Source organism: Maylandia zebra, linkage group LG7 (assembly GCF_041146795.1).
Source record: "Maylandia zebra isolate NMK-2024a linkage group LG7, Mzebra_GT3a, whole genome shotgun sequence".
NCBI lineage: Eukaryota > Metazoa > Chordata > Actinopteri > Cichliformes > Cichlidae > Maylandia > Maylandia zebra.
The window spans coordinates 49,756,415-49,900,593 of record NC_135173.1 but is presented as its reverse complement, the minus strand read 5'-3'; the positions used below and the strand labels follow the sequence as shown (position 1 = coordinate 49,900,593).

The following is a 144,179-nucleotide window of genomic DNA, read 5'->3' as shown; positions in this document are numbered from 1 at the left end:
CACAACCAGCAGCCCAAAACTGTTGATCTGTGCTTTGATATCGTTTATCCCAAATTCTCACCCAAACAACTGAATGTTGCAGCAGAAATCAAGACCACCGGACAAAACCGCCTTCTGTTGTTCAGTTTGGGTGAGTCGTGTGAATCATAGCCTCAGTTTCCTGTTCTTTGCTGAATGGAGTGGCGCCTGATGTGGTCTTCTGCTGTTGCCCACTGTGTTGTGCATTCAGAGATGCTCTTCTGCATACCTTGGGTATAATAAGTGATTATCTGAGTTGCTGTTGTCTTTCATTTGAAACTGTCTGACATCAACAAGACATTTTCGCCAAGATAACTGCCACTTACTAGATAGTTCCTCTTTTTCATACAATTCTCTGTAAACCCTAGAGACGGTTTTGTGGGAAAATCCCAGTATCGGCAGTTTCTGAACTATTCAGACCAGCTCAGACGGAGTCAGAAGGAGTCAAGCATGTGTACCTAATAAAGACGGAACTGAGTTATACCTCAAAATGATAACAGTAAGCACATTTTCATTTTTAACTTCCTAAGACCCGAACTCTTCCACAGTATGCATTTTTAATTTCTCTTTGATATTTGGGCTGATTGGGGCCCGATGAATGTAAAAACAAAGAATTACCAGATTTATTTATTTTTTTACCTTATTTTTGTTTTTAAGAAAAATAAGAGCCACATATGAGGATATGCGTTTAAAATTTTGATAGAACAGTACCAGTATAATGTAAGTGGATATCAGGCCCTTGTAGAGCAAAATTGAGTATTTTGGTCTAAATAACCCAAAATGTGATGTCCACATATGTGGACGCCAGGTCCTAGGAGGTTAAACATTTGTACCACACACAAGTAGAAATGTTCTTTCTGTATCACTGCACAGTTATTGCAGATAAAAATCAATCATTTTTAGGAAGTTATTAGCACCAGATTTGCATTGAGACAGGGCTGTAGCTAGCTGTTACCTTGATTTGCAGTTAACATATTATTTTCTCAATTAATTAATATGTTTCTGTTCTAACTATTCTTTTAATGACTGGAAAATGGAGAAAAGAAGCACCAAAAAATAGGGATTTGTGTTCTAGGGCATACATTGTAAAACTTAAACACAAAGTACTACATTATGGAGAACAACTAAAACAAAAACCAGCTGGTATACTGTGAAAACCGGTGCCGTTTCAGATTTAGGCATCACAGGCTTAATGACGAAAGAAACAGGATGACTCGTCTTCAACTGTCTGTTGGCTTTTCACAAATATTGCAAGCCTCACACCGTATCTGATTTCATTTACTTAAGCAGCTGCAACGTCTTTCTGGCAGAGCAGAGCGCTAAATGAAATTGACTTTAAAGTGCAGACCTGCAAAAGCCATGCAATTGCCAGAGATCAAACTGGCAAACAACAAAAATGATAACACAATTTAAATTGTTTTCCCCAGCTGTGTGAATCATCGTCTTAATATCTTTCTAAGTGACACTCCGCCCAGAATCTGCCTTTTGAGTACAAAATGCTCAGCAGGTCTGCTTTTAGCGATGGTTTTGCAAAATAAAGATTGTTTGGATTTCTGTATTCTTCCATAGATTCCCCTGTTTTATACATTATACCCTCTACATGGCCATAACATTAAATCATCACATACATCCCTCTCTCTGATGCCCTTTCTCTCCCATTTGTATTGAATGCTGTGCGCTTATTATTACCAAGATAAATCAAGAGAAATGCCAGTGAACACTCGAAACATAACCTATGAGAAATAATTCATCTGCGCAATATCACCGTGGGACAAGCTTGAGATCACTACAATATCGTATTCCTTTCCTTTTTCAATTACGTTAACCAAGCAGAGACATTCCCTAAGCTTGCCTCTTGATTATGAATTGCACTGTCCTCTGTCCATTTGGACCTTTCTCCCACAGGCCAACACTGTGATGTCACACTACCTGACAGAGACCTGACTTTAATAAAGCAATGGGAAATTTATTTTCAAAAGGAAGGAAGCAGTGTTTGGCGACAAGATGACTGCCAAATACAAAGGTGAAGGCACGTCCTGCAGGGAGTGTGTGACCTTTTCACACACTAACACACAAACACTGATGTCTTAAATCAAGTGGTCTCTCTGAAAGAACACCAAGTCCTGTGGCAGCAACACGGAACTGTGGGTATACGCGCAGCTGAGTCGGTGTCTCGTCGGCTGTCTGCGACCGCATTCCTTGCAGCAGGAGGGGAGCAGACAAGGTCGAGGGCTAAACCGCCACATTGCTGCTGCTCTGCTTACAGTTTGGTGCGAGGTGACAAACGGCTACATGTGGATTGCAGTATTATGGCATTTTACAACCAGGTTAGCACTGCAGTGGCAACACAAACCTCACCCACAGTCGAAGTCATTATCCAGACTGTTGCGTTCTTGTGTTGTGTGTTGCATTTCTTGAGAGAATTTGTGACGGAGACAACTGGAAGGGGAAACGGGGATGAGAGAAGGGGTCATAAAAGTAATTATATTTGAATGTTTTGAGTTAAAAGTTGGTTTAAAATTGGACTGGAGAGCCGTCGGGGTTGTTGGTCCTTGTGTTTATGTGTGTCTTTGTTCTGTGTGTAAAGCTGACTTTGCAAGATTCCTGTGTGGATTGGAGTAAATGAGGGCTGTGGAATTTGAGTGGAGGGTAATCATCAGACCTGCAGGAGTAACCAGATACCGAGTGCCAGACTTCAGAGGAATGGGAATCCCTCCACACCAACACACCGCCTTCTGCAAGAGACATATTGGCTGGGCCAGAACAAGCCGTCCAGTCTCCTTCCCCCCACATTCAGTATCTCCTTTTTTTGTGTGCCTCTAAAATTCACGTATAAAAAGTCTCTGTTTACAGCTATACCGTAAACAGAGACATGAAGTATCTTAAATACTTCCTGGAATACTTTTAAAGAATCAAGTGTGAATTATGACAGTGAATCGCAGCATTTATTCAACACACTGGACTTTCTGAGAAACTGGTTACAGACGATATTAATCTGCATAAATTAGATTACTTTTACTGCAGATGCTGTGGTGGCTGCATGTGGTTAGATTCAGGAAATAGAAGAACTTTTATCAAGGTTAAAAAGCAATTTCTCTTTAATCCCCTGCAGATGTTTTGGGTGTTAAATCAAGATAATGATATTTCCATAACCTCAACACCCAGAATTGACCTGACCTTTAGGCAGTATTTAAACACAAATACTGTAACTAAACAGCACATTATGATAAAGTGGCTTCAGCAGAGAAATTATAGTGATCCTTTCTGGAGAATTGCACACTCTTGACTTTTTATTTTATTTTTTCAGTGTAAAAATAAAGCACACCTCTTGTCTTTCAATTCTAAGGAATGTTTTCTGTATAGAAACATAATAAAAATAAGCTGATTGTTACCAGGTCTTAGAATTAGCTAAATACACCCCATATGAACAACAACACATAGTATGCTACATTGTATTGTCACTTGTTTAGCAGAAGTTCTAGTTATAGAAATAGTACATGAAAAATGAAGTACACACATAGGACTTAAGAGGTTAAGTAGCTGCCAAGTGCGGCTAATCAATTGCAATTGATCATCAGCAAGTGTGAGCCCTTCTATGAAAACACAAGTTGTAGTAGTTTGCTGGTCTGGAGCATTCAGGTGTGTGTTGACACATGTGCCAAGGAGGAAAGACATCAGCAGTGACGTTAGAGAAGCGATTGTTGCTGCCCATCAATCTGGCAAGGGTTATAAGGCCATTTCCAAACAATTTGAAGCCCATCATCCTACAGTGAGGAAGACCATGGAGAGGAAAGTATTCAAGACAGATGCCAATCTTCCTAGGAGTGGACTTCCAAGCAAATCACTCCAAGGTCAGACTGTGCAAAACCCCAGAAACCACATCTCAGTCTCCACGGGCCTCAGTTAGCATATTAAATGTGAAAGTTCATGACAGTACAGCTAGAAAAAGACAGAACAAGTATGGCTTTGGAAGGTTTGGCAGGAGAAAGCCTCTTCTCTCTAAAAAGAACATGGCAGCATGGCATGGGTTTGCATATCAGTCTAAACACCTCGTGCTGGTGGAAGGGTGATGATCTGGGCTTGTTTTGAAGGCACAGGATTTGGGCAGTCTGCAGTCATTGAGAGTGCCCAATGTGAGGCCATCCTCAAATTTGGGTGAAACTGAGTCATGCAACAGGACAATGAACCCAAGCAGAGCAGCAAAAATTTAATGGAATAACTAAAAAAAGATCGCCATGTTATTAAACAGCTGACCTATTTTAACAGTAACAATAATTTTTGCACATCAGGTCATCTCACATATCAACCAGCATATTAAGCTCATACCGCTTTTGCACATAAATCTATTTAATACTTCAATTTTTCATTTTTGTCTCCATTTATTTATTCATGCTATTTGTATTTTATCTATTGTACATTTTAACCGGCATCTGTGTGTGGACAGCAGAGAAAGAATGTCATTGTACAGAGATATGCTTTTTCTTGGTACACATGACAATAAACGCTTTGAATCTTGAATGTTGCGATGGCCCAGTTACGGTCCAGAGTGCTTGAGAGCATAATGAACAGGTACGTTTAGTCATTAATGAAGAGTGATCGAACAGAGCTTAAAACTAGCAATGCTAAGTAGCTAACATTAGACCAGAGGTGTTGAACTCCAGGCCTCGAGGGCCGGTGTCCTGCAGGTTTTAAATATCACTGTCAGGGACCAAGCAGTAAAGCATAAAGGACACCGGTGGTTTTAATAAAAAAAAACAAAAAAAAACGGGTTTTATTGACCCAAAAATATGAAAATATATTTAACAAAGCCAAAACTTAAACAGGCAGACCAATAAAAGAGGTCAACTCAGACTAAACTCAAGATAATAATTAACAAAACCTCAAACAAACATATGGTAAACTGACCTGCTGAAATGACACACAGGGGGACTTAAATACTGGTTTAGCTAAACCAAATGACACACACGGGGGAAAACAAGATGGCTGCCATATAACCAACTAATACAAAACATTTAAACAAACATGAAACACCCCCCAGGCAATGAAGCATGTGGTGCAATCCAATTAGGCTGTCAGCAGTACTTCAGGTCTCCCAGCCCTTTGCCACACCTTTTGCCAGACAGGAGGAGACACCAACCCCCAGGTAACATGTGTGGCATGCCATCACACACCTCCCCTCTTCAGAGCTCTCGCTGGAACAGCGAGAGAGATAGTCAGCAGTAAGGTTCTCCTTGCCTGGTACGTGGTGGACAGTGAATCGGAATGGCTGTAAGGCCAGGTACCAGCGGGTAATTCGCCCATTTGTGTCCTTCATCTGCTCAAGCCACTGTAGTGCTTTGTGATCAGTTTCGAAGGTGAAGTCTCTTCCCAGTAGATAGTAGCGGAAGGAGTCCAGGGCCCACTTGATCGCTAAGGTCTCCTTCTCTACTGTGGAATACCGAACTTCCCGTGGAAACAGTTTCCGGCTGATGTAAGCCACTGGATGGCGGCCTTCCATGGTTTCCTGAAGGAGGACAGCTCCCAGGCCCCGATCTGAAGCATCAGTCTGTAATATGAATGGTTCATCAAAGTTGGGACTGTACAAAACCGGTTGCTTACTTAGTGACTGTTGTATGTCATGAAACGCTGCCACTGCCTCCTCTGTCCACTGGATGTAATTGGGGGAACGTGATCCCGTCAGGTCTGTGAGCAGAGCTGCCCTGTTGGAGAACTGAGGGATGAAACGACGGTAGAAACCTGCCATGCCCAAAAAGGATCTCAGCTGCTTCCTTGTTTGGGGCAGGGGGGATGATTCCATGGCCTCGATTTTGCTGACTTGTGGCCTGATAACCCCCTTGCCGATGACATGGCCCAGGTATTCTGTCTCAGCAGCGGCGAAAACACACTTTGACGGATTCACCGTCAACCCAGCTGAGTGCAGGTGGTCCAGAACAGTTCGCAGGTGTTCCACATGCTCCTCCCAGGTGTTGCTGTGGATAACAATATCATCCAAGTAAGCAGCAGCAAAGTCAGAGCAGTCATGTAATACCTGATCCATCAGCCGTTGGAAAGTTGCTGGAGCTCCATGTAGTCCAAATGGCAAGACTGTAAATTGGAAAAGCCCCCATGGTGTTCTGAATGCTGTGAACTCTCTGGACCGTTGAGTGAGTGGGACCTGCCAGTAACCCTTACACAGATCTATTGTGGTCAGGTACCTTGCTTTTCCCAGACGTTCAAGTAGATCATCAATTCTTGGTGTCGGGTAGGAGTCAAACATGGATATGGAGTTCAGGTACCTGAAATCAATGCAGAACCTCATACTCTCATCCTTTTTGGGTACCAAGACCACAGGGTTGCACCATTCACTCTTAGATCTTTCAATGATCCCTAGAGATAGCATCAAATCGATTTCCTTCTTCAATGAAGGCAGCAGACGTTCTGGGATCCTGTAACTTAATCGTCTCACAGAGGCACCTTCTCGTACCACAATATCATGTTCGACAATGTCAGTTCTCCCTGGATTCTCTTGAAAGACTGCTGATTTACACATTTCTCTCACCTGCTGCTGCTTGTCCTCTGGGAGATGGCTGAGATCATAATCTAGAGAGCCAGCAGGTGGTAGATATTGCTCATCTGCTTCATCTTCTTCAGGCACTCGCCGTATGAGCATTGCATCCGCCTTGTGTTCAATACGCTCCACCCACTCCTTCAGAAGGTTTATATGCAAGACCTTGCTGGAGCGCAACTGCCCTGGGGTGGACACCTCATATGTGGTGGGTCCCAGCTTCCTCATGACTTCAAATGGCCCCTGCCACTTTGCCAACAATTTGTTGTTGTCACTGGGGAGGAGCACGAGCACCTTTTGTCCTGGTTCAAACGCACGCTGACGAGCAGATTTATCATACCAAGACTTCTGCTGCTGCTGGGCCTCCACCATATGTGATTGAGCAAGTTCACCCATTTTCTCCAACCATTCTCTCATCTGAATGACATAAGACAAAATGTTCTTGGATCCCCCCTCCACCTTGTCTCCCTCCCAAATCTCCTTTAACAGAGTTAGAGGGCCACGAACCTCATAACCATACAACAGCTCAAAAGGTGAAAAACCTGTGGAGGCTTGGGGGACTTCTCTATAAGCAAAGAGTAGATATGGCAGCCATTGATCCCAATCGTTACCACTGTCGTTGACAAACTTCCTGAGCATCTGTTTCAATGTCTGGTTAAACCGTTCTGTCAGCCCATCAGTTTGAGGGTGGTATGGTGAAGTTCTCAGACTCCGGATGCCCAACAACTGATAAACTTGCTTTAACAGAGTAGACATGAAGTTAGTGCCTTGATCAGTTAGTATTTCTCGTGGAAACCCAACTCTTGCAAAGAACTGCACTAAACAAAATGCAATGGGCTTGGCCTTTATAGATTTTAAAGGGAACACCTCCGGATATTTTGTGGCATAATCTGTTACAACAAGCATGTAACGATTTCCTGCTTTGCTCCTCTCAACAGGCCCTACAATATCCATTCCAAGACGCTCAAAAGGAGTGCCGATGACAGGGAGAGGTTGGAGTGGAGCTCTATGGGGGATTTTAGCAGATGTTATCTGACACTGTGGGCAACTTTTACAAAACTGAGCCACATCTTTGCTAAGACCAGGCCAGTAGAAATGATGTTTGATGCGAGCTGTGGTCTTGTGTTTACCAAGGTGGCCAGCCCACGGAATAGAATGCCCTAAGGTGAGAATGGCGTTTCTAACCTTCTGGGGAACCACCAGCTGCAGCACCGACCCCTGCTGACGATAGAGAATGTCATTTTGCAAGATGTACTCACTGTTAACCTGCTCCACTCCAGGTTCCTTTTCTTTGGCCTTCCGGAAAAGAGATATTAAAGATTGATCAGATTTTTGGAGTTCAGCAATTTCAGTTGGAATATTAAACCCTAGGGGTGACGGTGTTGGCTCAGTGTCTGTTAGTGTATCCACAGGTGAAAATTTGAATTTCTCCTGCCTTCTTTGTCTGCGGGTCTTCCGTGGCTTCACCACAGTTGTCTCAAACTCCTCATTAAAAAAAGGCAGGGCACTCAGGGTCTCAGAGTGGGTACTGACTTGCTTAGCCTGAGCTCTGGTAACAGCTACATTGCACTCCTCAGTCTGCTCAGACTCCAACAAATCAAAAAGCACAGGAAGGTCACGCCCTAACACGGCAGAGTAAGGCAAACTGTTCACAACACCCACATTCAGCAGATACATCTGGTCCTGAACTTTAATGTAGATGTCAGCTGTCGGATATCTTTTCTCATCTCCATGGACACAACAGATTGAAATTGTATCACTGGTGCGAACAATATTAGGTGGGGCAAAATCTGAGTGAATAAGAGACCGAGAACTGCCAGAGTCAAGAAGGGCATTGAGTAGAACCCCATTCACTTCAATCTGGCTCATTTTGATGGATTTGTCACTCTCCTGCTCAGGATCAGCATTAGAACGAGGAGCAAAACACATTTGCACCATTTTAGCAGAATTTCTTGGGCACATAGGTTTTGTATGGCCCTCTAATCCACAAAGATAACAAATGAGCTTCTTACCAGAGGCCTTTGGTGGTCTAGTGGTAGACTGAGAGCTCTTACTGGTGCTTGTATTTGCTGAATCCAGATGGTTTTGCTGAGGTATCTTCCGGGTGTCCCTCGATACCTTCCATGCATTATGGCTCCATGCTTGCCCCTTCTTTCTGGCAGCAACAAAAACATCAGCTAACCGAGCCGCTTCCATTGCTGAACCAGGGTTGTGTTCTCTGATCCAAACCTAAAGCTCAGGAGATAACATTCTGAGAAACTGCTCCAAGATTATAGTTTCACCAATGTCATGAATAGGTTTACCCTTTGGCTGGATCCATTTCCCATAAAGCTCCTTCAGTCTCGCATATAGCTCACGAGGGCTTTCATCTGGTTGAACGTCCAGGGATCTGAATCTTTGCCTATATGTTTCAGGGTTAATGTCATATTTTGACAGAATAGCTGATTTCACTTTATCATAGTCTAATGAATCATCAATGTCCATGTGAACATAGGCACCTCTAGCTTTACCAGTAAGCAAGGGTATCAAATGAAAAACCCAATCTGACTTCTGCCATCGATAAGCTGTAGCCATACGTTCAAATGTGATCAGGAAATGTTCAATATCATCAGCTTCAGTTAATCTTTCCAATCTGCCCTCTATTTGTAGGGGAAACTGAAATGCTGGTGAAATGGCTGGATTGGAATTAGTCATAACTGGTTCAGCCTGGGCCTGCTGAACAGAGGAAGAAGGATGAATATCAAACTCTAATGATTCAGAGCAAGCTTCTGCAGAATCTGATGGTGATGTTCTGACTTGGATTTCTGACTGCAAAAGTCTAAACTGATGTTGAAAGGCTTTAAATCGCTGTTCTTGTCGTGCATTTAACTCACTCTGTTTTGCATCCCGGATGTCCTGTTGTTCCATGTGAGCATGTAGCATATTGACTAGATCAGACAAAGTAGGCTCCTTTTCAACTCTCTCCACAACTTCAGTGACTCCTGAGGCTCCATTTTCCTCCTCTTCGCAGGTTTGCTGAGCAGATCCCTTTTTCTTTTCATTCTTGCCACCACGATGCATTCTTCCTCCTCATGGGGAAAAACAGAAGAAAGAAAAAAAGAAAAAGAAAAAAGACCTGTGTCCAATACTGGATGATCCCACCGCTGCCACCAATTGTCAGGGACCAAGCAGTAAAGCATAAAGGACACCGGTGGTTTTAATTCAAAAAACGGGTTTTATTGACCCAAAAATATGAAAATATATTTAACAAAGCCAAAACTTAAACAGGCAGACCAATAAAAGAGGTCAACTCAACAGACTAAACTCAAGATAATAATTACCAAAACCTCAACCAAACATATGGTAAACTGACCTGCTGAAATGACACACAGGGGGACTTAAATACTGGTTTAGCTAAACCAAATGACACACACGGGGGAAAACAAGATGGCTGCCATATAACCAACTAATACAAAACATTTAAACAAACATGAAACACCCCCCAGGCAATGAAGCATGTGGTGCAATCCAATTAGGCTGTCAGCAGTACTTCAGGTCTCCCAGCCCTTTGCCACACCTTTTGCCAGACAGGAGGAGACACCAACCCCCAGGTAACATGTGTGGCATGCCATCACAATCACCCTGGGTCAACACACCTGAATCAAATTATTAGTTTATTACCAGGCTTCTGGAGAACTTCAAGACATGTTGAGGAGGTCATTTAGCCATTTGAATCAGCTGTGTTGGATCAAGGACACATCTAAAACCTGCAGGACACCAGCCCTCAAGGCCTGGAGTTTGACACCCCTGCATTAGACTGATTGGGTCTGGCATGTCTCAAATGATTAGGTATGTTTAAGATCACCGGCTTGGGATTGTCTGTTTTCTTAAAATGATCCCACAAGCTATATCTTAAATCGGTCAACTTCATGCTTAGATAAGGTATTTGTGAGGTCCAACTAACAATGGAATATATACATGCAGGGATATACTAAAAGTGCCTGGATGGTTTACATATACCGGTCAAAAACTTTATTGTGGACTAGGACACACAACTGAGATCAGTAGTATAACCAAATCACTAGTTGTTGGTGGGATTCCCTCTCTTCAAGTTGTACACTCCTCTTCTATTTGGTTAAAATAAAGTTGGCAGAATAAGCAGTAGCTTGAATGAACAATAGAAAATGGTGGTACCATCAAATTATAGCTTAAGTCATGGGGCAGGGTTTCAGATGGCTTTGTGGTTACACTATACCTACTGGATAGGTTTATCACAGAAAGTACACATAGTTTAAGAATAGATATATGTACTCAAATGTATACGCAAGCACATATTTAAATTTGTTCTGTGTCTGCTGTGTTAGTCCACCCTGGGGCCTTGTTATGTGAAGAACCAGATCAAAGCGTTAGTCCTGAATCAAGCAGGAAGAAGAGATAAAGACGTATAAAGGGAGGGAAACACTGAATGTATCGGGATGAATGCTACACCTTCTGCTTTTATCTCCTCGCTCAATGCCATAACAATGCGTGTTGCAGATAAAGGCTTGTCTATTCAAGCATGCTTGATTACAGACTTGTTGGAAATCTGGTTTCTTTTGTGCTACACTGACACATTTGCCGTCTACTTTGCATTGGCCTCGGAGTGCCAAAAAACGTCCTTGCTTCTATAGTTTGACCTGTCTGTCTCCACCTTACTATAACAGATTTAAATAGATTTTCTTTTGCAACATTCACAGTAGTGAGAGCTAACATTGTGAAAACATTTCTCAGAGATCATGTTTTTGATACTCTCGATTCACAATCACCTTGAAGAGAAGTAACACACTCTCTGGGTAAAAGTGTCATGTTGATGCCAGAGGTCAGAGAAGAATGGACAGACTACTTTGAACTGAGGGGAGGTCAACAGTAACTTAAATAACAACTTGTTTCAACCGAGGTATGCAGAATACACGACATGAATGTGCAACACATCAAACCTGGAAGTAGATGGGCTACAGCAGCTGAAGACCACAGCGGACGCCACTTTGTCAGCTAAGAACGGGAAACTGTGGCTACGGTTCGCATGGTTTCACCAAAACTGAGCAAAAGAAGTTTGAAAAATGTTGCATGGTCTGATGAGTTTCAACGTGGGTGGTAGGTTCAGTATTTTGTGTAAACAACATGACAGCATGTATCCTTCCTGCCTTCTATCAACTGTGCAGGATGGGGGTGGTGTAATGGTGTGGCGGATAATTCCTTTGCACCCCTTAATATCAGTTGATCTGCATTTAAATCGTATTGTAATCAAAGGGCCTCCATAGTCACCGGGTCTTGGTCCAATATAGCAATGCTGAAAGGTACTGAATGGTGATATTTTCATCATAGATGTACAGCCAAAAGGTCTGCAGGAACTGTGTGATGCTGTCATGTCAAGATGGCCCAAAATTTCTGAGCAAGTTTGTTAAATCTATGCGATGAAGAATCAAGTTTTATAGGCAAATGTTGGTCCAAACCAGTACCAGCAAGTTGTAACTAATAAAGTGGCCAGTGTGCATACGTGAACCACGTACCACATTAAAATTTGAGACTTCAGAATCGGCGTTCCTTTTTTGTTTAGAGCAAGTTAAATAATGTCATCAGCATACAATAACATTCCCAGAATTCCAATACGAACCCATCTGAAGCCTTAATTGAAGAACCTAAATCAACAACACAACGGGAAATAACTGAAGACAAAACACTCACGTGACATGACAGCATCCACTCGTATCTTTATAAAGCAGCAGTTCCTTGATAAAGAGACTTAATGAGATTATAAAACTTTACAACAATTTAACATCCAGACATGATAAAGACAGGATTCAGTAAATGGAGACATAAGAAAAAATCTTTATGATGTAATAAGTCATTGATCTATTGCACTGTGCATGACCTCTTGATCCCTCCTCTATTCCCTCCATTTATATTTTCTTCCTCACCAACGTAGTGGTTTTGGCCCTTTGTCGTCCTCCTCCCCTCCTGTCTCTGCTCTCTATGAGAGGTCTTTTCCTGTTGCCCTTATCTACGAAGGAGCCAGCAACGTTGACGTACTTCCATGTTGTACTGGGCGAGCTGTACTCTCCAAACAAACACACTGGAGCAGAGAGAGACGGAGAGACACTCTGGCAAAAAGAAGATCAAGATAAAGGGAAAAAAAACAAAAATACCGCCAGGGAGGGTCTGTTTTTTTTAAGCAAGGTAAAAAGATACCAGAGAGAGAAGAAAATCCTGGTGGGTTTGTTGTGCTGTGTGCACTGTGTGGTAAATATCAAGGATTATATATATATAAATATAGTTTTTATCAACAGAATAAATATTTTTGTTCCTCCCCAAAGTTTCTTAGATTAAATCACAAGGTTGCAACGTCATTGTTATTTCTTAGAGTGATCTTTGAAGTTGCTTTGTACAAATCCTCTACTTATAGATTTTTTAAAACTTACTTTTAAAAAAAATAATCAAACAAGGTAATTCTGAACCTTCACATTTTTTATTGTGTTTCAAACAGCATACCGACAAACACCTCGCTCCAAATCGCCACAGTCACACCCAACGGAGCTCATCATTCGTGAGCAACCCGCTGCTCTTTCATCTCACCCTCCCCACCTCTTTTACACATCACTCTTTGGGTTGTGCAGCGATGCCTGATATTGAATAGTACTGAATGAAATGCTGGAGAGAGACTTTTTAGTTGGAGTGGAGTAGATGCTGGCTTTCATCCAGTAACCTGCCATCATTCATCTGGGCAACAGGGGTTATTGAGAACAATCGCAGATGGAGAGAGAGAAGTGTGCTGACAGGCTTTATATGTGTGATGATGTGTATGGCTCCTTCTGCAAAGAGCCTGAGAAAATGTTTTTCATTCCGCCCTTTCTGCCATTGTTACAGGGAAGCCGACGTTTTTGTAAAGCTAGATAAGATAAATAATTCTATGGTATGAAGCAAGAAATGCTTTACAGCAGTGTGGCAGCAGCAGAGGCAAGTAGAGAAGCAACAGGGGCCTGACTGGCTTGATGTTTTTACTTTGCAGCCTTTGCACTGAGTAGAAAAGAAGAAAGTCAGCATTGAAAACTGCATCCACAGCTAACCTAGACTGACCATGTCTCCAACCTATTACTAAACTGAGCACACAGATTAAACTGATGTTGACCTTCTGGTCTAATTCCTGGTGAACAAGGAAAACAAACACGGTGATGTCAGACTTTTTTAAAGAAGAGTAATGTTACCGATATGAGTGAGCGCTGTTTCTGGTTTCATAATAATAATAATAATAATAATGGATTGGATTTATATAGCGCTTTTCAAGGCACCCAAAGCGCTTTACAATGCCACTATTCATTCACTCTCACATTCATACACATTCATCACATGAGTCCTTCCACAGATGTCTTAAAATTAATTTCTTTTTCTAACATTTGAACTTTGGTCACACTACTGCAACTAAAAAAAAAAATTATTTTAAATCTTTTTTTGTGCATTTAATTAAAGACCACATGTGCCGTCTCTTTGTGGCAGATATTATCGTACTCCTTTGGTACTTTGATGAAATATTATTTCTCTGTCTCTTCAGCACACTTTGTCAGAATCAGAGAAGAATAATTATATTTATTCTAACGGGTTTGGAAGTGTGATTGCATGATTTGTTCAATGACAATGACTCTTTTAAAATGTGCAGATGATATGGCCCTGGTGACATGAGGTCACTGATGGAAAACACCTTAAAGCTTGTAATAGGCAAGACAGAGGAGCAGTGTTGTAGGGGCAAATTGCGACATGCATAACCCCAAGGACAGCTGGTAGAGCAGGGGAGTCTTTCAAATATCTGGGAACAGAGGTAGGTACCTCTTTCTCTCTCTTCTTGTATATTCTGACTCAATATACAAGATATGTCACGGACGAGAATGCGGTGGACTCAAGAGCAGACTCAATTTGCTTAGAACTGTGTATAATTTATTGAAAAGAACAAAACGTGAACGGAACTGGGTTTAACAAAAACCATACGCAGAAAACTAAAGGAAATCCGTGGGCGGAGAAACCGGCGTAGAGCACGGGGAGACTTCTAACGGGAACTTCTGTAAACACAGGGGAGAAATGTTACTGAATGGGAAACAAACGAGTAAGGGACAAAGGTACGGAGTGCCAGTGAATAGTCTTGGGCTTACTTGGCGACCCTAGTCATTTAACGGGGAAAAGGCTGCCAGGGGTGTATTCCAAAGAGGGTCAAGAGTGGAGAGTCCGGTCCAGATTTCGAAGAGATGGAGAATACAGACTGAAGGGCAGGCTGAGGAGAAGTGGAGTATATAATCCTCGGGTTCCGAGCAGATGGGAGGACAGGATGGAGACCAAAAACAGCACTACTGGTGAGTGCGATGGGTGGAGAATCTGAAGAATACAGGAAACAAAAACATATTAACCCAAGGTCCAGATATACAGAGTCAGAGCTCAGAGGAGGCCGAGTTTACCACAGATGGTAGCAGGACGAACTGGCGAGGAGTGGCAGGCCGTGCTGGCTTAAAAACCCTCTAGGTGGAGCCCCGGAGATTGACAACAGGTGATGAGCTGGCCAACTCCACTCCCAGGGACAAATGACAGGAACCTGGACCACGCCCAACCAGACACTCCCACAGCATATGACAGTACCTCCCCCTCAAGGGCCGCCACCCGGCGACCCCCCAGACCGGGCCCTGCGAGGGGAGGAACGAAACGCAGCGATCAGAGACGGGTCCAGAACGAGCGACCGGGGAACCCAAGAACGCTCCTCAGGCCCATACCCCTCCCAGTCCACCAGGTACTGGACACCACGACCACGGCGGCGCACGTCAACGATCCGCCGGACCGAATAGGCCGGATGACCGTCCACGAGCCGGGCGGGAGGCGGGGGAACAGGCGGTGGACACAGAGGACTGCTACGGACCGGCTTGACCTGAGAGACGTGAAACGTCGGATGGACACGCCAGGAAGCCGGGAGCCTGAGACGGACCGCCGAGGGGCCGACGACAGCAGTGATCTCATAGGGGCCAACATAGCGGGGAGCCAACTTTCGAGAAAGCGACTGCAAGGGAATGTCCTTAGCACAAAGCCACACCCTGTCCAGGCCGATACGCCGGAGCGACAGAGCGGCGACGATCCGCATAATCCCGTTGCCGGTCGACAGTTGCAAGGAGAGCCCGCCGGACCCTCCGCCACACCCGCCGGCAGCGTTGAAGGTGATGCTGGACCGAAGGAACAGCCAAATCCGCCCCATCCTCTGGGAACAACGGTGGCTGATATCCCAGCGAGGCCTCAAAGGGCGACAAACCCGTCGCCGAAGACGTGAGAGAATTATGGGCATACTCCACCCAAGGCAACTGAGACGACCAGGCCGCCGGGTTCAGTGACGAGACGCAGCGAAGAGCGGATTCCAACTCCTGGTTCAAACGCTCAGTCTGGCCATTGGTCTGCGGATGGAAACCAGAACTCAAGTTGACCTTGGCACCCAGGGCCGTACAGAAGGCCTTCCACACTCGGGAGACAAACTGAGGCCCCCTGTCAGACACAATCTCCGAGGGTATGCCATGAAGACGGAACACATGGTCTGTAAGGAGCTGGATGGTCTCTGCAGCCGTCGGCAGCTTGTCCAGGGCCACGAAGTGAGCCGCCTTGGAAAACCGATCAACTATGGACAGAACCACCGTCTTCCCCGAAGAGGCTGGGAGGCCGGTAACAAAATCCAAGGCGATATGAGACCAAGGCCTATGCGGGGTACTCAGCGGTCGGAGTAAGCCAGACGGGGGCCGATTAGAGGTCTTGTTACGGGCACAAACGGAACAGGCAGCTACATAAGCCTTCACATCCTTGTCCATAGAACGCCACCAGAAATACCTCTTCAACAAAGCCGTGGTCCTACTCACTCCCGGATGGCAAGTAAACCGGGCTGTATGGATCCAATGGATAACAGCCGACCGGGCGGCAGAGGGCACAAAACGCCGACCGGGCGGGCCGGTTCCCGGATCAACGTCGTCCCGTAGTCCTTGGCGTATAGCCTCCTCCACATCCCAGGTGAGGGAGCCAATCCTGCAGGTGGAAGGGAGAATGAGCTCCGGGTCCCGGGAGTCCGAGTCCGAGGAGTACTGGCGAGACAGAGCATCGGGTTTAAGATTCCTGGAACCAGGGCGATAGGAAATATCAAAGTTAAATCGAGCAAAGAAAAGGGACCACCGAGCCTGGCGGGAGTTCAGTCTTTTAGCCGTTCTGAGATAAGTCAGATTCTTGTGATCTGTCCAGATGATAAATGGATGTTCCGACCCCTCCAGCCAGTGGCGCCACTCCTCCAAAGCCAACTTAATGGCCAGGAGCTCCCTATCCCCAACGTCATAGTTCTGTTCGGCAGGAGAAAGGCGTCGAGAAAAATAGGCGCAGGGCTGGAGCTTGCCACAAGGACCAGAACGCTGAGACAGCACAGCCCCCACCCCCACACTTGAAGCATCAACCTCCACCACAAACTGCCTACTCGTGTCAGGATGGACTAAAACAGGAGCCGAAGTGAAAAGTCGCTTGAGTGTGGCAAAGGCCGAGTGAGCCTCGGGGGACCAAACGAAGGGGACCCGGGAGGAAGTAAGGCGAGTGAGAGGCGCAGCCACCCGACTGTAGTCCCTGACAAAACGCCTGTAGAAATTTGCGAAGCCAAGGAACTGCTGCAGCTGTCTACGCGAACCAGGAACGGGCCACTCCACCACTGCCTTAACTTTTACAGGGTCCGTCTTCACCTGCCCTTCCGCCAGTAAGTAGCCCAGAAACGAGATAGACGAGACATGAAAGTCACACTTCTCGGCCTTCACATAAAGGCGGTTCTCCAACAGTCGCTGCAGCACACTCCGGACATGCACCCGATGTTCCTCAAGGGACTGAGAAAAAATCAGAATGTCGTCCAGATAAACAAACACAAAAACATTCAAAAAATCCCGGAGCACGTCATTCACCAGTGCCTGGAAGACTGCAGGGGCATTGGTGAGGCCAAACGGCATCACCAGGTATTCAAAATGCCCCAGAGGAGTGTTAAAAGCAGTCTTCCACTCGTCACCCTCCCTTATGCGGACAAGGTGGTATGCATTCCTCAAGTCCAACTTAGAGAAGACAGTGGCCCCGTGGAGGGGTTCGAAAGCTGAACTGATCAAAGGCAGGGGATACCTGTTCTTAATCGTGATCGCATTAAGGCCCCTATAATCAATGCACGGCCGGAGCGACGCATCCTTTTTAGAAACAAAAAAGAAACCAGCGGCCACCGGTGAAGAAGAAGGACGAATGAGACCGGCCGCCAGCGAATCCCGGACGTACGTCTCCATAGTCCCCCTCTCCGAACGGGACAGGTTATAGAGACGGCTGGAGGGCAGAGGGGCACCGGGGAGGAGATCAATAGCACAATCATAGGGCCGATGAGGAGGCAGCGACAGAGCCCTGTCTTTACTGAACACTTCTTGTAGATCATGATATTCAGGAGGGACAGAGGAAAGGTCAGGGGGGGAGACAACCACTGGAGGAGAAACAAAAGCCCCCGAGGGCAGAGCTGACTTTAAACAGTTGGCGAGACAAAACAAACTCCAACTCGCTACTTTCTTCCCTGCCCAGTCAATGTGCGGATTGTGCTTCTGCAACCACGGAAAACCAAGGATCACTGGCACGTCAAGGGAAGAGGTGGCAAAGAGAGTTATGTCTTCCTGATGATTACCTGGCGTGACTAACTTGACAGGCGCGGTCCGGTGAGTGATCATCGCGAACACCTCATTATTCAGAGCGGCGGCCGGGATCGGAGGCTCGAGCGGAATGAGGGGCAAATCGAACGATTTAGCCACCGCAGCATCTATCAAATTCTGCTCCGACCCGGAGTCAACGAGAGCACGGAGAGAATGAGCCTTAGTACCGGACATCAACGAAACCGAAAGCAAAAAACGGGGTTTATCACTCTTAAAAACACTGCCCACCCGTAACCCCGGACTTACCGGCGGGCCACGCCTTTTGGCCAGACTGGGCAAACAGCGATGCGATGGCCGCTTCCCCCGCAGTAGAAGCACTCTCCGGCTCGGAAACGCCGCTCCCGCTCCTCAGGAGTGAGCCGAGCGCGGCCAATCTGCATAGGCTCAGGGGAAGGAGATCGAGAACGGACGGATGATGTCACCGGAAGCGATGGGGGTAACGCCGAAACGGCCGCGGGTCGAAACAGAGACGGAGAGGGTTTGGACCGCCTCTCAGCGTCTCTCTCCCTCAGTCGACTATCGACCCTGAGAGCAAGAGAGGCAAGCGCTTCAAACGTGGCCGGCTCGTCGTGCACAGCCAGCTGATCCTTCAGTTGTTCGGAAAGGGACGCTAGGAAAATACCCCGCAGCGCAGCATCCGGCCAACCCGCTTCAACAGCAGCGGTGCGGAACTCGATCGCATATTCCGCAACGCTGCGTTTTCCCTGGCGGAGTCCCAACAGCCTCTTAGCTGCAGTACCCTCAGAGATCGGATGAGCGAACGTAGCCTTGAATTCCTTGAGGAAGTCCTCATAGGAACACGAGGCAATAGGATGAGAAAACAAAAACGCCTCAGCTCACGCAAGCGCCTTACCCCTAAGCAACCCAACAAAATGGGAAATCTTGGCAGCCTCATTAGGAAACGCGTGCGGCGTGCGATTGACGAACAACAACCACTGAAACAGGAACCCCCCACACAGCCCCAGCTCTCCATGAAAAGGCTCCGGTGGAGGAGAAGAGATGCCCCGATAAGCCGATTCAGGACGCGCAACGGCGGGTGCAGGCAACGGTCCCGGCTGACTAGGAAAAACGGGTGGATTAGGCTCCCTGATTTCTGACAACCGGGTAAGTAACTCCTCCTGTTTTTCACTGATAGCATTACACTGGTCCATTAAGGACGTCAAAGTCTGTTCATGCCGTCCTAACACCGCGCCCTGTTTGTTAATGGTGGCGCGAATTGGGTCCGCTGAGTCCATTAGTGGCCAGTTCGTTCTGTCACGGACGAGAATGCGGTGGACTCAAGAGCAGACTCAATTTGCTTAGAACTGTGTATAATTTATTGAAAAGAACAAAACGTGAACGGAACTGGGTTTAACAAAAACCATACGCAGAAAACTAAAGGAAATCCGTGGGCGGAGAAACCGGCGTAGAGCACGGGGAGACTTCTAACGGGAACTTCTGTAAACACAGGGGAGAAATGTTACTGAATGGGAAACAAACGAGTAAGGGACAAAGGTACGGAGTGCCAGTGAATAGTCTTGGGCTTACTTGGCGACCCTAGTCATTTAACGGGGAAAAGGCTGCCAGGGGTGTATTCCAAAGAGGGTCAAGAGTGGAGAGTCCGGTCCAGATTTCGAAGAGATGGAGAATACAGACTGAAGGGCAGGCTGAGGAGAAGTGGAGTATATAATCCTCGGGTTCCGAGCAGATGGGAGGACAGGATGGAGACCAAAAACAGCACTACTGGTGAGTGCGATGGGTGGAGAATCTGAAGAATACAGGAAACAAAAACATATTAACCCAAGGTCCAGATATACAGAGTCAGAGCTCAGAGGAGGCCGAGTTTACCACAGATGGTAGCAGGACGAACTGGCGAGGAGTGGCAGGCCGTGCTGGCTTAAAAACCCTCTAGGTGGAGCCCCGGAGATTGACAACAGGTGATGAGCTGGCCAACTCCACTCCCAGGGACAAATGACAGGAACCTGGACCACGCCCAACCAGACACTCCCACAGCATATGACAGTACCTCCCCCTCAAGGGCCGCCACCCGGCGACCCCCCCAGACCGGGCCCTGCGAGGGGAGGAACGAAACGCAGCGATCAGAGACGGGTCCAGAACGAGCGACCGGGGAACCCAAGAACGCTCCTCAGGCCCATACCCCTCCCAGTCCACCAGGTACTGGACACCACGACCACGGCGGCGCACGTCAACGATCCGCCGGACCGAATAGGCCGGATGACCGTCCACGAGCCGGGCGGGAGGCGGGGGAACAGGCGGTGGACACAGAGGACTGCTACGGACCGGCTTGACCTGAGAGACGTGAAACGTCGGATGGACACGCCAGGAAGCCGGGAGCCTGAGACGGACCGCCGAGGGGCCGACGACAGCAGTGATCTCATAGGGGCCAACATAGCGGGGAGCCAACTTTCGAGAAAGCGACTGCAAGGGAATGTCCTTAGCACAAAGCCACACCCTGTCCAGGCCGATACGCCGGAGCGACAGAGCGGCGACGATCCGCATAATCCCGTTGCCGGTCGACAGTTGCAAGGAGAGCCCGCCGGACCCTCCGCCACACCCGCCGGCAGCGTTGAAGGTGATGCTGGACCGAAGGAACAGCCAAATCCGCCCCATCCTCTGGGAACAACGGTGGCTGATATCCCAGCGAGGCCTCAAAGGGCGACAAACCCGTCGCCGAAGACGTGAGAGAATTATGGGCATACTCCACCCAAGGCAACTGAGACGACCAGGCCGCCGGGTTCAGTGGCCAACTCCACACCCAGGGACAAATGACAGGAACCTGGACCACGCCCAACCAGACACTCCCACAGCATATGACAAGATAACTCAACAGCCACGATTCAAACTCTGCCGAGGAAGGTCAGAAGTCTTAATATCAGTAAAGAAGTTTCAAGCCTGGTTTACGAGTCACTCATTGAATCTGTCTGGACCTTCAGTATTTAATCCTGGCATAATAGCCTCACTGTTATACACAAGACAAAACAGATACAGTTTAAGCACCACTGTCTGACTCTGCTGGTCATACAGCTCTCGCACCCTCCATCAGTCCTTTCAGCTGTTACCATCATGGCCAGCAAGTTTACTTGGCTATGAAAAGGCAGACAAAACCTCCTTTATTCCCATACATGTGAAACTTTATATAAGATGTTATGACATAACCTATTTTAATTTTGAAGACTTTTTGGATGTCCTTGTATTATTGACTGTGATTTTTGGGTCTGATGCCTGATACTGCCTGTGGCCAATAATTGTTCATCTTTAGAGCTAAAGATGTTAAAGTGTCTGAAAGATGAGTTTCTGCTGCTTTATTCTAATGTAGCAACATTCAGTGGATGTAAAATTATTATCATGCCAAACGAAACACATTTTATTTGATGTGACAGAAACAAAGCCACACATGGTAGCATACGTACGACCAAAGATCCTTACTCTCCATCTTACTGACTGATCATCATCATAAGGAAGCAGTGACCGAAAAAGAGGCTTCCTATGAAATTATGAAATAAAAGAGAAAATAATTGTGATAAATTGCCTGAGACATTGTACTGACTGTGAGTAATTCTTAATAGATCTTCAGGAAATTGGCTAAAGGAAGGTTTTCTCACACGGTAGCACCAGTGACACCAGTGCAATGTTGCGTTTCTTTCACGTGTCACATTCAACATACATCGCCTCACCAACATTTGTATGTGTGACAGAATTTTGCCCTAAACATACAGCCCTTGCTCTGCTATACCCACTCTGGGTATAAACACTCGTGTGGTTCTTAGAATTCTATTTCATTGATTTTAAAAAAACAAATATTGTGAAATTGATAGCTCCAGAAGCTGTCACTGCTCAAATAGCATTTTGTTTTATTTTATCATCCCAATAAATTGTATTCAAGTCTAATTTTTCTCTAAAGATTAGGCTCTAGAACGACTGAAAAATAATCGAATCTTCTGCAACTTGCCATACGGTAGTCATGCATACTTTTATAAGATATTTCGTTGATGTTTTACCAGCTTTAATAGATGAATCCCCATATTAAGTTATTAAGGCCTTCTGATCAACTGGAAAAAAGTAATTCATGCCACATTTTCAATTAGATAACAGCTATTATTATTTTAGAAGAATATGTCAGATTTTCAAACATCTGCAATTACCCGTGTGGCTTCTCGTCATCCCATTTGACGATTGTGACTGTTAAAGATTAAATTCCTGTTTCGTCTACAGAAAGTTTAACCTTGGATCAGGCAATAAAGTCACTCAGTTATTTTGTGACTCCATAACAGGAATCTGCCTGATTATCTCTCTTATAGAAACCATTAATAAATAAAACTTTAAAGCTTTGAAAAACAAGTCTTTATCTTGATGGGTGTTTCTGTCATGTGATGCATCCCTTCATGTTTATGGTTTTATGTTCTTTCAGTACAGCCCGGTTTCTAATATAGCACTGAGAATTTGATTACTTACCAAACACTGTGCAAACTTCCACTTAACTGTAAGAAAAAAGATCTGGGGATGTTGGATAATTACGATTTATGGACTTTATGGACTTCTTCCTGGACTCTAACAAAGCAAAGAATTTCCAGTGTAGCAGACATGGAGCAATGGGAATATTTACTGGGAACATTTTTGGTTTCCATTTTCAGTTACTGTTATTGATGTTTTAACAGTAAAAGGAAGTTCAGGGTCTCCTAAAACATTTTTATATCTCATTTAACAACACTTACTGGAGTTGTGGAGGTATTCTAAGAATCCTAAAAGAGTCTGATAACCATGTGAAAGAAAATGTTCTTTAATCATAGATGCAGCAACCAGGCAGGAATATGATTTGGTTTTCTTGAATGATTTATAATAATGATGATGATTATTATTATTAACAGAGGCCAACGTGGAGTTGTAGTGGTTGGCTTTGTCACCTAAAAGTTAAAAGGTGTTTGGTTTAAATCCACCTACAAGCTGAGGTCTGTTTATGTTCATCTGTGGATGCATGGATGGGCAATTATTATAATGCTCTTTGAAAGAGGGTGTAGCAGAGTATGGGTAGAGGGAATGGGATGGTAAAAGACCCTACAGTGTTAGAGAGAAATCCCAATGACCAAAGGGTCATAGGAGGGTGAAAGAGGGAAAGGGTGTGGAAGACTGATTAAGATAATGAACGGACATGAAAAGGTGATAATTAAGCTAGAGAGAATGGGAGTGGAGGGGATATAAAGAGGTAAGGTGAAGGAGGAGGAAGAGGAAGTTGAGCTGCACCAGAAGCACCTCCAGATGCCACTCCAGTTCTTCTCCTTCTCATCTGCTCTTTCAGTTTCTTTGCCTCTTTTTCTTTTTTCAGATGTTTCTTTGCTTCTTTCATTCTCAGCAGTTTCATGTCTATTTCTTCTTTCTTTTTCAGTAGTATCGTTTTTTGTTTGTTTTTTTTTTACCAAAATTTTTCCAGTTCTGACTGTTGAATCCTAATTTTGTCTCTTTCAGTTTCTTTTTTCGTCACGGTTTGGATGTAGAGAAGGAGGACCCAGGCGCGGAGCTCTGTATGTAAACAGTGCATTTATTTACAGTGTATGGAAAAAACAACAATAAATCCCCGTGCTCTCCCCTGACTCCCGTGTCGTGTCTCTCCATGAAAAGTCCGTGTCTCAGCACTCCTCGTGCTGGCTGCTGTCTGGCGCTCCACACTTCTCCTGGGGATACAATAGAAGCAGCCGTCAGGACACATACAACCGCGGGCATACACACACACTAAGCTCAACTGGATGACTAACGTGGAGTCTCACACAGTGGTCCCGCGCCGGTGGGAGCTCCAAGACTCTCCTAAGTAGCTCCCCCGACGAGCCCTGACCAGCAGCATGTGTGTGGCAGGAGCTTTGGGTGTGGCCAGTCCCCTAGCAGGGACACACCCACCAGGCCTGCAGGTGCTTGACATCCATCCTACAGCCAAACACACACACACACACACACACACACACACACACACACACACACACACACACACACACACACACACACACACACACATACACATACCTGCCTATACAGAAATGTGGACACAGAACAGCAGCACAGTATCACCTATACATATAACAAAATAATTCATAACTGCTCAGGGTCCTGGGTCGCTCCGACATTTTTGTTTTTCCTATTTCTGTTTTCGTCTGTTCTAATGCTTTTTTTCTCACTCCCGTGTCTTTCTGTGCAGCTTCAGCTGCTTTATTTGCCTCTTCTATTCACTTTTTCTCTTCTTCCAGTGCTTTTTGCACTTCTCTTTGCCCGACTTTCTTTATCTTTGCATTTATCCTTGACTCCTTATGCTCTCCATACAGATCTTTCTTTTCTACTTTTTTCTTTTCTTCCCTTGGCTACTTTGGTGTCTTCCTTGACTTCCAGGAGCTGTTGAGCTGTTTTCGTCCTCCAAAACTCTCTTGTCTTGCTCCACCTTCTCTCTCCTAGTACCTTAAGGTGTCCTCCAGAGAGCTGCATGTGTTTGTGAAGGCCTCATCTTTCTGACCGTTTTCAGTGAGCTTGACAGAGAGACTCTTCTTCTCCTGTTTCATGTTCAGGATTTTTTTTTTGTCCCTCTGTGGGAGTTGTTCTTTAGGCTGCTTATTTCCTTTGTAATTTTGAGTCTATGCCACAAAGAATGAAGGCAGTTCTGAAGGCAAAAGCAGGTCCAACCAAGTACTAGCAAAGTGTACCTAACAAAGTGGCCTGCGAGTTTATAATTGTACATAAACATTTTCATTGTTACCTGTGGGGACCAGAAAGAAAAAAGAAAAAGGGAGACGCAGAAGATGTTCTCTGCTTGGGGTCTCGCTGACAGAGAGCACAAAGCGAGCAAGAGCCCAAACAGATGAAATCTGTTTGCAAAGGAGATGAAAACACTGAGATAGTGGGAGCAGAGTGTACAGAGCGCAGCTGGCTGCAAACAACCATCTGAAACCACTGATGTCTCAAACACAGCGCATGAAAACTTAAATAGCAAAGGCAGACATGGTGAGATTAGCAAAGCAGCACTGATGAGAAGGCACTGTATTTCCTCGGCTTGGTGCAGTCTCTCCCTCAAAGCAGAATGAACACGCACAAACACACAGCAAATCCTGTTCATGTAATGAAATCGCCTCTGTTGGCCGAGGAATTTCTCCAAGGGTCCAAGGTCTACCTGTGTGTGTGAAGCTTTATCAAATATTTGGAAAGACAACAGAGAGACATTCTTTGATTCTTTTTGAAGTGGACGGAGACCTAAAAGGAAGAAAAAAACCCTTAAACAGTCGTGATCACTAATGCACCGTAGACCTTCAGCACTTGTTATGATAAGCGTTTGTATATATTTGAGCCTGTGTGGATTAGAGAAAAGCCTAAATGTCATTAAAGAGTCCAACCTGGAAGAAGATCAGTACTTCTACATTCCTGGATAAGTCGGATTACTGAAGACATAACTAATAAAAAAGCCTGCTAATCAAAACAAGTTGACTATGTCCCACCAAGCATTTGTGCCGAAGGTCTGTGTGTAGCATGTGTGTAGTAGAGGTGAGCAGATTGATCCAAAAATCGATAGCATTGATAGTAGTGTGATGGGATCGATACTTTGTTTCGATCGTCCGAGTCAATATCAGTATCAGCAATACCGGCCCCATATTTACTTTGTATTGGATACCATACTAGTGTATAGAGAGATGGAAAAATGCACACAACAAAGAAAAGCAGACACACACAGTCATTTCAATTCCAGTTTCCACCTCTAATGGCCTCTCATGCACAAACATAACACCCCGGGGATGGAGATGTTCAGTAGAGGGTTTTATAGCAGCAGACACAAAAGCCACACAATCCCATGCAGTTTTTCTTTAGCTTCACAGTCACAAAAACACAAAGACGTGCACTGATTGTTTCATCGGAACTGAAACACGCTTTCTGTGATGTGTGTCTGTTACAAGCAAAGGTTCGTTCAGTAAAGATAAGGACAAGCTACACAACAAAATATTGATTTTTTTTTTATGTGTCTATGTACTAGTTTAAAGAGATGCCAAAATATGCTGTTTCTTTTCTGAAGCTAAATATTTCTCGCTGTTCCAGATGCCGTGACACAGTGAAACTTTGTTTGCTCTTCGCATGTTAGCATACCAAGAAGCTGAGTGTGTTTGTTGAGTATATTTGAATAACTCAGTATTCTGAGTCAGAACTCATTAAAACTCCCTTTTTCAGCCACAACTCAAACACTTTAGTGTAAGCGTTCTCCCTTTGTACAATAAATAAAAACATGGAAAATCAAAACTACACACAGTTTCATTTGAAGCTGTTTGTTTGCGAAATCTCGCCTAATGCTTTGGGGGTGTATTTTTATAAATGACAATTATCTCCTTAACTTAGATCTGAGTCAAAGCTGGCATATGCAGAAATGAAACCAACATGGATATCAGAGAAGGGCACACATTTCTACTGTTGCCTAGCAACTGCATGCCTCAAAGTCTGTGGAATTAAACAGTGGAAGAGATCCAGTTTTTCCTGGGGACTGATTTAAACATTGCGCCTGTCTTGGAGGTACCCTGGGCGCAAGAGTGGAAGCCTGCCCGCTCGGTGATAGTTGCAGATGATGAGTGAGCCCATGTGACGGAGAGGAAAGGCCCTGACATGTGAAGAGGAGGCCAAGTGCAGGGAGAACATTGCAGTGCTCAACATGGTCATATTTTATACATGACTGAGCCGGTGTTCCCACTCAGCACCCAGACATGCAACTGTTTGGATCTTTATTTGTTGGGTAGGAATTTTTGAACACAGAGGCATAAATATATTAAAGTCATTTCAGTTTTATTCATACAGCATCAATTCACAACAATAGCCGCCTCAAGGAGTTTTATATTGTAAGCTGAAAACTCTACAATATTAGAAAGAAACCCCAATAAACAAACGGCACCCAATGAGAAAGCACTTGGTAATGGCGGGAAGGAAAAAACTCTCTTTTAACAGGAAGAAGCCTCGGGCAGAACCAGGCTCAGGAAAGGGTGGCCATCCGCTGTGACCAGGTGGAGGTGAGGGGAATGAGACAGAACAAAAGACACACTGTGGGAGAAAGTTCCAGAGTTTAATAATTACTAATGGTTAAATGCAGTAGTGCTGTATAAACACATAGAAAGTGAAAATGGCTGATGCTCAGTGCATGGGAAACTCTCCAGCAGCCTAAGGCTATTTAAGCACAACTAAGAGAGGGCTCAGGGTCACCTGTTCTCACACTAACTATAAGCTTCATCAACAAGGAAAGATCATATATACATAAATGTGGAAATGCATGTCAACACAGGTTGAGTGCTTCACATCCCACTCACCCACAGCAGTGATCATCACCTCATTATCGCTATATTTAGTATGACTTTTCCTATAACTTGTGGTCATCGGTGCTGCCTAAAAGCAAGGAGACACTGAGTTCCAAGTGAAGGGATGGAAAATTAAGCCAACTGCAGCTCCCCTAGGTGCCACTTCACGTTGGACCCAAAAGCGAGTCAGACCCCTTACACTATATTAAAATATTAAAATGGCCAACTTTACAGCATATTTACACCCTGGTTCAAAAACACGTTAAGCTTATATGGCTATTACCCCTCTCTCATTGCAGCTGTGAGTGTGGGGATTTCTTTTTTCTTTAAAAAAAATAAAAATCATCCACTTGGATAATTGAGTTAGGGGAGTGGCCACTTTCACTGACATGTTTTCCAATCAGAGTCTCTTTCTAGCCGTTATCTAGATTATATGGCTAATATCATGACCTGCTATGTGGTACAGACTATTCAAGAAGTCTGTGCTTCAGCTTTGGTGAGTGAAGTTCTAGTAATTTATTAGCTTGCTAATTAGCCAATATGTGCCTGTGAGTTTTGCAAACCAGGCTAGCTAGTTCTAGCTCATAAGGCTACTTCCGATGCCAAAAACCCCCAATATGGCATCAACCAAAACACTATTTTTGAAGCTTACCTCCATCTTTTAAACTGTCTGTTACTTGGATATTTTTTATATTATTTATTATTTTAGGTTTATTTGAATGATTTAAAAAAAAAAAAATCTCAAGTGCTGCTAAGAGCAAGCCAAAGCAACAGATGGTGATATCTTCCTATATGTGCATATATACCTGCATGTACTTTCATTCCTCCTTAATATGTGGGCTAATCACATTGTCACATATAGGCATACAGTTATTAATATCCCTATGTATTAAACAATATTCATTATAAATCCCCCTTAATATATTAATTCATTTCATTATCTCAGAGAAGAAAATGACGCATGAAGGTGGAACTCACAGGAAACCATGTATCAGGTAAAAAACAAGTTATTCCTAAATGCAGCAGAAATCTGGAGGGGCATTATTTTTTTTAGCTGTGCATGTTTTTTCTTTTCCAACTACAGCTTCATTGTATGCCATTGACATGCATTTCCATTCAGATGAAAAGCTTTTTAAGCAAAGAAATTGCTCTAGAAAAAAATCATACTAAGATACCTCTCTCAGATCGTGTGCTTTTCAGCTTTTAATCTTCAGTTAAATAAAACAGTTAATGAGAAGTAGATGTATTTATTTACAAGGATGCGTTTGACATTATCAGAATACCCTTATTAAGTGTAGGAAATAATTTTCTCTGGTCCTGCGACTCGTTCCTTCTGTCTGGCCCGAAGGTTTGCACTAAATTTGGCAAAAGAGCATTCACATTTGCAGCTCCTGGAATCAGCTGCAAAATCAACTGAAAGTTAAGAAGCTGGTTTGGGTGAATACATTTAAGGTGATTTTTAAATGACCTGGAGGCAGTTTCTTCAGGCTGCACATGTTTTGCCTATCACTGCCCCTATTCTTTTTTTAAATATTTTGCCCAAACAAATTTTACTGATGTTTTAGGTTTTATTGGTGCATAAATTCAGAGATTTTGGTTGTTTTTGTATTTTGCACTTTATTAATTGTGCATTTTTGCTGTGTGTGTGTGTCTCTGTCTGTGTTACTGGCTTATGCAGCTACAGTTTAATGCACTTCTACTTGCACTGTTATTGTTGAGGTAATTGCTTGTAAATGGTTTACTCATATTTTAATTGTACTGTCTTAATTAATTGTATAATTTCATTATATAAGTTTGCCTGTTCGGGCACAGTGACAGCTGTGTGTTAGTGGCTGCTGCTTCCAGCGAATGATAACAATGAAAAATAACCTTATGGTTAGTGATTATTCACGTTTCATTTGAGTCAAAATGATGGACGGTGTAACATGAACTCCGCCTCTTCGTCTCTAAAGTCCTTTTCGGTGACATGCGCCAGCAGAGCAGCCTTTGTAGCGGATTCATGTGAAGAGCGGTGATTCAGTGTCCTCCCAGCTGAGCCACACAAACCCCCCAGACCATTTACTGTGGCATGCTGAACTCTTACTGAACCAGCGTGCTGTTAGTGGAGCTGAAAAGCACATCCAGTTCACAGCATTGATTTCACTCACCCAGTCAATTATCCGGCCATCCAGCCATCCAGGCGGCCGGTCAGCCTTTTTTTCTTTTTCTTTTTTGGGAACATTTCAGATGGGTGTTTGGGTGTGAGTGAGCATTAGGCATGCGATTTGAAGAAGATTACCAAGGTCCAGAAAGCTGCCTGGAGGCTTCGTGTGCTTTTCAACAGAACTGCCACTTTCCAGGCTGCATTAGGCTATGAAATATCTGGTGTGTCACTCTCTCTCTGCCCTTTCTCTCTCTGTGTCTCTCTCATTCGCTAAGTGGTTCAGACATTGAAAAACATGGCTGCAGGGCCTGGCGGCGATATCTAGGTCTTCTCTTACCTGCTCTTCACTCCCTTGCTCTTCAATGATATGAACTATTCCTGGTTTGTGTCGCCATGACGTCATCACCTCTCCAGTTCTGCAGACTGTCCTGTGCCTCTTTTACAATGACCTCCTATCTACTTGTGTTAAATTGTGAAAAGAGAGTAGCTGGGTGTTGCTGGCCTAATTATTCATGCTGCTGAGACTTTCATCTTGCCAGCACTGCAGCTTACAGTATGTTGTTTTCAGCAGTTCAAAGGCCTAGGTTTCCCTGATTAGCTATGTTGTGGTACAGGTTAATAAAGGTGTGGTATTACAAAGCATAAAGCATGTCACTAGTAGTGCTTTTGCTGCGATTAAAGGTTTAGCTTTAAGGGTGTGTCATCCTTTATCGAAAACAGAGCAGCTCTCTGGGCTTTTGTCTTTTTTGGGCGTTGAGATCAATTTACTCCTTCGCTGTTTCTGTTTGTGGATGTTGTGAGTTCAACACACCTTAATAGATGACAGTAACTGTTGATTTCAGGAGACAAGGTGGCAAAACGTCTTGTCGTATGTGGGGTACGATTGGGAAATCACAGATGCATGTGTTAAGATTCCACAAAGCATTTAGACATACTTATTTAAGATAAGATAACTCTTTTTTTTTTTTTGTCATTGCACAGTCATACATACAGTAGTACAATGAAATTGGAAATTTGATAAGGAGCGTACCTCTACACCGCCAAGTTGGGCTCAGATGGTTCCATGATTTAGTTAATTTAATAAAATCAGCATAATAAACAAATAAGTAGGCTCCACTTTACAACAATACAGCTGGTTCTTAAATGAGATCGCAGATTCTAACACGAGCAAACTCATAGACAGCGTTTCTGTCAGTGCATAAGCATTGAAGTAGTTCATATTTTAATTGATTACATTTGTTCTTGGAGATTTAAAAAAATAAAAATATGAAGTGAACTATTTGACTAGCTAATGTGTTGTATTGCCTTAGAAAAACAAATTTAATGGAACAATTAGACTGAATTTTTTAACATTTAGCGACTGACCTCAAGTAATTTTAGCGATCGGTTTCAATCACAAGGCAATTGCACAACTCGCCAATTCTGGTACTTTCTGGTAAATGTCAGTGTGGCTTCACAGTGCTGGGCAGTGAGCACAAGGCACAGTGAAGGATGTCAGGCCCTCAGGCCACCCTTATGAAGTCTTTGTCTCATCGTGTGGTCAGAGACATTCATACCAGTGGCTTGCTGGAGGTCATTTTGTAGCTCGAGCAGTGCTTATCCTGTTCCTTCTTGCACAAAAGAACAAATACCTGCCCTGCTGATGAGTTAAGGACCTTGCACCGCCCCATCGAGCTCTCCTACAGTAACAGCCTGTCTCCTGGAATCTGCTCCATGCTCTCAAGACTGCGCTGGATGGACAGCAATCCTGGCAATAGCACGTATTGGTGTGCCGTCTTGCAGGAGTTGGACTACCTGTGCAACCTCTGTGTCCAGTATTGATACTGACCCTAGCCAAATGCAAAGCTAGTGAAAAAACTGACAGAAAAGATGAGGATGGAGAAACTGTCAGTTTCCTCCACGTTGCCTCTCTAGTGCACCGGTTAATTTCATGAACACTAAATCAGCTGAAATTGGTTAACAACCTCCTCTGCTGCTTAACCGAACTCATCAGTGTCCTGGAAGTTTACCTGACTCGATGCTATACTCTGATTAAAGTGGGCCTTTTTTTGAGCAGTGTACATAAAAGACTTTTGAAATAGTGTTTTCATTATTCCCCTAATTTAAACATTTTCTGTCATTTAGGTTTTATACATCACTCTCTAAGACTTAAGACTTAAATGACTCTTACTATGAATAACTCATAAATGTGGCTCCACCATTTCCCAATGACATTTTTCCTCTCACGTGTTTACTTGAGTCATACTAACAATCTATGATAATTATGATGTTTAAGCCAGAAAACAGGCCACCTCATGATTAAATCATAGTACGACACATATGTAGCATGCATTACAAAAAACACTAAGTGTAATATTACAGGAAGATCGGAGCGGATCAAATAAGTTCACTGTTTTAAAAAAACAAAACATATTTAACATCAGTCCAAGTGTCATAAATGCAATATTATTCTAATTGTGAAGGTTAAAATGTTTCTGCTTCAGTGAAAAACTTTTGGATCTTCTTCTTCTTCTGGAATAAACTGGTCTTTATCCTTCAAGCTTGGGTCCTTCACCAGAGGCCTGTGCAGTATCTTTGCTGTTCCTAGGATTGGGCTCTTCTGGACAGAGATCTTAGATGTTGATGCTGAAGCCATTCGCCTAGCTTGGCCGTCTTCCTTTACTTGGCTACCACTGCTATATCTGGTTGGTTAGCTATCACCAGTTTTTCTGTCTGTATATGGAAGTCACACAGGATTTTAGCTCGGTCATTCTCAACTAATGCACAGGAAGAAACGTGAGTGAAATCAACGGTTAGCGTAACGTGATTCCAGCTATCACTCGTAGTCCTCATTGGCTGTCAGGGGCGAACATTTGTAGTTTTTTCAACACGCATGTATTTACACAAAGAATGTGCGAATGCACCATAAGAAGCTTCAGTCTTCTATGTCCTCTAATTTTTGAGTCTGCTGATTGTTGTTTGTCCTGAAACCAGCAGGTGCACTACCCCCAGTAGCTGGACTAGTGTGCTGCCATAAACCATGGTAAATTGTAGGATACAGCTGTGAATATCTTATTAGGATGAGTGTTGGCTGAGTGCACTGCGTGGGATGCGTTTTTTTTCTATCTGGCTATGTGACATTGTGCTCAAGTGCTGTAGATTGCAATTGCACGTACTGGGACGAAACCAACCGTATCTGGCATCCACGTGAACACTTTGTCCTCGTACAGCCTTTACAACTTACTAAACATGTTTTGCCTTGTGAAATCCACAGAGCCAGTTTAGTGTAGAGAGAAACAAAGTGAAGTGTGGTTCAGTCAACAAGGCACCCACACAGGAAGTGGTGTTTATAAACCGGGTTGCTCTTTGAGAATGCGTAGCACTTCCCTCAGATTAACCGTTGCCACTGCAGTGCACTTTACCTGCCCTGCTGCCTTCAAATAAGATGAGTGCTGGGATTTAATCACTGGAAGTGATAGTTCTCACACAGCATCCAAGCGGCTGTGGATGCCAGATACCACTGTACCGGTCTGGCCTTGTTGCCATTAGGGACTTAATCACTTAAAGTATGTGGAAGCGCCTTTGCAAACTAAAGACTGTATGTCTGTGTGCTGATACTGGGTTGGAACAGTGAGAGGAGTAAAGGTGGTATTCATGCCAAAATGACTCTAATTGGTACCTTCAGTCCTCTCGAATGTCCTCTGTGCTCATATTTGCCAGTAGAGATGTCACGAAATTAACAAAAAGGCAGAAATTGGGTGCTATTACCGCCTCACTGGCAGAAAGTCTTCATCATTTTGTGTTTGGAAAGAGCTGGGAATGAATGCAGATTTATTTGCACATAATGTTTTTTACATGATGCAAAACCCTAAAGAAATGATGAAGACAAAAGTGGATGTATGTTGGATATTCGCCATGAAATTTAATGAGCAGGGCCAGTGGCAGATAACCCACAACTGAACCTTGTGTGTAACAGAGAGGGCGAGAGACAGAAAGGAGCGAAGAAGAGGAGGTGGTCGTGTGGGATAACTGCAAAAGAGTGGTGAGAAATGAATTTTGTGTGTGTGTGTGTGTGTGTGTGTGTGTTCGCTTGTCCATGTCACCTCCTCTCTCTGCACCAAAACTTGTGAGGGTGACAGCCTGTGAGAGGAACAGGAAGCAAAAGAGACTGTGGAGGTGTGAGTCTGTGTATGTGTTGGTGTTTGTGGGCAGTGTAGCAGCTTGTTGAGCCGGCTAGCACTTGATCTATTATTAGGATCGATATTTTGTCACCTTTTTGAAACAATAAAAAAAAAAGGTGCGAAAAATGCATTTGGGGAACAACAACTATGTTGTCAAAGTATATAAAAGTGTGATTTAAAAAAAAAAAAATTTAAAAATCACAACGTTTTTAATCTCCCCCCTTTTTCTGTGCATGTTTCCTCCAAACTGCAGCTTGGCTGATGTGCACGGTCAGATCGTTGCTTTGACAGGTACATGCTGCACTTTGAAATCCAATATTAATTTTCTGAAGCACCTGGTTGCTCTTCCCTGTGGGACCAAAAAGCGTGTCTTTTGGAGGAAGAAAGCCACTGATCAATTATTGCATTTCACACTATTGTTTCTGCTAATTAAAAAAAACAAAACGTTCTTCCAAGTGAGCTCCTGGAGGTAATGATTAATTGAATTCTCCTCCTCAAAGGAGCACTAACAATACTTTTACATCATCTGAAGCTGCAGGTCATATACAGTGCTTAATAAATTTATTAGTCCACAACATATTTTAGAAATCCATCAAAACCTTGTTTAAAACTAAAAGTAGTATTTATTTGGCAAATGAGAACTTGAATGAATGTTTTTATAGCCAAATTTGAGCTGACACAACTCCACAGAAATTAATCAAGCATAACATTTAACCACTAAAATTAATTTTTCTGCTCAGCAATACAAATAAATAACTGTAATTTGGCATCTTAATCAAAAACAATAACACATTTTATTATTTTCTCCTTTTTTGTAAAACAGTCAGTATGAAAATCAGTGGAGCTTAAACCTTAAGCATAAAGCTTATATTGGATGGTGGTATAAATAAATTTGTTAAGCATTATAAGTGGAGTTAGCCTAAGCAGCCTGATCCTTGGCTAGCAATGATGAACAGCAAGTATCACAGCTGATCAAAAAGAACACGCGAGAAATACGTTTTTCTTCGTGATTTAAATGTACTCCATATTCATTCGACATTTAGTGAACATTTCAAGTCTTTTTTTTTAAGTTGAATGATTATTCAAACTTTGGAAATGCGGAAAAGTTGGTTCAACAAATGGATGAGGGAACTGAGGCTGGTGTCAGTGCACCAACCACGCTCAGACATGTTCAGGAAAGAAGCTACAACTGTAGCGTTACTAATATCGAGTCAGTCATAAGCCAGAGATCTTGCATGGGCTAAGAAGAAAGAGAGCTGGATTGTTGCTCTTTTCTGATGGAAGTCATTTTTTGTGCATTTCATTTGGAAATCAAGGTCCCAGAGATTAGAGATTTATTTTCGCAGCTTAAGTGTTTCCACCTGCTCACAGTGAACTTACTTAATCTGAACCTCACAAGCAATCTGTGACGTATTATCAATAGAATGATGAGAAAAACTCCCACAAACCCCAAAATACAGATGAGCTGAACCTCAGCAGAGCCACCAGCTGATCAACTCCGTTCCTTGTCACACTGATGTAGTAATTTATGCTAATATGAGTTGCAACCAAGTTGTGAATTCAGAAGTTGGACATTTCTGCATTGTTCTGGAGCTGGTGGTTGTAGCTCACGAGGTAGAGTAGGTCATCTACTGACTACAAAGGTTGGTGGTTCGATCCCTGACTGCACGCCAAATATCCCCAGGTTGCTCTCAGATGCACCCACGAGAGTATGAATGTCTGTCAGCATTGGACAGAAAGCACTTGAGCACAGAAGAAAGAACAGAAAGAAAGTGCTTATATGAATGGGTGAACGAGGCATTTTACATAAAGTGCTCTGGTAGTAGAAAAGCGCTGTATAAACAGTCCATTTACAGGTCATAGGAAATATTCTAATAATTTGATATACTAGATGTCTGACCTCTCATGAGCTAAAAGCAAACAAAGAAAATAATAAAAATGGCTTAAAATGTTTCACTTGCCAAGTAATAAGTCTAGAAAATAAAAAATTATCTTTTTGAATTAAAATACGAGATGATCTACATTTTTGAGATGCACTAGTGTAACATAAACACACAATCTTAACATCAAGTTGTTTTTTAATTCTTTTTTTACATTTTAATACCCGTGCCACAGTTACACCGTTCAAAGCATCCAAACATGATGGAAAACCAGAATGAGATATTGTTTTGTCCTCAGTATTTCATAGCGATGTCGTTAGATGTCACTAGAAAAGCAACGTATAAAGTATAGATGTAGATAAGTTGTATGTATTTTAAAGGCTTTCTTAGCGTGGCCATTTCTAATTGTGTGGTGTCAGTGGAGGCTTCACACTTATGCCAATTGATAAGAAAATATTAAAATAAATATTTAAACAAAACAATAAAATATATATATATATATATGATCACCTCTTTTTAAATTAATTAAATTTAAAAATCAACACCACCGTCTACTTTAAAAAAAACTTTTACTGCTTACTTCATTAGTGACAGTACAGACATATTTTTCCGACATTAAAAAAACAATATAAACCTTTGTGTGTCTCTACTGTATTTTTCAGAAGGTGTACTTCAATAGAGTTTTAGGTAGCAGGCGGAGACCTACAGGTAAAAAACACAAAACCCACCATAAAACAGCGTGTGGTGCATGCAGAGCTGTGATTGTGTATTCATGTCTTGTCCCCAACCAGCAGACAGGATAGTGAGCGCAGCTGGCAGCCAAGTGTTGATGTTGGAGTGTGTGTGTGTGTGTCTGTGTGTGTGGGTGCGCACATGGTGACTGCATCTAAAGTAGCCCCTGTTGTACACTCATGGCACCATGATTCAATTATATAGAGCCGCTGCTTTGCCTGAATATTAATCTGGAGGCCCAAACTTAATTTGTCTGGCGATGGGGGACACAAGCCCATCTGGCTGTATGGTAAGTGTGACTCAGTGTGTGCGTACGAGGGGGTTGTCTTTCTATTGTGAGACACAGAGGGACCTGTCACCCTCCTCTGAGGAAGACAGATCAGTTTGGAGGAGGCAATCACTGGACACCCATGCGCACACATGCGCACAACTGGTGAAAAGTGAGGCATATAGAAAGTAAGAATAATCCAAATGAGTTATGACCAGCTGCTTTATAATATGAAGATATAGCGAGCACATTTATTCCATGTGGGCGAGAAACGTGTGCTAATGTTTTTTCACTGATGTGAATCTAAGCCTTTATTCAAACCAAAGCCCATTCCTTTTTTTGCTGGTTTTTATTCTTGGTATCTGAATGATCTTCTAGATGTTAGATCCGTATATTCAGCACAGTGACTGCATACAGCTGTATATGTGTGCAGATGAACAACACCCCCTAAGGTCAAGTGGGAGCCCCTCCCGCCTCATCCTTGTCACATTGCCCACAGTCCTCTGGGACATAGGCAGCGCCCCAGGGCTTGAATTCAACCTCACCGTGACCCTCCCCCTGTGTGCAAGTGACCTTTCTCTGACGTGTAAGGTTAGCTTTTATACTGGAGCGAGGTCAAAGGCAGTGACTGAGAGGAAAGAGGTTGAATAGAGAGAGGCAGCGAGGGAGGAGGAGGCGGAGGAGAGGGTTGGAAAAGAAAAAAGATAGGAGAGGGAGAGCTGGAACAAAGGGTGAGTGAATGTGTGTTGTGTGTGAGGGAAAGATGAATGGGAGTGGGTTGAAGAAGTTAACAGTTCGTCTAGTGTGTGTCTCATTTTGTGCATCACATTTGGTTTTTTTGGTCTTCTTGCTTTGCTTGTCAACATGAAACAGGAGAGGGGTGATAATGCAAGGAGACTTTAAAGTTGACTGTAGACTGGTGCGGTCCATCGTCCATTATGTCTGTCTCTGCCGTTAAAGGGACCAATGTTTCTCATCCAAATATAATGATGCACAAATTCAGTCAACCTGCAAAAACCTGAATCCCTAATTTTCTAGAAGCAGAATCTCTTGTTCCTGAAAGTGGAGAAGGGCTATACTGTTCCGCATTTCCAGGTCTCTTTTCTCATATTCCAAGGACACATGTGGCAACCTTTCCAAATCCTAAAGGGTGGATTTGTATTTCCAAGTAATGGAGCTTGATTAAAATATAAACCAGTGCGAGAGTGCAAATCAAATTTAAAGGAGATGCTTATAAAAATAGCTTCATAGTTAACATTTTGAATAAGAACACAAAAGTATGGCACCCTTCACAGAAAAATAAAAAACGCTGGCACTTTATTTACATTTATTTTTTAGCAATTTTCATTTGAAGTCAGAAATGTTGTTATATGTGTACTTTAAAAGGTTCGTGAATGCACACTCAAATAGACCTTGGCCTGTGCCGGTTAGTTTGCAGTGTACGAGCCTGTGTGTTAACACGGGTGGATCAGCCAAGGCTGTGGACCTAATAAAAAGGGCCAAACAGCTTTTTACACCTGTATGTTAATTTTGACACTCTAGTGTTTCCCTTGGCTTTGACGTGAGTGTTAAGACAAACTAGAGCTTAATTGCTCGCCAAGCAGTCACTCCCCACATAAGTTACACTGCGCTGTAAAAACACAAAGTAAGCGCGCATTAAACTGCCACGAGGACGGCTTTTGACTCACCGAAGCTCATGAAGATCACGACTGAGGTTATTTATTAATCAGACCTGCCCGTGTCGTGTTTTCTGTGCTTTGTTTTCCATTTAACTCTTCATTCCCCGTGTTTCTGCCTACTTTTACTTGCCTCAGCTCACAATCTTGCCTTTTGCTTAGACCTTTACTTTCACATGTACACGTGCAAGAGGTGCACTCAATGTATAATGTAGGGCTATAATGTAAGACTAGAAAACACATGCCGCAGGACATGCTAAACATAATGGTCATGTTTTGTAGTGAAGAGTCAGTCTTAATCTGTCTGTGGAGACGCATGCTGATGTCACAATGATGTACAATAATTATGTCCTACAGTGTCTGACCATTACAAACTCACGATGACTAGAAAAAATGCGCAGACAAAGTGTCGTATGGAGGTCATTGCCATGAAAATCAGTGCTTCCTGTCACCAGTTTTTGTAAGAGGAACAAACTTGATAGCTGCAGCATTTTTCAGAATGTTTAAACTCATCAATGTAAATGGCTACTGCTCCTGAGAAACCAAATCCCGGCCTTACTTTGTTTCTGAGAGTTTGAATCGCACGCGCAACTGATTCACAAACATATCCCACATGCTTTGTTTACGTGTGTGTGTGTGTGTGTTTGGGATTCAGAGCTTGGAGCCTTGAATCATTCTTCCAAGAAGTGTGTGTAGCTGTTCTGACACCCCATAATGTTGCTATTGTGTCGCCCAGTGGCACGAATCTCAGTGTCAGCCCCAGTGTCTCCAAGTAGGGCCCTCGCAATCGCCCAAATGGGACAATGAATGGTCCTTTGTTTGTGGGCCTCGTGTCTGAAGTGCAGACACACACAAAGGCACACACAGCGCTGTTACATCCATCTACAGGGTTTAGCGTAGGGTAGAGGCTAGACACACACACACACACACACACACACAGCTGCTCAGATATGAAACAGAGTGATAATGAATGACTTTAAATAGGTAAGAGCTGCTGCAACCCACACATTGTAATTATCATATATATTGTATTGGCATATCGCTCGTGGCTCAGTGTCAAAAAATGTACACATTTAATGAAAGTGTGACTGCTGGATAAAGAGTACTGGGCCATATAGACTCTGCATCGCATCTCATCTCATTAAGCGTGCCTGTTATTGTCATAAAGAAGCAATAATATAGATTCTTACCTCTGGGAGTCATAAAGTCGCTGTAAAGGAAATTCATTTTCACGTCGCTACAAATTTCATTTTAACGCTGCTTTAGAGTAAAACCGTTTGCCAGGTTAACAATCTGAAAAGGTTATTTCGTTTGCTCTCAGTTCCTTTTCTTGGGTAATGAAAATACACTTATGTTTTAGGGAGGGGAAAAAAAGAAGTATTTCTTCACTGCCAAGTGACCCTGTGCTGAAAACAAGATGAATAAAAATCAGGCTGAATTACACCAAACTGTCTGCTCTGCCTTAGTGCAGGAGGAAAGGGGAAAAGAGAAACCATTTTATTCGTCTTTGTCAAACTGATCAGATCAGACTAAAATGGAAGATCAACATTCCTACTGTGACCCTCCTGGACTGAAAGTGGTGTGGGAAACACATGACTAGCGCTACTTTCTGGACCTGCGTCTGCAGAGAATATGTGGCAGGTTCATCAGACAGTGTTTAGGTTGTGATATTGTTATTATTTTTGATGTTTTGTTTTGTCAGACAACTGGATGAGTGCAAAATAAATGAGGAAAAATCGCAATCACAAGCCTTTATGAGTTAAGCTACATGGAAATGCAACATAAGCTTTAAAACACAGGAGGGTGACAGATCAAACATGTACTCAGTTTCCCAGACATGGATTAAGTCTTGTTGTAGACCATAACCTTTATTCAATGGAGTTCTGTATTGAATTTTTTCTTTTAGTCTGGGACTAGGCTTAGCCATGTCTGGAAAACTGTCCAAGTCTCTGAGAGCCCAGTCATCCCGCAGACCCTCTAATAGACTCAGAGGTCCTGTATAGCTGATTTTTACCTGTGTGGCATAAGCTTCTATTAGCTCATAGTACCATATCGCCCCAATAGCACTTTGCCCTTGTACTGCAGGCTTAGTCGGGGTTCCCAGGGTATTTAAAAGTAGAATGGGAAGCAGAGCCTTCAGCTTTCAGGCCACACTTCTGTGGAAGCAGCTCCCAGTTTGGATTCAGGAGACAGACACCCTCTCTACTTTTAAGATCAGGCTAAAAAGTTTCCTTTGTGATAAAGCTTATATTTAAGGCTGGATCAGATGACCCTTAGTTATGCTGCAATAGGCCTAGGCTGCTGGGGGCTTCCCACGATGCACTGAGTGTTTCTTCTTCACTCTGTGTGCAGTTAATCATTAGTTATTATTAACCTCTGGCTCTCTTCCACAGTGTCTCTTTTGTCCTGACGGACCTTGTTGATGGTTAATAGTGATTATTTTGTTAACGTGCACCAAACTACAGCTCCACTTGCTCTTCTACCGAATAGCTGCGTCTATACTTTCCTCATTGCCAGCTGATTTGTGGTATGAGATCAACAGAAACTTGTTAAAAGAAAAAAAAAAAGGGAAATTCCAGTGTATTTGAACTTGGCGCATTTCCCACTGGGAAAAGGCAACTTTGCACTCATCACCTCAGTCAAAGAGACTTTGGGAGACGATGATTTGCACAGAAGCACAGTTTATTGGCTTAGCTGCTTTTGAGCATTCTGTTATGATGACTTTTCTTCTATTTGTCATTACGCATGTCAGTCATGCTTGTTAAAAGTTTTTATAACCTTCATAACCATGTGGGCCATTTTATAATTTATGTGTAAATCATGTTATTGCTGTGTAACAGAACAAAAACCACAAAGATACAAAGAGAGGGGATGAGGACAAAAATGAGGGAGTAAAGAAAAAGAAAACATCTTTTAGTGTTGCGTCTCCAGTAAGATGAAAGACTTCAGAGCCATTAACCTGCTGGAATGGAAACAGACAAAAGAAGAAATGAATAACTCACCCACTGGCCAATTGTCTTGTGGTTATTAATTCACTTTTAACTGTTTGTTTTGCATACTTCAAAGGGAAACTAGGACAAGTAAACTAAAAATGCTGTGATGTGCTGATACGTTTGCAGCAGTGCTGTTAATTAGATGAATTAGCCGAGCTCTATGATCGTGATCCCCGTTCTCCTGCTGGCCCTCAGCCACAGCTCAGCTCGCTGCGTTGTTGGAAATTACTGTCATGTTTTGCACAGTCTCAGTTTGACGGTATGAATCTGTCACATTTTAGAAGGAGAAACAGGCTGGCTAACTGACAGTACAATGCTAACATGTTACAGTGCCCACAGTAATAATCGTATCTCAACTCTGTGATGAATTAAAGAGAATGCAAAAATCTCTCTGAAGATGCATAAAGCACAAATTACTTTTTTATTCGCTCCATTTTGGTGTCAATGTGTGCGCACGTTGTCATTATTACTCATTTAAAAATGTGTCAATTAAAAGAATTAGCTTTGTAATTAGCTCCCTCTCCACACTGTCTGCAATGTTCCCCTCGAGAGTTTGTTCTCTCATTCGATTTTTACCATGTAGTGCTGGCTTTGCTGTGTCAGTCTGTGGGAGAATATAATCAGAGTGCTGAGTTTGATGAAACCTATTTCTGACCAGTTTGATCAGACTGTCAGACTGGCTTATCAGTAGTCTGTCCCACCCCTACTGTGGAATGGTCAGGCAGCTCTTAGTGCGAACCTTGGAGGCGTCTCTCACTTTCTGACAGTTTGGTCGGAAACATGCACGACGAGCAGCCACCGGAGGTCATTTTTTAGGGCTCTGACAGTGCTCCTCAGTTTCCTCTTTGCACAAAAGAGCAGATACCGGCCGTGTCGCTGGGTTGATGCCCGTCTACAGCCCTGTCCAGGTGTCCTTGTGTAACAGCCCATTTCTGATACACTCTTGAGATTGTGCTGGGAGACACAGAAAACCTTCTTGTGACTGCATGTGTGGCTGTGGCATCGTGAAGGAGTCGGACTAGCTGTGCAACCTTAGCGGGCTGCAGGTCAATCCATCAATTTTTTGCCAGATATCTTGATATGAGGCAGTAATCTAAGCGGGTTCGTTCTCAGCTCCCTCTTCGTTGTCAGTCTCCTGCTTCACACTCCCCTCACTCATGACAAGTTCCTGAGCCCCAGAGATATTTCAACTCCTCTACTTGGGGCATCAACTCATTTGGAGTTTGCATTTCAGCCGTTTTCAGCCTCAGACATTAGCAAAAAGTAAATGTAGAGAAAAATCAGTAAGAGGAAGGGTTGCCTTTGATATCCCTGAAGTTTAACTGATTTTGTGTTACACTGTGATTAAGTGATCCCTTATCTTTTTGACTGGTGCAGTTAAAGGACTAAAACAAGAAAAGTGTTACATCTTCCTATTTGAAAGCAAGCATCCTAGCTATCCCCCCTTCTTTTGTTTTTCTTAGAAATGATCAAATTAATTGAGGCTGACTATGAAAACCAATATCCACTGAACACGCAGAAGTAATTTGTTATTTTTGTTGCTGTTTTTTGTGCTGGACACATTGCAAAGACTCACTCTGGTATCTCAGGGGCCATAGCGTGTCTTCCTAGATATGTAGGCTGTGTGTGGGTTGTACTGTACTGCGTGTGCTCAACAAAATCAAGACATAACGGTTAACAGAGAAAGGGGATGTGGTTGAACGAGTACTGTTGAGATACTGTGATTCAACTTTCACTAAATTGATCACTCATCCAAAAAAAGACAGAGGAAAAAAAAAGCCTGTGTAACACCCTGAAACACAGCATCATTTAGAAACAGAGTCTACAGCGACTGCCGGATCTCGTGGGTGTACGACACTCAGCAGCCGAATTCACTCTGACTCACACATCACAAATATTCTCACACCGCCAATACTAAAGGAGTTTGGATGCTAACAGTTATATTTAGGGGGGGGGCAATGCATAACCCTGTGAATCATCCTTGCCCATTATTGGGCACGTCAGGTTTTCTAACTCGTTTAGCTCCTGACATGTTAGTGACTATCCTCACAGTTACCGTTTTTGTGTAGCTAGAGAGAGACAACAGGAAAGCTGGGAGAAAGATATCCAATAAATGGCCTTGGAGCAGTTTTGAACCCAAGCTTCAGCATTAGATTGACAGCCTTACAGGTTGTCTGAGCTGAGCTGGTGTGCAAACCAGAGCATGCCTGAATGTGCACCCAACTGTAGTTGAAAACCAAGCTAACCTGTTGGCAGTAGTTGTTGTCTTTGTGATGACAGCAATGGGAGTGGTAGAAAGAGAAACGAACACAAATGAAAGACATCTGCAGATGTCAAACTCATTGATGTGGACGTGCTGTGGAAAACAACTTCTGAGTGTACTTGAGATACTGAAGTTCCATTTGGCAACTTGGCAAAAGAACTCAATTTTCTTTTCAATTTCAGTTTTATTTATACAATGCCTATTCACAGCACCAGAAATCTCAAGGCGCTATGTTGCCAGGTAAAAACCCTACAGTATTAGGCAGAACCCCGGTGGTCAGACCTTTCTTTATGAACAGCACTTAGCAATAGCAGGAAAGGATAGTTCCCTTTTAACAGGAAGAGACTGGAGGTCTGCCGGAGGGAAAAGGAGATAAAGGAGGTTATTTTTAGTAATGTTTTATGAACAGTTTGCAGGGGTCTGTGAGTTCATTGGAGTGGGCTCTGTGACATACCTGGCTCACAGAGGGGGACTGACTAACAATCTCAATTAGGCAATAGTAGCTCAACCTTTTTTTTCTGTATTTGGAAAGGGCTTTTACACTTGGCCAAACCCTGATAAACCCTCACAGTCTCATGCGGTTGAGATCATGTCATCTATGTGAATAACTATGAAAAATTCTGACTTTGAATATTAAAATTTTGTGTCTTAATACATGTAAATGTTACACATTGACCAGTTAGAACCCTGGTATATATATATATATATATATCATCTATCTATCTTTCTTTCTTAGGGGTGCAACTATACACAAAATTCACGGTTCGGTTCGATACTTTGGTGTCACGGTTCGATATTTTTTCGATACAAAAAAAATGTTCATGCTTTTTTAATTTGTCATTTATTAAAATTATAAATATATATTTTAACTCAAAAGTACAGTTTTTAAATTTAATAAAGTAATAAAAAATAATATATCTGATTGAGAAATCACTCATCTTTGGAAAAGAGAGTTTATTACAGAGAAATGGCTCTTTCCAAAATAAAGCTATACTATACGCTTCTTCTGGGCTATATTCTCAGCAGCATATTAAACATATCAGGTCCCCATAAGGAGAATCATGTGCTAACGGCTGTCTAAATGACTCTGGTAAAGTTTGTAGCATGTGAGGCAACGTGACTCCAAACAATCGTGGTCTGACTAGGACCGACTGCAGTCAAACTGAAACAGATTAGTGAGGGGTTTGCACATAATTGCATCTATTTCTAAACAGAGAGATTGTCAGTCAGTCTGCACTGATGAGTGCAACCTGTCAGCTATGCATCTCTTCTCAAAAGAAGACTCAACACCACTGGTTGCCAGGCTAAGCTGCAACTGATATAAAATAGATGGGAATATTTATCGCCATTTTATCACATTGTATTGTTGTAGTCTCACAAAGAGATTGAATCAGTATAGAAGGAAAGCAACTGACTATTTTTCCCATGTGCGTCTGTATCATAAATAAGTGAATTCATGCAAAAGCTCTGCGGGCATGCATTTGCTGTGCAGAAACTCAAAATGCTGCCAGTACTGTGGGATATTATTGTGTTTTAGAGGATGAAATCTGGGGTAGTGCATGCACTTTCTGCAAAGCAAACATGTAGGGTTGTGCATTGGGGCATTTGTGTGGAAGAGGTATACTCGGGCTATGTTTGTTTTTTAGGAATATGTTAGTAGTTAGTTCATTTTTTCATGTTAAAGGGTTTCTGGTGGGGAGTTTTTCCTTATATCACTCACGGGCCTAACAACAGTGGGTGTTACACGTATTGTGCAGTCTCTAAAGGCAAACTTGTGAGTTGTGAAATTGTGTTATATCAATAAAACACACTTGGCTTGACTTGAAATGTGTGGGAGTGTGTATGTGTGTGTTGAGGGTGGGGGGGGTGGGGGGGGGGGGGGGGGGGGGTGCCAGAGCAGGCTGAGGTAGAGCCTGCATGTCCATGGACAGAGCAGTACCTTGTACAAGAGTTCATGTGATCCCTTGGCTGTGCGCAGAGCTCTTTTATGTGTGTGTTTACACACACAGTATACTAGGAACACGCCTCGCCCTGCATGCCACCTCACAAATCAAAGGACTGCTGGCACGCAGGGAAGCAGGTCTGTAAAAAGTAGGAAAAGGCAGACAGCTGCACCGGTTTTCTTGAAGACACACTCAAGTTGAAACTTCTTGCTGTTGTGCTTCAGTGCCTTCTTTGATAAGCTGTCCACAGACCTTTTTAAAAAAAAACATTTTTATGCTTTTCATGGAGGTCTGAATCCAACACCGCTTTTTCTTTTTCTTCCCCCCCCCCCCCGTATCGTTCAGTTTTGCTCTTGCTGTACGACTTTGCCACTATCTGTCGCATAAGTTCGGGTTGCCTAGCAACAGGGTTGTGCTTGTCGCAGCAGGTTCCCACATTGACAGTCGCTAGGCGGGAGCCTGGCAACAAAGACATCAGGTGTTACTTCCCACTGCTTGTCTGTGGACACTTCCATCGACGTCCAATGGCTATAGTGTGTGTTTGTGTGTGTGTGCGTGTGTGCACAAGGTTTGTGTGTTCACTTCTGCTCTGGTGAGCAGGAGAGGTTCTGCAGACGCTATCCGTGTCCCTTCACCATCTCTAATTATAGTGTGCACGTGTGTGTGTGTGTGTTTGTGTTGATTTCTGCTCGAGTGGTCGGTTACTGAGTGCAGCTCACAGTGGAAGCTTTGCTCACGCCGGCTTGTGACACTTCTGGGTGGCTGGTCTGGTCAGGTTAGGAAATGTCACACGGACATGCGAACACACACGCACACACTCGTGTGCACACACATGCCACTTCTTATAAATTGAAGCATTTAGCTGAGATGACCATTGTAAGCGAGATAAAGAGAGAGAAGGATAGAATGATCTGATCATTCCCCACCATTTATTTTCTCTGCTCTGCTGCAAATCTTTATCTAGTCTGCGAGTTTATTCCATAAAATAAATAAATAAAAAATCCGCTCTACCTCGTGTTTCTTCACCACTCCTCTCCCAGTATGAAAGTCCATCTGTTGACACCGGTCGCATCAGCTCTCTCTGGCAGCAAGTGAGAGAAGCCTGCTGCAGCTCCGTTTTCAGCCAGGCCACTGTGAGGGCACAGATGCTCCTGAACAACAAAGACGTCACACTTCCCCTAAAAGCAAGCTGCTCTAAGCTTGTGTGAATGAAATGCTTTACAGCATGCGATTCACATGTCTGCAACAAAAACAGTGTTAATCTGTGTACATTGTTATACTTTTCACTGAGCTCAAATTGCCATACCACACTTACTCAGGCTGCTGATGTGTGTTCATCGTATTGCAGAGCACATCCTTAAAATTGCTAAGTCCCTCTTTGTGTTTTTCTTATTTTTCATACTTTCTGTAGAATGATTGTGATGGTGGATTTTCCATGATGCAGAGTCTTGTGTTTATTAGTCATCTTGCGGTCTGGCTGTTGGGACATAAGCCTGTTGGGTGTTTGGTTAACCACTCTGGTCCGATCGGTGATAGCTCGACAATTACTGGACGGACTGCGATGACTTGTTTGCTACTAATGGAAATTCCTGATCCTGATGGGGTGAAGTGCAACTATCTGGGTTATTCCCTGACTTTTCCTCCACCAAGAGGTTGTCGAATCTGTTGGAGGCACTGCCAGGAAATTAGTTTTAGGATGAATTGTAATAACAGCGCCAGTCTATCACAATCCCAGTTGCTCCCACACTTTAGGTGACAGTTAATCGCATCCTCAAATGAATGCCGATGGGGAAATTTTAGCCTGATAGTCCAACATGAAAAAGACATGTTGGATGGAAAAAAGAAAAAAACATGAAGGCATTCTGGTAATGGCAAAAACTACAGTTCATTTAAACTGCCCAACATCACAGCGTTAAAACATGTTTACTGCCTGGCCTCCTGCTTTACGACAGCTCCGGGGAGTGTGATTTTATTTATTTATTTGTGTTTAAATGAGTCGTTCGCTTGTACTGTAGTTTTGTTGATTGAAATCCTATATTTTATTAGTCCGTTACTTAATTAGCTAATATTTGTTGTACATGTGCAGTTTATGGATGCAGCGTGCCAACTTCTGACTCCCACTCCCTGTAGGAAGTGGGTAGAAGAGAGTCTGGAGAGGTGGAGGTATGCACTGGAGAGAAGAGGAATGAAAGGTAGTTGAAGCAAGACAGAATGCATGTATGTGAATGAGAGGGAGACAGGTGTAACAGTGAAGATGCAAGGAGCAGAGGTAGAGAAGGTGGATGAGTTTAAACACCTTGGGTCAACCATCCAAAGCTACAGACTGTGCACAAGAGAGGTGGAGAAGAGAGTGCAGCCAGGTCGGATTGGGTGGAGATGAGGGTTGGGGGTGATTTGTGACAGGATGACAGCAGCAAGAGTGAAAGGGAAGGTTCACAAGATGGTAGTGAGAGCTGCTTTGATGCATGGTCTGAAGATGGTTTGGAGATGTTCAGAGGAAGGATAGTGGGTGTTCATGATGGAGCTGTGAGGAGCCCGAAAGATTATCCTTTTTTTTTGCCAATGATACACGAACATCTCAATTACTTGGAATAAAAACAATTTCAACTCTTCTTCATGCTGTCTTTAAATGTGGCTCAAGAGTTGGCAGTTCATCTTGTAATCGGAAGGTTGCCGGTTTGAGCCCCGGCTCTGACAGTCTCGGCCATTGTGTCCTTGGGTAGGACACTTCACCTGTTGCCTACTGGTGGTGGTCAGAGGGCCCGGTGGCGCCAGAGTCCAGTAGCCTCGCCTCTGTCAGTGCTCCTCAGGGTAGCTGTGGCTATTATGTAGCTTGCCATCACCTGTGTGTGAATGTGTGTGTGAATGGGTGGATGTAGTGTAAAGCGCTTTGGGGTCCTTAGGGACTAAGTAAAGTGCTATACAAATACAGGCCATTTACCATTTAGTTGATGTGACAAAATGGATAAATATCAGTCACTGCCAGTGATAAATGCTGTTTGCCAAAAAAAAAAAGTAAATATGAAGGCAGTCAGGAAGGTCAGTGCTGGCTGGCTGATATATTATTAGTGTTGTAAGCATGTTGGCATGAGGATTTTAGTGTTTAGCTCAAAGCAGCTTTGTGGATTTGAGCAGACTTCCAGTTCTTTTCTCAGAATAGATCCAATATCTCAGCCTGGCGCAAATGAGTCAGTGAGTTGTGGATGTACTTCATTTAGAGCCAAAGAAACCTATATTTTGTTTATTTTGCTGAGTCGGCAGGTTCTTCACCAGAAGAGCCACTGAAAGAGTTCATTCAGGAAGTGAGCAGGTCATGACATCATTTCCTCCACAGCCTGTACAGGAAACAGTATTATGGCTTTTCAGTTTCCGCTCTGCCTGAGATCACCTTTTACTTTTACTTTTTCTCAAAAAACACCATTTTACTATTAAACGTGTGTGTGTGTGTGTGTGTGTGTGTGTGTGTGTGTGTGTGTGTGTGTGTGTGTGTGTGTGTGTGTGTGTGTGTGTGTGTGTGTGGGCCACACATGGCAGCTTCTTATTGCAGGCCTGCAGACATAGTAACGATGACCTGCTGAAGTTCAAACTGAGCCTCAGAATGAGAAAGAAAGATTGAAGTGGCATGGTTGATGGTGCAGGACAGGCTGGTCGGACTGGTATTTTCCCACACAACGATCTCTAGCATTTACAGAGAATGCTGTGAAAAACACATCAGAGAAGAATGGCCAGAGTGTTTTGACCTGATAGGAAAGCAACAGTAACTCAAATAACCACTCATTGCAATTAATGTGTGCAGAAGAGCATCTGAATGCACAATGAACCTGGAAGCAGATGGGCTACAGTAGCAGAACGCCACAGCGTGCGCTACTGCTGTCAGCTAACAACAGGAAACTGAGGCTAACGTTCCCGTGGACTGTTACTGGACAACAGAAGATTGGCAATAGGTTGCCTGGTCTGATGAATCGTGATTTTTGTTGCAACATTTGCATGGTGGGATCAGAATTTAACATAAACAACATGAAAGCATGACTCCATACTGCCTCAGTAGGCCAGGCTGCTGGTGATCAGTACTTTCTTGAGCATCAACTTAAGACCACAACCAGTCTCCAGCATCCAAATGCAGTGAGTCCATTTGAGTCTGCTGTACTCAAATGGACACCACAGTCACCAGATCTCAGTGTAACAGAGAGAATTTTCTGTTTCGAATTGTGGTGAAACAGACAGTTCGCATCATGGAGGTGTAGCTGACAAATTTGTAGCAGCTGTTGTGATGCTTTCAAATCAATATGGACCAAAATCGCTGAAGAATGTTTCCAGCACCTTGTTGAATTTATGCCAAGAAGAATTAAAGCAGATCTGAAGGTAAAAGGTGTCCTAGAAAGTACTAGAAAGGTGTATCTAATGAAGTGGCTGGTGAGTGTATAGTGAAGGACGAGTAGTATTTTTACAGAGCACACAGCAGAGATTTGTAGGTGGATATGACTGTAGGATTTAATTTGGCAGCAGCCACAAAGTGATGATATGATTAATCATTAAACGTCTCGGTATCTACTTTAGCTCCAGAATATGTTGACACAGTTAAAAATGTCTGAATCCAATTATAGTTGAGATGGAGTCAGTTTTTTTTGGGAGAGTGGAATAAACTGCTGCGCAGTAGCTGCTGCTGAGTTGGAAAAGGTCAAGAGAGCGAGCTAAAACCACTTGGTAGCCCACAGTTATTGATTTCTCCCACAGCAAAGCATACAGTAGAGGAAAAAAAAACATCTGGGGATGCTTCTGCGCGTTTCAAATCTACTTTGTTTTACACAATGTTTGACCTCTGCAGCCCTCGGACTACACAGAAAACAATCTGGAGTGCTCTCCTCCGGCTTTGCCTGTGCGCCGATCAAACACAAAAACGCGCATGCTGTGCAGACGGGAGGGCACGCACACACAAAAACCCCACCAAGGGTCTAAAAAAATACAGTGTGTGAGCCATCAGACAACTTAAAAAATAAATAAATAAATAAAAATACAAGACGCAGCCACAAAGAGCTGTGCTGGCACTTGTGTGTTGAAGTTTGTGGGAGTGCGTCTGCGCTCGTAAACCGTCATCTTAAAGTGAGTGTCCTCCCTCCTCGGCTTTGGTTCGTCATCGAGGCCAGCAGAGATGCAGCCAGCTTTTTGTCTGGCTCACACAATGGACGATGCTGGTGTGAGTCACCCTGCGCACACACACGCACACGGATCCATTCATTCTTCAGTGCCAGCACAAAGTCGGCAAAGCTCGAGTCATCATACGGTGCCCCGAGGCTTGATTATATTTATTCGTGTGCTCTATTTATGGGCTTTAACTAATGGTTGTTTAGACACTAAAAGGACCTGCCAATGGTTTTCTCAAACAAGGTGATTAATGGTTCGGTTTGATCCAAAACGTATGATCCGTTGTTAACCAGTTTGATTTTGACAACCAAAAATACGTCGGAATGAGACAATGGAAAACAGAATAGTGAATAACAAAAGCAGAATTATGTTAATTATATGCACATTTTTAGAAGTAGAAAAGTGTGGGTGTTTCTTTTTTTTTTTTGCTCCATATAGCTTATCTAGCATCTAGGATGGTGTGGTGATTAGCACCGTCACCGCACAGGAAGGGCTCGGGTTTGACTCCAGCCTGGGGCCTTTCTGAGTGGGTCCTCTCCAGGTAATATGGCTTCCTCCCACAGATATGCATGTGGTTAGGCTAATTGGTGAAACTAAACTGACTATAGGTGTGGATGTGGGTGTCAGTGTCTGTGTTAGCTCTGTGATAGACTGGCAACCTGTCAAGGGTGTACCCCGCCTCTCGCCGTATGACAGCTGGGATAGGCTTCAGCCCCCAAAAGCAGTAAGAATTTTGTCCCCAATTATGTTGTTTTAATCTTTGCAAACCAAAATTGTAATTACCCAGCCTTCTTTCCACCTCCAGCCCAGAGTTAATAGTTATGGAATAGTTATGGAGCAATAGGAAAATGGGCAGATGTCATCTCGAATTCTGGATTACAGACCTTTCTTTCACTCATCAGTCAGTGTTGGGCCCAGTGACAGACAAAGGAAGAGACACAATCTTCATTCTTTAAAGTTACAGTGTTTCTGCCTGTTCTTACTGTACCAAGCTGAATTAAGTGTGACCGGTGCTGGCCATCAGTGTCAGTTATTCATTAATCATCCCCTGTATGATTATGAGCATTCACTCATTTTAGTATTTCATTTCTATCCCCTCTTGCATCTGCTGTTGGCGTGTTTTCACTTCCCTGTTTGCCAGATTAGCACATCTATAACATCCTTACTGGCCCTGTTTGTGTTGTGATTCTGCGTGAAATAAAACAAAGAAATCTAATGTTTCAGCCTTTCACATGTGTTTACGTGTTCAGAATAATCACGTGGGATTATGTTGATCGCTGTGGATAAGGGCTGGAGGACATCCAATAGGTTTGAGGGACGGGGCCCTCAGCAGGGAGGTAACCCCTGCATTAAGAGCGCCCATCGGGACGCCAAAGTCGTGGAGCCCCCAGGCATATGTTGGGGGGCTCAGCAAAGGCGAGTCACTGATGAAGGTCGCTGCGTGGCAGTCGTGCACACCAACACAGACGGCGCTGTTAATTTCTAAAGTGTGTTCGGCTTAATGTGTGACGATGTAAATGAGCTGCAGCGTGCACACGTATGAATTGTTAGTAAAATGACCCACTGCGGCGCCACGATTAGTTACGCAGTCTGTCTGCTGACGACGGAGCCAACCACGTGTGTGCCATTGTTTCTTTTGTCGTGTCTGAATGACTTTTCTTTTTTTTTTGTCTAGTGATACCACGCCAGCTTCCATGTGACTGCACTGAGAAATTGACGAGACAGAAAAGAAGGAAAAAAAAACCCCAACACACACCAGAGTTTGTTCCAGCACATCTTTTCTTTCCTATTAGTTTATTTTTTCAGCTGCTTAGAAAAACAAAAACAAAAGCTCATCACAGATGACCCACCGTCGTCAATCCCAAAAGCTCGTCCGCGCGTCGGCCGGGCCGCTCGTTTTGTCAAGATTCACGAGAAAATCCAAATGAGGGTGCATCTCATTCAGTCGTCGAGTGAGTCACGTGACCCGAGCGCAGGGGTCTAAGGGCACAAGGGGTTGGAGGTGGGGGGAGGGGGTGCCACAGATGATGGGGGCAATCCCCACCTGCCCCAATCTGCTGAGAGAGGGAACCGCTCTTTGCATAATGGATACTGACTGATGGCCTTTTCTTTTTTCACAAAGGAAACTCCAGAAATTCCAAACTTACACACTTGCCAGCAAGCTAGGTATCACTGCTTCAGATGTGTTAAAAACCCACCAGAAGAAAAAAAAGTTTATTTTTAATATATATATATATATATAAATGAGCTAAATATAATTTAAATACAAACCTAAAAACAAAATAAGACAACAACAAAAGACAAAACAATAAAACAGATCACTTCTTAAGCAGACACACACACGTACAGATGATTGGGATGCGTCTTCAAAAAACATCTGAGCTTAAAAAAGAAAAAAAAATTGTCACCCATCTCATCTAACTAATCTTCTGGGGTGTGTTTCTACCACACAGGATCTTAATTCTTGATGCAAGACACAGAAAATAATAATAATATAAAAACAGCCCACAGAGAATCAGTGGGAACTAAGCATATATATGTGTGTGTGTGTGATTACTCCCAAACAGCTACTTCCTGATGAAAAAGGATGAGCTAACTTGTAGCCACACAACCACGGTATTCCTATGTGTAACATCACTGCTGCATTATTCCCCAAATTTAAGAGGTTTTTTTGTAATACTTGTAATTATATCGTATGCAGATTATATATAGAGAGCCCATTTAAAAAAACAAAAACAAAAAACCCCCAAATAAACGTGATTGGCTTGGTATGACTATTGCAGTACACACGTTAGCTGGAATAAGGGTCACACATGACTAGCTAATATGAGGTCAAACAGTTAAGATTTTTCTTGTCGTCATTGTCATCTTCAAATACACAGGTTAATAGTTGTCATTTCTCTCCAAAAGGAAAAAAAAATCAAGACCAAACTACAGTCGATATTAAACACTTGCAAAAACATCCACTGCAAAGAATGGCTTGCGTAGGAGGAAATTGTAAAGAAGCATTGTACTTCTGCTTCATTGTGTGCCATGCTTATTTTTTTCTTTTAGTTGTCACATCACTTTTTCAGTTGTTTTATATTTATATATATTTCCTTCAACAACACAACGATGCGATAAAGTCCTCAGCACGCTCGCTGCTGTGCCCTAAACAACGGAGAGAAAAAAAGGGCAATTGACAAGGCCACTAGTCCATTAAAACATCCTCCAATCCCTCACTATGCTCAACTCAGATCTCTCTCTACTTGAATTCGCCGTTACTCTGCAACGCTGATTCCAATTCAAACTTCCTACTTCTGTTTTTTCTGAGTTTTCAAAGCAAATCGCCTCAAAACGGTGCAAAACAAATCGATCCTGTGCAATAAGGCCTATGACTATAATATCTCATACATATTACCATTGAAACAGGACTTCAAAATGAAACATTGATAACCAAAAACAATAAATGATAAAAAAAAATATAATGATGATGATGATGTGGTTAACAAAGCATAGACGTGCACGGCTTAACAGCAGAAGAGACATTCCGTAGCAAGACAAAAACAAAGGAATTATCAGACAGCAGTGTCTGATTTAATTTCCTAATGCTGCTCCCCCCTCACCCCACCCTCTGCAATATTTCTACTGCTTCTATTGGCTGTGTGGGCCTGAGCTTGGGGAACAGGGAGTTGGGGTGCCAGTGGGGTGTGCTCGGAGTGTGTCGTCTCACAGGGGCTCAAGCAGCCATCTGTCACCCTACTCTAGCCAGCCTGATCTTTATCCCCAACCCAGCCTGGCCCAGCAGGCCCGCTGTCTCATCTCCTCAAAAGGGCTTCCTGCTGGGTGGGGGGTGTCGGGGAGACAAAGGCAGGGAGGAGCTGTGGGGGGGCTCCACAGCGAGGCCCTTTGACCTGGTCCCTGGCCTGGCAGGGCAGACAGCCCAGACAGACAGCACTGTGTCTGCTCCCTGCCTCCTCCTCTCTTTTATCAGCCACACAGACCCTGGGGGCTAACGGAGAGACAGAAGAGGGAAGGGGAGGAGGGGAGGTGTGGCAAACGAACACAATGAAGAGACTGACACAGACCACCCCGGCCCCCACCCGCCCCTTCGCTCTCCGTCCTCTATTCATCTCTGGGCACAGATCTCTCTATTCCCCACGGACAGACCGCTGCCCTCTCCTCCTCTCTGCTACGTGACCCCTCTCTTGTCTCTTCCCTCCTTTATCCAGCAGCCAGCCAAGCTCTCAGGCTCCATGTGGCCGAACACACCCACACTGACTACCTATCAGTTACCATCTTCTCAAATGTGTGCCAAATGTGGCACATGTAGTGTTGGCTTTTTGGGTTACCTGTTAGGAGGCTCTTACATGATTTGTCTGTGGTAGTGGTCACCTTTTCTTATCCGTTTTGTTTTTTAATAATGGAATTTACAGTTAAGCTCAATAGCGACATTTACTTCTTTAGGCAACAGAGATTATTACAATGCATAACCAGAAAACATCTGTTGTGTTGGGGTGAGGAGGACACATCTCCTCTTCTCCTGTGGGAGCTGGCACCTAGGCAGTGGTGGTGAGCTTTTGGATGGTACGGTTGTAGTACTGGGTAGTGAGAGCCTCCAGGGGGCTCCAACGGTGCGCATGCAGTTCGATGACCTCCATGAGCAGAGAGCGAGTCAGCGGAGATTCGGCGGGACAAAGCATCTTGTCTCTGACAGCTGCTAAGAGCTCTGTCATCATCTCGGGGAGCTGCTCTTCCAGCAGTCGGCCTGTGCTCTGCAGCTGGTGGAGAGACAAGGAAGGGAGGGTGGGGGAGTAAAGAGGTAGGAGGTCAGAGAAAAGAGTGCGTGTGTGCGTCCTTAACTGAGAACAAGACACAATGTCTGGCACCTTGTTATTGTGGATACAGTCAGACAAGCAGAGGTTCACACACCCTCTGGCCATGGAGATGTGTGCATGCCGAGGCTGCCAGTATGTAATCAAGACTGCAAACATTGTGTTTGCGAGCATCTGGGAACTCTTTTCCAATCAGAGCTCACCTGCCTTAGTTCTAGGTATTACTTTCTGCCGTTTAAAGGATTTATTGCTGCCTGGCAGATTTCCCATTAAATGTGGAGGCTGTGGCTCTATGGGTGATGCAGACTGTATTCGCCCCCACCCCACCCACCCCTGATAACAAGACCCCTGATATAGTTTGCAAGATAGTTGTTCCAGGGGGCTAAATTTCTGTGTTTTTACGTTTACATCCTGCTAGCTTCGTTTAAAAAACACACAGCCTCTGGTCTAAAAAACCCACTGCAAAGCCAATTAGGTACTTTAACTGTGTTCTTTTATGGCCAGCAGGGGGCGACTAGTCTTGTTGCAACAAGAAGTTCAAATGTATAGAAGTCTATGGGAAAACGGGCCATCTGCATACCACATTTATGACCTGAGTAAATTCTTTCCTAATAAATTTATGATTGTGGTCGCTACTTTCAAGTCTTTCGTGATGTTAAATCCATCTGCAGAGTACAATTTAGTTATGCTTCGACTGATAATGCTACTGATAAGCATATAGTTTTGCTTCCCAGTTTTAGAAACACTACGCAGCAAAAATGCTCAAATTAAGGCTTCAATATGCAAATCCAGAAACCAATGACTGACTATATCCATCTTTTGTATAGAGATCGAAAATGTGATGTAATTTCCGGGGTAAAACCGCAAAGGATTGTAGGTACGAGTGGCAAGCGGTACTAGGGCACGCAGGCTTTCATAAGAAAACAGTCACACAACGATAAAAAGAAACAAAGAATGGCATTATTAACTGCAATAGCCGGTCACATGACAGCCATGGGAAGCCGACGGGTAAGGAGATCGTTTTTTATCGGATTCTGTCGTGGAAGAGAAATTGTTCAAGCCATGTTTCCGAAGTAACAAAGAGCCGACTGATGGCTTCTGTTGTAGTTATTACGTAATTTATCATAACATAATTGTTGATGAGGGTTACAAATAAGTCTTATATTGATTTGAATTGAATTCGTTGCACTATGCTGCTTTGTTCACTGTGGCGATCCAGACTGGGCCCCCTCTATCAACCTGGGTCATACCCAGTTTAAAGCTGCTACCACAGCGAGATTTGATCGGTTAAGTGAGAGAGCGATATAAAAACAGCCGCGAAAAGTCCCGCATATATGTGCCCAAAGTGTTGTATTGAAGCAATCAAGTGATGAATAACTGTTTTCAAGTAAGTTGTTTTGCAATGGTTATTATTATTATTATTATTTTTTTTTGCATTGTTGATTTGTTTTTCACCGAAGCAGCTAATAAAGCATAGTGGATTTTTACAATTTTGCCTGTTTCTTGTAAGATCCTATAATAGAATGAAACAATAATGCCAGTTATAAATAAAGACAATAAATTGAATGAATTACGAAACACTTATTTTATTTCTACTGGATCTGAAAATGTAGTGTAATACTACAACCTGAAAAGACAAATAGATTGTGTTTGCCTGTACAGGAGATAAAGAGAAAAAAAAAATTAACAACAGCTGTGAAATGGAATAGTCCAAATCACCAAAGTAAACTGGACCTGGGCTTGTTGCAGGGATCTGAAGTTACCAAACATTTTGTGAGTGTATGCACCCACACTTAGGACCATATAATAATAAATATGTGCGTGATAAAAGTTGGGCAGCACGCTAACGTCCTTACTCCACTCTGTATGCTCGTATAGGTCTAACCTTTTCACTCCTTTGATTTTTTTCCTCGTACTTTTTTTTTTTCTTGGTTTACCTTTTCGTCAAGTCTGTCTTTGTACGGACCTGCTGTGTTCTCCGTCGTTTTGTACATAACTGTTTTAGGGGCAAATAAAATGCAAGTAGGGATTAAAACCGCAGAATTAATGATTACCGGTGCTGGAAATGCTAACGCTTGATGCAGTGTTTTGATTTTGCTGCCAGTCGTACCTACAATGCAATGCGCGAAAGTCACGTGGTCTGTCAATCTCTATACAGTCTGTGGTGTCTGTATAGGCGAGCACTTGTGTTTGTAGGGGCCAGTTTGACTTTTGAGTATGAAGACTTGACTTTAAGTAATTATGCATTGATACCTCCATGGAGCAGCAGAGGACTGCGTCTTCCTTAACATCCGTCGACTCTAGCAGCTGCAAAGGACAAGAACAGACACTGTAAGACTTACAAAGCAAAGGGCTGCGCAAACTAGCACAACACAACTCCAGAAGTAGCACAGTAGAAATGATGGAAGATGCACTGTATACATACAAAAACTGATTTAAACCACTTGATGAAGAGAACAGAAAAATGTGTTCATGAGTTCACAAAGAAACGGGGAGGGACCTAATCCTGATTGTAAATATTTTTGACATTAACATTTTAAATCCTGGAAGACAACACACTGAGCTTCCAGGCTGCCAGCAAACATCACACATCATGCCTTCCTTTACGCACAATGTACATACACACGCAGTAGCACACACACGTAAACACACAGCGTGGCCAAAAACAAACAGTGGATTGGGTAAACATGCTAGCCCCCTCCCACCCACTACCACCCACACACACACACACACACACACACACACACACACACACACCAATGCCGGCCCGCATGCACAGATGGGCATACAAATACTCCCCTGAAACAATGCAGGCAGAGAGAGGTAGAATAACATTATGCCAGAATACGAGCTTCTAGGTTCAGTTTACAGCAGAAGCGACTTTGGCTAAATGCTCAACTCTAATGCTGCCTTAGTCTTCATAACACTGTTTACAAAGCTCTGCTTTGATTAAACTGATGGAGGGAAGGAAGTACCATGGAGGAAGGGGGGAGCGTGTTTTGAAAATGAGGAAAATACTGTCACGTATCAATGCGCCGTCCAGCGACAGAGTAAAGGAAAAAATAAGTGAGATCACGGAGGGAATAAACAGGACATCACCTTGTTCAGGAGAACGACCCATAAATCCAATTTGTTTTTCAATGCCAACTGTATATAAAAATGTTCAATCTCTTATATGGTTTATCACCTGAATCTGTATTACCTAACGTACTGTCCCACAGCTTAGCAGTGTTGGCTCACTCTTAAAAAAAAAACAGAAAAGAAAAGCTTTTTAAACCCACTGCATGCTACCAGACTGCAGACAGACAGAATTAGCAACCAGCTGATGGGCAGAGAGCAGCATGAAGTTGCCAAATCCCGATATTTCACACAGGAATTGGTGCATCTTAAAACTGGAAGTTTAAAAAAAATGGCAGACTGACTCTCCATAAAGGCTCATGTTGCTCTGAAGCTATTCAATGATTAAAACAAACAATTTTGTATGAATAAGTTCACTATAAAAACGGCAATGATATAATATGTGAGTACTAGATAGAATGCATCATAGAGACTCCAACCCACTCAAGTAACCCAACTTCAGTATTTCAGAGCTAAATAACACGATCACTGTGTTTTCATTTTAAAACTGAGCAGACAAACCAAACCCTGTTTAAATGCATGCTTTAGGAAAGACGCTGTGATCAAAACCAGTCATTCAAATGTCTGACTCCTCAGAGGTAAAAACATTTAAAAAAAAAAAAGTAATCCTCCACCATTTGATGCTATGCTCCACATTCACTGTGAGCAGGCCTCTTATTTCCACACTGTAAGCTTAATGGTATTCCACCTATCATTTAGGTCCAACAGTTGCTCAGACGTCAGCTCCTCAGTATGCTCAGATGGGTGTGGTGACAGTGTGGCTGTTTGATGTGGAAACTCAAGTCCCGTCCTTTTCCAGAGCAGGAGAACTATGTGACAAGCGGGATTAGCTCATAATGAGTTCCCCGGGGAACCGAGGGAGGAAGTTTTGTTCAATACACTTATAACGATCTAATCTATACTCATCTATCATCGGCTTTCCTATCCGTTGCAATAAGCTTTTCCTCTCTTCTCTCTCCTGTCACTGCTGCACCGTAACACATGGTGTGTTCCAGCTGAAAAATCAGCATTTAAAAAAAAAAAAGTTTTTGAGAGACAGCTTAACACTCAGTCTCTCCGGCTGAAGCTGAAAACACTCGGATGTCTGGTTGGTTATATCATCAAGAAACTAATCTTACTGCCATGGGAAAACCCGGGATTCTGTGCGACTTCCATTTACAGTATTTTTATTTAAAAGACATCAGGATTAGAAAATACAGCCGTCTTATTTTTTTTCCCTTTGATTGTTTCACAGCACTGAAGAGAAGAAATAAATCCAAACACGGCTCTGTGAGTGACTTAAATGAGTTTGGACTTCACATGTGCATTAGTGCAGCGGTCCCCAACCTTTTTTGCGCCACGGACCGGTTCATGCCCGACAATATTTTCACGGACCGGCCTTTAAGGTGTCGCGGATAAATACAACAAAATAAAACTAGTACCGGTACCGAAAAAAAGAAGATTTATTCATAACACACGTGAAAAGACCCAGGAAAACCGAGTTAACGATAAAAACGATAACAAAATAACACTGAAAACCGATAAAAACCCTGAAAACCATACATTTCACACCTGAGCCTCAACTCTCGCGGCCCGGTACCAAACGACTCACGGACCGGTACCGGTCCGAGGCCCGGGGGTTGGGGGCCGCTGCATTAGTGTATCTTCAAGGTTGTATCTTCAATAACTGCAGCACGGGATGAAGCAGAGCGAAACATGCTTTATTAAAAACACACAAACTCGAAGGATTCTGACGTAGTAGACAAAACTGGAATTCACGCTTCAGGACCAGCCCCATATTTGTCTGGTATCTGTTATAATTTAATTTAATTCAGTTTTATTTATGTAGCACCAAATCCCAACAACAGTTGCCTCAAGGCACTTTATACTGTAAGGTAAACACCTACAATAATACAGAGTTTAACAATGTAAGACTGTTAAACTTTCCCCCCCTTGAAAACCCTGAAAGCTGTCTTCTGAACTGAGTGGTTTCTGTCATAGAACAAAATGACTGAGTGTGCATCAGAAGTGAGCGGAAACTATTCTAATGATCGTCTAACCACGTCTTTATTAATACATACTGACGTGTCAACTTGTCATTAAGAATACAGAGGTTGTCAAATCTTAATGGGGGAAAAAGTTAAAATCCACTGAACAAGTTAGTAAACAGCTACTGGTAGCTTTCTAAGAGGGAAGCCAAGATACCATATAAATAGGTCCTGATGTCACCACCGGAGGGTATGTACATGCTGTCTACCAGGAGTGACTGCAAACCAATATCCTGATGGCAACTTCTATGGGTCACATGATGACATGATGATCTTTTGGGGTAGAATCATGAGCCACACTGCATCACAGTTTTTCCCCTTCATTTGAAAATAACAGAGTTGAACTCAAGTGATTCAATAATTGGTAGTGTGTATGATTACTGGTACACAAAGAATGTTGCTTTACCTCAAGGCTAAAGGTCCAAGTCAAAAATCTTTTATATGATTTTTATTAAGTTCTGACCTGAAGGGTTTTTGCCAACCTTTGTTACCATGGCAACATATTAAAAAAGAAGTAAGCCCAAGAGACAAAAAGATAGATGAACGTGTCATTTTAATTGTGCTACAACGCATGCACAGCTGTAGAACGGGTCACTTAATCTAGCAAAAAAAGCAGCTAGTTGGTGAGCAGTCACAGATCAACTGAGCTAAAACAGGACAGCAGGTCCTGGAGCTTGAGTCAAAAGTAGGACTCAAACAAATGCAAATATTGCTCTGTAATGGCAGGATGTGTCAATTGGAAAAAAGTCATTCGTTTTAAGGTGTGCTTTAAATTTAATTTTACTTGAGGATTATGTCTTTTAGTTTGTTCTGTGTGGGGCAAATCTTCCATTTGATTGGAGCTATAGCAGCCTGTCAGTTATTAATGGATGGGATCAGCACTCATTAATTTGCTCTGGCTATAGGAGCTGGCATTTAAGCCCAAACACTAACACACCTTTGCTGTTACCTGATCCTGTTGTGCAGGCTACGTTTACTGGAGAAGTGTCTCCTCTGCAGGGACATATGTATGCATATGCAAACACTTAGACCGCATGTATAAGGCGGGTGTGCGTGTGCATATGCAAACACCTATTGCACATAGCTTGTAGCAAGAATCTGACAATCACATGTTACAACAGGACAATCAAAACAGCGGCCAGATCAAAGTCACGAAGACTGTCTCTAGGAAACTGATTATTAGACCGTTTATGTGGGCTTGAAAACACACACACACACACACACACACACACACACACACACACACACACACACACACACACACACACACCATATATCCTCATTATTAGTGTTTAAGTTGTTCACAGGCACCTTCTGACCTCTAGTCTTCTCGGGGCTCCCTTCATACTGCTGATGTAGATTAAAGAGGCGTGTTTGTGTGTATTGCTGACTGGTTAGTCCACACCCTTGGTCATGCTGTTGAGCCTTTTAACAAGCCTGAGATAAAGCCCTGGGCATACCCTCAGACAGGGTGTGGATGGCTTAAACTGTTTGCGATTGTTTTGTTTGTTAATGAGACGCCAGGTGTGTTCAAACTACACTAGAAATATGGAAGTGAAACAAAAGCTGAATTTCAGAATCCAGCCCTCCACCCTCACCAGAAAAATGCACGCACTGTGTAGGAGTTAAAAATAATGTCACCAAATATCCAGCATAGATGCTGGGAGGCTGACGCCTCTTTGCCTGCGAGGAGGTCCTCTGTTTAACCAGCTCCGACTGTTGGGCTGTTGCTCCTTTTGTACTACATCACTTGATCTGGGGCTTGGCTAAGATCTCACTGGCTAGATTTTCTAATGCCTGGAAAAACAGAACAAAAAAAGGGGGTGCAGAGGTCTCCAATTACCCCACTTGAATTTCAATATGAGGAAATGTTCTCCAGTGATGCCAAAAAATTACTTGTCTCCCTGAGGGCTGGACGATATGTTTTCAAATCAGATGCGGGGAGGTTTGAAGTGTCATTACACGAATCCTTTTGTTCCGTATAGAGTTCACTTCTATCTCCTCTCACTCATGCAACCAAACCTCACTCTCCTTCTGCTGATCCGACAACAAATAGAACTTCATCTCACAGCTGCATGTGGTGCAGCAGATGATAGAATTTGTTAATGTAAAATCACATTAAGAAGATACAAACAACAAAGGAAATATCATAAAGAATCTTACTATAACGACTGTAGTGTACGTATGACTGTCTCTGCCCCATCTCCTCCTTATTGGGTGGGCCTATCTGAATGAAACTTTGTCACACATACAGCAATTTTTAATTCTCCGTCTTTTTAAAATGGATTTCTTATAAATCCCAATTGTTTTGATTCTCATGTTCATCATCCCTCTGTGAATGCCATGTTATTCTATGTGGTCCGAAATGCGTGTCTGCGGTGGACGTTTGTTCAACTCACCGCTAAATGTGGGATGAAGAATTTGAAAAATTGCCGCTAGCAAAAGAAGTGGAGTCTGCCTCTGTGAGTTAATGCCTACTGCGATCATTGAAGGGAATACACACTAACCCTCACAGCCTTATTCAGTTATTTGACTTAGTGTTGCCATGTGATTCGTTGATTTAAATACTTGCGTTAAGGAGCAGTTGAACAGGTGTACCTAACCAAGCAGTGATGCTATTTTGTGGATGTGTATTTTTGGACAGTGTTCAGACTAGTTCCTACACCTGACCTTGTTTTTCCTCTCTCGTTCAGACCCTGTATTAAAACCAAGCTTCCTCTCTGCTGGTTTCTTTTTTACCTGTTGTGCCATGAGTTGACAGTCAACCTGAGCCACAGTCTCCCCCACTTCCCCTCACCTCCCTCACCTCGCTTGCTTCCCCTTTCAGTATTTCATTTGTCATTAACCACTTCTGTATCGCCGTGCGTCTGCTGCGGCTTCCCTTAATGGTTTCCATGGAGACCGAGAGACCGTGTCTAAGTGAGCAAGACCAGCTGATGAGAAGTGAACCTGGGGTCACAAAATTTTACTGGAACTGATGGTGTCCTGGCTGTTTTTGCACCACTAACCAAACAGAGCTGTGGTTTCAAGAGTCTAGACTGAGTCTGGCCAAAAACAGGAAACTCTGATTCAGTGCATGTATTGAACTGAGCAAGCACGATACAGAGACGCAGCCGGGCACTTTCTTTTATTCGAAAAGCGTGAAAGGGGTTGATAATTTTGGCTAGTGACCTAAAAGAAAACAGATACAAACCTCTCGTAGACAAGTGTAGATGGGACACACCAGCACCCTGAACGGCTCGCCGGAGCTCCTCATGGTACCAAACACTTCGCACAAGAAGGTGATGAAACCCAACCACCGCTCCACATCTGACTGCTGGAGCTCCTCGCGACAGGAAAAATCCCTCTGAGTGGAAAAAGGATGCTTGGTTAGTTTAGAAAACACACTGAAACATTCCCGGTTATCCAGCTTCAGTAGCTGTGTAGTACAAGTAGGCAGTGGGTAGGTAGGTGTTAAATTCATAAGTGAAGATGGTTAACCATCTTCCTGGCAGAACCATTAATCATTATTAACAACTTTTCCATCTCTCTAATGGGATTTTTTGGTAGGTGGCACATATATTAACCTTGTTCCTCAACGTACTTGAAGCCAAAAAGCAGCTTGAAAATGCATTAAAAAAATTCCCAAATTTCTTTTAACTGCCAGAAGTGGATGCGAGTGTGTTAATTTAGTTTGAAAGTGAAGTGTGGTGAACTGTGTGGTGCTGTTAAAGTGCCGGGGTTAATATGTGTTAATGCTTAATGTGCACTTGTAAAGATGTTATTCAGCAGATTAAAGTGAAACTTTATCAACAATCAGAGCCGCTCGCTCTGCTGCCTGTTGGGCTGCTGAACGGCTACACTAAAAGTCTGCCTGTGCACAAACAACGGAGACGTAAAGAGGTTTGGCAGGAAGCTCCGCCCATTTAAAAACAAGCGCAACACGCGCTCAAAATTAAACTAAAATGATTCAGCAAATTATCATATCATATTATAATATCAAAAGGTGTCAACAGTAATAGACAAAAAGGGGCCCCTGGGACTTCTGAGCTGTGTTAAATATTTCATTATGAGAAAGTCTGACTATGTTCAAGCAAAGCCACAGCAGACGCACAGTAATTCCACCCCATACTGAGATCCAGGGGCCTGAAAGCAGCATCATTAATTAAAGCTTTCATGAGCCCACTTATGACATTTAAAATGTTTTAAAGCAAAAAAAAAAAAAAAGTCAAAATGTCAAAGACAAGGGGGGAGGGGGGGCATGCTGGCTGGCTAGCTAGGAAGTGGATTTTAAAGTGAGGAATAAAAGAAAAGAAGGGACCTGACAGCTGAGATGAAGAGGGGGTGAATAAAAAAAAGGGGGGGGGGGGGGGGTGTAAAAGGATCAAGGCAAGATTCACTGCTGCTGGATTTGGGATAAAAACAAGTTTAGCATCTAAAGGAAGAGGTGGAAAAACACTAAAGCTCAAGGGAGGAGGAAAAAGAAGAGCGTAGGAGTACAGGGGGGGGCATAGAAGCGGATGGGTTAACATTTAGTCCTTGCCGGCATCAAGGATGTGTTGTATGTCTACTTCTAGTTTGTCTGCTGCTCTCAGGAGTTTGCGAAGGGCGAAAGGAAAAGTTTGGCGGGTGAGAGATGCACTTGGGAACTATGCAGGATGAAGTAGTGAGGCAGTGGCCTGTGTCATTCTAGGTGAGGGGAGGGTGATAAGATGGGGCAGCTCTGGAATACAGAGCTCATGAGGGATGAGGAGGAAGGGGGAGTGAAGTATGCAACGGCGAAGGGGATGTTTTCACGGAGGGTGCGAGACTGGAACGGTGCAGTTAAGTGAAGACACGGAGAGGAAAAAGGGGGAACGGGTTTCTTTCTTCCCCCCTGGGTGTTTAGATTAGCTGCTGTGCCCACTGACATTTACGGCGTCTCACACACAAACACACACAGTGGGCTTCCACCTGAACGTTCTCAAAAAAGCAAAGCTTGAAAGTAGCTGCTGAAATGACAGATTATTATGTTAAAACAGGGGTAGGCAACTCCAGGCCTCGAGTGCCGGTGTCCTGGAGGTTTTAGATGTGTCCATGATCCATCACAGCTGATTTAAAGGGCTAAACGACTCCTCAGCATTTCTTGAAGTTCTCCAGAGACCTGGTAATGAACTAATCATTTGATTCAGGTGTGTTAACCCAGGGTGCGATCTAAAACCTGCAGGACACCGACACTCGAGGCCTGGAGTTGCCTACCTCTGTGTTAAAACATAGAGTATAAAATATGATGTTTAATGCTCATTTAAACTTCTTGTTTACAATAACTCATGCATTTCAAGGCATAAAATGGCAGGTACAGTCAGGGGGATTCAAACATTAAAGCAATAGACTGGACAAAAGATTTTCTGGGTCATTATTGCTTCATCTGAAAATGCTGTTTTGGTTAATCAATTAAAAGTGTTTAGTCTATTCCCAAAATATATAAAAAATGATTCAGACTAGAGGTTTTGTTGCTCTACAAACAATTAAATATGAAACTGTTTTCTGCTTAATTTTTAATGATTAACTGCAAAAATGGTTTAGCTGGAAGCTCAACAGTGTGACATGGATTTAAAATATCTAAATTCAGATTTACCAGATTTATCATTTTGACCAGTTTATCATAGTTACTCATGTTCTCACAAACAGATTGGATACAATTGCCAATGCCACCCCATTCACTTGCAGACTTACTGACTGACTCCATCTGCCTTTTTTGATGCAACAACGTTGTTTTAAAAACACTAACTAACTGCAAGTGGTCACAGACCTCATCCCCATCTTCAAAGCAGCTATTTCAAAAGGCAACAGGCTCTCAAGTTCATTGCACATGGCTGCAAACACTGTTGTTTTTTTAAGAACAGTTTAGCACACAACGTTTTTTCAGTAAAAGTTACTATTTAAAAAAATCCCCCCCCCCCCAAAAAAAAATAAATAAATAAATAAATTACACCTGCTTCAGTATTTAGAGAAAACATTAAGGAGCCAGGATAAGCTTTGGACGCCGTTGTTGTCATCTCACCTGCAGCATGTTGAGCAGCAGCGATCTAAACTTGGTCCCCTCCACCATGAACAGCGCCATCTTGTCGCAGAGCCTCGCAGCTGTTGCCGCGAAGCTCCTGTCCGACACGGCCTTGGAGTAGATCGCGCCGACCACCTGAGCGAGGGTTTCCTCCGAACGGGCTGAGGACTGCGCCTCCTCCATGAAGGACGCCAGCTGTTGCTCTACTCCACTGCTGTTGCTCCTCATGCTGTTGAGAAGCGCCACTAGTCGGTCCATATTCCGTGATCCGGGGCCCGACTGCTGCACGCATGCTTCCTCCTGAGGGGAAAGATAATGCATGTAAGTGGTTGGTGAGGATAATGATATTAGATTCAGAGCACAGTAGATTTCAACACAAATCAGATGTTCCTACAGAGAAATAAATGTCAGCTAATCTGACACATGAGTTGCGATGAATGACAAAGCAAGTTGAGTTGATGAGAATGTTTAGGAAGTTTATACGTCATGTTTCTTTCCTTAGGGAACAGTTGCTCTAGTTAAAGTCCTGAATATGTGGACAGACATATTAAAGCTCATTTGTAGCTTAAATAGCAAATGCTTCAAAAATGGTACAGTTTCACAGTGATGCATTACTCTGACTAGTAATGATCTCTCATGTGAAATTAAACACCATTGAACTTTTCTGTTTTACTAAGTTCTCTCACAGCGGAGAAAAAGTCCTGGCTTCAGTGCCAGTCATTGTTACATTTCTTGTTGAAACACATCCCAATAACCTCTGACAGTTCCATGTTTGGGTACAGACACTTCTTGTACTGGGTTGACTGACTTGGTCAGTGGAAAAAGGGTCAGCAGTTAAGTTCAGTGACGTACACGGGCCACAGCTTTCAACATTTTCTTCTTTATAAGCTGTCATATGATGATTTTTTTTTTTTTTTTTTTTGCTGAAACATTCCTCTTCTATCATGCAATGTCCTTGACACTCCCACAGAAATTGTCACAGAAACTCTAATTTACATTCATAACCACTCAAGATTTTTCACATAGAGCACTATCTGGGGTGTCATTTTAAGTGGATAGCCACCCTGGCTCCGATTATTGCTATGTTGGCTCAGTAGACATAGAGTGAGCCAAGGCAGGTATGACTGATACTGTATTTCCAGTTTTCCTATATCCTTTTCCAATAACGTTCTGGTTCAAAGGCAAGTTTATAACTATGTTTATAATTAAGCTGATTAGAAAAAGAGAGATAAATCACAGGTATATCCATTTTTCTTACATTGAGCCTTTGTACCTATTAACTGTATTATTAACTGTATTGTTACACATTGTTTTCCATTGTTAACTGTCAATGCCACTGGGAAAAAAAGTGTAGGAGTATGAGTGAAAGGAGGGAAAAGAACAAAGCAGGCAGTGGGTTCGTTATCATTTAAAAGGTGGTGACTCATGGCACAATTATAATGTGTTTCCCTTGCTCAGCTACCATTCTAACAAAGCAGGGAAAGGGTTGCAGAGATGCACCTCCTAAACTGGTGACCAGAAATAGGACGGGCCCACCTGCCCCATCCCTCTCGCCACAGAGGAATCCTGGCAGAAACTGATGCGAGGAGGCCAGCATGAGCAGCAAGGTGGCCGTTTCATTTCACTCGATTTCAGGTGGCTCGAGTATTGGGGAAAAAAAAAAAAGTAAAAAATTGAGTCTGATCTAGCGGGAGGCCCTGCTGCTGCTCGTATTAGATGAATAAATTCACCTTCCACCTGTTCCCTGCTCATCTCGCCGTGTGCACGCAGAGTTGTAGCAAAATATATGTGATTTAAAATCGTCTGCAATCAGACTACTGCCAAGCAACAGATTGTGTAGCCCTGCTGAAAGCGCGTGACTTGTAACCCAGTCAAGGTTTTGCAAAATGTTGCGAATACACCAGGTTTTGTCACCAGTTAGGAAAAAACGTTATTGCAAACAACGATGATGCAAACATTAGATGTATTTCTCGGTGCATCCCATCAACCAAAAGTTCCCTTCTAGACTGGTTTCACTGATTCACTGGCATCACAGAGGGTATATTTACTAATTCCTGCCTTGCTGCATCTTGGGAAGTCCCGTGTTGTCAAATCAATGGTCTCCTGGTGGTAATGAATTAGCTGTAAGGAGAAAAAAAAGGGGGGGTAGGGGGGCAGCTACAGTTGGCCAACTCGTCAGTTTGGGGCACAGTGGAAAACATCAAAAACTGTTAAGCTAATGCTGGTTTAGTTCCTTCACCTCCTTAGTGAGAACATGTGCTCCCCTCCCTGCCAGTCTGGGTGTGTGTTTCAACCTGAATGCTGTAAAAATGAACAGACAAGCAAGGCAGGGAGGAAAGTGTTTCTCCATGTGTGTACATAATGACAGTGCACCCATGTTTTTGAACTTAATTAAGGTAATCATGAGAGCAAATGGTGTCGTGTGACTGTGTTTGTGTGTGTATATACACATCGGTTCTTGTTGCTTTAATACTGACTGACAGTCACTAAGCAGCTTTTCAGTACCTTGTCCTTTAGTCTCCTCCTCAGCCTCTCCTTTGACGACTGCAGAAGGCAGATTTTGGGCTGCTCCGACTGGCCCTCGCTTGCCTTTCCACTTTGCGGTGTGTTGGGAAATTCCTTGTAAGCCGTCAGATCGGCGAAAGCGGTCGTGTTTGCCGTCGAGTCAGATTTGGGTGACTCACTGAGACTCTTGCTGCTGCAATCTAGAAGAGGTCTCATGTGCTCGTCACCCAGTTTTACATTCTCAGTCTCTTTGTCTTTGGTTGTTCTTGGGGGTACTCCTTTATCACCGGTAGTGTTTGTCTGTCCATGCCCCTGACCTTTCTGATTGTTGTGCCAACGCCGGTTCTGGCTGTATCCGTGATGTAAGGGCCCTCCTTGGCGCTGCCCATGTCCTCCTTGATATTGGCGTGGGGGTCGACCGGCACAAGTGTTTCTGTTATCTCCCTGTTCTGCTGAACTCTGCTGTTGCTGGTTTGGGGACTGCTGCTGGTTTTGATCCCTCTGCTGCTGCGGTGACTGAGGCTGGTTCTTCCCTCCTCCGCCACCTCCGCCGCCGTGAGGCCGCTGCTGTTTCCTGAAATGAGGGCAAGTTTTAGGTGCAGTGTAATGAAATGGCAGCCGCCTTATATCTTAAACGGCTCTGTGACACTGTGACGCACCTTCTCACAAAGATCAAACATTATTCTTGTGAGAACCTCTACACAAAAGCACTAACCCACCACTACTGAACTACATCTAGAAAATCAAAAGCCCAGTGCCTGCTTACATGTGGACGCACAGTGTGTCTGTGTTTTCCTGTCCTGCATTGCTGTGTCCTTTTGCTGCACTGGCTCTGGGCTTGACAAGCCGCTGACATATGGTCCAAGGGATTAGTCACCCTGGCACTGAGAAGGCAACCTATTATTTGCCTCAGCCAGTGAACTAGCTCAAAGGGTAGCAGCAGCTAGCAAGCATTTGTTTAGATATACCTAACTGTATCCATGTAGGCAATTTAATGTTAATTTTTGACTGATGTGATCTGTAAATGAAGGAAATGAAATCAGTATGTTTAGCATATTGGTGTAGGTGGTTACAAACTTTACTTGCAAATGAACAGTAGCTAGTTGCCAAATATTATAAATTAGCATCTATACGGTTGTTTAACTATTGTACATGAACCCAGTAAAACGTATACAATGAAACGTCATGGTGGAGGGGTGGGGCGGCTGTAGCTCAGGAGGTACAGCGGGTCATCTACTAATCAGAAAGTCGGTGGTTTGATCCCTGGCTGCTCCCGTCTGCACGTCAAATATCCTTTGGCAACAGACTAAAACCAAGCTGCACTCAGATGTATCCTTTGGAGTATGAATGTTAGATAGAAAGCACTAGCGTTTAAAAAAACAAAACAAAAAAAGGATAAAAATTATGCTCGTGTGAATGAGGCAAGTTGTATAAAGCACTAAGAGTGTTCAGTTACAGTATAAAAGTGCTGCATAAGGACAATTTAAATAATAGCTTAAATCTGGAACGTCAAACTCATTTTGCGTACATGGTGGGTCACACCACTCACCTGTCTGTCCATGTATAGACGATTAACTACACATTGAATTGCTCAGATATTTCATGATATTATTTATTTATATTTAGTTTTTCTACACTTCTGTAGTTGAAAGAAATCTATCAGCGTGACTCTTTGGGCTTAAAATGTAGTTAATAAATGTGCAAAGTTACAGAACAGAAAGTTTTTGTTAATTCACAGAAAATGTCCTTTTTTAACTTTGAAACCATTGTTTTTTTTAAAAAAAAGCAATAAACCCCAGAAATATTTCTCTCACTGAATTTTTTTTAATCTATTACTTAAATACTTAAGTCGTATAAATGGCTGTGGAGGAGGTCTGTCAGCAGCAAACTCTGTAAAACCTACGAAGTTAAATGTCTAAAATTGACACCGTCCTTCTAATTTTTCAGAACCATCCAGTGGGCCAGATTGGAGTCTCTGTTGGGCCAATTCTGGCCCCCGGGCCGTGTTTGACACCCCTGACTTAAATGGTTCAATTAACTGGTAGTGGCACGCTGATAGGCATAGCCTGTTAAGTTACTAAATAAATTACAAAGCACAACAGACTTTATGTTGGATTTAAGGCTTAGTTGTCCAACATTTGCTGGATCAAGGTTGTCCTGTGAGGATCGGCTTTCTCTGTTTTAAAGCAATGTAAACTGAAATATTCATGGTTTGGGGAGAGAGTTTTGTGCATGATATTTAAGGAATTTTTTTCTACAAATAATTGATTCCATCAGTAATAAAAAAAACAATTAGCTTTTTTTCCTGTCTGGCAGCTCTCTCGGTAAAGGAGTGTTTGTGTGAACGTATTTATCGTTTTTGTGCGTGTGTTCATGTGGTTTATGTCTCGCCCGGCCTCCCTCCTCCACTCTCTGGGAGGTTGAAGCGGTTCCCTCTGTAAAGAACGACAGCGCCTCTTTCACAGGAATGATTTTCTTTTGCATCAAAAAATTACCCTGTAACTTTTCCTGTATTTAAAAAAAATATATTTATTTTTTTAACCAGTGCTTTATTTTAATCACTAAATTATCTGGCTTATGGTCATTGTGAGCGACCAATTTAACAGTCCCCGCTTTGGTGTCCAAGTTATTTTTTACATTTTTGATTAGGCTGAGCTGTAAACAGATGGTCCTGCAGTTCTATTTTTGAGAGAGTTTACACCTGAGGGGTATTTACTGTAGGTTTAAGACTAAAGAATCAGATGCCTTACGGATTAGGACTTCAGTGCTAATGATGATGTTTAATTTGCTAAGCTGCTCACTGCAAGACAAGAGAGCTGAGGAATATGACACGTCTGTCTTTGACACACACACACACACACACACACACACACACACACACACACACACACACATACTCTGATTTGATTCATTAGATATTTACAGTAGCTGTTAGTTCAGGCTCAACACTAATCCATTCTGATCTACTGGTGTTGGTGATGAGGGGTGAAAGTGAGAATGAAATAAAATGTAAATCATATTTAATGACTGTGAGCTCTGCGGTAGAGAGAGCGTTGCTCAGATTGACCGCCCATCAGTCATATTAATGCCAAAGAGATGTTTGCATTAGGGATGGGGCCACTGATGAAATTTCATCTCGCACTGTCTTGTTACTTGGAAACAGACCTGACTCTGGCGTGACCGAGCTTCTAATGAAATGAGAAATTACTTCTTTTTTTTGTCTGAGGATGATGAGTTTGGTAATATGAAGGTATTAACCGGTTTAAATTAGTGTTTGATGTTGCCTGGCGGGCTCCACCTCCTCATTATATGGAGCCATTTGTGTGTTTGATTGAAGGGGGGGGGTGAGTACCACACCATTATCTGACCTCTGGGTGTCTTGAGTAGAATCAATCAAATGCACTTTCCACCGTTTTGTACTCAGGTCTTGTTCTGAGCATCTTTCTTATGTTGTCACTAACCTGGCGCAGACTTGACGCTTTCCCCCTGGGCCAGTAGGCAGAAGTACGGTTAACTGGTCTCGGGTGAACTGATCAAATGCTCTACAGACAAGAGAGATGGGGATGCCACAGTGCAGGTGATTGGAAGGATGGATGAAGAGTTGAGTACAGTGGCAGCAGTTTGTAGAAAACAGCAGGGGGGATTTAATGGAGAGCGTAAAAGGAGGAAACGGAAGGTTTTAAGAGAAGGAAAAGCAAAGCGGCAAAGAGGGAAACAAACAAAAACTACAGGTTGATAATGGTCATAAAATCAACAGGCACAAAACTACAGAAAGAATGCTAAGGTAACTAAAAAGGTGAAATTAATGGCCAGACATGATCATTGGAGGAGGCAGGATGCTGATGATCAATCACGACTGTTGCCGTGCACGGTTATGTGGATGGAGAATTCATGGAACCACCGGCTGACCCAGACTGGACAATTGATCGGCCCAGGGGAAAGACGCCCGGAGGCCAGACGAGTCAATAACGGGGCCAAAGCTTCATAAAGAACACAACACGCTGGCCTAATGGACTGTGGGGAGATGGGTTTCGACTGCTTGACTGAATATTTGCATTGCTAAGTCTTGAGATTTAAAAGTCCAAAGCATATTGAGCGTGTGTGCATACATGCATGCAGAGCTTTTATTGATTACACTCAGTAAAGCAGGCGTTTCATGGTGGGTGCAGAAGCAGCAGACCTCTTTCAGATGTCTGTCACACACCATTTTCTGTATAATGCATTCTATGTTGATGATTTTTTTTAAAAATAATTTTGCAGTTTCCATCACTCTAAATTTGAGAATCACTCACATTAAATAATTTTGACTATTTAGTTAACAAAACAAAAGGAAAACCCTCAAAATATTGGCTATGGTTAATAGGAGGGTTATCAATTATTCAGTATGGCTCATTTACCTGATGTTGGCTTAAAATGACATGTCATATACACTCACAGGTCACTTTATTATTTAAAACTTGCTAGTATTGGGTGTAACCCCTTTTGCATTTTCCCTTAATTCTTTATGACACAGATTCAATAAGTTGCTGGAAACATTCCTCAGAGACTTTGGCTCATATTGGCATGACGGCATCACACAGTTGCTGGAGTCTGTGCATGCCATCTGAGTGCAGTGAACTCATTGTCATTTTCAGGAAACCAGTTTGAGATGATTTCATGTGATTGGCTGATTAGATATTTGCGTCGAGCGTGTGGCCGGTGAGTGTGTGCATACACGCGATAAAACAGGTGCTATAAATAATCGCAGTCGTTTTGTAATGACAGCTCTTCAAAGACATCGCCAAGTGCCACACAATACATTTACTTCACAGGCTTAATGAGTCACTGAGCGGGGATAAGCCCTGATATGAAATCGTGAGTTCAGCAGGGCACATAAGGCTCGTACTAGAACTGAGATGTATAAAAACGGAACCAGGCCTACTTTCATCTTCATAAATCTAACAGAAAGTGTGCATTTCTGGTTTTCTCTTTTTGTATTTTTTTGTTGGTGCACAATTTCATGCCTCTGGCCCCAGATGTTTACTCATATTTGAGAGCATAAAAATCATAAAGATAGCGGAACTGTTAGTCATTGCGGTGACATTTAGTCCCACACAAACTGTTTTTAAATCGTTTCAACTCTCAGTTCAACAGCTCCAATGACACTTAACAGGTTTCAGCTATGATGTGTTGTAAATGGGATGTTTATCATCCTCGATTAGTGTTTGTTGTTTGTTTAGTCATGAGTACAGTTAAAGTGATGCTGTGGAGAAAGTGCACTTCTTCCAACAAAGACAAAATTAAGTCAATATGTGTAAAAAGCTTCTTGTTAATTAATAGAATGGGGTTTTTTTTAAAGAAAGACTTTAAGGTATGATGAAGAAAGGATCTGCTATGCTCTTTCTTTGCCCCCTTTTTCTGTTTTGAAGCAGAAAGCGGTAAGCAGCACATTCCAGTAAATCACAACTAATTTCAGCCCTGCTTGACGTGCCTACTAAAGTAGAAACACATGCACTACCTCCCCTTTCTTTTCCTTCCTGCCACAGCCAGCCTACACTTTTCCTTTACTCAATCTCTCAGTCCCACTCTGTTTCTCTTTCTTGAGCTTTGTTCAGCGCAGCCTGCATGCCTCGGACAAATAGTCAAATGATCAATAATTATTTCCATATTTCAACATCTTCTGCTTTTAGCACGTTTGCTCATGTTTTTTTTCTCCTTCTCCTACCTCAGCTGTGTTGAGACATTAGACAAAATAAATCACTAAATACAACGTTTGCATTTACAGTGACTGCTGGTGTTTAGTTGCACAATTACAGGAAAAGATTAGCATGTTTTACAAAGAAACAAATGTGGTAAATGCATTTGATGAGCAGACATGTTAAGCTTTATAAAGACCTTTCACTTTGTTAACTGGCTTTGCTTACTAACCACATGTCGGTAGAAAGGCTTTTAGCTTTGTAATAGGTAGCTCTGTTGGCATGACCCAATCATATCACTTTTTTTTTCATTCTCCTGACCCTCTACATATAAAATCTGCACCTACTTTTAGCCATTCCACTTTAACTCTACTCCACACTCTTCTTCTCTCAACTCCCAGCTTTTCTTTTTCATTAATAATTGTATTGTTTAAAAAAAATAATAATTTGCTTTCATGTTTGGCTTGTGAGAACAATCACGGCTTTTTCCTTTTTGCTCCCTGCTTTTCCAGCTCTACTGATCCCCATTTCATGTCCGCCCAGCTTTTTATCCTCTGCCTCATCCCTCATTTGACATGTTTCATCCTTAGCTTCATTTTGCTTTCTGTGTGATGCTTCTTTTTAGTGTAAAGCAGTTGTTTACTGAGGACCAGGGGGAAAATATGGAGTTAAACTACAGTGAATTAAGATGATTTATGAGGGGCGAAAGAAACCATAGTTTATCATTCATTTTTAATCAACTTCCGAAGTAGGTCAGGCCAAAAAAGATTTACAGACAGTTTAGTTCCCAGTAACACAACCGGGTCAGCAACCCTCGGTCACTAGGGGAAAGACCCCTGACAACGATAGGTCGTTAGGGAAAAATGTGTCTGTTGGTGAGTTGTATGGAGAGGTTGCCAGCTGTCACTAGGTAAAATTGATAGCAAAGAGGCATAAGTGCTGCCCTCAAAAGCTCTTTGTGATTGCTTTGGTTATTAGCAGATTCCCGTAATCACCTGTAATCTGCATGGAAGATGTTGACTTGTCTGCAAACGCCCCCACTTACTCAGCTAGTGGTAGGGAAACTGTGAAAAGGGGAGTGTACTTCTTTCCCTATCAACTAGATGTTTCCAGAGGGCTGCCTCTAGGCCTGTGTGACTGTGATGCCTTAGGGTGGTAGCTAGCATCACTGGCATCAGACCCATAGTAGCATGATAGGATCGATACTTTGTATGGAAAGTGAAAATCACAGTGGTTTAGTGGTCACAAAAATGTGTTCAGAATTGAAGGTAATTCATCTCATACAGTATGATACCCTGGTCTCCCTTACACAAGCTGCCTTTGCAGGTTAAAAATATCAGTATTGGTAATACTGGCCATGTATTGATAATGGTATTGGATCAATACCAAAATTTGATTGCACAGCACTAGTGATAGCCTGGTGGCACCTTTGACAGCATGCACTCATCACTGAAAGAAATTTATGGTTTGAAAATGTGAATACACTTCCAGAGTCCACCATCAACAAGTCATTCAGCAGAAACCTGTTTGCCAAGTAATTCATTGTGGTTAAATGTAAATGAATGTAAATTTAACAGAAGGTTGTGACAAGGTTTTCTTGTCAAGATCCCTCTTCGCGTTTAATGTTATTCCTTTTCAGTTGGATTCAGGCGCAGATGGCTGAATGCAAATGTTGGCGGCAGATTCAAATTTATGAGACGAGAGTTGTGTAAATTCCTGACAATTGTGCATAAACCAGACACAGGCCAGCAGTTTCTCTATGTAAAACTTCCCCTAACATGTAAGCTGTAAGACTGCCTGGGAGCAGAGTGCACGAGAAAACAGGATGGTCTTGTGTTAATATTTCCCATTTAAAAACAAATAGACCAAAACCCAAGCAAACTGATGTTGGTCCATATTTTTGTTCTTTTCTTTCTGCCAAGCCTTCGCTGCTGCGGCCATCAAACATAAATACAAAAGCTCTGGACAAAAGTAATTATCCTCTGAGCTTAAAAACAAGGATAAAAGTGCTTTTTTTCCATTTGAATTAGAGACAATTTCCTCTTTTTAAACCACAAATACAATCACAATATTTTCTCTTCGCTGGTCGCTTAGCAACTGAAGAACAGTTTTCCAGTGACATCAGGGCAGAGAGTGAGAGAGAGAGCGATTTTTTTTTTCTTTTCTTCTTTTAAGGACCTGGTTTCAATGAAGTCAGACTTGGGTGAAATTGGATTTCATTGTATACAATTAAAGTAGATGTGCCAGTGTGAAACCTAGTTTGGACTTGAGATTACTTGAACATTGTAGGCACAAAAACGAGTGACTAAAAAGCTGGCACTTTTTTATTATAGAGACCTAATCAACTTGAAAATGGAGGAGAAACTTGTCTCCTCCGTGCATTTTCTTTATTCCCCATCTGCAGTGGAGTGTGGAACCTGCATTACTGTCTCAACTTTTCTTTGGATGGGGAGAGATGTCAGGGCTATGGGCCTGACTGCACTGACACCAACACAGAAAAATGTTTCCTCTTACTGAGGTAGGTGTGTGTGTGTGTGTGTGTGTGTGTAGGCTTACCGTCGGTCGTTCCTCCTGCGTCGGAAGAGCTTTTTGGTGTGTGCAATCTCAGCCTCGTTAGGAAGGGGTGGGAAGACCTGTAACAAGACAAATCAAAGAGTAAGAGTAAGCATCGCTGCTTTCAAAACTAGCATAAAGAATATACACATGACTTCAACAATAATCCATTAAAACACACTTGAGTTGCTAGTATGTGCACAAATGTCTACAGCTACAGTTAGAACTGTCCTTGATGATGATTTTGATTTTAAGAGAGTGAAGAGTGTTGAACATCTTGTTCCTTTCCACAGGATGACTAAAGTACTGCTACAAGAATTCTCACAGTAATAGTTGACCAACAATTTTTATTCAGGCTTGTGTGACTGCTGGAACTTTTTCCACAGTACTTGTAAGTCATGGAGGAAGTCCCCCCCCACGTTTGTGCTTGTGATACTTCTGAAATGAGGAAGTATCGAAGTTCATAGAAACCTGTTTTCAGGATCTTTTTCAAACTGTCCTTCAAGGTACATACTCACTAGCACATGATAAGACACAAGCATATTTTTTTCACAAGACCAGCGCCCATTTTTAAAAATCTCAGTACCGCATCAGCTGTGCAAACAACTTCTGGTTTTAAAATTGAACAAAATTGGGGGAAAATGGACCGGGAGTGGAGCCTATATGTGCTGGAGGAAATACACTGAAAATTTCATTCATGAAATGAAGCTCGCAATTTTCTCTCAGCCTGATACTTGAAGTATTCACAGAGATGGTGATGTAGGAAGAAAATAAAGAAACAGGATTAGAAGAAAGAAAAAGACCACACTCATGCTGTGTGTGAAAAGCTAGGCTGTGAGTCTGTGCCACAAAAAGCATTTCAGGTAGGCAGCTCCGCACTGTAAAATGGCAGCTCTCTTACCCTTGGAAGGGCCATAGCCATGGGACTTAAAGGCCTCTTAGCATCTGTTGGTTCATCAGCAACCAATCTAAATTTAGGGTTGGGTTTTGTTTTAGCCACATGCTAAATAGGGACTATTTTAGAAACTAGAATATGCTACATTTCAAATGAAGTGTAACATTTTGGCATAAATATTTTTCTGTTAAAAGCTTTTCTATTTAGGTGTTACAAATAGGAGAACATCCATCGATCTTGTCACAGATGGCTAACACAGACAACCATTCACGCTCACATTTACACCTACAGCCAATCACCAGTTAACCTTGTTTGCATGTTTTTGGACTGTGGGAGGAAGCTGAAATACGCTGAGAGAACCCACACAGGCACAGGGAGAACATGCAAACTGCACTCAGAAAGGCACCAGTCCACCATTTGATTCAAACCCACTTACTGTGAGGCCACAATGCTTATCACTGTACAACTGTGCTGCCCCAAGAAGAAGAATAAAAAGAAAAAATATCCTAATATCCTGTTGGACATTAAGAGTATATAACATACACACTCTATTGGCGATATCTTCTATCCTGTCATTGCTGCTGTTGTTCCTTTGCCAACCACCAGCTCGCCCCAACCGGCTGTGGTGTATTACTGCCCTTCCCCGAGCCTGGTTCTGTTGACGATTTCTTCCTGTTAAAATGGGTTTTTTCCTTCCCACTGTCACCACTGGTGCTTGCTCATTAGAGGAGGTCTGATTGTTGAGGTTTTCTCTCTAGTGCTGTATGGTCTTTACCTTATAATGCAAAGAGTCCTGATGAGACCGTTGTTATAATTTGGTGCTATATGAGTAACCTAAAACTGAACTGAATAGCTGTTGCATCACTGTAGAGTTCTCATTGGCCATGCAAATAAAAACAGAAAAAAAAAATCCCTTTAAGGCATAAGCCATCTCTCTTCGGAGCTCCCTGCTGGGCAGTGATCCTCAGGGAGTTCCTGGAACTGTTTGATCCACCTATAGTATGTAGAATTGTCCTTGAAGATCTCTTTGATCGGCTGCTTCAAACAAGGATTTCAAACATCCTTTTCATTTCCAAAGGATGACTGAACTATTACCACAGTAATAGCTGAGTGAGAGTTATTGATTGCGATTAGTTTTTCGCAGGCATGACTTTGACAAACTGTACAGTAATAGGATGGCTATGGCGAAAATCCATGTCATTCACTGCAAACAGACACACTCAGTAATTTACTCAATAATGACCAGTACATTGTGTGTGTGTGTGTGTGTGTGTGTGTGTGTGTGTGTGTGTGTGTGTGTGTGTGTGTGTGTGTGTGTGTGTGTGTGTGTGTTTATGCACTCTGGAATCATTAGAAGTTGAGCACCAGCAATCATCATACAAATGTATTAAAAAGAAGCCAAGTGTCTAAAACTGCATAAAAATGGATAAGAGAGAGACAAAAGCTATTATAAGCCTCTTTTTTTATTGTACCAATAACTGAACTCAAATATGTTCTGTTTAAAATGTGATAGGAAAGAGGAAAGCAGGATATCCTCACTTTTGTGCAGGTGAAAACAGCAGAGGTATGAAAACAAACAATAATTCATTGAGGGACGAGGAACAGTTATTAATGTTCTTTAGTTTAAATCAAGACTTAACACTTCCCAGGGTTTTAATAAATAGCACAAGGTGCCCTGCATTGGAAGCGACAAAGTATAATCAAACAAATAAGAAACATGAGTATGTTTTTACAGTTAGTTCTAACATGGATATTTCCAATGCACACTGTGTTGGATGTCTTACTTACACAGTTCACTTCTTGTGAAAAGGACATAAGACTGTCTGCCATCCATTAAACATCAGCCCTGTCAGTCAAACATCATCATTATGCGCTGTTACCATGGTTACAGGCAGGACTAGCACATGCAGTGTGCAATAAGAGTGAGTGCAGGAGGCTTGGTACTCCTGGTTTCAGGTCTCCCACCCTCATTTTCAAGTACATTGTGTGACACACACACACACACACACACACACACACACACACACACACACACACACACACTTTCGAATTTCTGTGTCCCAGGTGTTGTATGTTTTTTTTCCTTACAGGTGCAGCAGTTGGCGACACGTTGTGTATTTCTATTTGTACTCTATCCTGTCCTGCCTTAGACATTGACATAATGTATACCACATATAATATAATAACTTTAAATACAATGACCAGAAATGAAGAAATAGTCAGATAAACCCTGAACAAGAGGAGCCTAATCAGAATTTATAGAGCTGAACCTGGCTCGTTTGGCACAACAGTGCATTCAGATCATAATTCTGATTGCAAAAGCTACCAGACAGGACAGGATTTAAAAAAAAGGTGCATGAGGCAGAGTGCTGTGCAGTCTTTGGTCGATGCTGTATAATACTGTATCATCATTTTCTTCTTCTACATAAAAGAATGACAAAAAATACGGTCGATATTAAATCTCAAAGATTTTTTTGTCTCATGACTTGATAATATCGACCGTATAATGACAATAATGCCTTTTGATAATGATCACATGAGCACTTTTAATATTTTGTTCCCATTTTTTTTAGTTTACCTTGACATGAAACAGGACTCTTAGACTTTTTAATTCAATGCAAAATAACTAAAATATCAGTACATTTCTGCCGTTATTTTAATGTTAGGAATACATTTAACGAATCATCCATTTACACAATAGATCATAAACAGCCTGAGACGTCGAGAAGTTAGAACAATTTAAGAATTGGTCTCAATTGTTGTTGTTGTTTTTTTTTTTTTTTTAATTCAGTCTGCTGTCATTATAATGACATGCACCAGCATGGCTCCTTGGCTTGCTTTGGTAAGACTGCCGTAAAACTGATAATGACTCATACCTGCGGTTTGGATGAATTTAAATGTTCAGACAACCACGTGTGACATGATGCATTCTTAACAACTTCTAACACAATACGTTCTAGTGCACAAAACAAAAAAAAACATCCTCCCCTGTAGTTTTTTTTTGGCACACTGCGAAGTGATCCAGTCAGTGCACTAGACTGGATACCCTGGCAAGCCAATTCTGGTTGGTATATGTATGACCACTCTGGTTTAGAAGTAACACGAGAGAGAACTTTTTAGAGCTCCAAGCTTTGGTTTCCATATATTACAGAAGAGTGAGATAAAGTGAAAAGAAAACTGTGTTACAAAAAATGTTTGTCAGCGGTTCTTTAGTCCTGTAATGACTTATGCCAGCCTTTCATAAACTTCCTCCAAGGACTGTGAGTACACACAGAGTACAGAACATACCTGTACAGCATCGCACTGCAAACTCAGACATCATCTAAAAACCCTCAGAAGAAAAACTGAAGAGCCCAAAATTATTATAGTTGAATTCTGATGGGAATCTGAGATGCAAAGAGTCTGGAAATGTAAATAAACACATGCTTTTAGCCTCTAACAAACTAACCCATATTATAGACTCTGCCTTTGTTCCCTCATAATTTAACTCTTCTTACCACTGGAATGATCTGAGAGGGAGGAAAACGGAGAAACTGTTGCATGTTTAGCTACTGTAGTTCTCCTCTAGGATATCATTAGCTATAATTCTGCCCTCAAATGGTAACCAGATGACAGTGAGTGCACGCGCGCACACACACACACCCCACCACCACCACATATTTCTTAAACTCTCTACTTGCTGCATTTCCTATTGCTAGTTAGATCTCATTAGAAAGCGCTATTAATAGAAAAATAGAAAAAAATGTGAGTAGTTTCTATCAGATAAGAGAGGCGTGATCGAGAGACAGGAAACGAGAAATGTAGAATGGCCTCTCAAGCAGCTGCATGTGTGAATATGCTATCTGCAGGTAGCAGCCAGTTTAAGGCAGATCAAAGTGAGGACCCATACTGTCCTGGTCCCCAGCCAGAAGACCTCTCACCTCGAGGCAGGCCGTGCTAGCCCTGTGGACGTGACAAGGATGGAGGGGAGGGACTGCCTGCGCAAGAGCTGATAGAAAATGAGACTGATTTTTATCTGTGGATCTGATCACATCTGTATGTTTTTTAAAACAAATGTAGCTCTTCAAAGATTACGATACACTGGTGGAGATGAATGACGAGCTGTGCTACAAAAAATGACGAAAGAAGGATTAACCCCTTTCATCACCACTGTCAATAGTCTTTTATTCAGACTCTTAATTTTATCGTCCATTGAACAATTAGGGCTAATAATGAGGATTCAGACTCATGACAGCTAAATTTGAGGAATATTTTTAATTTGGATTTTATATGCTTGAAGTAGTCGGCAATAAAGGGGCTGGCAGTGATGAGGGCTCGAGTCCTGCTAATGTGAAGGCAGAGCTTCCTTTTAAAACATTCATCACTTGTTTTAACCGAAGCCTTAACAAGCCAGAGCTGGCACAACACACGCATTTTAATAGCTAACAATGATCGTTCCTGCAGTCTTCAGTTTTAGACTTCAGTTGTGGATATGCATGTGTAGTACGCAGCCTTATTTTGTAGAAAAGTAAACAGCATGGTGATGTAAACCATCAAACTCAAGTTTTTCCAAGTTTAAAACAACATCGAGTCTCAGATGTCAAACAGCGTGCCAACAGCTGAAATATAAATCAGCTTGAATTTTACAGGCCTGACTGTGGTGTCTCTTTTATGCGTGTATTGTGTTTTGCGGTTGGGTGTTGCGCGTCCGCCTTCAGGGGAAGTCTGGTCCTGTAGCATGCCAAGGACATTCACAGGTTAGCACATAAATCACAGTAAATAATTCACTCTGGAGTTGGGTTGTGAACTCTTTGTCATCATTAGCATCTTGGAATTTTCTTTAGACACAGGCTGACATGGTTACAGGACTGCCTAAAACAACCACGCAGATTCCTTCAGACTGTTACCTTCAGGTGTTCATCTGCACCAGGAGCAGTCTGAAACATGAGCAGCACCTCTGCCACGCATTTGTTCTGACTTTGGCACACAGTAGTCATTAATTATAGTTAGTGGATAGTGCTTGTTTTTTTTTCCATCCAGCTCAATTATAAATTGAAAAAAAAAAGGAAAACCTGTTTAGAAACCTATTTTGTTTAGGTACCAGTGAAACATGGGATGCTATTATAGCTCTCATGTCCTGCATCATTCCCCCTTGCTAATACTTTCCTGTCGACATTCCTGTCAATGTTAGTAATAGAGGTAAAAAAAAGAAAAAAAGATCAACCTATCTAAAATTGAACTACACATACTGGAGTTTTGATGTTAGCATTTTAGCTGCCACCATATTATTTTGTCATTTTGGAGCCAGAAGCTGCCATATTTGGATGAAAGTGTGGAGTGTTATTAGCTATTAGCTAGTTATTAGCTAATGGTAGCAAGCTAGCAAAGTTTAAAGTCAAAGCTCGCAGATGTCCAGATAATTAAATAACACGCTAAACAACTACTAGCATTTCATGTAGCTGAAATAAAGTGCAAAGTCAATTAATATGTTAAAAAAAAACGAGTTTAGGGGCTACCTTACAAAATAAAACGCCTTGAGGCAATTGTTGTTGTGTTTTGGTGCTGTATGGATAAAACTGAATTGAATTGAACTGAAAATTCCAAAAACGTGACTGTAAAATGTGACTATAAATTTTGAACTTTGAACAATATTTTCATGCGTTTTACATCTTTTCCTATTGATAAAGACTCTCCTTATACTACACAAAAGTAATTAAGTAACAGATAAATAATTAAATGACAGAAAAGTGTCTGTTTTTAAACTGTCTGCTATATAAAAATGTCAGTTTCTCCAATTTCACACATTTATCATGCAGTTTCACTGGTCTGGCCCCACTAATACTTAGTAGCATTTGAGAGGATTCAGTTTTTCTAAAGAGTTGCCTAAACAGTCACGTACCAGGTCAAATGCCATTGTTGATCCATTCATAACAATTATGAGTATGGAAGGAGTATAAGTTGCAAGGAAGGAAAGTAAGGAAATGAGAAATGTTAACAGGGTGGAAATGTGGAGAATGGAAATGGAGAATAAAGATTATAGAACTTTGTCTGCTATAGCATAGAAAATGAAATGCATGTCTTCCTTTCCCTTCTGCTTTGTAACAATTCTGGTATGATGCTTATTGAGTCGCTCCATTGTTTCTCTTAGTTTATTTATGTTGCAAGGGCTTTCAGCCAAAAGCAATAAATTTAAAGCTGACCCAAGGGTGGCATTACAGGACAGGTTGTTGAGAGCAAAAGCCGCTGTCAATACAAGACAGCAGGCACGTAAAATGAAAATACAAAAACGTTCCTCAACGTTTCATTCACAGGCCAAACCAAACAAATAACGCTCCTTTCTGTGTCTGTAAGGAAATTAGAGTTGGAAGTTTTTGTCTTTTGTCTTTTGTGGGGTGGGGGGTAGATTTTAAACAGTTTCTTTGTTTAACTTTGTTACTAGCAGGCTTAAAAACTACATCAGATGAACATTATCTGAGTCATATGCTTAAGAAATAGGAGAACCGAGAGATGCATCTGGCTCTTCAGTTCATCCATCTACTGTTTGCCAAAGCCTCAACAGAAATGGTCTCAGTGGAAGGGTGGCTGTCCAGAAGCCATTGTTAAGAAAGAGAAACAAGAACTGGACTGAGAATCAGCAGCTATGCTGATGGAGTCATGTATCCAACTTGGGGTTGTGTTTCAGGCAGTGATGTTGGGGATCTCATCAAAAGATGGAGTTCACCAAGAAAATTACAATAAGTATTATGACAATTATCCCAAACATTGGTAAAAGCACACCAGGATTGGCCTCCCCAGAGCCCAGACCTCAACAATATTAAGCAGTGTGGGATCACCTTGACAAAAGGAACAAAAGGCAGCCAACATCCAAAGAAGAGCTTTGAAGAATAAAGGAGGCCATACCAAATTTTGACTTTCAAGTTAGCTAAAATTGTACAAACTGTTTTGTCCTATTTACTGTATTTCCATGTATCCTTTCATAGGAAAATTAGGATTTACTGAAACATATGTAAGTATAAAGAAATATAGGGTGACTTTTGCACAGTACTATATGAAATTTTACACACAGTGTGACTTTTACAGCACTAAGTGATTTCATTTTATAAATTATTCACGAAAAGCAAACTATTAGCACTCTTATTACTTTAACTTACTAACTTTATATGATGAAAGATGGCATTTCTACCGTTAGATTTAAGTAGCAGGAAGAGATAAATTAGCAGTAACATGCTGATCCTGGATCTTTTTTATCGGACCATCTTGTCACGCTAGTATTCAGAATCTATAAAACCCCTCTAGTACAGGATTTCCTTCATGTTTCATGATACGCATTGCCTTTCATGTAACTTAGTCTGTAGCTGATGCATGCTAACAGTACAGACAGAGGAGATTTAGAGCTGCCACGGTCGTGTATACAGGATGATCTGTGATAAGAGGCAAAGATGTGAGGTCCTGACATTCATGTCTCATTTAATAAGTGATCAGAGGCCAGCGCCACAGATGCTGAGACAGGTACATCAAAGAACTCAGGGGTCTTGCTACTGGAGGATATGGAGAACACTGCAGGATCAAAGTGTCGGAGACTGAAAAAGGGAGAAAAACTGTAGTACCCTATAGAAATTAACTGCTGCTGCAGCGGGTTTTAAGTGCATATAGCTGTGCTCTTGGCAGCTCTCAGAATAATGAAAAAAGGCTTCAATCATATGTTCTCTCTACATCCCAATACTCTGTGTGTGTGTCTGTGTGATGTTTCTTTTAGTATATTTATAAAGACCTGCAAATAGCATATATACATTTTTATGAAGACATTTTGCTGCTTCTTACAGTGAAACTTTACAATCCGTAATCACAAACTTAAGATTACCTCATTCCTTAGGAATAAGCGCACAGGAATGCAATTTATTATGATTAAAGTGCAGGTATGGCATTTTTAAGTCTGTCTTAAAACAACACTGCCTTTATGAGTGGACTTCTGCTGTGTATAAGAATATGGTTGGTGTCTGCGTTTATCCAGGATGATCTGAAAGTAACAAGCATTAGATGAAAGCTCTCCCTAGACTTACCCCGAGGAAACCTTTAAAGGCCACGTTACCGCTAATTGGCTGAGCCTATTTCTCAGAGGACCACAGTAGGACAAAAAATTCTGACGTAAAACAGCAAGCTGTCAAAAGAGCCACATGTCTGATGATTGTGAGCTCAATTGCAAAGATTACTACACATACTGACACGCTTGACTCATCAGAGCCTATTGTGAGCAGCTGCCGAGGGGGTAGGTGCGTCCAAAAAAAGACATAATGCGTTAATCACGAGAAACTAAAGGTGCGTGGCAATGTAAGTATTATAGTATTGCTTCGACAAACACACACACACACACACACACAAATCATTAAAACTTTGGCAATTCTCTTTATACTAGAGCCCAACTAATTTTTACGGCCCATACTGATAACAATAGTTAATAATTAAGAATCTGATACATCAAGTTGTATATTTTTTTCTTTCAAACACAAACAGATTTCTCTACCATTTGTTACATGAGTCCTTATTGGACTGGATTATTTATTTACACTCTGCCTGACTCTGATTGGCTCAGCTAGTCCGCAGGTATGTTAATGACCTAAATACTTTGCAGACTGCCCTCTGGTGGATAAACTATGCAAGCTCAACATTCAAAACATGGATAAAGTGCATTTCCCCCTTCTAAACTTGAAATTTTAAAGTTTTATTTATTAGCAATTATAAATGTTTATACTAATAGATTGGCAAATAGCTAATATTGACTGACATATCAGCCTAACTAAGTGTCTACAAGAAAGTATGCATCTTCTAAAGTTCAACAAGCAAACATATTCAGTGAAGACTGTACTAAGTACACTTGTGAAGCTTTGGGAATTCCTGTCAAATTACTTCTCGGAGAAAGCTCTCTATGAAGAGTAGGAATAATTACTGTGACAAAAACCTAAACTCATGGAGAGTGTGCTACACTGTTTCTTTAAAAAAAGACCATAAAATTTGATTAAAAGGGATTAAAATCAATGAACCAATTAATTTTTGGCGTTCCACTACGATATATTTTATGCTTTTGCATACACCACTCCATATTCTTTCTGCCACTCATATGTGATAAAACAGGTCAAGTCACTGGTGACGTATTGAATACCTCTGTGTGAGTGGTCATACATTTCCCATGGTATTGTGCTTTCATGCATGCGTGTAAGCATGGCTCCAGTCTTTCTCCCAAGCCAGAGCCCAGAGCAGAACAGAGTACAATGATGATTAATCCAGTATGTGTGCGGTTAATAGAGTGTAGGAGCCAATCGGTAGTAGGACCAGAGACAATAGCAGGAAGTAACCACGTGAAGGGGGGCTGCCGGTCACCATGACCCTATGGATATTGTTCTGCTGCCTACCAAGATTTGAAGGATGGAGGGGACGAGTGAAGGACACCATAAGGAGGGTGGAGGCAGAGCATAAGGGTAGTGGTCATAAGTAGGAAAAGGCAAACTGGAGGAAACAAAGCGAGAAGAGGTAACAGATAGTAAAAATGCCATGAAGGAGACAGGTTTAAGGTTAGCTTAAGTTAAAACTACAGGAAAGAACAGCAAATGAGTGCGTATGACCTGCACGTCTCAGACAAATTGACAGCTGACACACAGACCACCAAAGAAACCCACCCCGCCCCCAGTGTCATTCTATAACCGGAGTCCTGCTCTGCGGCACGTACACTTCCACACTGAGGGGCCAACCAGTCTGTAATATCCCAGCTCCAGATTCCTGCTTTGTTCTCCGTTTGGACGGCTTTGTTCACAGACCAGAGACCGGATGTCTTCTCAGTGACTAGCTGCACTCTCCTTTTCTCCCGGGTTGCACCCAAGTGCTCTCCTCATTATCTGGTGCCCTTTATTTTTATTTTATTGTTTCTTTCTTTGAGAAGCAAAATACTTTCTTTTTTCTTTTTTACTGAACCAAACACAAAAAAACCCTTAATATTAAAACATGACACCACATATTTATCATGTGAACCCACTGCTGTACAATACAGTACAGTATATACTCATTGGATACCCTACTTGCTAGTATCAGGTTGAACCGCTTTTGCCTTCAGAACTTAATTCTTCATGGCACAGGCTCAACAAGGTTTCTCAGAGATGCTGGTAAATATTGACATGAGGCCTTTTAAGTAGTGTGAACTCCTCAACATGGTCAAGAAACCAGTTTGAGTATCTGAGCTTTGTGACATGATGCATTAAACTGGTGGAAGCGGCCATCAGAAGATGGGCACACAGTGGTCATAAAGACGTGGACACGTTCAGTAATAATACTCGGCCAGTCTGTGTCATTAAAACAGTGCTCAAGTGCTACAAGGAAAAAAGAAGAAAAAAAGCATTGCCCAAACAATTACACTGCCACCACCAGCCTCAACGGTTGATATGAGGGAATATGGATCCATTTATTGTCCAATTTTGGTGAGCCTGTGTGAACTGTAGCCTCAGTTTCTGTTCTTAGCTGACAAGAGTCTCCTGCGGGGTGATCTTCTACTGCTGTTGCCCATTTGCTTCAAGGTTTGACATTTTGTGCATTCAGCAATGCTCTTCTGCATGTCTTGATTTTAACAAGTGTTTATTTGAGTTACTGTTGCCTTCCTATCAGGCCGACGAAGTCTGGCCATTCTCGTCAGACCTCTGACATTAACAAGGCATTTTTGCCTAGAGAACTGCTGGTCACTGGATATTTTCTCTTTGTCAGACTATTCTCTGTAAACACTAGAGATGGTTGCGTGGGAAAATCCCAGCAAATCAGCAGTTTTGAAAAACTCAGACCAGCCCCTCTGGGACCAACTAACACACCATGTTCAGACTTACTTAAATAACCTGTCTTCCCTGTTCTGAGGCTCGGTTTAAACTTCGGCAGGACCTCTCAATTGTGTCTACATGCCTAAATGCACTGAGTTGCTCCCATGTTGATTAAATGTTTGTATTAACAAACAGTTGAACAACTATACATACAAAAGTAGACATGTCCTGAGAAAATGTTTAAACTTTGCCAAAGGAATAAATGGCCTGTATTTATATAGCGCTTTACTAGTCCCTAAGGACCCCAAAGCACTTTACATATCCAGTCATCCACACATTCACACACTGGTGATGGCAGCTACATTGTAGCCACAGCCACCCTGGGGCGCACTGGCGAGGCTGCCGGACACTGGCACCACCGGGCCCTCTGACCACCACCAGTAGGCAACGGGTGAAGTGTCTTGCCCAAGGACACAACGACCGAGACTGTCCTAGCTGGGGCTCAAACCGGCAACCTTCCGATTTCAAGGCGAACTCCCAACTCTTGAGCCACAATCGCCCACATACTTTTACACTTTGCTTTCTTACACACAATTAAATATGGAACAACAGAGAATAAAAGTCACAAGACAACACAGTACAACAACTGCATAAATTCTATATTAGGGTATGGAATTTGGCTCTGGGTCCGAAAAGTCAACTGAATGTGAAAGTGGCTTGCATTCTTTCAAATGGCCAGTAGGGGGGCTAGCCATGTTGTTGCAAGAATAAGTCAGATTGGTTAGCATTAAATGGGAAAATGACCCTACTGATCACTTGACCGGTGACCTCAGGAAACACTTTGTTGACGAGTTTATGGTCTCAGTTGCTGGTTTCGAGCATCTTCAATTGGTAAACATGGTACTCATTACAAGCAATAAGGATGAAAAAGGAGGGTATACTTTAGGGCAAACAATTAAATGATAGTCCATGACACGGTGGCCACATCCATGTTTTGTCTATACCTGTTTTATTTTAACTGTCTCTGTCTTATTTATTTGCTTTTGTGTGAAGGAATTTGTACGTGAGGGCGATTACAAGTATTCTTTTTATACAGCCTTTCATGTTTCCCAGCATCCATTGGATACGTGGCATGAATCAAATACTTGCTCCCTGACCCCTGGATGCTTCTGTCGTTACAACCTGAAATTGCACGTGAAGGCAGGTCATTGTGACTGCAGGATGACATTCCACAGAGGCCAGTGGAGGTGCAGCAGAACCTTAAAGCAAAGGGAGGAAGCCCTTTCTCACTGGGTTGCTCACACGCCCTCGCACAAATGAGAGGTTTTCCACGTCCGAGGGCTATTTGTAAGCGCATTGTGGCTCCTGGAAAAAGGGGAAGTGAATGTTGGAAGGAAGCGTGGATTGCAGACGGGGACTTTGGATGATGTAGTCCTGCCGTGCAGTAGCAGGAAGTGATGACTCTGGAAAAGTCCAGTACATTATGAGTGGAAAAATACCTGATGATTTCTTTCTATCTATTTATCCTTCCATCCGTGGAGGCAGTTATTATACAATAGGGCAGTTTAGCAGCAAAGGGTTCACATGATAAATATATAGAGTCATAATAGGAGTAATCGGATCGGAATGTGGGAACCAAAGTTGTGATACATATTTATATTTTCACCTTTAATCTTGATGCAATTCTATTGCCTCTTAATTAAAACTGATATATCTTAGCCCCAAGTGGGCCCCCAAGGCTAATTTTACCATCTAAGAAGTTGAGAGGAGTGATGTTTCTATGGCACAACTATCAACAACTGACAAATAATAAGGAGCAATGTCTACTCACAGCTTTTTCTTAAGTGCCCGTTAAACCAAAATAGTTATGAATCAGTGGTTTAATTGTTTCTTCCACAAAGGAGGTGGAACCTTGTGTGTGCTGCATGTGAGAAAAAAACAACTTCAGACTATGTTTAGACCTGATTCTCATGACATTGTCCAGTTTTTGTATGTGAGAACAGCTTTGGTAGAGTGTGGGCAAAGGAAGAACCCCATATTGCATTACCCTAGTCCAGTTTTCTCTTGTTTTGGAGATTTGGTTGAAGATGCCCTCTAAAGTGCGCTTCCAAATCACAATATTTGATATTATATATAAAGACACACTGATCAACCGACCAGGGACAGGAATCAGATACTTTTCAGCATCCTCGCTTGGTGACTGGCTGGGCAGCATCACCAATGTCAGATTACGAGCCCATTCTTTTCATGCATGCGCATAGTAGCACAGGAAAATAGTCAGTTTTCACATTAGCAAACACACAACACTGTGATCAACAACACTGTGATTGGTGTGGTTGTGATCTGTTAGCGAGTTCTTACTGAGGAAAACACAAAATTGGCCAAACTAAATTGGCAGGGTTGGAAAAATGGTGGGTTTGATTCTAGTGTAGGAGTCGCTCTCATGGCTCATGCAGTGATGTCACTCGGTGCCCTTCTGTCTGTTGACATCACATTTTTGGCATGACTCAACTGGCTTTGAACCCCACCCAGGTAGGTACTGAAAAAGTACCTGGTAGCCCATACTACTGCCAAACGGAAAACCAAGTCAAGTCGAGCAAAACTGAGTAAGTAGAAGTAGAAAAGAAGCTTATATCAGGTAAAGATTGGTGTACAGGAAGTGTGAAGTTTAAAAGATTTTATTATGAGAATAAAATGTTGCATTGAAGAAAAGCTTTTAAATGTATATGCTGCCAATTATAGTTTTTAGAATGAAAATCTGAATTGTCAGAAATTGGTTTGTCAGCAGGCTGCAAGGCCATGGGTGCAAAAATGTTTATGTTGGAAAAAATACGTATATAACGGCACAAAATGAAACTATTCAAAGACAAAAGAAATAAATAAAAATCCCCTGATGACTAAATATTACGTAAAGGAGAATGGGCATCTAATACAGATGTTTTTTTTAGAGTTTCATTATTTGTGAGCATGTCAAGGCATAAGCTTAAATGCTTTTTTCCTCAGAAGGTGAACAAGATACCCCATGAGGATGTCTGCATGTCTGCCAGTTTATTGTGACCAGGAAGACTTGTCTGCAACAACATGCACGTGCTCATCAGGGAGGCTTCCAGTGGAAAAGTACTGTACAACCGGAATAACTACTAGTCTATGGGATATTCAGCTGTCCATGTCTACGACCAAGGATCACTGCTTAAGTGCAGCAAGTTACCAGCAGAAAAGAGAGATCCCTGCAAACATAAATACAGAGCCAGGATGCTGAGAATATATATTTATTTAATAGAGATTCATGACAATAAAAGCGATGACAATACTGAAGAAACACGACTCCCTTTCTATTAGTAACAAAACCATGCGCAGTGGGGTATGCAGTTTGTAATTTAATGTAATAATGCTGGTTATCAGTTAACTACAAAAATTCTAGTCATCTAACGAGCCACAAAAAGATGTACATACTTTCAAACACAAACCCCTGTGCTTATCATTCCAACCAAGGTTTACATTGATTTTGTTTTATTTTACACTGTGGTCTCTTGTGGAAGACTTAAGTACCCTTCCTGTTATCTTGAGGGCTATTCAAGACCAAAGAGAGTGTCAGTGAATGGCCTTGTTAGTATGACAAACAACTGGGCATCAGTGGCCTTGCTTTATAGCTGCATGACCCCACAGGGCATGGTTTTGCGATCAGCTTGCCAGGGCTCGATATTCACACAATCGGAACGTGAAAGAGTAACTGGGAGAAGATGAGAATTGCCAGAAACAGCTGAGAAATGTCAGGGAAAACAAAACAGAAAATGTGGCACTCAATTCCCAGCTCTGCGTCTCTGATCCCGATCGCAGCACAGAAACGCTGATGACCCCATCTATCTTTTGGCCCTTACTGAATGAACGGAAACGACAATCTTGGCTCAGAAATGATACAGTGAGGAAGCCATCTCGATCGCTCACCTAGATCCATCTTAGCCCAAGCTGCGTGAGCGGCGCAGCTCAGCTCAAAGGCCAAGAGGGGAAGGAAAGAGGAAGACACTGTAGCTTAAACACCATGAAAGACGGAGGATATTTTGGCTCAGAAAGCAGGGGAGGAAGAGAGGAAGGTGACAGGAGTGACCTAATGTGAACTCTCGTCACCTCAATGAATCACAAATCATGTTGGAAAACACAATGCTCAATACCTTATACAGAGAAGCATTCCAGCTGCAAAATGACTTTTACTCTGTTGATGCGAGACACGTCACGTTCAGAAACACGGCTGTTGCCCTTTAGACTGCAAGTAATGTAAGTAAGAGGCACTTAGATCCCATTTAGAGAAGATGCTAAACCTCCTCAATAGTTCAGGAACTCAGAATAACCCTATAATATATATAAGGTTACTTTCCCTGTCAAGATTTTAGAAAAAGTTGCCTTTCTCAAGTTTTTTCATAGTTTTTCATACTTGAATACTTTTAATATGTTTAAGAGATTTCAGTCTAATTTAAGAAAGATGCAGATTTTGCCCTGTTAAGAGTTTATAATGATATCATTTTATCTGCTGATTTTGGCTCTTCTGGACTTTACTGCATTTAGACAATGATCTAAACTAAATATTTTTAAACTGGATTTCCTTATTTGATGGCACCTTTAGAGTCCAAACTGCTCGCCATTCCTAACTTCCATTAACTGCGGCATCCCTCAAGGATCCGTTTTAGGTCCTTTTTTACTTAAATTGTACACGCTACCTCTCTTGCTCTATTGTTCATAGATACAAAATTCACTATCACTGTTATGCAGGCAAAAAAAACAAACACTTCAACAAAATGACTTCACTTTACTTATTATTTGATTTGGCATCCCACGCTCCACAAACATCAAGATAAGATACTTATCTTCCAAACTGCAGTTGAAAATCATGGTGTTTATATGGAGAGTTATTTGAGTTTTAACGATCAAATCAAGGATGCTGTTAAACGAAGCTTTTACCAACTGAGAACCAATCACTAAGTTAAAGCCAGTTTAGCAGCTAAAGGATTTCAGCTGGACTGCTGCAACTTTACCTCAAACCTCTGTCTCTCTCTCTCTCTCTCTGTGTTGCAGATGATTTAAAATGCAGCTGATCAATGTTTAACCAGTACAATGAAAATAGCACATCACTATCTGTGATATTTCAAATAGATTTTAAAATTTTACTATTTGTTTTTAAAGTCCACAATATATCTGTAATATATTGAAGAAGTTCTTTTAAAAAAATCTTTTATCTCCGCATTTTTCCTCTGTGTCACGGAGGTTCTGGCAATTTCTTAAATCTCTAGAGGACGCTCTTTTTCTGCTCTATTATATGCTTTATTACAGCTCACTGTAAATGTTTTCTATTGCTCTTTTATTTGACTCTTTTGAACACTCATAGATTTTATTTATATTTTCATTCTTTTCATTCTTGTTTTTCAAATTATTGGGTTCTTGGTGATCTGGAAAACACTCTGGGTCAATATGTCTGTGAAGGTTCTCAGCCATCCAGGTCATGGTAGTCTAAGGAGCTTGGAAAGAAAAGCGTCTGGACTTCTTTAAGTTGCTTGAAGACTCTGGGTCAACTTATGTTGTTGTTTGTACACTGACCTGACAGTATAGTTTGTACAACATTTGCCTTTTTGTCTTATTACAAAGCGAGAAAACACTGCATGGGGACTTCAACTAAACTAAAGAATGCACGTACACAGAAATACTGAGGCATACATTTTTGTATTTTGTGGACTGAAATGAGAAAGTATTATAACTTCTATCACGGTACAAGTATTGTTTTGAGACACACTTGGAGAAAATGTGAACCTACTCATTAAGTTTTGCACGAGTCTGTTAGAGATAATCAGACGCTGACTAAAACAGCGACTGCCTCAGAAACCAACAACCCACATCTCTTCTGTGTGAATCATTTGGGCATCTATGCATATATGTTATGCAAACATTTGCCCACTAGAGGGACATATAACATCATTATTCACAGTTACAGCTCACTCCTGCATCTGACCAGCGGATGTCACTAAAGTTTTTATTTTCAATCAACAAGTCTCAGAAAATACATATAACACAGACTCATCTTGCACCCTTAAGTTCCTTTTTTTTCTTTAAAAAAAAAAAGAAATTAACAATACAAATTGCTCCTTTAGTACAAGAAATATCATTCCTGTAATTATGTTTAATAGTAATTTAATCAAAAACCGGACTCCAGCACTCTTGACTCTGAACTCCATTTGGTGCACGTTATTCCTTCACCTAACCACCAGGGGTCACTCTCTAACAGCAAATCACACAGTATTGCTAAAGCTTCTTAAAGTTGTGACCTGTGAATGGCTTTCTCACACCTGTTCACTGCAGTACTAAACTGGGATGGCTTAGTTTCACACAAGAAAAAAATCAGAGACTTACCGAGCGAAGATGGGGTAGGAACCTTTCTATGTCGTTCATGTCTATACCATCATCTTCTTCAAACTTGTTTTTGATTATCCTGTAAGAGAGAAAGGGTGAGATCAGGAGGTTGTATGATGCTATAAATTAAGGTGGTATAGAGCAATCAAAACTGTTCTGAGTTCCACCAGTGAGACAAAATAACTGAACATAAATAAATGTATAGTTTACCCTTCTCTGTCAATGTGTGGCAGATGCTTTGGCGTTCCTCTGAAGTGTTTTCTGTGAAAATGGCTAAAATCCAGCTTCTCTGGCTGCACGTCCCAGCCTGCACCTCTACAAGGAGGAGACAAAGTAACAGTTAGAGTCATGGAGAGTCTCTGCATAAGTGCATATGAGGGGAAATGCAGATCTTTAGCAGGTCTTGTGTGGGATAATCTGGACTTTATTTGGATCACTTGCATGAAAACTGCTACAAAGTTGCAAAAACTCATTTTAAAAATGATGTGGGACATTTTCTTTTTAATCAAATCCCTTAGAAATGATTTATTTGCCTTTTTATTTTGAAGATATAGAGAGACATTGTGATATTTCTTGATTTCTTGTTACATCACCATCCTTTAAAGTTATCCTTCAAATTATTTTTGGCTTTTCAAAAGGCTTTAATTATACTTTCACTAAATCCAGATAAAACTTCACAAGCTTCTACTTACGAAAGCAACTGGTGTTCAAGAACCAGTTCCCTTGGGGGGGGACATGAGATTTTATATAATGAATGGCTTGCTTTTCTTAATATTTCAGGTTGTCATTGATTACCGTAATGTATGTAATTTTTTAATGCCTGGTGTGTGAATGCAGATGTATAAATATGTGAATTGTTTATGCATCTACACCTCTGGCTCTATATGTGCATAAAATGATTTACACATTTCTGCATGTTTTATACTGTATAATTTATAATCTACTTGCAGGGTACCATTGCTAATGAGACCCTTAGTTTTTCTTATTATATCATCTGATATACAATATATAATACACTATGTTTCCATATTTCACACACACACACACACACACACACACACACACACACACACACACACACACACACACACACACACACACACACACACACACACACACCGCAATGCATACTTGAATGAATCAGTGTGTTTTAGTAAAACATTTAACCCTGTAACACGTCTCCACCTGCGTGAGGAAAAAACTGCTTACATCATCCCACCATGCTGGCTGCATCACTCACTGCATGCTCCGTTGTGCCAGCGTGGACGGAAGTCGCTGCTGTGCAGATGTTACCATGGCAACCAGTCCTGCCTCCACTTTTAACTGATTTATGTTTCGCTCATTTCCTTTCTCTAACGTTTTGACTTTCCCCCCTCTGCTCTTAAGTCTCACGTCTAGCTCTTGTTTGAAAAACCTCTTGGACACACAGAAGCTGATTCACGCAGAGACGTCATTTATAAAGAGTAACAGGATTTAGAGCACTGGGGCTAAACAGTCAAGCCTCCGGTAGCTCAGATGTAGTTTAAATGTGTTTTTTTTTCTCCCTCGTGATTAAGGTTGAGTGAAGAGATACTTAGTTTGGAACGACAGCTGAACAGATTTGCTAAAGGTCAAGCTGAATGTTGAAACTACTGTCTTGGACTACAAAGATAAAACAGGTTAAAAACAGGACACTAATGGAGCTCAAGTGCTAAACTGCAACCGCTGACCACAAGTGGAGAGGAAATCTTAAAGAAGTGAAAAGAGTAACCAAACAAAATTACAAAATGTACCAAAGAGAGGAACAAACAATTGCTACGAGACTGTGCTGTCTACTGTCTGTCACATGACCATCCAAAAGCTATATCCAGCAGACAGGTGTGTGAAACAGAAAGGTACCTACCCATGTGAGTCCATTGTGTTAGCAGCCCATATGTCTGTCCCCAGGATGTCAAAGGATCCCTCTCTGTTGCCATTCTAGATAACACACAAGGAAAAAGAAGAAAAAATATTTTCAGCATGACTACAAAATACTTCTCACCAATCCCATGTCCACATTACTCAACTTGTATGTAACCTTTCACAAGCATCCTCCAAATCATTTGTTCCTCCAAAGGTATTCTAGAAAGACTTCATTTGTAGCCTAGACGTTTCTGTGACTTAACTCCATAACCAACCATAACCAGAAGCAAAATCCTCAACAAGCAAGGCCTTGTGTAGAGAATGAGCAGCTTCCTGCTTTACATTCCCTCATTGTTAGCAGTGTTTAGAGCCTAAAATTCTGAAGCATTCTGCTGTTGAAACCGAGACCCAGTTGACTACTGTTATATCCCTAACAAAAGGGAAATTGTTTCTCTCAGGATTTTGAGCAGCTAATGTGGCTAACATGACCAACAGCTGTGACTGTATATCAATATGCCAGAACTATGTGAAAGTTTTAATCAGAAACTGTGGAAACATGAAATCAGTGATTTGAATGAGTGAATGATTTGAAATCAGTAAAAAAAAGAAAAGAAAAGAAAGGAATCCATGTATGTTAACGTGTTTTCATTAAACGACTTTGTCCTGTGGCACAAACTAAGCCTATCTGGATTTTATGTTAACATTAACCAACAGGACATGAGGAAGCCTCCAAACTTTTCCTCTGCTGAGGTAAACCAAAGCTTTACTGGCTCTTCCTTTGCCCCTGCTTTTTTAACGCTCTATCTCTCTACAAGGTTTCATAATTTGGCTCAGGACCTTTTCAGTCTTTACCATGATGGAACTGAAAAATTAACTGCTGTGGCAGAGAAACAAATGGTCATGGGCATTACATTATCATGTACTGTGTAATGCAGTGATCTCTGTTCAAAGCTCCCCGTGTTCCTGGTCTAATGTTTTGTAGGCATACAACTCACTGAAGGTGGTGTCTGCTCTGTAAGTAACTAATGTAACTAATGTGCCTTCATTTTGCTGGACCAGCTGACAAATGAGAACAAACCTGGCTTCTCAGGAGGAGAAATTCCTTAAAGAGGATAAATTGGAGCATTGAAGCATCTAAATCTGTTCTGACAGCTTGAACGCACAAATGACCATGGTATCAGGGTTTTTTTCCATTTACTTTCATCTTGATTAAAGTCATGTTAGTGAGGCACTTTCAGAAAGTTAATCCAACTCAAAAGCAGACAAACCCATGTGTTTCTGTACCTTGGCAGAACCTTTGTACTGGTTGTTGTGCCCCCTGCTGCCAGATCGTGAGCCAGATCCAGGTCTGGACCCTGAACTGGGCCTGGAACCTGTGCTGCCATTACTGCTGTGTTCCCATTCATCCTGTGGAGTTGAGAGAGTTAACGAAAGAAATTATGGTCTTTGTTTTTGGTTTTCCATTTTTCCTCCTTTTTGCTCATGCTTTGTGTGTGTATATATATTAGACCATTGCTCTAGATAGTCAATGTCAAAACCTGCTGAACATGGAAAATGGAAAAAGATTGACCTCAGCTACCCTGCTTTATTTTGTTAGATCATTCTAATCCATGCTGCTAAAAAGTCAACTCTGGAGAGCAACAATACAACAATAAAAAATCACCAAAATCTGCATTGTGAGAACGCACCAGAGCGACACACACAGACTCAGATTTAACAGACTAACTAGCTGGTAACTCACTTAGTATTTTTTTAATTACTGGCTCTAGCGTCATAGTGTCCCATGACAGTCACTATGAACATGCGTTCAATGTAGAAAGTGTAGATGAATGACTAAAGGTTGGTGTTACAGAGCTCTTTCAATCATACACTGAAGAGCTGACAGAGCCCAGAAAACGGACGAGCATGTACAGAACAGAGAGAAGGAAAACATGTGATTTAATCATTGTGGTGATCCAGTGACCAGAGAGTAAGTCAATATGCAGCTCGAGCAGACTGAAAGGGTGCACTGGGTAAAATTAGGACTATTTTCAGATCAGCAACTACTATGTGCAACGGTATACATCTGACCTTGCCTAGGAGATGTGTTACAATGACTAAAGCTTTTGTATTATTGTTTTAGGCATCCAAATTATTTTGGTTGTTAGTGATTTAACATCTTTATATTAACACAACAGCAGCATTACATTATGTTCAGCATAATGGTAAGCATAAAGGCAATTGACTGATAGGAGGCTACCTGTCTGCAAGCAGTTGCAGTCTGACTTGGACTGAGAGCAATCAGACTTAGAGAGACTGTCAAAGGTCTGCAAATAATCTGGTTTTTTCAAATGCAGACAGATGTGTTGCCATCAGTCTGAATAAGTCATTGTCAATGAGCACAACTTAAGGATACTCAACTCAACTGGTTACCAGCTGGTTGCTGAATACAACTGTAATAGGTAAATGTGAATTTCTGTCTAGGTAAACAGAAACAGATATGTGATTTTTCACAATTTATCACTGTTGATTGTTATATTATCAGAAACAGATTGCATGTAATTGCCAACTTGACCCCATTCAATCACTCATATCAGACTGTTAGCAAACTGATTCCATCTTATAGCAACAGTTATAGCACATGCTAGCGACAGTGTCGATATGCTCATTTTCCAGCAAACAAAAAAATTGAAGTGAGGCAACTTATCTCATCTTACTGGATAAAACAGATGTTGACAAAGTGTAATGTCATTTGCGGTGGACAAAACATGACAAGTCCCACTATATGTTATTGCAATGGTCAGCATCTTGCAAAATGTTAAAAATTGCAATAATATTGTATTGTGAGTCATATATTGTGATAATTTCATATCACAGGGTATCTGGTGATCCCCACCTCTATTTAGCAAAGATAGAGCTGTGAACAGACAAACACTCACTGGCTTAGATGTGCCTCGTCCTTGTGATGATGTCCAGCAACCATCTTTCTTATCATTGCAGTCATCTGTCCACTGAAGAAGAGAGAAAACAAAGTAGGTAGGTTAACAATTACGGCATATTTAAAGTCTTATTAAAGCATATTCAAATTTACTTTGAAGTTCTGCTTTTAAAACGGACTCAAAATTATGTTTCTGACCAAATCTTAAAGCCTGGTGTATAGTTTGTGTAGCAGCCAATAAACTAGGTCAAGGCAGCTGAAGCAGCTAAAGGTGAACTACAATGTAAGTTCAACACTGCCATGCTTTCTTTGCATTATGGTTCTGTCACACTACAATAAAAATAGGGACAGCTACTAATTAACCAATAATCTGTGGTTGTCCAGTGATTGGCCGTACATTGGTTGATCAAATGGCACATGCCAAGGTCACCCTGGTGGAAAGCAAGGCCTGCAAATAATTGACTAATTGAATATATCTAATTCATAAATGCAGACGGATTGCCAACATGTTGGAATCGATCTTTCTCTTTCAATGAGATCATCTGAGATGTGTCTCTTTGCAATGGGGAACTCTATTCAGCTGGATGCCAACTGGTTAGATTCTGTTGTGTTCGCATATAAGAGCAAGACTACTGAGCTTCTATGTCATGTTGTAGTTAAATCACCGTCCTGAATCAGTCAAGTCACTATTTGAAGTTGAACTTCTAAATTTCTGTTTCAAATGTCTGAGATTAGATGTGTTATTTTACTTTTCTTCAGTGCAAAACCGGCCAATCAGAGACAGTATTAGATGATACCAATCTATAAAGAACCTAAATCATTAAATGCCAAATCACTGTTCATACAAATAAAATGAGAGTGATCCTGCAGAAAACTGTGAATAAACATATATCTTCATCAGAGAATCTATATGGCACATAGAGCATACCAAAAATGTAAGAGCCTGTGAGAATGTGGCTCTCACACAGTCATTTGCGAACTGAAACTCAGAACATAACCTGCTCCGGGCCATATTATGTGTTTGGCATTAGTTACCATGGTAATCTAACTAGGTAAAAAGACAGCTACCTTCATAACAATGAACGCTCTGACATTAACCTCAAAATACCACCCTAACCCAATAATCTATCTTCGTGGTACATCTCTGACGAATGCCCTTCCACTTTCTCTCTATTTACACAGTATTCATTACAACACTAATGGCAGCTGACACAGAGAGAAACCTTCCAGTCTTTTTTGGGAAGATAAAAAAAAAATCCACAGACACCACCAAGGCCTGGAATAATCAAATACAGTACTGCTGATGTGATATAGCTCTGACCTGGGGTACCTTGCAGCTACTGTCCAAGTCCAAGTCTCCATCTGCCTTGTCTCCCAGAAGCCCTTGCACTTGATACTCCAGCACATAGCTGTCGATAAAGCGCTCCAGCTCTTCTATCTCCTGCGAGCGTGTGCTCCCAGCCTCGGACGACGCAGACGCCACCGAAGAGCTCTCCATGGCAACGGGTGCAGTGATGGGTGGAGGGGGAGGAAGGGGAGGGAGGGAGGAAGGAAAGTGACCTGTGGGGAAAGGAAGTTTAAGAAATGTACAAGAGTAAGTGAAGCTCAACTTTTTGACAGTCATTATATAGTCATTATAAGAAATGTTTCAATATCGAGACACTGACTGTCAAAGAGGTGCGTGGACATCAGTCCAACGACCCAATACAGACAAACTGTTGAGTCACTTGATCAAATATATCCCTGGGAGATTTACCTAAAATAATCACTGCTTGCAGCTCAGGAACAGCTAAACACATTTTTCTTACCTTTTCCACCTCAACTCCCTGACATTTGAAGAAGGTACACAGCCTCCCTGCTGTCAGCAAACCCCATACATGCACTGCCTGCTTCCAACAAACTGTCCAACACACAAGATAGAAAACTTGTGTTCAGGTGGAGCTACAGCAGGCCCAGGCAGGCACTCAGCTTATCAATCCAACTTTTGAAAAGTTGCTCCACAAACCCTGTTGGCTGTCACCATTCACACACCTCTCAATGTCAGTTTGTTTTCCCACCTTTACCTCGCCGTCTCTCTCCCTCTGTCTCCTGTCAGTGTTTTTGTGTGATCACCTGACCCCCGGCCAACAGGGAAGCAGCTTCCTGGCTGTCTGTCTATTGCTACTAAGCTCCTTTACATCACGGCTTGATCACCAGCCATGCAAAGAGGATTTATGGCTGGAGCAAGCAGAATGGTATCTGCTGAGCCCTTGGGACTCGCTGGGGAGTCCTGTGCATTTGCAGCCAACAAGTCAGCTACATAAAGTCTAAAGGCTTTGTTTTGGCTATGATGCAACAGTGCTGCCTAATGCCAGAGTAATGGGGAGTGGTATTTCCTAAACATATTCTGCAATCTCTTTTTCCAAGATCAAATTTGATCTTACTAATTTCTGCACTGCATGAAGGGCAATGTTTTTCAAACAGACGTACAACAAAGGCAGGATCATTTCTAAATTAAGCTAGCATAACAACAACTCTAAACAAATTTAGAACAGTCAGCAAATAACATCAACATCCTCCACTAGAAGATCAGACCTCAGGTTCTGAACTGTTGTTGAGAGACAGTAACCTGAATCTCCACAAACACTAGCAGGTCAACATGTTATACATCTGACTCACAGTCAGCACTGTAATCCATACGTGTCAATAATATAATCCACCATACATTAATGCCAGGGCTTTGATTAGCCTGGTGATTTGCAATTAGTAGGTTACAGAAATATGCACACTCAAACCAAGTGTGTGGTCAGCAACACGGGACCTGCAAGTTTATGAATGCATGCACACATGTACAAGTACAAGCATCCCCTGGCACACCCATGCATATATCTACATATATGTTTGCATGCTTTCATATTTTCTCCAATCTCCGTATAGATGCAGTGATTCACTACTTGTTACCTTTGCCGAGGTAACTCTGTTTTCACTACTGCTTTCTGGTTTGTCTTTTTGTTTGTTAGCAGGATTATGCACAAGTTGACAGGATGCTTTTTATGAGTGTAGGAAGAGAGCTGGGGCATATGGAAAGCAAGAACCTGTTAAACAATGGTGTCTGCCTTGCCAGCAGTGCAGTACAACTAAAGGATTTAAAAAGGGGGTCCATTTTGGTGCCTTTAACTTTTAAACCATATGTCTGAGTAAAATTAGTTTGCTTTAATCAAGCATAGTTCTTCCTTAATTAATTTTTAGCGATACTGGATCTTATGTCACTTGCTGCAATTATTGCCAATCATAATCACTGAGAAAGCTGCCTAACAGGATGTAGGGTCACAGCTATCGCAGTCATGCTTGGTACATGGACTTGAGACCCCATTTTAAGGAAGGACAAACAATTCTGTGGCTTTAACCAATGGAGGGCTTTTTTTCTAGTAGTTCAATCCAGCTTTGGAAATATATTGTGACATTTATGATGAGATTGTTTGCAAACTTGCACACCATAAAAGGGTGCACTGTTGGCTTTAGTAAAGTTCTACAGAGGTTTACAAGTTTTCCCTGCGCTGTCCCTTTTCGTTGCCATTGCTGACTCAAGAGACATTTGTTATCTTCATGGTATTTGGTGTATTTTAAGACTGAAACTAACACTTTTCATACTCATATGCAGCCCAAAAAGGCAACAAATTTATCTGACAATCCAATCAATCCAAGTTGTACCCCTCGCTATGTCCTCAGCCAAACCAGTAACAACCTGCTACTTTTGGATACTCCCTGCTGGTTGCCACAGCGGGTATCTCTGCATATCTGACCTAGCAGATTTTTATGCCAGACGCCCTTACTCATGGAACCCCAAAGGGATTTGTGTCTCCCACTGCTCTACCAGCAACCTTTCATGTGTCATGTGTTAATCGAATGTGTAAACCACTATTTTACATGGACCCACTGTATACGAACCATGGACAGTGCAAACTCACTTCAGACATTAAAAATTAATGGTAAATTAACTTATATATAATAAACTTATATAAGAGATGCCTAATCAAAGTCTGGGCTTAAATCCGATAATGGCATGGCCTTAAACAGGCCATTCATGCTTGAAAACCCAGCAGTGTGAGCGAATTAAAACTATTCTGCAAAGAAGAGTGGACCAAAATTCCTCCACGAGGATGTGAAACACTCAGTGCCAGTTATTACAAATACTCAATTGCAGTTCTTGCTGTCAAGGGTGGTGCAACTAGTTATTAGGTTTAGGGCAGCGGCCCCCAACACACTGGCCACGGACAGGTACCGGTCCGTGAGTCATTTGGTACCGGGCCGCGAGAGTTGAACCTCGGGTGTGAAATTTATGGTTTTCAGAGATTTTAGCAGTTTTCATCGTCATTTTTTCCCTGGGTCTTTTCCCCTGTGTTATGAATGCATTTCCTTTTTTGTTACCGGTACTGGTTTTATTTTGTTGTATTTATTCGCGACAACTTAAAGTCTGGTCCGTGAAAAAATTGTCTGACATAAACCGGTCTGTGGCGCAAAAAAGGTTGGGGACCGCTGGTTTAGGGCACACACAAAGCGAGGAAGATTTGGATATCTTCTCTCTCTTGATTAAAAAAAATCATAATTGGAAAATTGCATTTAGTATTTTTTTTCACTTAATCTGAAACATAAAAATTACAAAAGAAATCAAAACTAATTTTTTTTACAGCACTGTGTTTATTCACTCGAGCTCTGAAGTTAAAAGTGTTGACTTATAATACTTTTAACACAGTTTGAATAAGTAGAGCTGCAATCAATAATAGTGTGAATGCAACAGTATGTTGATAGATGCATATCGATAGTGGCTACAATCCAGTCAGTTGTCCTACTGTTGTCCTTGATATGTAGTGTGGGATTACTGCCTAAGGGTAAACAGCTGCCAGCAATTATTGACCCTTTGATTGATGCAAAATACACATAGCTTCTGGGTTTTTTTGCCTTGCTATCTATGACAATTTCTACAGTGCTATTACAGCCTTTATGTGCTTTCTGTAGGGGATGAGTAAATCACCAGGTCCATCTCAATGGCATTAACTTCAGGATATAAAGCTTGTTCTGCATATCACAGGAGTGAGGCATCTGTGGAATGGAGTCTACCCAGCAGTGTTTTGCAACACAGCACTCTAAATCTGCAGTTCTGATTTGTTTCATGGCTACATTGACTAAAAATCAATTTTTTCTCATGAGGGAAAAATAAGTGTTTAGTCATAAAACACAATCACGTATAACAGTAAAAAAAAGCCAAACTATTATTGTACTTATAGGCTGCAGGAAAAGGATAGGAGATTAAAGCAAGGACCTGCTCTTCACAAAGAAAAGGATACTACTGTATTTGGTGTATATGTGAGGAATAACAAATAAAGATGCTCTGCAGGCTGGTAGCCCATCTTAGAGCTTTGACTAAACAGAGGAACTGACTCTGCAAGGTCAGGGACACAAATAGCATTGCAAGGCAGCTCAGATTCACCAAACACAGGTCTCATCTTCCCCATACACGCTAAGATCAATCAGCGATATGAGCTCTCAAATAACAAAAAGATGCAGACAACGATGAAATCATTCTGAAGTCCTGCTTGCATTTTAACTTACTAGTAATGATCGTCCAGCCTTTCTATCTACGCTCACATGAAATGAAAAGATTTCTGACATTTAAATAAGCTGCATTTTGTATCCACGCCTAACCTGACTCCTATGATACACGCATACTTTACAAACATCTTCAACTTGGGAGTAGAGAAGATCCATACAGTTACAGGGTGGGCACTAATGCCTATTTTTAACACAACATCCAATGTGACTTTTTCCTTACATCATCCTTGTATCCTGACCTGTTTGTCTGAAATATTTAATGTATGAACTTTTGGACAATGACATAATTTTTGTACTTTTTCACAGGGGATTTTTGACCAAACAATCAAGATGTGATTGAAGTGCAGACTTTTAGCTTTAATTCGAGGAGATTTACAAAAATAGCGTGTTGACTGTTTAGCCATTGAACAATTGACTGACAAGCAGTTTCATGGCCATGGTAGTTTCATATCTTTTCACAAGAACTCCCAATGAACGTCTAAAAAAATGTTGAAGCGAGTGAAAAAAAAGCAAACTAAACCCATCAGAGAGATTGCAAAAACGTAGCCAAATCAACAATGTGGTAAATTGCCTGAGAAAGGGAAGACACAGGCCAGCTTAGCAAAACCAATAAGCCTGAAAGGCTACAGAAGGTAATTACAGCAGATGATTGAAGGATTCTTTCCTTGCCTAAGAAAAACAACTTCTCAGCTTCTTGCCAAGTCATGAATGCTCTAAAATAGATAGATGTATCACTGTCAGAGATGCAAAAACGTAAAAACAGAGGATTTGCAACAAGGTGCAAACCACTGGTGCCAGAAAACATCTAAAAGAGCTATGATCTTTCTGATAAAAGAAATTCTTTGTATAGATGAAACCAAGGTTGACCTGTAAAAGAATGATGGGAAGAGAAAAGTATCGAGCAAGACAGAAACAGTCACTGATTTGCAACAATGTCTTCCCCTCCTGGCGCAGGGAATTTGGTTAGATAAAAACTCAACACACCAGTTGTCATCAACCCCAGGTACTGTCAACTATTTGTTTAAATTACTTACTATAGCTATTCTAAAATAGATAAGAACTACAGGGTGGCGAAAATTTTAGACTGCATTCCAAAAAAAGCATGTGCATCGACCAGCAGGGTCATATGACCTGGACCAAGATAAGTAGTATAAAATGGTTTGCAGACAAACGTGCATAAGCATTCGAGGTGCATATAAGCAGATAAGTGTTCAACACAATGAAGCTTAGCATTAGCCGGTCTAAAACTTTCCAGCTTTTTACTACAAGTTTGTGTAATGTTGGATTGCGCCAGTGTGCAAACAGTCCAGTTAACGGTCCAGCACACTCACCTCTAGCGAGCAGGCTTCATGTGTCCTGCTTCCTGCAAACTCCCTCACCGGCACCACAGAGCGTATCTCCAGTAGTGCAAACACATGTGAATCCACTTATTCCAGCTGTGTGCACCATGTAAGAAAGTATAAAATATCCTGACCCATGTCTCCAGATTTCAAGCAATTTTTGCAGTGGTTGTTGCACTGTGGAGTTTTTTTATACTACCTGTTTATGTAGTATTAATTTGCTTGTAGAATCATCACAGTATAACACACTCTCTCCTCTTTTCTCTATTCTCCTTTTCTGTCTTCTCAAACTACATTTTTCAGTCCCCTGACCCACAATGCTCTAACTCCTCTGCTCTTTCCTGTCTCCATCTTTTCGCTCTTTTGCCCCAATCCTAACAGCTGTTACAACAAAGAACTGCCTGCCATCCTGTCCAGCTTCCCCTCAAACTTCACTGCTAAACTTAAGCCGCTTAAGAAATTGCATATCAGTACACAACAATTGCAGACATCAAAGTCTCCTCCTAACCTTTCAGTTGAATCTAGACAAGCCACGTAATTTATTACTATCCATTGTCATTAGCCGAGTGGTTCTGGCAGGTTCCGGTTAGGGTTAGGGACAATTTACCTGAGCCGCTCTATGTTTTAGAGTCTCACAGCTTGTTATCAGCCAAAAAATACACACATTATTACTTATTACAAAGCCTTTCCAGCATGAATAGTGGAGTAACAATTAGGGCTGCCACGATTAGTCGACTAGTCACGATTACGTCGACTATCAAAATCGTCGACGACTGATTTAATAGTCGACGCGTCGTTTGAAGCTTTGTAAGATCCCAAAAGACGCAGGAATAAGTAGCAGGATTTAAGAGTGTAATAACGGACTGAAACAGAAGATGGCAGCACTGCATGTACAAGGATGCCAGCTGCCGTTAAACTCCGACGAAGAAGAAGCTGTGTCCCAGAATTCATAGCGCAGCCCTGCTCAGTTTCCAACAATGGCGGCAGCTGGTTAGTTTTAATATTACTCTTATTATTCTTTCTGGGTCACAAAATAAATGTTTAACATATTTTCAGGCGAGAATGTAGCTGTGTAAACCTCAAATATCTGCTCAGTTTATCAAGACACCACATATTTTCAAAAGCGCTCAGACGATTTCGGAGACGTCTGTTACCCACTAGCTCGATAGCTAGCCGGGGGCTAGGCTCACTAGCGCCGTGAGAACACCGGACTCCCGGCAAATCGTTTTCAAACCCACCGCCGTCTTTCGCTACTCAGGTTAAATATATATGAGTCACTTAGATAACTTAAAAATGTTATTGTTTGGCTTTTTTCAGTATTTTATTTGTTCCTGAGTAAATCGGTTTGGCTGAGATTAAAGTTATAGTTATCACACAGCTGAATAAACATCAAGCAGACAGCTGATCATCAGAAGTGTGAGATGCTCGAGAATTTACTCCGGTGTCCTGTTATATTTTAGATAGCAAGGAGTTTATTAAACTTCACCAAAACAATCTGCAGATTTCATTAAAATTTAATAAACTATCATCTTGTCTTTATTTTTAGTTACCACAGACCTGAAACACTTAAAGCTGTAAGCTAATGATAGTTATATAAGAGCAGATGCTGCTGGTGCAATAAGCTGTACGCTTTACGTCCAATGGATGATGATCTGATTAGTCGACTAATCGCAAAAATAATCGGTGACTAGTCGACTATCAAAATAATCGTTTGTGGCAGCCCTAGTAACAATGTGTGGTGAGAAGCTGGGTTACCTCAGGCAGTGACCCTCCAGGCAAGCAGAGAAACATTAACCCTATAAAATGCAAAGCAGACTATGAGGTCAGCTGCATCGATGCCCAAAGTGAAGCAGTGTTCATGTTGATACTAAACTGGCCAGACAGACACAGCGTGGCACTGGACTGCACACTGTGTCTTTGTTTCAGGACCGATAGATATACTTTCATCACTATGCATGTCCGTGATTGGATGTATCTCCAAAATCAGAGTGCATATATTTGTCAATTAATGGACAAATATATGCAAACTTACAACAGGAGTGGTGTATAAACACACACAAAAAATCAATTTTGCTGTAGACATTCTAATCAATGTGTCTAATTAATGTCTGAATAATGAAAGAGTACTGTCACAACTAGTTTAGAAGTTAATCGTGGTCCAAAAGGAACGTTGAAGCATGGGCATATCCAAAAATGTAATTTTATGAAATGAAAACATATGCACAGGCTCGTATTTTTTTTTAAATTGTAGGGAAAGTGGAACTTTTCTGGAAAACCATACATATAATTAGTAACTATCTTAAACTTCTGGAGAATGCACTGCACAAGTTAGCCTGTTGATGTGCTGAATTAACACACTGCCAGGCCTACTGAATGAGATATTGAACAAACTGAATTATTGTTCCTAAAGCTTAAATATGACTTGTGCCCTGGATCTATGTTGAGCCTATGACATAGCCTAGTGGCTGATGCCTTTCCCAGCATTTATACCTGTGCATGCTGTACCTGTACCATGCTTTACCACCATGATGGAGCTTTTAACTTCGAGTTGTTCCAGTCAATTCTAAAACTGGCAGCAGAAAAAGAAGATGGAAAATCCACAAAAAGGAAGAAATAATGGTACTGAACGGGCCAACCAGTCTTCCATTTCTGTCGAGGACCACACCAGGTTTCGGTGTAGGTTTTTGTGGCTGGGGGAGGGGGGGTTTTGGTTTCAGTGTACCTACAATGAAAATTTAACACATAAGCACAAACTCAATTTAAGCGTCAGAGTGCGGAACAGACTTTTTGGACTCCTTCACGTGATGTGCGTCACTCTCTTCGTGGATTTTACTCACTAAAAAGAAATCAGCTGTAATGGAAAGAACACAGCTTCTACTGTGTGAATACAGAAAAACAAGCCTAAACCATTCGGTGATTTGCAACCTTTGATATGGTTACACAACAACCAATCAGTAAGAACCATAATCCTCACAAGCCAAACAGAGCAGAACATGAGACCCCGTCTACCCAGTGGGAATCCAAGTCAATGTTCTCACCCCATGCAGTGAGAGCTGGTAATACGTCTAATCTGGTCTACTACTGACTGGCAGCTTAAGAAACTCACACTTGAGCTTAAATATAATTTGGAGTAGTCTATTCTTGAGAGCAGAAGAGCTGCGTGCCTTCTTTGACTCTAATCATTCAGCAGACATACTTGCTGTAATAGATGTATGCAAATAGGTTAAATGGAGCAACCACATACTTTGCTTAGGATCAAGGGCTTTACAGTCAGCAAAGGGTACTAATAACACCTGTGTGCATATGAAACATTAACAGTCACTGAAGACACAGAGATTCAAAGATTTTTTACACCTCTGCCAGTATGTAATGACAAATGGACAATTTTCTATCATAATACAGGACTCCACAACGTGCTTCATTTATTTTATAAGTAAATGACAAATAAATCCTTTTAATACTGCACCTTATTTTGCATTCACTGGAACCGGTAGTACCAGGATGAGCGCGTCTTCTTACCTAGCAAACATGAACACTTTAAATATATCGCCTACAAAATGCAGTTGAAAAAGTGTCACTGTTCACATTGCGTGCCACTCTCTGACAAAGCCGAGGGATAATAATAAGCATTATGTGGCTGGCACCAATCAATCACAATTTCTCCCGCGACACTTTTTCTGCATAATGCGTCTCGGTAGTGAAACTGGAAATTCTATTTCATTTTCTTTTCAGACATTCGTCACACTTTAGAGAGTGCATCCCCTATATTTGTCCATCTTATGGTTTTCATACAAAGGCAAAAAAAAAGGGCATTCTCAAACCTCCGTAAGCCTGAGAGGGGTGGCTTGTTGGTCAAGTTTGCAACGTAGGTAAGTAGTCAACCTCAGGATACCCCTGACAGGCATCGGGAAGTACAGCACCAAAACAGAAGCAGAAATCCTGTTACCAGAGCAACAGGTGGCAACAATCGAGAAAACTGCCTTTGTAGATCTATTATTGTTACTACTAAAGATGACATGGATACAAGGGAATTGTCAGGGCTAAACAAGGGGAATATCCCCATACGGAAAAGAAATAGTAAAAACTTATATGTGATTACTCATGAAAGTGGCCACTTTCATGAGTAAATCATATAAGGCTTACATGATTTACTCATGAAAGTGGCCACTTTCGCATTACTTTCATACATTGTTTTAGTAAGTATCCAAAACATACAAGTTTCATTATATAATTTTTCAAGGGATCTTATATCTGTTTTCACACTTATATGCTTTTCATACAAGTTTCACACAAGACAGATACAAACTTTATAAGATTTATATATATCTTTTCCATATGGGTCCCTTTACATAGCTAAAAGTTACAGTCATAACAATATAAAAACATAAATTTATGTGCGATAGGGAGCCTCAAGGTTAGACATTCAGCTTCAGTTATACTTGATGATGATGATCTTTGCTGATGGCTTCAGAGCACACTGATAGCAATTAATCCCCACAGTTAACTCTGAAAATTAACTGGATGCTCAATGCCGTTCATTTGTCTGACATCCTGCCCTCATTCATCTCCCTAGCGCTGGAAGAGTTTCTCCTCCACGAATTGTTGTGTTGAAAACGACTGCATGAAAGTTCTCTAAAGAACAACTGATGTAAATCAGCTTAAGAGGTCATTCTTTTTTGGCACTTTATAAATATAGATTTTTTTTCTACAAAGATGCGCTCCACTGCAAAATCACACAGTCATTCTACAAAGATCAACTCTCCTAGCAGAGCTATTCAAGTCATAAAATACTACCTGTTCTTTCACACTGCAATACAAGTTACATAAAACAAAATATAAAAATATTCCATTTTTTCCCTCTTATGTGTACACTTGTACACATAAGTGTGTGATTAGAACGACCTGAATCCAGTGGAAGAGACTAACAGTGTGTGCACATGTCACACGAGAGGGGAGGTACAATGGTGTGTGTGTATACTTAAAACAATAGCCTCATTGTCCTCTTTTGTCCCTCTTTGTCCCTGTACTGACCAAATGGGAATGGACTGGGCATGTGCAGTACTGCAGAACTGCTGGGATTGAAGCTCCACATTGCTATGCTCTTCTGTCCGGACACACGAGCGTGGAGGTGTGACAAACAAATGAGGGCATGCTGACCTGCTCACAGGCTTCCTAACATGTATGGAGGGTAGATAACAGTCCTGAGACCTTAAAGGTGAACAGCAACCAAAAGTCAAAAGACAGGCACAAAGGTGAGTGTTCAACAGAGCTGTGGCTATTATTGGTCAGGGCTGAGATGATGACAAAGAGATCAACCACACAAACAACACAACTAGTAGCAACACAATGGCTTACTGCAAAAACCATAGTATATAACATGTTGGAGCTCCGTCATCTCTCACAGAACTGCTGTATGTTTCTCTGATTCATCAACCGTGTAATCACTCTATCCTCACTTTCTCATTTCCCACTCACTCATCCGTTCCAGAGAAGCAATGTAATGAGGAGCAGCCCCCACTGAAACAAGGCTAGATTTCTGCTTTACAGCCTGACTCCGGATGATCCAGTTTTGTGCAGGCAGCTCCCACTCTCTCCGTAAGATTGCTGCTATATTTGTGCCTCCTCCACATTCTTCAAAGCGCTACACGCACATACAGGGAACCGGGTCTACATCATGACCTAAACACCAGCTCTTTTCTAATGCTTACGTTGACATACAACACAGAGGTAAGAGTTACCTGCTGCTATGGAAATTAACCCTGGCATCACTGGTGAGATCAGCCTTTCATTATTGTCTTTTCTCTTTTTTTGTCCCTGTATGGTCTCCCAGGACAGAGTTCACAATAACGATCGTTCATCACGTCAATGCAGGATTCACATGCGCCATGATGGCAGATCACAGGGGTGATGATGGTGCACTGACTCTTAGATTAGTATGAATGAAACTTTTTTTCAGGCCACATTTACACATCAGCAAAACTCAGTTTTATATTAATGTGAGAGCAATCTAACTACACAACATATCACAAAGTGAAAAAGCAAATGGATGGATATTTCTAATATTTCCTAACTGTAGCAATGTGTATTAAGAATCCACAGTATCCTTTATTGAGCATATGTGGGGCACATAGTGTATCAGATCTTTCTTTTTCTTGATCAGCTATTTGATGATAGTAATATAGGCATATTATCAAAGTTCAATTTCATACATATCCTTGAATTCCCTGCAACTGTAGGCAAATCTCAACCAAGTATGTCTTTGCTCATGTACTATCAGATCATGGCCAAATCATAATTGACTGAACTATCTTCACAACAGCTAAATGTTACCAAATGGGTGGACTTTACATGTACATGTACAGAATGAGAAAGTGGCTGAGCATGACTGACCACTTGGCATTCTAATGAAATAGCATATGTCTCCTGAGTGATCACAGTAATGTGACAAGGTAAATACACTGCAGAGACATGCTTTCATCACTGCAGACAATCTTTTTTTAAATTCTCTATTAATAATACCACCTGTATAATGCAATCATGCAAAATAGGTCTAGCTTCTAAGTCTGCATTAAAAAAGGTTACCTTGGTCTCTGCTTTTTGACTTGTAGCAGCATGCAAACATTCCTTAAATCAGTAAAGTCACTCTGATCCAATCAGTCCCTAAACAGCTGGAATCCCAGGAATGCCATGCGCAAACTTCACCGAAGTATGAGCTAAAGAGCAACAGTCAGGTTGGCTAGTGATCAAAATATTAAGTCTGCCAAGTTTTCTCATTAAGGACTGCATGATTAATGAATAACATGTAACACATTCATCATTGGAGTATGAGCTAAAGTTTATGTTAAAATATATTTAGACAGACGTTCCAAATCTGACAGAAATGTTGATCTGCCTCTGTCCTGCCACAGTCGCAGCTGTGATGATCCACTCTTTGTTGTGAGGGCCAACAGCTGAGACAGTGTGCTGCTCTGCAGCTAGCTCAGCACAGCTGATTGACTTTAACGCTTTAAGCGACTGTTCCCATGATTCCTGTCAAGCAAGTATGACGCAACGTTACAGAAACCGAAGAAAGGCTAACAACCTGTGCCACTATAGCTTAAGCTTTCTTTTTTTAAATTTAGCACTTAGAACCACGCCCATGCTGTCTGTGATGCTAGTACCGTGTGTACCGGGGTCAGTGAAGCGATACATGACGGTTCGTTTATGTCAGAGGTTTTGAAAACAGCTGCACAGCATTGTTCCTGTTAAGGTAACAAAGCCACATCTGGGGGCACTTCCACGCCCTGTTGTGTGTGTCTGTGTGTCTGCGTGTGCCCGCGTATCGCCGGTAACAATGGTGACGCAAGCTTTGCGGCTAACCAGCCGGCTAGCGTTAGCCCTTAGGAGCAGTAACCGAAAGGCTATAAATTACAAATTCAAACAAGTCTCCGTCACCTCTGTCGTATCAACAGGTCTGCTGGTGGAGGCTTAACCAATCCCAGCATAACCAGGTCACTCACTGAGACAACTCGCAGCAAATCCAGCGCATCTCTTAAAACTGTTATCTCGTTACAACGGTTGAAACGCTCCAACCGAAAAACACCTTCTGTTGTCTTAAAACGAAGTAAATCCTCACCCGAAGTGAAATGCGAACTCCTGGCGAACCTTGGATCGCCTCCAGAGATTAAATCCGCCGTGTCATGGGTGTGTTTCTCTAAAAGAAAGCGAGGGGGAAAGAGGGTTAGCTATCCAGTGGCAACTCCGACGTCCCACACTGAGGAAAAAGGGAATGCAGGAATGTGACGTTCAGTCCGGTCTGCTGGCATCATTGACACGTGCACTCAAGAGCGGAGCACTGTGGGAAATAGAGTGTAGTTAAGTAACAGATTGTTACGGGTTTATTACTAGCGCATTAATCGTTATCCACAATTTCCATACCCAGTGAATCTCTGTGCTACTTACAGAAAACATATAAACCTTAAATTATTACAGCCTTTAGATATAACAATTGAAGCTAGGTTCCAACACTGCAAAAAAGTAAGTTAAAGATCAAGTAAGTTAAGATTGTGGGTTATTACGTCAAAGTTTCAAATTGTTATGTCATGTTATCTTATGTTAAATCTGGAAATAACATCTCGAATCCTTTGAGTTATTAAGTCAGAATTTTCAGATAATTATTTACAACTAACATGAACTTTCAATAGACCAAATTTTTATAATTTTTAATTTTTATTTATTCATTTATTCATTTCCCCCCAGTGGCATTAACCTCCTATAAATGTCCTATAAATGTTTTAATTATTATATAATTACTTTTACAGAATTATTTTAACCAGGGTAATTGATTATCCAAAAATATACACACATCTAACAGGGGTAAGTCACTGCTACTACCTAATTCTGTTAATAAAAATACAAATAGCATTCTGGGTTTTTTTTCAGATGTGTTTTTTAGTTAATAATACAAACAAATCTTTTAAATTGGCCATATTATGCACATCATTATTTATTTAGCACGGTCCACTAAAAAAGGTTTACATGCTACACTGTTCAAAATAAATTCCAGTTACTTTTTTACATAACACTAAATTTCACTCTCCTCTAGGCTACCCCCCCCCCCCCCCCCCCCCCCCCCTGCTCTCAGTGGTCAGTTACCCACACAAAAATAAGTCACTGGTCACCTATTGTACTTTATAGTTGTGTGCTGGATTCAATCAAAGAGCAAGGGATAGTTCTGGGCATGCTGAATTCTTCTGTGGTGGGTTGTTTTGCTTTGTGAATCCAATACTTGCCTGTTCCAAAAGAAATTCTGTTCTGTAATTAGTTCGGGTGGCCCAGTGCGGACACCTAAAATTACTGCCCTCCAAAAAAAACCCAAACTGATAATCGCACAGTTTATATAGTTCTAAGTTCAACCCTACATGCTCAACCAGAATTGGATTGGGGACAGAAGAGACTCCTGTAAAAGCTGTTTTGTTACACAGTGCACAATGCTTTCAGATAATGGCTTAACCATTTCTGTAAGTACTTGCATGCTGAACTTTTGTTCCTCAGAGTTGTTTGTTCGTCTATCAACAGCATACCCAAAAAGCCACCCTGATGAATTTTTGGTTAAACTTTCAGAGAGCTGGAAATGAAACAAGACGAAAGAAGGATTCTGTTATACTTGAGTCAAGATCCAAACTGAGAAATTTGGCAAAATATGTTCTCTTTTGTTAACATGCATTTTCTGGGAATGTTAAAAAAAGGCCGGGTGATTTTAACCAACACAGACTATGATTTTTAGCCTTACAAGTTCCAAATGGCCCCAGGGGCAAATGATCAAAGCTAAAGGTGACATTAGGCTCATTCGCTCGTCATAGTGTCTTCACTAAGGGTTTTCCTTTTGCTTTGGGGACGGTGCCATTAAATGAATATAATAAACAGGGACTTTTGCTCTGCAGTTGCAGGAAGTGGGTGAAGACTCTTGTATTTGCTCTTGCAGCGAGCAACAGAACAGCTTTTAGTTAGAGAAGGGACCGTTAGGCTGCTGCTTTCTCCTTTTTGGTTGTTAGGTAAGCATCATGCAAATGTATCACACGGTGAGGAAGATAAGCACTGAAGAAAGTCTAGCCCTGCAGAAAAAGGTGTTTCAGGCTATCGAGCGGCACGGTTTTCGGCCAGAGAGAATTACTCAATTTGAAGTGGACTTTGAAACTTTGCAGCCCTCCAACAAAAACAGTTACATAAGACACCAAAGCAACAAAGGAAGAGTAAATAAGCATTATAATACTCTAAAGAATCCCCTTTTGTTTCTCAACTTGTTAGAAGCGCATAAATAAATTAAATGAGATCAGAATACACGTTTAATGTAACCACAAACTGAATAAACTCAGTGCAGATACATTTCTATTACAGTTTAACAAACTAGTGCATTAGTATTAGTGATTTTAAAAGCTGGTGAAATTTTTTATTATGGTGTCACAAAAGAGAGTGGCACCATTTGTTCATTACCTGAACAGGAGTCGTATGATAGTCCTGAGAGTTATTGTCAGTGCAAAGTATTATAGTGTAACACTGCAGTTATTCTGGTTGTCAATAAATCAGCTGCTTAGTCCAAAACAGAACAGAAGAACTGCAGCTAGCAGCTGATCAGGCTCTTAACTATCAGTTTTTCAAATCCTATAAAAATATTCAAAAGATAATTTTGGCCGTTTCATGAAGTTGTGTTGATTGTGGCTCATAGAAATGGATCAAATTAGAACTTCATGTGTTTTAATGGCGTGAGGTTAATCACAATACCCTCCCATTGAATATCTCTTATAGCCAATATAGTGACTTTACCTGTTAAAGATTCTGTACCAATTTCAGGGTGTCTGACACCTTTTTATTTATTTTACTCAATAAAGAAGTATTTTTATACAAGGATCCGTTTCACTTAAGGGAGGCTTTAGAGAATTTAAATGACTGCTGTACTTTCTTCTATCACTGAAAGGTGTATCCCAAAAACTAAAGCTGTTTTGAATGTCTTCTCTCTAGCTTACACATTTAATAACAGACACGCAGAGAGACTGTCACAGAAACCAACATTCTTTTATTTATTGTCTGAAAAGTTGTCTTTATTTAGCTTTTTGGGGGTTTTTTGTGCTACTTGTATTTGTTGTTGCAGTGCTCATAACCTTTTCAAAATTCCAGTCTCAGATGTAAAACGTGTGTGAACAAAAGTGAACTACTCATCTCTTTCTAAATGTTTGCTCCTCTTTCACAGTGGAATGCTTGTTGCTATTGGTTGAGCAATCAGCATTGATTTATGGGGATCTTAGGTGTGAATGCAGCTTGAATGTGGAATCATAATTGATTATCTTATGTGAATCTGCTTTTGTTGTACCACCAGGCAAAAACCATCCAAATACAAAAGAATCCCACAGTCTGGTTGCACCTGCACACAGACACAAATGACTGCAGAGAAGGGCTAAAAACACTGGAAAGAGTCTTTTTAGTGTAATCATGACCCCTTGTGGAAAAAGAAGAAAGTGCAGCTGGAGCAGTCGGCTACTCCTTTGTCAGGGTTTTGTGTGTGTTTGAGTGTGACGTTAGATGTGTACATTTTATGAATATGTACCCGTACAACTGGGATTCATCAGGGTCTTTAGTCAATATGGTACACAGTTGGAGGAGAGAGCCAAAACAGTCTGACTGTCAGTTAGATCTGCATATAGTTAGACATACGGGAAACAGACAGATGGAAGAATAAGCAATACAAAAATAGATAAAGTGTTAAAATGAGGATGTATGAATCTGAGCGTGGATAGGTAGACAGACAGCCGAGTGAAAAAGTGCCCTCTCTGTTCCAGATGGCTGCTAGTCAGAGGCTAATTAATTGGCGTGATGGAGATTGCAGCAGGTCATTACACCCCTCCTGACCCTTTCTTCTTCTGCTACTTCCTTTTCTTAGTCTCTGGTTTCTTCTCACTCACTCTCTCAGTGCTATGCATATCCTTAACTGTCCCATAATTACTTTGTTGTCCTCTCAGCATCAGCCACAGCACTCCAGCCAATTCAGGCTTCCATTCCCACCCATGCCGTTGAGCAGGCTTCTCTCGTGCACATGTACCATTTTGTCTGGTTTCTTCTCACGTGTGCTAAAACCCGGAGCTTTCTCGTTGAGATGTGTGCTTCAGGAAAAAAATAAAGCAAAACCTTTGAAGTGGCATCATGAAATCTGTAGTCTGCTAACTGAGAATGTGAGAAAACTTTTTCTATTATGCATCTAACCTAATTCAGCCCCGCGTCTGTGTTAAATCAATGAATATACTGAACATTTGATTTAAGGCTTTTGTTGAGGCTTTTTTTTTTAATGCTGGTCAAAGTAATTTGCACTGTTGCCAAGGAAACCATAGTGTCAAATTGGTATATAATTTAATTGTTCGAAAAAGAAAGTCAGTCAGTGAAGTCAATACGAACAAAAAGTCAAACATTGTTTTTATTGAACACAGAGAGAAGAGATAAATCATTTGTATGTATTTTTGAACACGTGTAATGTTATATTTATTTTTAGGCCGCACTAACAGCGTGTGAGTACAGATCAGTTCAAACACTGTATAATTACATACTAGTGGAGTGAGTCCTAGCAATGCTACAAAGTGCAGAATAAAAAATTTCAAATCCTGTTAACATATGGCAATGCACAAAAGCATATGCATTTAATTATTTAGATTAAATTAAAAATAATAAAATGATCACGTATCAGTTTGTCTGCATCACTTTAACACTGAAAATAGCAGATTGGAAGGGTTTAAATTAATCAGTAGCTGTGAATGAACATGAATTAATTATTTGCTTTGTTACGTTCCAGCCATGGAGGTATATTTTGGGTTTATCTTTTAAATCTTTTTACTGTGATAAACGTTTCTCGTAAGATGTATTTTGAAGTGGGTTTGATAGTCGTGCAGAACATTTAGCTAAGTGGGAGAATGAGAAGCAAAATCTGCAGCTGGAGCTGCTCCTCAGGTCGCCCAGCACAAAGCTGAATCCTCCCCAGAGGGATGGTAGCAAGGCACCAATTAGCAGCAGAGAGGGCGCATGATGATATTTCCGTGTGCTTGTGGCCTGGGCAGCTCCGTCTGTGTGTGTTATAAAAGGCAAAACCATAAACATGGAATTAGACAGTACAGGCCCCACATCTCTTAAGGTCACAGACGCTCCCCTCCTGCGGCTTCTGAGAGCAACGGTGTGATATAAACAACACCAGCCAGGAAACTGTTAGTACTGTATATATGTTTTTTTTTCTTTAAAGGGCAGCTGATTATTTGTGCCTGTCAGTCTGTGAGGTTCATCAGGCCAGCGGCCCTGATGCAGTGGTCTTCTGCAGCTCTGCTCTGTTATTGTTGGGTTGAATGGCTGCAGGAGATAGGTGTGGGAGAAAGATCACTGTGAACTAGATGGAGAGAGTGGGTGGAAGTGACTGAACATCTCTTTGTGTAAAACACACACACACGCGGGCACGCAAACACAAAATCACATGAATACTCGGACAAATAAAACACACACACACACACACACACACACACACACACACACACACACACACACACACACACACACACGATTGGCTGGGGTTCAATTTGTTGAGTAACAAAAACACGATAGCGTTATAACCAGCAGGTGGGGGCAGCAGACAGATCATAGGACCGTGGTGTGAGCAGTGCTATTAAAATGTGCAGTAAGTCACAGATTTACTGTAACCTACATGGAGGCGGAGAGTAAATGATGGAATATATTAATGAAATCTCAAATGATTCCTGCAATAAACAATCCTGTGGTATTTTTGATACACACACACACACACACACAGATTGTGTCAGGCAGGCATGTACTCAACTATGTGGCAAAATAATATAAACATAATTTCAATTTTTTTCCAAAGCACTTTAAAAAAAATATGGTTAGGAGTTTGATACCTCACTATATACTTATTTTAGAGATCTAATCACCAATAGACCAAATTCATAAATACTGAGTTGCAATCAGCAATTGTTGATTTTATTTATCTGGATCCACTGTGGCGACCTCTAAAGGCAGCAACTGAAAGAAGAAGAAGATTTAATTATCTGCTGGTTATTTTCTTGACAATGCAATTCATTCTGGAGCCGAAGAATCCATGGCATCATACAAAATACACTGTTTTCTACTAGTTACAGTACAAGGTGAAAACCACTGAATTCTTTTTTTGGCATTTTACATAAACAACAATCAAAACAGCTTTTAATAAAAAAAATGTTATCAGCTATAAACAGAGATTATTCAAGCTGCAAATGAACAACTCTGTGCATGTGTTCTGTATATCATCCCTTCATCATGCCTCCCGCAGGTGTAGCAGCAGAGGGGGCAGCTCTGCTCTCTCTTCTGTCCTCTGAAGCCTGGCACTCCCCCTGCTGTTAATCTGCAGTACAACTCGGAGTGTCCGAGGAGCACGTTGACAGCTCTGGGCCGTGCATGTGTGTGTGTGTACACGCCCGCATGTATGGTGAGCACCCGTTGAGTAGGTGGGTCTGCTGGAAGGGAGTGGGAGAGGTGGGAAAGGGGCAGATGGAACACAGAAGGAAGTTCATCAACGACACATAGAGTGTCAGAAAGCAGAGAAGGACGGAGAGGGAGGGGAACGGAGGGAGCCGCGGGGACAGCAATAGGTAGGGGACAGGCATGCAGAGAAGGAGATGGGGTGGATAGGGTAGCAGGTGGAAGGAGAAAGTGGAAGAGCCAGGCAGAGAAAATGGGGAGGAGAGGGGAACAGGGGAGGTGAGAGATGCAACAAGCAGCAGGGGTTGGAGGGAGAGTGACAGGTATGGATAGAGGGGGGGAGGAATAGGAGTTTAGATGGGGGTGTTAAGGAGATGGCAGGGAGGAAGAAACATACTTTTGACCTTCAAAAATAGTTTGTTTGTTCTGTGTGTGTGTGTGTGTATGTGTGTGTATGTATGTGTGTGTGGGGTGGGGCGGTATCCTCTTTACTCAAGGTTGTTGTGTAGTCTCAGAGGAGCAGATAAATGCCGATACATGTGCAAAGTTGCTCAATCTGTAAGGTGCAAACATCAAAGTAATAAGAAAAACACGGTCTTGAGGCGAGGGGGGAATAGCATAATTGCTCCGTGCTAGCTTTCAAGAGGAAAAATATCAGCACTTCCAGCCATAAAAACATCCCAGACCTATTCTCATGTACCCACTTAAAAAAAACCCAGACACTACCAGGCACAGTGTAATGGGTTTGTTTAAAACTATTAAATCCAACTTTTAGGCTGAGCATTCGTGACAGATCCCGATGACATGTTTCCTGCGTTTCTCTTCATTTGCGTCACTTTTCGGGGGATTTTTCATTATACCATCTCCCCTCGTGTCAATGCACGGTCACTTTATTCTATTCTGGTCTCTGTCATTTATGGTTTATGTAGCGGCATTACACTGTCTGGACATGAGTAAGTGCTGGGGTAATTGAATCCATTTGAAGACAAAATGAAAGTTTTAAAAAAAGAGAAAAAAAGGCGACGAATTGCAATTACAGCCAAGTATTGAAATACTCCGGTTTAAATGTGCACATGACAACTTCCTGAGACCAAGACGTATTTAATGATTTGGCCTAATCTCAACCTTGAGATTTCCCAAAATGTAGAAACTCATCAGGATGAGCTTTTTGCCAATGTTGAGACTCTCTCACCCTCTCTCTTCCCCCCTTGTTTGCAGATATGAGCGAGGTCTGCTACGCTGTCTCCTGATTTTGATAAAAAAGTAGCTTTTATAACAGCAGCTTTACAGTAACTTACTTTCCCATGCATATTTCTCTGCATGATGTAGCTACATTGTTTGACATTCACTCTTTTTCCTCTTGTGTGTGTGTGTTGAGCAGGAGGACTCCAACTAGGGGTGTTAAAAAAGAAACCTCAGCCCACTTACTGACCTTGTCTGAACTGTACAGTACACACAGTGCTAACAAGAGATGCCTTCAGGTCAGAGAGGGGTGTTAAAATTATGAAGCACAACATCTGTGTGTGTGTGTGTGTGTGTGTGTGTGTGTTTGTGTGTGTCTTGTCTGGAAGGGGGGAAAATAAAAGGAGGGTGTCTGGTTATACTGCGTTCATGCCCGGCCAAACTACATCCCACACAAGGCTTAGAGACTGCTGGCTCCTCTGGACTTTTTTTTTTTAATTAAAACTCCTCACTTTCCTGTGTGTGTGTGTATGATCACAAGTACTATATAAAATATAGATAATACATAATGCATACTGATTAATACTCCATTCACCAGAGTGTACAGACAACATTACTGTTATAATAATTACCGTAACAAATAACAGACAAAGCGAATGACAGGAAATTTAATTCCAGTACTAAAATATAAGCATTGAAATATCAGTGTTTGTTCAATAATTTTGCATCTTTAAAGCTGTTGGATCCTGTGATTCCCACTCAGTCGCTGCCTTAAACATGACATTATGCTTTCACAGTACCTGTGTTTTATTTGTTCTGACACTCGCTTTATATGGGCAGAAACGAAGCGTTTTATAGCACTTGACACTTGAAGTGGGCTGAATATTTTCTATTTACAAGAGAAATAAAAGTTATAGATCAAGCACTTCCATCAGATGGTTCACTTGCGGGTTGAACTCAGCCAGGTGAGCTGTTAAATCATAGAGTTGCTATGGCATTCGTTTGCATGCCATTAGTTACCAAAGTGAGAGTTATTTTTGAAACCTTACCTGCGTCAGTGCAACACATACAAGCCTACGTGTGTCTTTAAAAGGCAATTAAATTCAGATTTGAGTCAAGGAGTTTAACACTGAGGGATTTTCTTTTCTTTACAGTGTGTGCACTGATTAGTGTTTTGTTTCAGCTAGCAATAAAATCCCTTTGAACAGCATAATCTGAGAACCAGCATATGCAAGATTGGTTAATAAAGACACACAACCTTTTAGTTGTAAATAGTAATGTGCAAAAGTTTCGAGCTACCCCTCATTTTCTCACGTTCTTGTAATATTTTTAAGTAGTTCTTCAGGTTTTATGAAGATCTGCCAGTTCTTCTTTGACCATCTATACATTAACTCTCAACTTAGCAAAGAACCAGTGTTAAACTGTATAATTAGATGTTCCAATTTGACTGCATGGTGTGCAGTGTGCTTTTTAAAAAAAATGAGGAAACTGGAAATGTGGAGAATCAAATTAGAATTAATTAGAATTAGAATTAATTAGGCAATAAGAAAAAAATCTAGCAAAGACCTGACACAGCACCTGAGACATCCATCAGCAGGTTCATTAGTTCACTAAAGCATCATCAGAGATGGTCTGTCGAAGAGTGGCTGTCAAGAAGCCATTCTTAAGGAAGGAAAGCAGTAAGAAAAGGCCGAGGTATGCCAAAGTACAGAAGAGCTGCACAGAAAACCAGTGGCAACAGGTCTTATGATGAATCCAAATTTGAAAATTTTGGCTCAAATGATCATCAATGTGTACGATAAAGGTCAGGAGAGAGGTACAACAGAGAGTGTTTGCAGCCATCTGTAAAACATGGTTGAGATTTAGTCACAGTTTTAGGGCTGTATTAATAACACAAGTTAAATATTGCAGAAGCTATGAATATTAATGTATGTTAGTATATATATTTTCTGCATATTTCAACATCAGTGATGATGCCACACTTTGAACATCATCGCTGATGTTGAAATATGCAGAAAAGAGGACAGACGTTTATCCGTCACTCAGAATCCGCACAGTGATGTAGAGTTCTGGATAGCAAAGGTTAGTCAGCACACATAAGTGGAATAGTAAGTTGTATAGCAGCCTGACTGAGATGGTCTGTGAGCCAGTTTTGGAACCGAAGCCATATTTTGCGGATGACTGGCCTAGAGAGGCAGAACGTAGAGTATGGGTGTCTCTTTGTACGTGTGTGTATATGTGTATTTGTATTTTTACGTGTGGTTGGCCTGTGGTCTTCATGGTGGGGAGAGGTTAGGGGCTTTGCACTGTAGCAATGGCTAAAGATGTGATATGATCAGAACTACTAACGTTTGTTGTGTGTAGAAATATCTTCAGTAAACCACCCCCATGCTTCAAAGGATGGTGCTTAATGGGTCATATGTGAAGGAAGAATGGTGTGTGGGGGTTTTTTTTTTCATCATGAACAAATGGCATGCTGTGTCCAAGTTTCACATTCATGCTTCGTAAAGGAAAATCTACATATACACCGACATACCGTGCAAGCAAGCTGATTGGTGTTTATTGCCAATAATCACTAGTTCCAATAATCTGGACAGTCTGTGTTTGTGTGTGTGTGGTTGTGACTCATGTTGGAATGTGCCTGCATCTCAGATTTCTGAGTTTTTTAGTCAGTCACGTTCTGTGTGCTGGCAGAATTGGCAGTTTTAACATCATCACGAATACACACATAGATAAAGAAACTCAGTCATCATGTTTAAATGAGGCCACATTGACTTTTCACTGTATGGAGCATTTAAAATATATTTGATGCCTCGTTCACACAAGAGTAAAAATAGGACAACAACCTCCTTGCACCTGGGAAAAATCTGTGGTTGCCAAGTCATTGCCCAGTGATTGCATGAACTGCAAATAGTTGTGGCTACCCAGAGGTTGAGGGTGCAACACTCTCAACATCTCGGCGACCACTTTCAGCTGGAAGGTGAATGCACAGGTCACCTGGGGAAAAGAAACCTGTCTCCAAACAATTGCAGTCCAACTCAGATTGACTGCAGTCATTCTCAGACGGGTTTTTAAAGGTTTGTAAATTTCCATCTAATTTATAAATGCTGATTGTCTGAAAGCTCTACTTGTCTGAGACGTGTCTCTCTACAGTAGGAAAATTGATTCAACTGGTAGCAAACTGGTTATGTTCTGGCTAAATGCCTATGCCATTTTGCAGTGGAATGACTACGTTATTATTTGTGGGGGAATTTCTGAATTTGTTTCAAATCTCTGAGGTTCCGGCTGGACTCTGACTGCAAGTTTTGCTTTGTGTGAATTTCCATGTACGTAGACAGCAGCAGATTTGCAACAGATGGCAAGAAATTTATGATTTTTGCTGATTCGTCACAGTTAATCACTGTATCATCACAAACAGATTGCATGTAATCGCTAACTTGACAATTTTCTATTGCAAACCAAAAGTTCACTGATTATGGTTTTGGTTTTGTTTGTTTGTATTTTTTGCCATTTTATCACTGTGTTGAAGAGCCAAAGTTGCTTTGAAGATAGCAACTGACTGTGAGTGGTCTCAGACCACAAAGTAATCATTTCAAAAGCAACAAGATCACAAGTTCATTCAATGTAAACAGTTGCAAAGATTTCAGTCACCAAGCACTGTTTTCCCCAGAGTGACAGAGTTCATAAGAAAACTGTTTGGTGTGGCTCAATCACTCGACCATCCCGCAAAAAAATGTGTTTTGTGGAATCCAGATTCAGCCAAAACACTGGGAGTGGCGGGAAAAAACAATACACCAAAGTATTGTGATATTTTGCACGGTGTAACCAAATATCGATGTTTTATTAAATCAATCAGAAAATACTAGAGGGCTGCAAGGTTGCCTGATAGGAAGCAGCCTTTCAACCAACAGCTATTGTCTGACTTGGCCTGTCTGGAATTGCTCTCAGTGACTTTGTGCAACTTTTGGACTGCTAATTTACAAATTCAGACAGATTACCAATATGTTGCTACCTTTCTGAACTGTTAATGTGCACAACTTGAGCTGGTTGTATTTTGGTTATATCCTATAAAACAGGAATGTAATAGGTAAATGTAAATTTCTGTTAAATGTATATTTCTGGCGATGTAGACAGCACCATATTTGTGATTTTTGACCCTTCATTACACTTAATTGCTGTATTATCAGAAACAGGTTGCATGCAATTGCCAACTTGACTCCAATCAATTGCAGACTGAGAGCAGACTGACTCTGTCTCTTGGCAAAGTTTGTGGCAGGTTTTAATGACAGTGTTGATATACTTGATAATTTCATTTTGCAGCAAAACAATATGAGATAGCTATATCTTACTGGATAAAACAGATATTGACAAAGTTTAATTTTGTGGACATAATTGTAGTTGAAAAAGGTGATAAAGTGCATTACATGTTATCTTAATGAGTTAATATTGCATCATCTAATGGTTCCCCCCTCTACACAACACTGTCAGAAGTCTTTGATCCAAAGCCATCTGTAATCATATTGTATCTTCCATGTTCTCTTTTCTTTACTTTTCTTTACCCTTTACCTTTCATATATATATATCCAGAAGTTTGTTTTGGCAAACTAAATACTGGTGATAATTTCTAATAGATTTTTTTTTAAATTTCTCGTTCCCTGGACGTCTAATATTTCTGTTACCTTTAGCTCCAGGTCATGTTTCTGATGATACTTTCAAAGAACTTTTACTTAATTACAAAAAATGAATAGGGAGTTTTCACAACAGTAGTGCGTTGTATTGTTGCTGCTTTAAACCTAAACGTTGTTCATCTCAGAACCCGGGCAAAGAAAGCTAAAACTGGCCAACTTAAAGATTACACACTCACACACACAACACACACACACACACAACACACACACACACACACACACACACACACACACAGACGTACACAAACACACGCACTAAAAAACCCTAAGTCCACCATTACTAATACCACTTCCTTTGGCAGGATCATCTAATAAAATTTGAGAAATGTTTTTAGATTGTGAGTGACGCACTGAAATATTTCTTTCACTCTGGGTTTGTGGGGAATGTTTTTAATAGCAGCTAACTGTGTGGCTGCTGGCCGAGTGGCTGCTGTGGTGAAAAGGCAGCAGTCAAGAGTCCCTCTTTTTTCATGAACTGTTTGGGTGAGGAACTCTGCTGACACACCACCAAAAAATTGTGCGCGTGCATTTACACTCGTACACAGACACGCCCATGCTCTGCACTGCATCGTGCACACAGTTTCATCCCTAGCAAACATGTGCACACATGTGGACAGGAACAAGCAGAAAATGTGCTGTGTGCACAGATGGATATAGACATCCACGCTTGCACACACACACACACACACACACACACACACACACACACACACACACACACACACACACACACACACACACACACACACACACACACACATTCTGTAGGCACACAGTATTTATTCTAAGAGTGTATCCCTCCCTGATGACCGGTTAGGGTGAGGAGTGCTGCCGGCAGAGCGGACCAATCCAACTCATTCTACAGTTGATTTACTGTCCCACCACCAGTCCACTACTGTGTAATTACACCAACACACACACAGACACACACACACTCACACTCATAATTACAAACACAGTCACATAGCACAAGCACACACATACTGTACAGTACATATGCACATGGATAAGACTAACATGGCTGTTACACTGATGGATCTTTTCAGCTTGTAGGGCTGGTTTTTATTTTCTTCAGGTCTACGTTTGTGTTTTATCATTTCCATCAATTCATTTTTATTTATATAGCACCAAATCACACCAGCAGTTGCCTCAAGTCACTTGATACTGTAAGGTAAAGACCTTACAATAAATGCAACCCTTGCACTTGGTGACTGTGGGAAGGAAAAACTCCCTTTAACAGGATTATTGCTATCTTTTGAGTACATGGCAAAAGTATGTTCGACTCTTGTGTTATTTTAGTTATTTTATTTTAAACTCACGTGCTACCTCAATTACTGGTGTTTAATTTAAGTATTTAATACTCACATATACCTCAGCCTCCTTTGCAGCCCTGATTAGAATAAACGGGAAGATGCTATTTATGCACACACAAGAACATGAAGTTTAGTTTCATATTTTTGCTTGACAAAAATGAGGTAGGATCAGAGAAATTATTAACGATTGAAGCAAAGATGGGAAAAAGAAAAAGGTTCTAATAATTTGAATCTTAGGCAGAAACAGAGTTGTGAAATTTGGAAAAATTTTGAAGGTGATACTGGGGGTGGGTTGCATAACCAGACAGTCAAAGGTACGCATCAAAAATCAAATTAAATACATTTTTAAAAACAGCACCTGCACGACTGCTGCATGAGGAAAATTGCACTCGGGATGATTCAGACAAATTGTGTGAAAAGTCAACCATAAGCCCACAGCTGTTAAAACTGAAACTTTTATTTTAATACTTGTTATTTATGTTTACACTTTGCCCTTTTCTGCAGATGAGCAATGTGGTTCCTGGCATGCAGTGTGTGGACTGGTCAGGAAAAACAGCCAATCTATAGATCAATAAAGACAGAAAAACTCTCTCCTCTTTACACCTTATGAAAACTATCCACACAATGAGCAAGAGTCAAATCCCTATTTCTTAAATTCTTTTAATGAAATCTGAATTTCTTAAAACTGAAATTGAACTAATAGTGCCTTTTGTTTCTTTAATGCTATGGCAAAACAACCACTCCGCTATAGTGGTTTCCCCTTCTACTCATGTAATTTCGTCCTTTTCCTCAGCTGAGTCTGCCTGACCCAATCCGATTTGTCACTCTCAAACCTGCAATTGTATTCAAGGCCAAATATAGGGGTGGGAATGCTAGGGTGGGCTGTCTATGTGTCACACAACAAAGCTTCGCATAAGGGTGTAGCCCTCTCCCTTACATCCTCCCACCTAACCGCCCGGCATGGCCAAGTTGTTTGCATGGAAACGCGTCTGTGTGCATGCGTGTGTATTTCTGTGTGTGTGTGTAGTGCCTGGTGAGGCAGAGAGATTACTCCCTCCTCCCATTTCAATGCTTTATTTGGAGAGTTTCTCAGAGATTCGTCTCCTGTCACCCCCCCTGTCTGTAACGCTGACCTTGACAGTCTTTGTTTCTCTCTTTCATGCTGTTCTCAAGGTTAATGCAGTTTCAGTTTCACCTGATTTTTAAGCCTATTTTACATCACTGACTTTGAAAAAAAACAATTGGTAAAAATCTTTTAGAATTTGTTTAAGCGTTTTTATTTTTTTGAGGAACCGAGGGAAATAAACACCAGCGGGGAAGCGCCAGCTTTCTGATGGGCATGTGATTTGTACAAAGTTACAAGCCGTTGTAAGGCATGAATTGAAGGCTCCCTATTATTACATGGTAGAAAAAAACGAGCAGCCTTTAATGTTGAGAAATGGAAAGGAAGATGATTATGGTTTATGTGCTAGGGCATCCCGATTATACGACCACAAAAACCCATGCTGAGTCACATAGGTCAGCAATAGGATGTGAATGAAACAGATACACACACAAAAAAAAAAACAGGCGCGCAGTCAGAGAGACAGGGAGGAAGTTCCTCAGTAATAATTTCATAACATAATGTTTTTAGTTTCTTGCATTATTTACATAACTGAAGGCAGAAATCGGTTTCTATTGTTCTTATATGTGGAAGTGAATTTCACAGTTTTACTTTCTTGCTTTTTTGAGCATAAAACCTTTCAGAGTTTAACTTTTTACTTGAAAATCACTCATTTATATTTTCTCATTTTGTCCATTATGGTGTTTATACTTATTCCAGGTATACAGATTTCAGCATTGCAATTTTTTTGTGCATCATATACAAAAATACAGGATATACCTAACTATCATACAAAATATGCATGATCAAAAATATGTAAGCCACTAAAAGGGAAGATTGTAACCCGCCAAAAATAAGTTTCATTTTTATGCTGTACTGAGATTTGTCTGCAACAAGAACTTAAAATGCTATGTTTAGCATTTTAAGCTTTTTACCCTGCTGATGTCTTAGGTAGAAAATGAAGATATTCTATGGCACAACTAAACAATTCTTAAAACAGAACAATCATTAACTAAAATCATTGTGATCATGATCATACTGGTCAGTAATACCTTATTATTTTTATTTTTGAAACTATAAAGTATTTTATTATAGTTAACTTTCATTGTGCAAATATTGACACGAGGTCACACAGCCACCGAAGACTGAGTTAGGTAAGTGGCTCAAAAACAGCGAACATGCAGACAGCTGTTTGTTTTCCATTTTAACCCTGTAATCAACATGTCTTTTACCCATGACTCTCCCATAACCTCAGCTGCATGTTTATTATTGTTGCAACAACAACAAAGACCCTGCATTTTCATAAACCTGTTGTTTTTGTACCATAACCCAATCAAGTCGGTTTTGCATATTAAGAGTACCGGGGTAATGGCTGTGTAACAATCGTGTATGAGTGTTAATAACAAAACAGGTAAGGTGACCAAAAATATCTCAATCACTAGCCCAGCTAATGCACTGAATACACTGTCTTTTATTACTCAAGATTTAGAGGTACTCAAGAGGTAATTCCATTAACTAAGTGCATGATAAAAATTTACACTGGCTTCATTAATAGATCATGAAGTTATTTGGTTTTCTCACCAGCTTCAGTAAAATCTAAATTATTAACCAGATGTCAAAGCCATAAATAACTGTATATAACATATTAGCTTAAATGAACTTTTATTGTGTTAACCACATCCCCCGACAAAAACCCCAAACAAATACATAAAGTTTTTTTTATTTCTTTTTTTTTTTTTTGCTGCCTTTTCTTTTTCTAGTTAATTATTGACAAAAAAAAATCACTACTACTCACTTAAGGTGGACCATTTTCTTGCGTGTTATTCTGACTCAGCAGTGAATTTCATTTTGACAGGCCAAAAGAAAAAGAAATTATTTCCTTTCATGGAGAAAAAATGTGGTGGAGAATGCTAGGCAATCCGGTACACTCCAGCAGCGCTAGACCTGTGCTACAAACACAATCCACATGCTACGTAAAATTTAAATCACCACCACAACCCAGTGAGAGTCAAAAAGCGTGTGGGTAGCTAATCTGGTGCAGGGAAGTGCTGTGTCTGAATTTGCATACTTCCGTTTGAAGATTATACACATGTGCTTTCTTGTCTATTGTGGGAATTTTGATAGGTTAGCGTTAGCGTCCTAAATCAAACACAGCAAGTTTCGCACTTTTTGGAAATGACAATACCAATAATGATAAAGATCTTTCTTTCTGTGAAAAAAAGGAAGAAAAACAAAGTTTGTACCAATAAACTCCTAAAACTTTCCCCACAACCATTTTTCATTAACGCGATAAAGTAACGTATTATACTAAATTATGTAATTACATTTAAATTACAATTATGTCGTCACTTGCGTCACAAAACCTCTTCAGTTGTCTGCACGCTGAAAAATATCAAACAGAGACGTGCTTTTTTGTTTTTGTGCAACTGCGCTGCAATCAGCTGATTTCAGTCTGTGTGCAGGACAAACGTGATGGTGAAATGCAAATGTCCAGGACAGCAACAACTGGATTGTACTGCTGACACAACTTTCACTCTTTGCAAAGCATCGGTATAGACAGGATGCTAACACCAAGCTAGCTAAAATCTCATTGTGATTTTAAAGCTAAGTGAATGCCGACCTCATCATAGCAGCCAGAGTCCAAACTTCTTCAGGTAACAAAAGCTGTGATGAGCGGGTCATATATAAAAATGTATGTGTCCTCGTCAAAATAGGGACTTATGTTGGTGTTTGGGATTATAGCCTAAGGTTTGTATTGCTGGGCTGCGCGGTGGCACAGTCTTTCTGTGTGGAGTTTGCATGTTTTCCCCGTGTTTGTGTGGGTTCTCCCCAGGTCCTCCGGCTTCCTCCCAAAGTCCAAAGACATGCAGGTAGGGGGGACAGGTTAACTGGAAACTCTAAATTGCCCATAGGTGTGAATGTGGGAACAAATGTGAGTGCAAATGGTTGTCTTTGTCTATGTGTTAGCCCTGCGACAGACTGGTGACCTGTCCAGGGTGTACCCTGCCTCTTGCCCTAAGATAGTTGGGATAGGCTCCCCCGCAACCCTGAAAAGGATAAGCGAATGGATGGATGGTTTGTATTGCTAACTAGTTATTACGAATTATAAGACAGTTGTTCCAGGTCATTTTATAGAGTAACAAGAAAGTAATGTAACTTAACCCAGCAAGTAATTAAGTAATGTACTACATTACTTTTAAGAAAAGTAACCAGTAATATGTAGTATATTACTTTTTTAAATTAAAGACCCCGTGCGTGAAAGCATAAATGTGTACCTGTTAGCTAGCTAAATAGCACTGACATTGCCATCACTGCTGAGGGAATAGCCTCCACCTGTGGGCTGAAAACTTTTCGCTAACTGGCTGGCTACTTACTCAAGTTGGCAACCACTGAGGGTGAGAAAATATAGAGCATTACGCACTAACATTATTTACCTTCATGACTACACCAACCATGTACTGTGTACCTACACTGGCTGTGAACTTATGTACCTAAAATAGAAACTATACCAGCACAGTGACAATCTTGCTTATACAAATCCATCTAGTAACACACCCGTTCACCATTTACTATTATGTACATCCTATAGAATATTATAGGTCATTTGAACTCCAAACACGTCTCCCATCCCCGCTTTAAGAACACAGCACTGGCACATTAACAGGTAAATGCGGCTTCTTCTCCGAAACCATTCCGAGTATGACTAACTACTTTACTTCGCACACTTTTCTGTCAACCCAACTAACAGGTCTCGCCTCTTCTAATCCACACTCCCTGCTCTACACAATGAGACATCAGAATAATTTGTCTGACGAGCAGGGAGGCACATGGCGCGCCCCACGCTCAGGTGCCCCTACTGCACTGTGATGAGACTCTTGAAATATGCAGCGTGCGGCTACACCTGTGACTCACCTGCGCATTTCTGCACCTCTGAGATATCCCTCACCCATTAACCCATTCCCCCACCCCCACCCCAAGAACCCATCCTGCACACACACACATTCATCTACAGGCCACTGACACCAACGAGGGCATGGGCTGAGGTGCAAGACGCCGCCTGCGTGTTTTAATTTTCACCTCCCCCTCCATGACCCTCTGCAACTGGTGACACAAGTGGCCTCCTGCTGCACGCCTCTCCTGTTTTCTCCTCTGCCGTCTGCCCCCTTTTCCCCGTCTCCTCGATTTGCTCTTATTTCCGCCATGCTTCACTTTTCTCAGTTCTATGTTGTTCTTACGCTACACACACACACAAACACACATTTTGTAAGCATATGCATGAAACAAACAACAAGTGAGCAGCAAATGCTTGAAATAATAATTATTAAAAAAAACCACAAAGCCGTGATCTTCACCTCACGTTTTTCCACTCCCTGTCCTCTCCTCCCATCTCATCCACTGGCAAGGTTGCGCTTGCAAATATGCAGATACTTATTATTATTTTCTGTATACAGTGTTTCGATGCTGATCTGATGCATGTGCACCTTCTTATACCTCTTGGATGTAGTTTTCTGTTTATGTTTACATGCAATCATCTACATATGCTTTTTAATGCATCCCCCTGCACTCGTTTATGTGCGCCTTTTATTGCAGGGTGTCTTTGCACGTTTCACAATAGTCATGAGGCTCTTCTGCACTATATATATATGTGTGTGTGTGTGTGTGTGTCTCATCAGGTGATGAGGTGTTTACTAGGTTCTGTCTTTAGCCTGGAGGGAGCCTAAGCACACTCTTGTCCCAGCCACCACATACTAGAATAATTGGCCTTTTCACACTGTATAAGCTTCATTACCAGCACCCTTATTTGCATTGCAGAACGTAATGTGCCACTGAGTATAAGGAGTGAATGCATAAACAGTTTTGGTTCAATTGATTTTAGTAGAGTTTGAGGAGCGGGGCTCACAATGAATGATGTAGAAGGCCCACCAACTGCAGCAAAATTTCCCTCCTGCATTTGTCATTAGGCCCACTCAGCTTCTAATGGTTCAGTATCAAATCATTATATATGTCTCAGTAGGTGTTTGCCACGTTTCTGCCATGAGTAAGACAGTCAGCGCGTTGACGCAGTTATCAGTGAGTTACTGCAAAGTGGGTATCAGTGAGTTTCAAAAGTGCCATCCAAAGCCTGGCATAGCTGTAGCAAAAATTATGTTAAGATAAGATGAGATAAGACTTTATTGATCCCACGCTGGGGAAATTTACTTGTTACAACAGCTCAAAGCAAGAAAAGTAAAGTTAAAAGATAATGAAGAAAAAAGTCGTGGCAACAGAGATTATTACAAACAGATTATGTTAAAAAATACAAAAATCTTATTAAAAGTACAGCAGATAAATCAATCAGACTCAGTCTGTTATGATGAGAACAGAATGGGACACATCTGTTGCTAACCTGACATGATCTTTTAAACATGTCGAAAAGGTATGAATGGAGAGTTTAATACAATCACTTGTGAAGTTGCTGTAGGTGGTGTTTTCTCCTTTGTGTTGTTTGATCTCCCTGTCCTTTCTCGCTGCTAGGCTCTTTCTTTGTTTGCTCTTAAAATAAACTGTTGATTTTTTTATCTGCTCTTTCCGTGTACATGGCACTGAAAATGTGATGCCACATTTAGTAAGACATCTTGTGAATGTGTGTGGGTTATTATCCTAAAGCTGAACTTCATTCTCGCGGCATTAAAACAAGTTGAACCAAAGCTATTGTTCTCTTCCATCAACCAATTCTTTTTTGACCGTGACAGTAACCACGTTATGTCTACTTACAGCAGCTGCTGTACTTTTAGCAACAATTTAAAGGTACTCCACTCTAGTACATTTTAATATGAACTTTTGACTCCACTACATTAACTTAAAATACAGTACACTGTTAAAAACTGAGCCACTGGTGCTCAATCCTTTTGTCTTTCACCTACTTAGAAAAATGTGTACGTGTATGCTATGTATTGCAGCCTGTCTCACTTCCCTCTAACCTTTCTCGCTGGTTTCATTTGAATTCTAATTGCAAATGAACTAAACTAGGATCTTTATTAGCATATCTGTATGCCAGTATTTTTAAGATCCTTTACTACTTTAAACGCACAGACTCCAGTCACCTTCTCTTCAATAAGCAACACAAGCAATTAGACCTCCTAGTATTATTTTGGACTGAGGTACATAACTCTGCACTTGTGCAAGTAAAGAATCAACATGAGTCTTTAGCCCTGACAGTGTCCATGCGTATTCTTCAAACAGTTGGCAAATGGTTGCTGGTTGTTGCTGGGCGAAATCTGTCACAAAGGGGTGAGCTGGATCAAAAACCTCTTGCAGTCGCCTGAAGTTTGTCTTTAAACTCAGGCTAACTAATCACTAAGTGGTTAGTAAGATGCAAAGCTGAAATGCAGGACATTTACCTTCTAAGTGAAAATTGTGCCTTACCGCTGAAACCGACATGTTTCAAAATGTGCAGCTTTTACTGTAAAGCCAAATTGTCTCTGTTTCCATTTTGTGTCAAACGCTTTACAGTTTCACTGCTTAGCAAGCTAAGTTGGCAAGCATTTGCAGGCAAATCGGCAAATACAAACTACAAGTGACTTTGGCGATCTACTAGTGCTGTATACCTGTCTTTGACCAATTTCCTGTAGCAACATAAAGCAATCTTCTGCTACCTCTCGTCAAATGGTCAGGGAACACATTTTAGTGACCGGGTTTACGAGACAGTCGCCATCTAGTCTCACTTATAAGACTCATATATATCAGTCAAGAAAATTTAAGAGGAAAATCTTCATGTTTATACAAAAACAGGCTGTACCTCTTGCTCATACCGATCTACACTTTGCTGCACAAAAATGGAAAACCCTCCAAAAAATAAGAACCTACATTTTCCTATACTATACAATCGTACATGTGTTTCTTCATTACTGAACATATAGAATTTATGTGTTTTTGTACACTCTTAAGAAAAAGTTCATTGTTTAAATGACCTGTTTAAGCAACCTGTTTAAATGATTTATGAATAATAATGAATATAAGTGACACTTGTCTTTTTACTGAAGTAGGTTAATTAATGTGAAATATTTACTTATTTATTTTATTACATTTTTAAATTGGAAGGCTCTGAGTGATTGTTTTTGTGAATCTGTGAGTTAACCTATACCTGTGCTCTCCTAAATCCTTCAAGGGGATTTAGTAATAAAACTCTGGCTGCTCCTCCTCCTTGTGAGACTCATTTCTTTGCAGAATTGTCACTTTATTAAATGCTAAATACACACATTTAGCCCCACATGTCTACAGATGTCAAAGAGTCTAATACTACATAAACATTTAAAGCACTTTTCCAATTACAGTTTTCACCTTGTTTAGTAAGGGCCTGACAAATCCTGTAGAGTTCTTTTCCTCGATGTCACTTCATGTCATCCTCCTCTCCACCACTTATGTCAAAATGCATTCAGTCGAACTGAGAGGTGACCTTGTTCAACTGTGTCATTTGTTCACAATTATTGACTTGAAAAATTTCACAGAAGGTTAAAAGTAACTAGTTATTCTTATTCAAACACTTGTACTTAGGTACAATGCTGAGGGTTTATGACTTTACGTGTGCGCAATAGTCCAGGCAAGGAAATACCAAAAAGTTGATTCTGTTCCTCAGCAACCGAGTATTTTGAGTCGGAGAAACGTTTCATTACTCATTCTAGCTACTTCTTCAGTCCGTGCATTTATTTTCATCTTTGCTACTTTATGTTACATTTTACTTGTTCCATTTATCTGACAGCTGCTGCTTCCATTTCAGATTAAAAGTAAAAGAAGATTATTAAATGTAACATCCACTCAGGAAAAAAAAGCTAGCTGTGTTTGGGCTGTGACTCCCAGAGGCTTCTCACATGGTTTCACTTACATAAATATAATCCAGTGGTTTTCAAAGGTTAGTTTAATATCAAATAAAGAAAAAAATCAGAGTCATAACCTGCAAAAAAATCAGCGCCATCAAACCTTTATCTTCCTGTTTGGTTTTTTACCTTTTGCACGGCACTCTACACCCAGCCCTCTTATAAAATAATGACAGTGGTGGGAGCTAATGTGACTACTAATAGGGAGTGGATGTGAAGGCAAATAGCCAGTGCTATTTTAGTGCATGCAGGGATAACTGGCTTGACTGTGAAACAGTAATGGACAGCAACTCCTTGGGGTCTGTGGGTGAGGTCAGCGCTACCAGGGCATGTCTCTGCTTCTCAGGCGGACAGGAAAGACTTTGGAAGGGGAGGGCTGAACTGCAGGGTAGAGGGATGAGAACATGGAAACAGTAAAGCGAAACTGGATAAATTGTGTGCTGCTGCATGTGCACTGCACCTGCAGGAAGACTCTCACACTCACACACACTTATCAGCAGCCTACAATGTAGTCTGATCCTGCAGGACACAAAGGGGAAATGCTGTCACCATGGCAATAACACTGATCACACTGTAGCTTCATGTGCACCATGGCAACCAGTGAAATGTCATCAGACATGTGAGACCATCTTAATCGATATCTCCAAGTTATGGTTAAATAAGAATCCTTGTAAACAGCAGGAATAGTGAATGCATCGTTTTCCATAAAACTGTTTTCTGGACATGTGTGGATACAACTTCTGCACTGTCTGAATGTCCCTGTTATCGCTTAGGTACTGGCAGCTAGATTGAGATTGTTTTCACACCTGTGCTGTTTATTTTATTTAAATCAAACTCTCGTTCATTTCCCCCTTTGGCGCAGTTGGTTTCTGCAGATGTTAGCATGGTAATCGCACCCAGGTGCAGAACAAAAGGTTCCAGATTAACTCCAGAGCGGTTCATTTGTTCCGAGAACGCGATCCAACCTCGATCTGACCCAACTATTAGGTGAACAGTGCAGGTTTGAGCTAATTGCCTCCCTGTAGCCAGCCAAGCTTTGCAATGTCAAATATGATTCAAGAGATTACCGTAGATGTGCAGTGTACATAAACTGCGGCAATAAGCTGTTGCTGGGGATTCTCCATGATGTTGTCCACTACTCCAGAACACAGCAGCTTTTTTACGTGTTTATTTTGTTGCTCTGTGCCTGACAAATTTGACCAAATCACTGGAATAGAGCTAAAAGTTCACTAACTCATTAATTCAATATAGGTTTGAATACTGAATAGTTATTGCAGTAAACTAATGATCGCTATGGGGTTGCTTTAGCGCAGGAGGTAGAGCAGGTCATTAACTAATCAGAAGGTCAGTAAGTGTTAACAAAGAATGGTAGATTACTATAAAATCCCCTGTGTTTTTAAAGTTGTATTTTATCTGCCTAAATTAAAATATGATCAGACAGCCCATTGAAAAAACATGCTAGGTTAATGAGTTTCACTTTCTGGTTAAATCAACATTAATGATGTAAAAATGCATTATGCACAGTGATGGTATAAAGAGCATCAAACAAATCAAACACAAATCAAATTAATTACAGATGTTAACAGTCAAGGTTAGAAGCTGGTTTAAGGTAAATAAGGTGCAGTCATTTTTTTATTAATTTTACTCTAATTTCACAATTATTTATACTTTTAGAAATTCTTTTAATTCATGTTATTATTCGTACGCTATATTATTCTAGTATGCGTATTTATAGTATTTTTGTATTTATAGTGTAATGTGATTTTAAGTAATTGAATGCTGTAAGTCTGCACATCATGGAACTGATGAAAGGAAGAAAGAAACTCTCACATTTGGATACCTTTGATATTTAATTTCAGTTTACCTGAAAAACTACTACCCCACTAAAGGATCAAACAATAAGGGAAATGCACATATCTTCACAGACACAATGCACAATAGAGATTTTCTAATCTAAAGGGGTCATCATTTGCATATGCATCTTTGCCATCAGTTTGTGACTCAGACGCAAAGTCTAAAGGCCCATTTCATAATGGTCTGATATGGTCTACTCACAGGCCTGACCCAGAAAACTTGGGCCCTTTCCATTCATGTAGAAAAATGCCACACACTGCAAAAAAAATCAGATTATTAGACTGATCTTCGTGGAAGAGGAAGAAGCACTATCTTAGTTTTTTATTTAAAAAAATAGACAAAGAAAAACCTGCAGCGGTTACTTTCTGATGAATGCTTTGGCATTTTATGCAGGATAAATCACTCCATAACTAGCAGAGCTTGTGTTTGTATACGCCCATTTAACTTTATCGTTTGTGCAATGATCTTGTCACATTTACAGTTAGACTTTTAAAGTTTAGGAGAGGCAGTGAAACATGTTGTGGTTTCATTACCCAAACTGACGACTCTGCGAGTCTGGTAAAGAGGTAAGGAGGTCTCTCGTGCATCAGACAATTTCCTTCACGTTCTAAAACTGGCAAACCAATGTGCATGCTTGCACTTCCACCTGTGCAGAGGGGAAAAGGTGACTTTTAGTAAGTCATTCACTCATAACCTTTGGAGTCATCTGAAGATCTTGTATTGCCTTTTCTCTATTATGAGTGTTTTTTTGTGAGCTGAGGACAAATGGGATTCACTTACCAAAATGACCCAAATCCAGAGTTTAGATCCAATTGATGCAATCCCAAAATGTGAGTGTGTGGGTATAGCAGGATGTTTGTGTGTGTGTTTATGTGTGTACGCGTGTGAGTGTGTTTGTGATATTTAATAAGGTAGTGAAAGTCCCAAGGAAGGATTTTGGTGGTCCCAGCGTGGCCTTTTGTGCCGTCGGCCAGAGACTGATGCCCAAGGAGGTAAGCTGATTAGTGCTTGTTGGCGCCACACAATACAGCACCAATGGTCACAGCAGGCAAAGAGGAAATGTGTGTTACAGTGAAACGTATGGACAAAACTGCACAGCCAACTTTTTAAACCGCTTGAATTAAGTGTATTTACATTACAACATGCTCATAGTCTTTACAGGTTGTTTGATTTCAAGGTCACTTATAGGCAGCTCCCTTTCACTTATGGCATGTACTGGCTGTGAAGATATAAGAAGAGGAAGACAAGGATATGAGAACACAAGGTACCTGCATGTATGTTATGTATACTGCAGCTATAAATAATAGACTAGTAACAACAATGACCAATGAATGTTGTTTATTTCAGTGATTTAACGGTTAATAAAATCACTCCCCCTTTATCATTTAGAGGTGCTGCTCCCTGCTGAAAACGAGCAAAACGTGGGGTACACCCGGGATAGATTGCCAAGCAGGGACTCGGCCGACAACCATTTACACCTACGGGCATTTTAGAGTTGCCAATTAACCACACAGTAACTATTATATACATAAAACTGTCAGAATATCATCTGCAAAATTTATTTCAAAAAGGTTGGCTTATCATTTTATTATATTATTATTAAAAAAATACATTTTAATTGAGAACATATAAAAACATATTATATTAAACGGATTGCATTTATAAAGACTATAATAATAATGTTTATTATTATTATATGGTAACAGTTTTCTTAATTTTATCCCCAGGATTAACCCCTACAACCTAATGTATCATATTTGATAGACACACATCATTGCGATTTTTTTCTCTCCAAAACACTAAATAAACTGTGCAATAACTGATACTATGGTTTAAATGTAATGGCCTGAACTATAAAGTAATTTAAAAATCCAAATGTTTGCATAAAGTAAATAAAAGTGAATCTTGCACATAACTGCACTGCTGAAGTATCGTGTGGTTTATGTAACTTATCAATTGTGAAAGCCTACTTTCTTCAGGCTTCCTCTGCCTGTAATCCAGTTCAGTGGTTTATATGATAACGTGTCACCAAAATTCATAGTTAGCAAGAGAAAAGACAGCTGCTTTGGTTGATCTGGTAGATATATGACAAAGTCTTTAACATGGCGCAGTCATGCATCCCAGTCTCAACTTTCCCAATCACTTATTATCTCATCACCAGCTCGTTTTTTAACCCTGGCATGACTCTCCAAGACAAAGTACAGCAGTCAGCTGCACGCAGCAGCCACAGCCCTTTCCCATGATGCCCCTTCCTTCCTTCCTTTGTCCTCAGCCTCTTCCTGTTCTCTGCTTTCTTCACTTTCTCATACACGCACACACATAAAAAGATCGAGTGCTTTTCTCACGTCGTGATTCAACCAGTATATCTCTCTACTACTCATTTTTTCGGGTGCAGTCATTTTCACCGATCTAACGCGGTTAAAGTTATTCGCGTGGTTTTAAAAACCGTTACTAAACCAAGAATAAATCATTTTACTTAAACATTTTCATGCTTTTTATATAGCAATAACATTTGTAATAATAATTCTGAAAGAAACGGTTTTTGTTCACTCTAAAAAAAAAGTGATACTCCCTTCCTTTTGTCTTGCAGATTCAGCACTGAAAATCAAAAAAATCAAAAAAAACCAAAAAAAACCAATGAACACTTCACACGCATTCGTCCCCTTAAATGTGCACAAGCACCGTTTGCCTTGCTGAGATAACAACATTATCTGAATTGTCCGAAGCCACAGTCATGAAAAAAAGACGAACCTCGCTTTTCACGTTGTTTTTCAAGATTTTCATACCTGATACAAGCCAGCCCTGACCTCAGTTACTGTGGGGGGGAAGTATTGATTTTACTTTGACACTTCTTCTACCAAGCGTAGCTCTCACGATCTTGTTCAGTGTGTGTTTATCTCAAATACATAAGAAGGAGACCATTTTTCTTTATTTTAGTGCCCCATTGAGTAAATGTGTAGGAGTACTTCACAAGAACAAACCCAGTTTCATAAAGGCTTGGATGTGTTGTAAAACCTAATTTAAATCTGAATGCAAGAATATGCCATTTTTATAAAGAAGGAAAAACTTGTATAAGGCCAAAATAATAAAAATAATAATTTCTTTTTTAAAAATGCAATTGGTGGAAAGCATTACAACTAATTAGGCTTACTGCTAATATGATCGGGTATAACAGGAGCGTCCCTTAAAGGCTAATTCTTTAATTTTTAACTAACTATTAAGGTGACACCCTACTCTAAGAAGGACTGTGGGGCAAATACGATTTTTTTTTTGTTTTTAAAGCAGAGAGTATGCAGATTTCATCATCTGTGGTAGATAATATCACTAAAACGTTCAGAGAATCCAGGAAACACTTATACGATATATGCACTGCTGTGATATTCATCATGTCATGTTCCCAAAATAAGATGGACAGTGTGGAAGGGGGGAAAAACATAGAGGAATAATCAGTGCCTTAGGCTCTTTATTGTGTTCCCTGAGCTGTTCCTGAGCAGTTTTTGTAGTGTGTAAGGGGGTATTATTCTACTGGGGAAGGCTGCTGCCATCGGGGATTACCGTCGCCACTGAGGCGGTGCTTGGTTTATGTTTAGGTGGGTGGTACAAAAAGTAACATCCACATGACTGCCAGGAACTAAGGTTCCCCAACAGAATATCATGTCACTGCTGAGTAAACACAGGTGTAATTAATAGCATTTGGGTGGGCCAAGGCAGTGGTCCTGTGCTCGCTCTGAGGATGTAGTCTTTTATCATTTTAATTTTATTTGGAAGTAAATGGGATAATGTTAGGCTTGTTTATTTCGAGCTTAAGTTTTAAGGATGGTGAAACACATCTGCTCAATCTCACCAAGAATCTTGTTAAGACCAAGCACCCAACCACATCTGGCTCCATTATCACGCAACACTGAGAAATCTGCTCAGCCCTACCTATTCACTGGTCAAACTCGGCATAACAGCGCAATATACTGTACATAATTTAAGCTTATGGGAACCTTATTCTTTTTTTTCTTACCATGCTTTTCTGCTCTTGTTACAGTCAAAGAAAAGGCTCGAAGAGACTAAACTCCAGTGCGCTGGTTGACAGATCATCTCTGTAAACACTGAACCGCCCTGCTGAGTGTGACATGTGTGATTAGCAAGAGTGAAATACCAGCACCATCTGTCGAACTGCCAAGCTACCTGACTGTCAGGGCATGACGTCTGTGATCACCGGCTGATATCTTCAGGAATCTCAGATGGCTACTTTGATTGATTTCAATTGCATGCCTGTTCGAGCCCTAAAATGGACTTATGACCTGCCTAGGTTCTTTTACATTGTCCACCGCAAAAAAAAAAAGGAAAAAAAAGTTCATTTTGACCTTGAACAGTGAAAGAAAGAGAGATAGATTCTCCTCTGGCTACGTCTGTTCGAGGGTTTCATAACCTTGATAAATAGTTGCAGTCTTACAGTTAAGCACAAGCTGTACTTACTATACTATCTTTCCTCTACACACATTGAGCTAAATGTAAAGATGACAATAGCTGATATATGTTCAGTGTGCACAACTTAGTGTTTGTGTGAAGATGTCCAATCTCACAAAGGTTACTTGTTTGCTCTGATGCGGAGCCGTGGATGAAGCTAAGAGATACTCTTAGCATGCATGCTGGCAAGACAAACACACACATGTGAAGTGCATGTTCAAAGTGAAATCACATCTGAAGCCCAGTGGATACAAAACAAAACACAATTCAAATGCAAAAAGGTGGTTTTAAAACCCTGTCAATCATGTTAGACATAAGGTTAAATCTATTAACTCTAACCAGCCATAAGCTCATGTCATGTCCTTCCTAAAACTACCACGTAAGACTGATAACAAGCCCAGAAGGTGAATAAACTGAGTGTTCAAGAAACACAACAACCATCTGCGATGCAGTTTCCTT

At 41.4% G+C, this 144,179-nt stretch overlaps 1 protein-coding gene and 3 long non-coding RNA genes across 8 annotated transcripts; 1 reads left to right on the top strand and 3 right to left on the bottom strand.

The window, feature by feature from the left end:
- Positions 1–14,465: 14,465 nt before the first annotated feature.
- Positions 14,466–15,215, bottom strand: LOC143419715 (uncharacterized). Its single transcript, XR_013099731.1, has 3 exons — positions 15,019–15,215; positions 14,719–14,938; positions 14,466–14,628 (listed from the first exon to the last, which is right to left on the bottom strand). It is a non-coding gene; the product is annotated as an uncharacterized LOC143419715 (long non-coding RNA).
- A 4,344-nt stretch (positions 15,216–19,559) lies between these two features.
- Positions 19,560–20,272, bottom strand: LOC143419714 (uncharacterized). Its single transcript, XR_013099730.1, has 3 exons — positions 20,113–20,272; positions 19,813–20,032; positions 19,560–19,722 (listed from the first exon to the last, which is right to left on the bottom strand). It is a non-coding gene; the product is annotated as an uncharacterized LOC143419714 (long non-coding RNA).
- A 32,666-nt stretch (positions 20,273–52,938) lies between these two features.
- Positions 52,939–115,117, bottom strand: ctif (CBP80/20-dependent translation initiation factor). Of its 5 annotated transcripts, none has more exons than XM_004549631.5 (14): positions 114,909–115,117; positions 101,695–101,924; positions 100,366–100,437; positions 98,732–98,854; positions 97,449–97,522; positions 95,777–95,881; positions 95,567–95,645; positions 77,513–77,589; positions 72,743–72,823; positions 69,282–69,855; positions 66,777–67,076; positions 63,948–64,100; positions 57,843–57,896; positions 52,939–55,535 (listed from the first exon to the last, which is right to left on the bottom strand). In XM_004549631.5, exons 2-14 carry the CDS (start codon positions 101,860–101,862, stop codon positions 55,314–55,316), a joined length of 2,082 nt encoding a protein of 693 aa, XP_004549688.3. In that variant the 5' UTR covers positions 101,863–101,924; positions 114,909–115,117; the 3' UTR covers positions 52,939–55,313. The 5 variants fall into 5 exon arrangements, with proteins under 5 accessions (XP_004549688.3, XP_004549685.3, XP_004549687.3 ...); XM_004549628.5 differs by having other exon boundaries at positions 101,686–101,924; positions 114,909–115,116; XM_004549630.6 differs by lacking the exon at positions 114,909–115,117 and adding an exon at positions 114,728–114,861 and having other exon boundaries at positions 101,686–101,924.
- LOC143419713 (uncharacterized) lies at positions 112,373–113,624 on the top strand. The gene is made up of 3 exons (XR_013099729.1): positions 112,373–112,545; positions 112,782–113,020; positions 113,124–113,624. It is a non-coding gene; the product is annotated as an uncharacterized LOC143419713 (long non-coding RNA).
- Positions 115,118–144,179: the final 29,062 nt, after the last annotated feature.

Excerpts from the sequence above, each read along its gene's own strand:
- ctif (XM_004549628.5), bottom strand. The coding sequence starts at position 101,862 with ATGGAGAGCTCTTCGGTGGCGTCTGCGTCGTCCGAGGCTGGGAGCACA. Across the intron at positions 98,855-100,365 it reads GACGAGGCACATCTAAGCCA|GATGAATGGGAACACAGCAG; the intron begins GTGAGTGTTTGT and ends TCAACTCCACAG. Across the intron at positions 95,646-95,776 it reads CCACACATTGACAGAGAAGG|GATAATCAAAAACAAGTTTG; the intron begins GTAAACTATACA and ends TCTCTCTTACAG.